Source organism: Crinia signifera, unplaced genomic scaffold, assembly GCF_055691185.1.
Source record: "Crinia signifera unplaced genomic scaffold, ASM5569118v1 HAP2_SCAFFOLD_101, whole genome shotgun sequence".
Taxonomy (NCBI): Eukaryota; Metazoa; Chordata; class Amphibia; order Anura; family Myobatrachidae; genus Crinia; species Crinia signifera.
In genome coordinates, this window is record NW_028141995.1 from 402495 (window position 1) to 546673 (window position 144179).

At 46.5% G+C, this 144179-nt stretch overlaps 1 protein-coding gene and 1 long non-coding RNA gene across 3 annotated transcripts; both read left to right on the forward strand.

Annotated features, from left to right (window-relative positions):
- Positions 1-36317: 36317 nt before the first annotated feature.
- Positions 36318-80190, forward strand: LOC146051500 (uncharacterized). Its single transcript, XR_014466837.1, has 3 exons — positions 36318-61651; positions 67312-67457; positions 75591-80190. It is a non-coding gene; the product is annotated as an uncharacterized LOC146051500 (long non-coding RNA).
- Positions 80191-87810: 7620 nt separating this feature from the next.
- On the forward strand, positions 87811-110033 carry LOC146051501 (myeloid-associated differentiation marker homolog). 2 transcript variants are annotated; one of them, XM_083167890.1, is made up of 3 exons: positions 87811-95246; positions 102154-102281; positions 106997-110033. In XM_083167890.1, exons 2-3 carry the CDS (start codon positions 102188-102190, stop codon positions 107923-107925), a joined length of 1023 nt encoding a protein of 340 aa, XP_083024016.1. In that variant the 5' UTR covers positions 87811-95246; positions 102154-102187; the 3' UTR covers positions 107926-110033. The 2 variants fall into 2 exon arrangements, with proteins under 2 accessions (XP_083024016.1, XP_083024017.1); XM_083167891.1 differs by having other exon boundaries at positions 102158-102281.
- Positions 110034-144179: the final 34146 nt, after the last annotated feature.

Below are 144179 nucleotides of genomic sequence, written 5' to 3' on the forward strand. Positions count from 1 at the left end.
CTTCGCCGCTGTCCGCCGCGATGCCAGCGCATATGTACTAACATATGCGGCTGGCATCGCGATGCAGTGACGGAGACCCTGCCTGCCGCCTCCTGATGCCTACACGCTGGGGACAGCTAAGCAGGCTGTCCCCGACGCCTCCTCCTCCCCCCTGCAGCTGGAAGGACGTCCGGCTGCGTTGATAGGGGGAGGAAGGGCTTACCTTCCGGGGTCCAGGAGGACCTGCAAGAAGGGTAGGCCCAAGGGAGGGGGAAAGGGGGGGTCGGTGAGGTGGTGGGGTTGCGGCGGGTGGCGAAAAGAAGCCCATAGGCTTCTATATGTAGCTACCCTGCCCAGCGAAATCCGTGCGGCCGGGTAATGGTACATAGGAAAATGCGGTAAAACGGGGGTTTTACCGCATTTTCCCTTTAGTACATCCCGCCCAGTGTGTGTATCTATAGCAGCTCACCCTGTATAGCCCTGGCTTACTGACACAGTGTGTGTATCTATAGCAGCTCACCCTGTATAGCCCTGGCTTACTGACACAGTGTGTATCTATAGCAGCTCACCTTGTATAGCACTGGCTTACTGACGCATTATGTGTAACTATAGTATCCTACTTTGTATAGCACTAGCTTACTGAAGCATTGTGTGTAACTATATCAGCCTACTTCAGGGGTTCCCAATCTTTTTTAATCACTGCACCCTCGAGCAGGCCAACCACGGTCTTCAAGGCACACCAACAGTGCAGGTTTTGTAGATATCCAGACTTGAGCACAGGTGACTTAATTAGTATCTGAGGGATTCTGAGTAAACCATCTGTACTGAAGCCTGGATATCACTAAAACCTGCACTGTTGGCGTGCCTTGAGGACCGTGGTTGGGAATGCCTGCCCTAGGCCCCCAAAAATATATATAGACGACCAACCTGTATAACACTAGCTTACAGAAGCATTGTGTGTAGCTATATTAACCTACTCTGTATAGCACTGGCTTACCGACACATTGTGTGTGTAACTATAGTACCCTACCCTGTATAGCACTGGCTTACTGACACATTGTATGTATCTATAGCAGTTCACCCTGTATAGCACTGGCTTACTGATGCATTGTGTGTAACTATAGTAGCCTACCCTGTATAGCACTGGCTTACTGACACATTGTGTGTAACTATAATAGCCTACTTTGTATGCACTGGCTTACTGACACATTGTGTGTGTAACTATAGTACCCTACCCTGTAGAGCACTGGCTTACTGACACATTGTGTGTGTCTATAGCAGTTCACCCTGTATAGCACTGGCTTACTGACGCATTGTGTGTAACTATAGTAGCCAACCCTGTATAGCACTGGCTTACTGACACATTGTGTGTAACTATAATAGCCTACTTTGTATAGCACTGGCTTACTGACACATTGTGTGTGTAACTATAGTACCCTACCCTGTAGAGCACTGGCTTACTGACACATTGTGTGTGTCTATAGCAGTTCACCCTGTATAGCACTGGCTTACTGACGCATTGTGTGTAACTATAGTAGCCAACCCTGTATAGCACTGGCTTACTGACACATTGTGTGTAACTATAATAGCCTACTTTGTATAGCACTGGCTTACTGACACATTGTTTGTGTAACTATAGTACCCTACCCTGTAGAGCATTGGCTTACTGACACATTGTGTGTGTCTATAGCAGTTCACCCTGTATAGCACTGGCTTACTGACGCATTGTGTGTAACTATAGTAGCCTACCCTGTATAGCACTGGCTTACTGACACATTGTGTATAACTATAGTAGCCTACTCTGTATAGCACTGGCTTACTGACACATTGTGTGTAACTATAGTAGCCTACCCTGTAATAGCACTGGCTTACTGACGCATTACATGTATCTATAGCAGCCTACCCTGTATAGCACGTCTTACTGACATATTGTGTATAGCTATAGCAGCCTACCCTGTATAGCACTGACTTACTGACATATTGTGTGTAAGTTTAGCAGGTCACCCTGTAATTGCACTGGCTTACTGACACATTGTGTGTAACTATAGTGGCCTACTCTATAGTATGAAAGTAATATAAAGGTGTTCAAATCGTGCTTAGAATGCATCTTGGTGGATGAAGACACAGGGATGGTGTCCCCACACCATATAAACACATGAAAGAAAAAGATCATATGCAAGACCATATGAAATCGTGTCTCGTTCATCAGCGCTATCAATAGATAATACATCCCTATGAAGGTATATTAGTCTCCTCTTCTCCGCCTCAAACTGGTCTATACAGTAGAGATGACCGCAGTATTGAAAGGGATTCTTGTTATATATGGATACCCATCACCGAAGATGCCTGCCTGAGTGGGGAGAAAATACCATACATCCCTATATTATTAATTTATTTATTAGCAGTTTCTTATATAGCGCACACAGATTCCACTGCACTTTACAGAGAATATTTGAACATTCACATCAGTCCCTGCCCCAGTGGAGCGTACAATCCATATTCCCTACCACATGTGGATTGGGCGTCTCCTCTTCTCCGTTTGTATGAAATAAAGTGTGGCCAAAATCGATAATCATCTGACTATACCACTCTCCAGTGGTGTGTACATAAGGAGAGAGATAAGTGTGCCACGTGTGCTGTTCATCAAGGCTTGTTGGTCTTTTTGTATGCTGTACACTGTATTGTCAGGACATAATTACCCATTTCCTTGTCTGCACCAAATAATCTCTGGACTTGAAGTGTTCGGAAGAAGCCTGCTGTGTCTGTAAGGAGGATATTTATCAAAGATTGGAGAGAGCTAAGTTACCAACCAATCAGCTCTTAGCTGACATTTTTGAAACACAGGCCGTAACATGGCAGTTAGAAGCGGGTTGGCTGTTTTTATCTCTTTCCAACCTTTTTCACTTGGATAACTTGTTATAATTTATTATCCACGTGGCCTACAATTGGTAATGGTAAAGTATGGCGAGGGAGGCACCATACGAGGGTACTTGGTACACTAATTGAGGGTCTATGTCGACTGTTGTTGACCTAGGCACTAAAAATCTTAAAAAGTCATGTCAACCTTTTGCTTGTCTCAAACTTTAGTCCATGTCAACCATAGTGCATGTAGACCTTTTTACTGTCGACCAATAGTGATTGACCTAATGACCATTGACCTAGTTATCGTCGACCTACTAATACACTTTTTGACAGACAGAAATGCTAATATTGCATTGTGTGTATTATTTTAGCACAAACTTGTTAGGAAGATGCAAAATATCAGTCACTGTGAACAAGGGGCCTCACTGCAGCGCTTTTGTGAAGTGGCCATTTTGTTTCCTGAGGTAACATTTTGAATGTGCCGCAACCTACTGTATGAACACCCCAGGCATTTGTAACATTACTGAAATTACAGGATTTTAATGGCTGTTTTAAATACTGCAAGGACCAAAGCAAGGAACCCTCTGAGATGTGTGTAAACAGGAGAATGATAAAGACCTCAGTAGAGGTGGAAACGCGTCGGAGGGGCCCAGAAAGTTTCTGTTTGGTGAGCATCGTGGATATCTTTACCCGTGTCCCTGGATCTCAACGGAGGTGTACCGGTACCTGCTTAGAGTCCTTGGATACCTTATGCGATCGATGAGAGCTGCCTAAACTCAGTTCTCTACTTAGAGGGTAATTATCCACCTGCATCCCACCAGTACTTGGCCCATTATTGTTTTGGTGTGTTATTTGTGTTTGCATGTTTTATATTATATGATATTGGATTACTTATTAAAAAGAACTTACTTCACTATTGGATATCTTTGTGCCTTTTATCCTGGTCTGCAAACCCACGGTTAATACCGAGGAAGCAGATTTGTCTACACAGGAAAAGAGGAAAAAAGGTGTCCGAAATTTAGCTAAGGGGTAATCCGGGAACAGTGACCCTATCCCCGATTCGGAGGCGGAGAAGAGGAACGTTGTCCACTCACTAGGGACGTAACATTCCTTTATCTATTGGTGTGCGCCGGTGAAGGGATCTCCTCAATCTGTGTATCTATACACTAAACCTGTTGAGGAGAATGATGGGGTCTCCTCCTAGACCAAGGGGTCTCCTCCTAGACCAAGGAACCCTCTGAGATGTCCTGTATATAGACACAATAATGATGAGGTAATGGCTGCATCTCCTCATAGACCAAGGAACCCATCTGAGTTGTGTGTAGACAGGAGAATGATGGGGTAATGGCTATGTCTCCTCATAGATCAAGAAACCCTTTGAGATGTCTGTAGATAGGAGAAAGGAACCAAGGAACCCTCTGAGATGTATGTAGATAGAAGAATCATGGGTAATGGCTATGTCTCCTCATAGACCAAGGAACCCTCTGAGATGTGTGTAGACAGGAGAATGAAGGGTAATGGCTAGGTCCTTCTCATAGACCAAGGAGCCGTCTGAGATGTGTGCAGACAGAATTATCGGGTAATGGCTAGGTCTTCTCATAGACCAAGGAACCCTCTGAGATGTGTGTAGACATATTTAAAAAAGCATTCACTCAGCATGGAGACGCTCCAAATGAGGAAATAACCACAGAGATACAGTATTATTCACCACTCATTTTATTACCCAAATTGTTGTTGGAAATAACACATGATGGGGTATAAGATGGGAATTCTGTTGAAGATGGGATGTTGCCCATAACAACCAATCAGATTCTATCTAGTATATCCTAGACAATACTAAATAAATAATTTGTCTATTATCTAGACTACTCATTTATTTAGTATCGTATAGGAGATAATAGATACAGTCTGATTGGTTGTTATGTGTAATATTCCATATTTAACAGTAGTTTAAATGTAGTGGGACGCCTCTACATTGGGAGTGCATGCCACTCCGTAATGGTGACAGGGGTGCATACCACTCCTTGGATGGTGTAGGGGGTGCATGCCACTCCAGTGGCAGGGACGCTTGCCACTCCGTAAATGGTGACGGGGGCGCATGCCACTCCGTGGATGGCGGCGGGGGTGCATACCACTCCGTGAATGGTGACGGGGGCGTATACCACTCTGTGGGTGGTGACGGGGGGCCACTCCATAGATGTTTCCTGGGTCTCTTGCCGCTCCGTGTAGGTTTCCTGGGACTCTTGCCACACCATGGATGCTTCCTGGGACTCTTGCCACACCGTGGATGCTTCCTGGGACTCTTGCCACTCCGTGGATGCTTCCTGAGACTCTTGCCACTCCGTGGATGTTTCCGGGATCTCTGAATACCAGTCCATTGAGAATGGGTTCTCATGCCACTCTGTGAATTGAAACGGGGTCTCTTGCCTCTCCATGGATGGTGATGGGGGCGTATACCATTCCGTTGATCGTGGCGCTGGCTCTTGCCACACCGTGGATATTGACGGGGGCGAATTCCTCAGTGGTGAGGAAGCCTGTCTCTCCCTTGGTGCCGGTGGGGCCTGTCTCTCCCTTGGTGCCGGTGGGGCCTGTCTCTCCCTTGGTGCCGATGGGGCCTGTCTCTCCCTTGGTGCCGGTGGGGCCTGTCTCTCCCTCGGTGCCGGTGGGGCCTGTCTCTCCCTCGGTGCCGGTGGGGCCTGTTTCTCGCGGGGAGGCGGTGGGGCCTTTCTCTCGCAGGGAGGTGGTGGGGCCTTTCTCTCGCGGGGAGGCGGTGGTGCCTTTCTCTCGCGGGGAGGTGGTGGTGCCTTTTTCTCGCGGGGAGGCGGTGGGGCCTGTCTTACCCGCGGTGCCGGGGGCATCTGCCTCTCCCGGGGTTCTTGTTTGGCTTGGCTCTCTGTCGGCAATTGGGCCATTTCCCCTCTTGTAGCAAGTTTGACTCACTGCGTCACCTTAATTAAAGATAAAATAGAAATATTAAATAATAAATAAGCTATACATAAATATCCCTTCTAGTCATAATGGACGGAAACACAACAAACAGAGGAAAAATCATTCGATGCGGGTGCTTACGCGTGAATGTGTAAGCGTACGCGTTGCAACATAGTGCGGGTATTTGTGTGGCGGGGTGGGCGTGCCTTTGGCGGGATGGAGTTTACCTGCTTGATAGGCAGCGGAAATAGGCAGCCAAGCAAGCCCTTTACGCTACTATACGCGACCTCTCTGGGCGCCATGAAAAGCAAAAAGTGAATATGGTCCCCGATCTCCTGTCACAATTCATTTTATATTCATACGATTATAATCCGGAATCACAATGCTCCGCTAGTAGGATCAGTATAAATATGTGTTACACAGCTGACCACAGATATGCAGGTATCAGCGAATGCAATACCATAATGGAGTAATGGGGGAAATAAAGGGCTTTATTATTTAAAGTCCATTTATCAGCAACCTCATTTGCAGTGAAATGTGGGCATAATATCGGTGCCCATTGTCACATGCAAATTGTGATTATTTAACCACCAACAAAAAAAAAAGGGTTTAAACCAAAATAAAAAAGTGTTTGTGTGTGTGTGGGGGACACGAACCCACTGGAATCGAATAACCATTTTAGCTCATATTGAACGCCAAAAATGTTGGGGGTCATTGGCAACCGGCACTGATATAAATAATAAATAACCCCACAGGTTTGGGCAAAGACCCCCTGAAACACCCACTAAATTGGGACATAACCACCTTCTATGCTATGACACGCCCACTTTCAGGTGAGCCTCGCCCCTTCAGAAATCCATGAAGAACCCCAATTGCTCAAACAAAAAAGTATGAATAGAAATAAGAGCGCACTTACCTTGCCACTATAGAACGGGACGCAGCGCGGGGCTGCTCCCGTTTATCTCCTCCTTCCTCCTCTCTCTCCTCTCTCTCCTTGCTCCTCTCCAAACACAATATATGAACTGAAAATGCTGAATAATCAGACACGTTCAAAAGCTCTGACTGCACAAGTCGGGACCAGGCAACAGAATGACTCCTAGTGTTCCGTCCTGGCTCACCAGGCATTGTGACATCATAGAATCACTGTTATGTCATCACAGGGCCATTGTGATGTCATCACACAGGTATTAGCAGCAGCCATACAGGCAAATATATGTATACAAATAAAGTGGTGCCCATACACTAGTAAGAGTTATCTTCAGATCTGGCTGGTTGGAACAAAAACATGGTTATGGATGAGTGACAGTTTGTCTGTTTTCCAACATTTCCAAGCAAAGGATCAACTGTCATTTGCTCTCATCCATAACCATTTTTTTGTTTCAAGCAGCCAGATCTGAAGATAAATCTGCGTGTGTATGGCCACATTTAGACTATGTGTATGTATAAGCAAGGGCAGAATAGCATATCTCCTACCTGCCTCAATTTACAACCCTGAAAGGGGCAAATATATTACCAAAGTGGGAGGCGCTTTGCAGATTGGGGCAGGGTTTTTTATACCAATATAACATGTCTTAATGCTGTCAAGTGTATCAGGCCTTGCCAAGTACCATACTAAAGTTTGGGTAGGGGTCTGTCAGTGCTGCTTCAGCCTCTGTGGGGGTCTGTTCGGGCACCGCTACTGGTCATGTGCGACCCAGATAAAGCCATTAAAGTGAAATGCGCATTGGCGGAACACCTGTGTTGTTATGGTAACAGTGATAGGTTACTGTGTGTGGCCTAGACAGAAGGGCTCAATAGTGGAGTTACCTGTAAGCCATAGGATAGATAGCTGCGGAAGGCTGATTGGATATACTGAATCACCTCTATGCAATATTGTTAGCAAACGAGATATTGATAAAGATATCGCTTCACCTGGTGGGCAAACGATCTAGGTCTTAAACACTGAATGATACCATTAACGATTTATAAGCGGAATGTTAGGAGTGAATCACTGCTCTCTGACCGTCAGTGTAACATCTACCTACCCTGTATATCACTGGCTTACTGACACATTGTGTAACTGTACAGTATATAACGTTTTACTGACAAATTGTGTGTAACTATAGGGGAAACGGTCATCTGTCAGACCAGACTTAGGTCGACAGTCATTAGGTCCACCCCGGAAGGTCGACTGTCCCCAAGGTCGACAGGGTTAAAGATCGACATGGCTCAAGGTCGACATGACTTAAGGTCGACATGGGCCAATGTCGACATGTTTTTAGGTCGACAGTCAGTAGGTCGGGTTTCAGGGTTAAAGGTCGACATGGCTCAAGGTCGACATGACTTAAGGTCGACATGGGCCAATGTCGACATGTTTTTAGGTCGACAGTCATTAGGTCGACATGAGTTTTTCACTGTTCTTTGAGCCGACATGTGCCGACAGGCGTTATTTCATGCCCTACCATCCACTAGGGCGTGGTGGGAGAATAAAATAGTGTGCCGAGCGCAGCGAGCGATGCGAGGGGCTGCGGTTCGACTCCAACTGTGTCGACATTCGGGTAAAAAAAAAGTGAAAAACTCATGTCGACCTAATGACTATCGACCTAAAACTATGTCGACCTTGGCCCATGTCGACCTTAAGTCATGTCGACCTTGAGCCATGTCGACCTTTAACCCTGTCGACCTTGGGGACAGTCGACCTTCCGGGGTCGACCTAATGACTGTAGACCTAAATCTGTTCTGACAGATGTACCGCTTCCAACTATAGTAGCCTACCTAGTGTTCACTCTAGAAGTTTTTTAGGGCAGGGTGCTGATCACGGGAAGGGCACATTTTTCATTTGCGAGGGCACATTTTTCATTCGCGAGGGCATATTTTAATTTAAAAGGTCAAAATGGTGACACCTGATCTTCAAACCATCAGCACGTTATTGCTACAGTATATAATCCACCTTGTGACACCCGAGCGTCATACCATCGGCACATTTATGCTATATAACCGTCTTGTGACATCGGAGCGTCACACCATCGGCACATTTATGCTATATAACCGTCTTGTGACATCGGAGCGTCACACCATCGGCACATTTATGCTATATAACCGTCTTGTGACATCGGAGCGTCACACCATCGGCACATTTATGCTATAGCTATATAACCATCTTGTGACACCTGAGTGTCACACCATCGGCACATTTATGCTATATAACCCATCTTGTGACACCGGAGCGTCACACCATCAGCACATTTATGCTATATAACCCATCCTGTGACACCTGAGTGTCACACCATCAGCACATTTATGCTATATAACCATCTTGTGACACCTGAGCGCATACCTCCCAACTGTCACGATTTTAGAGGGACAGTCACGATTTTCGGGTCCTGTCCCGCTGTCCCACCCGCGGCAGGCATTGTCCCGCTGCGGGTGGTGGCAGTTGGGAGACCCCCCAATCTAGTAGAATAGACGCTGTGCAGCGTCTGTTCTCGTATGAAAATGAGGTCGCGGCTAATTAGCATAAGCCGCACCCTCATTTGCATACGCCCGCCCCCTTTTCGTGTCCCTATTTGTTAACGTCAAAAGTTGGGAGGTATGTGAGCGTCACACCAACAGCACATTTATGCTACTGTATATAATCCATCTTGTGACACCTGAGCATCACACCATCGGCACATTTATGCTATATAACCATCTTGTGACACCTGAGCGTCACACCATCAATTTGCATGTGCACTGCACTCGTACTGCGAATGAATAGTATGGGTCTGTGACATCGGTCATACTTTGACATCATAATGTCAGTGATGGAGAATGGGCAATAGTGTTGTTGGCACCCATTAAGTATTGCCTATTTCAAGCACAAATTCCTTGAGTTTAGCCATGTAAACCTGATAAATTTATGAATACTGCTTTGAGCTTTGAGTACATTACTTCTGACCACCTGAGACCCCCTGGCCACATCCTGTATTTATTATGGACAATGTTTTGATTGGCAATATGCATACTGTGATTACAGAAAATGTGAGTGGATCAATATAATGCAACCAATGCGCCCGGAATTGAAACGTTAAAGTTGGGTTCCTGCAACTTCCCTATGTATACTGGACAATATTATATGGCCAACAATGGTGGTTATTAGCATTGCACATGTAAATAAACTTGCACATATGAAACAGACCTTTGACACTTATCTGTGATCAATATAATCAACTTTGCCATCCATGTCCCTGGCCTGCTCCCAGCCCTCTGGCAGGGGTAACTCTCCGGAGCGGGTTATATCCCCCATAAAGTCCCCCAGAGGCAGCGCTGAGGAGTCCGTGTGGCCTGCGGAGAGGGGGCAGATGAGCCGGGACCCCCCTACACGCTGCACTCGGGCGCATTAACAAGTGCGCGGCGGCGGGGAGCGGGAGGGCTGCATATCCCAGGGTGCCCAGCTGTCCATCACCGGCCCCGGGGGCCAAGCACTGACTCCAGCCAGCAGGTGTCACCACCAGCAGGCTTCTGGGCCGGTGCCTTCAAGGGGACGCACTGTCACGCACAGAGCAGCCTCTGCCCAGTGATCTCCTGGTGCTCACTGTCCCCCCCGCTGCTGCGGCATGTCAGGGCTGAGGGGGGAGTGTCCACACGCTGCCGCGCTAGCAGCTTACACTGTCAGTGGGAGGAGACTTCTAGCGCGGCAGCGGCTATTAACTATGCAGGGCGGGCAGAAACAGGCAGGGCGGAAATCGGCAGCTATAAAAGGGGCAGGGCGCAGCGCCCTGTGAAATAAGCCTAGCGGGAACACTACTACCCTGTATAGCACTGACTTGCTGACACATTACATGTATCTATAGCAGCCTACCCTGTATAGAACTGGCTTACTGACACATCGTGTGTATCTATGGCAGCCTATCTGTATGGCACTGGCTTACTGACTCTTTGTGAGTAACTATGCAGTAGCGCACGCAGGGGGGGGGGGGGGTTTCTGAGTACCCAGAAACCCCTCCCCCCAGGAGTCTAAGGGCCCTAGACTGAAAGCTGAGGTCCCCTCTTTCCATGGGTTCAAGAATTTAAAAAATCGGCCCTTGGGAACCGGAGATATCTGACTTCAAAGCAGTGGTCCCCATCCAAGCCTGTTAATTGCTCTTCCCAGTCAGATATTTCAGGTTCTGTCTGATTAAGAGTTTTTATGAGGGTATATTTCAAAAGCTGGGATTCTCCCCCTTTGATGGACACTAGTAGTCTGTCTCTACTGTTCCCAAAACCAGAGATATCAGCCTTCCAGCAGCTGGTTACTGCTCCAGCTCCACACACCTGGTATGTAGTTTTATATACTCGTTGGCAGATTGCTCTGCCTACTGAACTCTGATCCCCTAGTCACCAATATCGTTTGGTAGGTGGGATTCTCTAGTTTTCAATTCCTGGAAACTGGAGATATCTGCAGTCAAGCAAGCTGTCCTCCCACCAGAAAATTATGAATAATACGCCCAGTCCACTATACACCCCTCCTCTGCATATTAAACATCCTCTACCACCCTGGAAGTTATGTATCAGGGCCCCTTCATTCAGCCCAATGCCCCCTTCTCCCACCCAATCTACCACCATCTGTGCAGTAAAGGTGTAATTAGTGGAAATTACTGATCCAGGCCCTACATGCTGAGCGGTTGATATAATACCCCCTACCACCTGGGGGACATCAAAGCTTCCCCCACCCTTACCGCTGGAGGATCGGTAGGTGCCCCAATACATTGCTATGCCCAGGGGTCTACACTGCTGTTGACGCCCCTGTATATATATATATATATATATATATATATATATGTGTGTGTGTGTGTGTGTGTGTGTGTGTATATATATATATATATATATATATATATATATTTATATATACAGGTTGAGTATCCCGTATCCAAAATGCTCGGGACCAGGAGAATTTTGGATAACGGATTATTCCGTATTTCGGAATATTTTTATATTTCAATGATGTATTTTGAAGTATCTTGCATTTATGCTGTATAAACACATAATATACACACAAATATATTTTATTACCACATAAAATACACACAAATATATTTTAATTGTTCAAAAAACAAGGTTTCAAAACGTGAAACAAAATTTGTGTACTATCTCAGCACTGAATTTGAATGCCAAGCAATCATTGTCTTGCACATATATAGTGCCAGTTACATATCATGTCCCCAGTGATGCTGTTACAAATGTCCCCAGTGAGTTTTTAGCAAAAAAAAAAAAAATTTTCACTTTCTGGAAAGTCCGTATTTCGGAATAATTTGGATAACGGATATTCGGATACGGGATACTCGACCTGTATATACATATATATAATTATTATTATTTATATACATTTGGTCTATCTATAATACTTTAACTGACCCGGCATATACTGGGTCACCTAAGTGTCCATCTCCGTGCTTTGCTCCGCCCCTCTGGAAACCCCCTTCTGAAAATCCTGCGTTTGCCACTGCTATGGCAGTTCACCCTGTATAGCACTGGCTTGCTGACGCATTGTGTGTAACTATAGTAGCCTACTCTGTATAGCACTGGTTTACTGACACATTTAATGTAAATTTAGCAGCTCACCCTGTAATAGCACTGACTTACTGACACATTGCATTTAATTATAGTAGCCTACCCTGTATAGCATTGGCTTACTGACGCATTGTGTGTAACTATAGCAGCTCACCCTGTATAACAACTGGCTTACTGACACAGTGGGCGGGATGTATTAATATACATCGCCGCCCTTCGCCGCTGTCCGCCGCGATGCCAGCGCATATGTACTAACATATGCGGCTGGCATCGCGATGCAGTGACGGAGACCCTGCCTGCCGCCTCCTGATGCCTACACGCTGGGGACAGCTAAGCAGGCTGTCCCCGACGCCTCCTCCTCCCCCCTGCAGCTGGAAGGACGTCCGGCTGCGTTGATAGGGGGAGGAAGGGCTTACCTTCCGGGGTCCAGGAGGACCTGCAAGAAGGGTAGGCCCAAGGGAGGGGGAAAGGGGGGGTCGGTGAGGTGGTGGGGTTGCGGCGGGTGGCGAAAAGAAGCCCATAGGCTTCTATATGTAGCTACCCTGCCCAGCGAAATCCGTGCGGCCGGGTAATGGTACATAGGAAAATGCGGTAAAACGGGGGTTTTACCGCATTTTCCCTTTAGTACATACCGCCCAGTGTGTGTATCTATAGCAGCTCACCCTGTATAGCCCTGGCTTACTGACACAGTGTGTGTATCTATAGCAGCTCACCCTGTATAGCCCTGGCTTACTGACACAGTGTGTATCTATAGCAGCTCACCCTGTAAAGCACTGGCTTACTGACGCATTATGTGTAACTATAGTATCCTACTCTGTATAGCACTAGCTTACTGAAGCATTGTGTGTAACTATATCAGCCTACTCCAGGGGTTCCCAATCTTTTTTAATCACGGCACCCTAGAGCAGGCATTGCCAACCACGGTCCTCAAGGCACACCAACAGTGCAGGTTTTGTAGATATCCAGACTTGAGCACAGGTGACTTAATTAGTATCTGAGAGATTCTGAGTAAACCATCTGTACTGAAGCCTGGATATCACTAAAACCTGCACTGTTGGCGTGCCTTGAGGACCGTGGTTGGGAATGCCTGCCCTAGGCCCCAAAAAATATATATAGACGACCAACCTGTATAACACTAGCTTACAGAAGCATTGTGTGTAGCCAGGGCCGGTGCAAGGCGGTTTGGCACCCTAGGCAAAACTTTTAATAATGCGCCCCCCCCCCCCCCTTTCGTTTCGTTAGGAATAAAGTATATATATGTTTCTGTGCGGGCACCCGGTGCGCAGCAATGTACTTCAAAGGAAGAGCCAGATCACTCAGGACTATAATATATTATATATATTTCCTTCCCACAACTGTACTCCAGTATCCCTCACACACCTGTACCCAAGTATCCCTCACACACCTGTACCCCAGTATCCCTCACATACCTGTTCCCCAGTATCCCTCACACACCTGTACCCCAGTATCCCTCACACACCTGTACCCCAGTATCCCTCACATACCTGTTCCCCAGTATCCCTCACACACCTGTACTCCTGTCCTGTACGCTGCAGTTTCCCTTACTCACATGTAACCAGGCCCTGCACCCAGCCTAATCCCTAACACGTTTCCCAGCCCTGTACTTCCCTCAAAACACATGTTCCATCCCCAGCCCAGCAACACACATGTCCCCCAGCCCTGCACTTTACCCAACACACATGTTCCCAGCCCTGCACCTCACCCAAACCACATGTTCCATATCCAGCCCTGCAACACACATGTTCCCCAGCCCTGCACTTTACCCAACACACATGTTCCCCAGCCCTGCACCTCCCCCAAAACACGTTCCCCAGCCCTGCAACACACACGTTACCCAGCCCTGCACTTTACCCAACACACATGTTCTCCAGCCCTGCTCCTCCCCCAAAACACGTCCCCCAGCCCTGCACTTTACCCAACACACATGTCCCCCAGCCCTGCACTTACCCAACACACACGTCCCCCAGCCCTGCACTTACCCAACACACACGTTACCCAGCCCTGCACTTACCCAACACACATGTTTCACAGACCTGCACCTCCTCCAACTCACATGTTTCCCAGCCCTGCACCTCCCCCAAAACACATGTTCCCCAGCGCTGCAACACACATGTCCCCAGCCCTGCACTTCCCCCAAATCACATGTAAAACCATCCCTGCACCTCCCCTCCCTCAAATACATAAAGTATGTGCCAGTCACCTGTGCTGTATGTCTGGATGATCTGGCTGCTGGCAGGGTCTCTTCAGGGAATCTATCAGATCTTGTGCTGGAGGGGGCGGAGCTACCAGACGATCTCTGTGAAGAGCAGCAGCAGGAGGCAGAAGAGCAGGGACACAAGCCTCAGAACTGCCGGCTGCTGCTGCTGGAAGCTGAGCCCAGCAATCACCCACAGAATGCAGTACCTGCTCCCAGGCCTGGGTACCAGCATTCCAATGTGCAAAATGTGCTGGGGGAAGTGTCAGACTCCCCTACAACGCACGAAGTCCAGTTAAGTACTTCATTTACATGATCACGGTACTGGGGCGCCCTCTAGTGGCCAGCGCCCTAGGCAGCTGCCTAAAGCTGCCTAGTGGTAGCTCCGGCCCTGTGTGTAGCTATATTAACCTACTCTGTATAGCACTGGCTTACCGACACATTGTGTGTGTAACTATAGTACCCTACCAGTGTCAAACGCAGGATTTTCAGAAGGGGGTTTCCAGAAGGGTGGAGCAAAGCACGGAGATGGACACTTAGGTGACCCAGTATATGCCGGGTCAGTTAAAGTATTATAGATAGACCAAATGTTTATAAATAATAATATAAATATATATATATATATATATTTATATATATTATAAATATACATACATATAGGGGCATCAACAGCAGTGTAGACCCCTGGGCATAGCAATGTATTGGGGCCCCTACCGATCCTTCAGCAGTAGGGGTGGGGGAAGCTTTGATGTCCTGCGGGTGCTAGGGGGTATTATATCAACCGCTCAGCATGTAGGGCCTGGATCAGTAATTTCCACTAATTACCCCTTTACTGCACAGATGGTGGGAGATGGAGCGGGAGAAGGGGGCATTGGGCTGAATGAAGGGGCCCTGATACATAACTTCCAGGGTGGTAGAGGATGTTTAATATGCAGAGGAGGAGTATATAGTGGAGTGGGCTCATTATTCATAATTTTCTGGTGGGAGGACAGCTTGCTTGACTGCAGATATCTCCAGTTCCCGGAAATAGATTTCTTAGATTTTAATGGAATTAAAAACTATAGAATCCCACCTACCAAATGGTATTGGGGACTAGGGGATCAGAGTTCAGGAGGAAGAGCAATCTGCCAACGAATATATAAAATGACATACCAGGTGTGTGGAGCTGGAGCAGTAACCAGCTGTTGGAAGGCTGATATCTCTGGTTCTGGGAAAAGTAGAGACAAGCTTCTAGTATCCATCAAAGGGGGAGAATCCCAGCTTTTGGAATATACCCTCAGAAAAACTCTAAGTTAGACAGAACCTGAAATATCTGACTGGGAATAACAATTAACAGGCTTGGATGGGGACCATTGCTTTGAAGTCAGATATCTCCGGTTCCCAAGGGCCGATTTTTACAATTCTTGTATCGATGGAAAGAGGGGACCCTCAGCTTTTAGGAGAGGGCCCTTAGACTCCTGGGGGCGTTTCTGGGTACTCAGAAACCCCCCCTGCGTGCGCTACTGCAGCTGGTCGCAGGAGCATGTTCCTGCGACCAGCGATCACCACAGGGGCAAAAACGGGAGTGCGCACCCGGCGATATATCGCCGGTGCACACTCCCATTGCGGGCAATATGGTCGCTCAGCGACCATATTTCCCGCGATTTTGGACAAAATCGCCCCCGTGTGTACGCACCTTAAGGCAGTGGTTCCCAAACTGTGTGCCGTGGCTCCCTGGGGTGCCTCGGGACACTTGCAGGGGTGCCTTGGATTGGTGGTCCAGGATCAATTCAAATTATTTATGGTCAATCTAAAAGGCAAAAACATTGCTGGTGGGCTGTCAATAATAAAATATGTGGACAAACAAGCTAATCCTGTCCCTCATCCATAATTAAACATTTGTATGACATATAAAACAATTTACTTAATTTTTTTTTAAAATTTTTGAATAAGAAACTTTTGGCCTAGGGGTGCCATGTAAGAAATTCTGATGCTCTAGGGTGCCGCAATTTGAAAAGGTACTTCTTTACTTTCACGGCGCCACTAGATAGGACAGATAGGATACTAGATAGGATACGATTTTGTATGCGATTTGACATAAGATATCGCATAAGATATAGGATAAGATTTACTATCCATTTCATTACCCCACTATCCACTAGGGCGTGGAATTGATTTTATATAGCGTGGCGAGCGCAGCGAGCCACCGAGCCCGAAGTGTGGCGAGCGCAGCGAGCCCCGCGAGGGGACACGGATGTTGTTTCAAAGCAAGTCCCCAATATTGCATGCCATTTGCATGCAATTCCATAAAATACATTCCGTGTCCCCTCGCGGGGCTCGCTGCGCTCGCCACGCTTCGGGCTCGGTGGCTCGCTGCGCTCGCCACGCTATATAAAATCGACTCCACGCCCTAGTGGATAGTGGGGTAATGAAATGGATAGTAAATCTTATCCTATATCTTATGCGATATCTTATGTCAAATCGCATACAAAATCGTATCCTATCTAGTATCCTATCTGTCCTATCTAGTGGCGCCGTGAAAGTAAAGAAGTACCTTTGAAAAAGTTTGGGAACCACTGATCTAAGGCATACATACTGTATTACACAGGAGTATGTCAGCCACAACTGTCCACGGCCTGAGGAGCTTACTATCTTTAGTCCCTATCACCTGTATATACACACGCACACATAATTTCTGTCAAAAGCCAAAGGAGGACCAGAAACTATGGAGAGTACATATAAACTCCACAATTCCCTGGTATAGAGATCCTGTTACACCATCACACTGAGCAGATGAAGAAAGAACTCAGGGGTCCTAAACCCAGTAGTCCTTCCATTGCACAGGATTGCCCCTATTTCACATTTCCTATAGTGTGTTTGTTTCACTCTCTGTGGGGTGCGCGGAGGTTGGCCAAGTGGGAAATCACAATGCTTTCCCCCACACACCCTATCCCCCATGGTGCTGGCAGTGGCAAATGCTGGGGCTGGTGGCAGGCTCTCCGATGCACTGCATACTGCAGCCCCTGCATATTATACCACACTTCAGCCCCTACACATTATACCACACATTACACCACAGTGCTGCTCCGCACATTATGCCACACTGCAGCCCCCACATATTATACCACACATTACACCACAGTGCAACCCCTGCACATTATACAACAGTGCAGCCTCCGCACATTACACCACATTGCAGCTACTGCACATACCACAGAGCAGCCCCTACACATTATACAACAATGCAGTCACCGCACATTAGACCATTCTGCAGCCCCTACACATTATACCACAGTGCAGCCCACACACATTACAGGACACTGCAGCCACCGCACATTACACCATAGTGCAGCCCCCGCACATTACAGGACACTGCAGCCCCCGCACATTACACCATAGTGCAGCCCCCGCACATTACACCATAGTGCACCCTTCGCACATTACACCAAACTGCAACCCCCACACATTATACCACAGTGCAGCCCCCACACATTATACCACACATTACACCATAGTGCAGTCCCCACACATTATATCACACATTACACCACAGTGCATACCCCACACATAATACTACACTGCAGCCCCTGCACGTAACATCACAGTGCAGCCCACGCAAATTACATCACAGTGCAGCCACCACACATTATACCACACATTACACCATAGTGCATACGGCACTGTGAAGCCCCCACACATTATACCACAGTGCAGCCCCCACACATTATACCACATTGCCTGATGACGATGTGAAATAAAACATTGAAATGTTGCATTACATTTCGCTATTTGTGACTTCATTCTGCATGCCGCAAAACTGTACTATATTCTGGGCTCCTCTCCTTGGGATCTCTATTGGAAGGCACCAAACCTTTATTTCAGTGTACTGTAGTTCTGCCTGTTCAGGAATATTACAAATTACACCACAGTGCAGCCCCCACACATTACACCACAGTGCAGCCCACACACATTAAACCATACAACAGCTCCCACACATTATACCAATGGTTCCCAAACTGTTGGCTGTGGCACTCTGGGATGCCTCAGGACCCTAGCTGGAGTGCCTCAGGTTGGTTGTCAAATTAATTATTGTTAAGGTGATAGGCCAACCCAGTGCTTATGGCTGCCAATCATGTCATTCACTACATAAATAAACCTAAAGATGTTATGTAAAAACAATTGATTTAATTTAATATTCAATTTATTTAATTTTTCCATAACAAACTTTTGGCCATGGGGTGCCATAGATAAAATTCTGATACTATCGGGTGCCGCAAATCTAAAAAGTTTGGGAACCCCTGCATTATACCACACTGTGGCCCCCGCACATTACACCACAGTGCAGACCCCACACATTACACCGCAGTGCAGCCCTCGCACATTATACCACACTGCAGCCTGAACATAACACCACAGTGCAGCCCACGCACATTACACCACACTGCAGCCCCCGCACATTACACCACAGTGCAGCCCCCGCACATTACACCACAGTGCAGGTCCCGCACATTATTCCACACATTACACCACAGTGCAGCCCACGCACATTACATCACAGTGCAGCCTCCGCACATTACACCACAAAATACACCACAGTGCAGCCACTGCATATACCACACTTTACACTACATTGCAGCCCCTGCACATTATACCACATTACACCACTGTGCAGCTCCCACTCATTATACCACAGTGCAGACCCTGCACATTATACCACATTGCCTAATGATGTCAAATAAAACATCAAAACATTGCATTACATTTCGCTATTTGTTACTTCATACCGAGTGCTGCCAGACTGTGCTATATTCTGGGCCCCTCTCCTTAGGATCTCTATTGGAAGGCACCAAACCTTTATTTCAGTGTACTGGGGTGCTAACTGTTCTGGAATTTATATATCACCTGATGTGCTTGGTTTCACCTGGTAGTCCTTAGATTCATAGGCAAAACTAGAAAGCTGTTCATGGGAGGTCCCAGTTCCAAATTACTGACCTTTTAAAGAAATAAACTGTGCACGCCCCAGGAGCATGGGCAGAAAAGGGCGTGGTCTCATACCATGGGGTGTCTCCTTGCTGCAAGGGACGTGGTCTGCAGGAAATTACCTTATACATTGGCCAACACACGGCGATCATTGTACTATTTTGTTCCAAATTCTAAAAGTGTAAAATTTTAATCCCCTCCAATATCAGAGACACACTGGACTATGGCCCTTATTCAGATCTGATCGCAGTACTAATTTCTTCTCAAAATGGGCAAAACCATGTGCACTGCAGGTGGGGCAGATGTAACATATGCAGAGAGAGTTACAGTTGGGTGCGGTGTGTTGAAACTGGAATCTAAATTGCAGTGTAAAAATAATGCAGCCAGTATTTACCCTGCACAGAAACAAAATAACTCACCCAAATCTAACTCTCTCTGCACATGTTACATCTGTCCCACCTGCAGTGCACATGGTTTTGCCCATTTTGAGATCTTAATAAAGGGCCATGGGGTCAGTGGGCGGAATGGTGGGCGGGGGGTCAGCGTCCACCATGGGCGAACGGCCGGGAAGGCAGAATTTGATGGATGCATGTTTGATGCTACCCACACTACAAGGCGGTGTGTGAGGTCATGGCATCATGCCCGCACGTGCATTTTCATTGCCAGCGTGTCTGGGGGGAGAACAAGAAAGCTAATGCAGAATGACAGGGAGCCATTGCCAGAGGGTAAGAAAGATCACTGTGGTTGTAAAAATGTTGATGGTTTCCTGGTGGCCAGTCCCCATCAAACAGCGTGTAGCCTAGAGAGACATCTCTACAGTTCTCCAAATGCTCCTTCCTACACCAACGTCTCATCCAGGTAACATGGTGCATCAGAGAATACACCTGCCGTTCTATAGGAAGGGAAATGTGATCACACGATGGGACAAGGGCAGGCCATAGGTTTTATCCCAATCCTATCTATATCATAGGAAACATCTAAAGGCCAGCATAATGAGGTCACCTATCTGTGTGAGTGCCTGATGCATGGAGAGAACAGGGGCAAACGCAGGATTTTCAGAAGGCGGTTTCCAAAGGGGCAGAGCAAAGCACGGAGGTGGACACTTAGGTGACCCAGTATATGCCGGGTCAGTTAAAGTATTATAGATAGACCAAATGTATATAAATAATAATAATAATAATAATAATAATAATATATATATATCCACATATATATACATACAGGGGCGTCAACAGCAGTGTAGACCCCTGGGCATAGCAATGTATTGGGGCCCCTACCGATCCTCCAGCGGTAGGGGTGGGGGAAGCTTTGATGTCCCGCGGGTGGTAGGGTATCAACCCCTCAGCATGTAGGGCCTGGACCAGTAATTTCCACTAATTACCCCTTTACTGCACAGATGGTGGGAGATGAGGCGGCAGAAGGGGGCATTGGGCTCTGATCCTGATACATAACTTCCAGGGTGGTAGAGGATGTTTAATATGCAGAGGAGGGGTGTATAGTGGACTGGGCTTATTATTCATAATTTTCTGGTGGGAGGACAGCTTGCTTGACTGCAGATATCTCCAGTTCCCAGAAATAGATTTCTTAGATTTTAATGGAATTAAAAACTAGAGAATCCCACCTAGGGGATCAGAGTTCAGGAGGCAGAGCAATCTGCCAACGAGAATATAAAACTACATACCAGGTGTGTGGAGCTGGAGCAGTAACCAGCTGCTGGAAGGCTGAAATCTCTGGTTTTGGGCACAGTAGAGACAAGCTACTAGTGTCCCTCAAAGGGGGAGAGTCCCAGCTTTTGGAATATACCCTCAGAAAAAAAGTCAGACAGAACCTGAAATATCTGACTGGGAAAAGCAATTAACAGGCTTGGATGGGGACCAGAGTTTTGAAGTCAGATATCTCCGGTTGCCAAGGGCCGATTTTTTAAATTCTTGTACCCATAGAAAGAGGGGACCCTTAGCTTTCAGCCTAGGGTCCCTAGACTCCTAGGGGGTTTCTGGGTACTCAGAAACCCCCCCTGCGTGCGCTACTGAGGAGGAGTGGGGACCCCCCCAATAAAGGGGTCACCCCAGCGGCGTAACTATAGCACCGTAGCCCCCGCCACCGCGGGGGGGGCGCTGTGCATGTGGGGGCGCCGGGGGCTGCGGTGCTATAGTTACACCCCCCCCCCCAATCCCCCGCAGACTTACCTATCTCGCTAGTCCCGGCGGCTCCGTTCTTCTGCTGAGGACCACCACAAAATGGCCGCCCCCATATAGCACACTGTTCTCTGAAACTGTCTGCTGAATGGGGGTGGCCATTTTGTGGTGGTCCTCAGCAGAAGAACGGAGCCGCCGGGACCAGCGAGATAGGTAAGGCTGCGGGGGATTGGGGGGGGGGTTTGCTTGGGCGGCGGGGCGGGTGCTTGGCAGGGCTGCGGGGGGCGCCCCCCTAACGGCGGGGGGACGCCCAAAACGTAGCTACGCCACTGGGTCCCCCCCAGGCTTCACCCATCCAGGGCTGAAGCCCAGGCCTGTCACCAGCGTCCGTGGCCAGTGGACGCCGGCCTGATTGGGTAAAATCTCAGCTACGTAACATTGTTTTCTGCAGGAGAACTACAAGTGCCAGCAGACCTCCCCCGCATGCTGGGACTTGGAGAACCACAAGACCCAGCATGCGGGGCATTAATGGGCCCGCTGGGACTGGTAGTCCACCTGTAAAAAAGAATGTTAACAGAAAACACACACACAGAAAAGTGTAACTTTATTTTACACACATACACACACACCTCACTTTTACACCAATATACTTACCAATCCAGGATCCAGCGCTGGCTCCCTGCTCCACAGCCGGCTAACCCTGGACGGATAGCGGGATGAGACGGCTTTCTCCGGTGCAGATAACAGCCTCTGTAGCGCTACAGAGGCTGAGAGCATCTTCGGCTTATGCGTCAGCCAATCAGGGCTGAGCTATGCATCTCCATGGAGACGCATCAGCCAATCAAGCTCTCAGCCTCTGCACCGCTGGGACAGCACTACAGAAGGTGATTGCTGCGCCGGGGAAAGCCTGTTCATCCCGCTGTCCGTGTGGGGCGAACCGACTGTGGAGCAGGGAGCCAGCGCTGGATCCTGGATCTGGGTTGATATACAATGATATAGGGGGCACTAGGATTGATGGGGACAGAGAGATGGTGGGGCAGATCTGCTGCCTTTTTCTGCCTGGCCCTGTACACAACAGCCTCCCCCGCTGTGTCACCTCTGCAACTGCATCGGCCAATCCCTCCCCATCATGCGGTTCTCCGACCTGGCTAGTACACGTGACTGCCTGGCTAGTACACGTGACTGCCGCTCCCTCCTCTGCCACGCCCACCACGAGCCACGGCTGCACGCTCCGCCCCCTGGGGGCGTGTCCAACGCGTCTGTTACGTCATCAATCATGACCGTTACGTTGGGGCCAGATTACAGAGAGGTGGGAGACGAGGCGAGGCGCGAGCTGGAGGCGGCCGTTACATTGTCAATGTTTCCATCTTCAGGTGGGTTATTTACAGCCATTGCCTGCCAGCATATGTCCCAGTACGGGGAGGGAGAGGAGGCAGAGGTAGCGGGCGGGGGTGTCTGCCACCGCGGGCTTGTTAAAGGCCGCTGCCAAATAGGGGCTGTCAGCAGCTCGGTGTCAGGAGGCAGAGTTCGGGGGCGCGGTCACCGGAACACTCATCATTCACATCCCCTCACTTACATATAGTGAGAGTGATGACCGTGAGGGTAATTGATTGTCCGGTTTAGTCAAAATTGTACATTGCCCTCCGCTAGGACCAGCCATCAATGGGAGGAGATGTTTTCCAGGCTAATCCTTCTCTTCCATGTCCAGCTTCCTGACCTATAGTGTTCTCCATGTCCAGCTTCCTGACCTATAGTGTTCTCCAGAAACCAGGTCAATTAATTACTCATTGAGGGGTAGATTTATTAACTCGGTGAAGTGATGAACTGTCTGTTTTTTTTTATCACCGGCCAATCAGCTCCTACCTGTCATTTTTCAAACCAAGCCTGTAACTTCACAGGTAGCAGCTGATTGGCCCTCTCGGCTGCCCTGTGCATAAGACCCATGCTCATGTGACCTCAGGGGTCAGTGTTTTGGAGGCGGTGCAATTCAGGTCAAGCCCCTTATTTATAACTGAAAGTGTTGTCTTCAAGAATTATTATTGACAGCCTCCTTTAGCCAATACAGTGGTTGGCTCCGCCCCTGGGACAAGCCATGAGTTAAGTTCCTTACCAGGCCGGCCCCTCCTCTCCAGTCTCCTATCCTCCGCCCTTCTGTATCCTACGCTCCTCTTAAGCCTGTGTTAATCCTCCCACCTCTCCACTTCATACACCGGGTAAGTTAGTAGTATAATGAAACCAATCACCTCGGCGCCCACCACTCTCCTTGTTCTGCTGTTCAGCCTGTCAAAAATTATGTGTGTATATTAGGTACTTGTGTATTTTCACGGTGCCACTTACGTAGTCATCGTAGTGTCCCAGTTAGCATCAGCGTTGTGTTCCTGTAGTCAGCATAGTTAGTGTAGTCAGCTTGTGTCTGGGACTGTGTGTACGTTCGCGACTAACCGGAGCTTACCTAGTTAGCGTAGTCAGTCATTGTTACGCAGTTAGCTTAGTCAGCGTTACGCAGTTAGCATAGTCAGTCAGCGTTGTGTCACTGCTTATTACATTGTGTGGGAAGCATTGACCATTTTTAACCTGCCTGACATGACAGGTGTGAATGTGTTCCTGAAACACCCCCACTATCCACGTCAGCCCGAAGCGTGGCGAGCACACGCGGTACGTGTCCTCCCAACCTGTTCATACCCCCACTATCCACATTGGTTTGGAGTTCATTTTATAAAGTGTGGCGAGCCCGAAGCGTGGCGAGGGCAGCGATCTCCTCGAGGGGATGCAGGAAACAAGCCCGCAGTGCAGTGAGGGGCCGTGGATTACTTTACATGTATTCCGTGTCCCCTCGTGGGGCTCGCTGCACTCACCACGCTTCGTGCTTGGTGGCTCGCTGCACTACACTTTATAAAATCAACTCCACGCCAACGTGGATAGTGGGGGTATGAACTGGTCGGGAGGAGGTGTACTGCGTCCCCCCGAGGGGCTTGCTGCGCTCGCCACGCTTCGGGCTGACATGGATAGTGGGGGTTTTAAATGGAGGCATTTGCCACTATGTAGCATGGAGCACTGGCAAATGCATCCTTTATTGTGCATAAGACGCACTTGCGTCCGCACCCCACTTTGTGCAGGAGACGCACGCGCGGCTGAACCCCTAACCCTGACCATATCCCTGAAGCGGACACCATATACCGTATATTATATAGATCATTCTTTGCAGTTATAGTATTATTCTCTTTTTTTCCTTGCATTCCCCCCCCCTCATAATAATAATAATGATATTTATATAGAGCTTTTCTCCCAATGGGACTCAAAGTGCTTTACCATTGTCTTAACAGCTCAAAATACAAAACAAGCTTAACAGCCCCCCCCCCTTTATTTTTTTTAGTTTAATATATGTTTGCATTATTGGTTATATTCTAACCCACTGATGAGGGTTAATCTTGGTGTATTTGACAGCCAACATTTTTACTGTAGACCTTGGTATAAAAGATTGTTTTATACTAGCCCCGCTGTTGCTAGATATTATAGTATTATGGTTTATATGTAATTGTAAGGGGTGTTTTTGTGTGTGTCATAAAATGGTGTCAGCGGCATAAATGAGTGTGGTATGTAAGGGGCATTTCGGTGTGTGTTCTAATAGGTAAAGGGCATTACGGTGTGTGGCATTACGTGTAATGGTCCTTACCGTGTGTAATGGGTCCTGCGGTGTGTGGTATATTGTATAATAGGCATTACGGTGTGTGGCATAATATGTAATGGGCCTTTTGGTGCATGGCACAATGTGTTAATTACAGTGTGGCACAATATGTAATAGGCACTACGGGTGTGGCATAATGTGTAGTTACTGTATAGTATTATTTCTTTCTTTTTTTCCTTTGCTTCAAAAAGTGATAATGTGGAGAGCGATAAACAACCAGCCAATCAGCTCCTACCTGACATTTTTCAAAATCAACCTTTAACATGACCGATTGGCTGGCTGTTTATAACTCTCCATGTTTTCTCTTTTTAAAGCTTGATACATCCGGCCCATTGTATGAGGCATGAATAAGGATTTTTTTCCCTCTGTGGTGGCCAATGTAGGGGTGTGTAGGTTACAAAACTGGGGTATAAAGTAGTCTTCTCTCCCTTTTTGGAATGTGTACCTATGGCAAGAACAAATTAGTTGTTTATAGATTATTATAGATTTATCCAGCATGCTGGATATTAATCACCGGGGTGGCGCATTGCTATCGCTATGGCCCCTACATTTGGTTTGCTAATGTAAAAAATCATGTGCACCGCAGGTGGGGCAGATGTAACATGTATAGAGAGAGAGTTAGATTTGGGTGAGTTATTTTGTTTCTGTGCAGGGTAAGTACTGGCTGCTTTCATTTTACACTGCAATATAGATATCAGTTTGAAATACATAATCCACCCAAATGTAACTCTCTAATACCCTAACATCTCTAATGTAATCTCTATCTCTAATATAATACCCTAACATTACATCTGCCCCACCTGCAGTACACTTGGTTTGTCCAGTAGCAAACCAAATGTGCTTTGTGAATGAAACTGAATCAGGCCCTAAATTCTTTATTTAAAATTTACAAGCTACTAAGCCATTTCTTATTTTATTAATAAATGTAATTTTAATGATATAATCTTATTTTTTCTCTTGGTTGCTGCTTGGCTAAACGGCTCAAAACAAGGTGCCCCATTTGGTTAACTTGTTCTCCTTTCTCCCACTGGTATCCAATTAGAGGCTGTTTTTACTGGGCAAAAATGAACTAGGGATTGCATAAAAAATATGGGTTTAGGGGATAATTCTCCAATCCCATGCATTACAGCAGCTCCGGCTGCTATTTACCAAGGATTATGCTTTCCGTGCCTCACACGATCCCTGAAGTGCAGGCATTGTGTGATAAAGATGCCGGCATCAGGGCAAATTGGATAGCCCTCAGTGAAACACAGTATTTGGATACCAGCCTTTATATCTATGGAACTGGCCATCATTCACTGTTCGCTTTCGGCAAACAGCGAACATTGAATAGGGTGAATCAGATTTTCAGTAAAAAGATTCATCGCAGGGAGTGAAAACACCCCCAAAAACCTGTGAATCGGGAGCATTGAATACTGCCTTTAGGGGTAAATGTACTAAAAACCTCTAAATGTGTAAAGTGATGCTGTTGTCCATAGCAACCAATCAGATTCTTTCTATCATTTTCTAGGATGCAATAGAGAAATTATTTGAGCCAGAGTCTGATTGGTTGCTATGCACAACATCCCACTTTTTGCTTTTAGAAGCTTCAGTGTATATATTATTTAGTCTTAATAAATCCCCTAACACTAATTACTTTAACCCTCACCCTTAAGCACTAGTTAAAAGTCTGCCAAAATGAGGGCTTTTGGGATGTACTTTCACTTTGAGCTGTGACAGTATTACTTTAAGGTCTGACCGTTTGTAGCCCAACATTTTTATTTTCACCTACTTTTGTAAAATGAAGTGATAATATATAGGCCCCATATACCACTTTTACACCGCTGTACCCTTTCACACTTGATTGGGGTATGAAAACCGCAACCGGCGAATAACTTACAATGCAAGACACAGTAATAATAAATCAAAATAAATGTCATGAACATATTATCACGCCTCCTTTTTTTCAGGTAGACCTTCTCCACGAATGAATTGTGATGTCAACTACTTACCCAGCTACGTCTCTGGACTACTGTGACATCATTTTTACTACAGCATATTCCAAACGTCAAATTGCAGGAGCAGCTACCCACAACAGGTAAGCAGGCGCGATAATATCTTCCTGGCATACATGTATATTTATCAAATATGTATGGTCTTCCGTAAATTATGTTTAAAGTTTGATGAATTGAGGTCCTTATGTTATTTTATGCAGACAGCGAGCCAAATTGTTTTTTTATTGCATGTCAGTAATACTTTTTTTTCTACTAAAGTAGGTGAAAATAATAATTTTCACCTACTTTGCTAAAAAAAAAAGTGATAATTTATAGGCCCCATGTACCCTTTCACATTTGATTGGGGTGTGAAAATCGGAACCTGGGAATAATTTGTTCCGTACACGGCTATGTGCCTGGAGGGTAAAAGCTGGAACCTGTGAATGAAATGTTCCCGACTTGGCAAGGTGCTTGGGGGGTTAAGCCGGAACCGATGGATGAGATGTTCTGGCCACGACGAGGTGCTTTTAGGAGTGAAAGCCAGAACCGACGCATGAGATGTTCTGGACGCGACGGGATGCTTTTGGGAGTGAAAGCCGGAACCGACGCAGAAAATGTTCCGGCCACGGCGTAATGGTTGAGGGGTGAAAGCCAAAAACGGAGCATGAGATGTTCCGGCCGCTGTGACGTACTTATTTTCTACAAAAGTAAGTGAAAATTATCATTTTCACCTACATTGGCAGAAATGAAGTGATAATATATAGGCCCCATATATCACTTTCACACCATTGTACCCTATCACACTTGATTGGGATGTGAAAACTGGATCCGGCAAATAACTTGTCCATACAGTATGCAGCTATGTGCCTGGAGGGTGAAAGCTGGAACCTGTGAATGAAATGTCAGCGCCTTGGCAAGGTGCTTGGGGGTAAAGCCGGAACCGACGGATGAGATGTTCTGGCCGCGGCGAGGTGTTTTTGGAATTGAAAGCTGGAACCGACGCATGAGATGTTCTGGACGCGACGGGATGCTTCTGGGAGTGAAAGCCGGAACCGACGCAGAAAATGTTCTGGCCACGGCGTAATGGTTGGGGGATGAAAGCCAAAAACAGTATGAGATGTTCCAGCCACTGTGAGGTACTTATTTTCTATAAAAGTAAGTGAAAATTATAATTTTCACCTACATTGGTAGAAATGAAGTGATAATATATAGGCCCCATATATCACTTTCACACCATTGTACCCTATCACACTTGATTGGGATGTGGAAACTGGATCCGGCGAATAACTTGTCCATATGCAGCTATGTGCCTGGAGGGTGAAAGCTGGAACCTGTGAATGAAATGTCACCGCCTTGGCAAGGTGCTTTTGTGGGTGAAACCTGGAACCGGCACAAGAAATGTTCCGGCGTGATGGTTGGGCAGTGAAAGCCGGAACGAAAGCCGGAACCGGCGCATGAGATGTACCGACTGCTGCAAGGTACTTATTTTCTACAAAAGTAGGTGAAAATTGTTATTTTCACCTGCTTTGGTAAAAGAAAAGTGATAATTTTTAGACCCCATATACCACTTTCACACCGCTGTACCCTTTCACATTTGATTGGGGTGTGAAAACCGGAATCTGGGAATAACTTGTACGCAGCTATGTGCCTGGAGGGTAAAATCTGGAACCTGTGATGAAATGTTCCTGACTTAGCAAGGTGCTTGGGGGTTGAAGCCGGATCCGACGGATGAGATGTTCTGGCCGTGACGAGGTGCTTTTGGAAGTGAAAGCTGGAACCGACGCATGAGATGTTCTGGCCGCGACGGTATGCTTTTGGGAGTGAAAGCCTGAACCGACGTATGAGATATTCTGGCTGCGACGAGGTGCTTTTGGGGGTGAAAGTTGGAACCGGCGCAATAAATGTTCTGGCCGCGGCGTGGTGTTTGGGGGTGAAAGCCGGAAGCGGCGCATGAAATGTTCCGGACGCGTTGAGGTGCTTTGGAGAGGTGCCAGATCCGGAGCATGAGATTGTCATGCTTTTGCGATGGGCTTGAAGGCGGGTGAATGCCTAAACTGGCGCATGAGATGTTCCAGGCACTGTGAGGTGCTTTGGGGGGTGATAGTCCCTAACAGCTCCTCAAGACTGGCTGCTGCAGAGCACATACCCGGGGACCTGCTCAGTTTGAAAAACTGAGTAACGGGTCCACAGTTAAGGGTCTAATACAGGGGTGGGCAATAATTTCAGCTGGGGGGCCGCTTAACACTTCCAGTAAATGTTTGAGGGCCGTGCCCAGGAAAAGGGGGTGTGGCCATGAAAAGGGGGTGTGGTGACTCAAATGGGGGTGTCCTTGAGTGTAGTGTACCACACCATAAACCACTTATACACATTATGATAATGATCCAAAATGCATGTTATGCAACCGGGGTTAGGCCAAAATTCACGTTATCCCTCACAGATTGAGCCCAAATTTACATTATGACACCCGGATTGAGCCCATGTTCATGTTATGTAGATTGCACTGGGCAGAGTTTACACCACAGTGTCAGATATATCCTGTTTTAGAGGTTTAGTTCCCCTGCACTCTCCAAAGGCACACCAGATCACTAGCAGATGCATACTTCTCTAGTCACCAAAGCATTGGCGTTTCTGAGTGACAGCCTAGATGGGGTGTGTGTGTATAATATATATATATATATATATATATATATATAGATATATCTATCTATCTATCTATAGATAGATAGATATATCTATATATATATAGATATATATATATATATATATATACACACACACACACACAGGAGTGTACAGTATACATGTCATGCATATATACACGTGTGTGTGTGTGTGTGTGTGTGTGTGTGTGTGTGTATATATATATATATATACACACATACAAACAGGAGGGTACAACATGCATGTGGGAGAATATATATTATATGCACACAGATACTAATATATATATATAGTTATATATATATATATATATATATAGTTATATATATATATATATATATATATATATATATATATATATATATATATATATATATATATATATATATATATAGTAAGGGCCAAGAGGAGGACACAGCATAGAGAGCAAACAGTAGACTCCTACTCATCGCCATGTCTCCACCTAGGGCACTGCAGCAACTGCAGCCGCAGCCGATACTCCTTTACCTGCATAGACACTGGATGGAATGCATTGCCTTCCAGTTCCTCGCCGCTGCACCTCCCATTCTCTGCTCTGCAGCACACGTGGGCTGGCGCGGCTCAATCGGAGCTCACAGGGACCCGAAAGGAGACTGAAAGAATCCAATCCGAGGCTCTCATCTGTGTCTCCGCCCCCCGATGCCGCCCAGCGTCTGACGACTAAAAGGAAATCCCGGCCAGCCACCCCGCCGTGAAAAGTAGTACCAGGTTACCTCAGCGGCGCCGCATGCTGTAGCGGGCCGCTTGTTATTGCTACCTGGTGGGGGGCAGAGTGCCAGGCAGGAACGGTTCGCGGGCCGCATCCGGCCCGCGGGCCGCCTGTTGCCCACCCCTGGTCTAATATGTGCTGTAGCATGTATTTGCAATCACTGGGCAGGAACTGATAAGGATGACTTGTGTTGTCTGTATAGTACTGCATTTATGTGTGTTACGATGTAAGACACATTATTAATAAATATGCATGTATGTCATGAACATATTATCGCGCCTCCTTCTTCTTTTTTTCAGGTAGACCTTCTCCACGAATGAATTGTGATGTCAACTACTTACCCAGCTACGTCTCTGGACTACTGTGACATCATTTTTACTACAGCATATTCCAAACGTCAAATTGCAGGAGCAGCTACCCACAACAGGTAAGCAGGCGCGATAATATCTTCCTGGCATACATGTATATTTATCAAATATGTATGGTCTTCCTTAAATTATGTTTAAAGTTTGATGAATTGAGGTCCTTATATTATTTTATGCAGACAGCGAGCCAAATCAGGGCTGATATCAGTGCGGGAGATAGCAGTGATATTGTCTGCATTGCTTTTTTATTGAATGTCAGTAATACTTTTTTCTACTAAAGTAGGTGAAAATAATAATTTTCACCTACTTTGGTAAAAAAAAAAAGTGATAATTTATAGGCCCCATATACCACTTTCACACCGCTGTACCCTTTCACATTTGATTGGGTTGTGAAAACCGGAACCGGCGAATAGCTTGTTATGTACGCGGCTATGTGCCTGGAGGGTAAAAGCTGGAACCTGTGAATGAAATGTTCCCACCTTGGCAAGGTGCTTGGGGGGTAAAGCCGGAACCGACGGATGAGATGTTCTGGCCACGACGAGGTGCTTTTGGGAGTGAAAGCCAGAACCGACGCATGAGATGTTCTGGCCTGCGACGAGATGCTTTTGGGAATGAAAGCTGGAACCGACGCAGAAAATGTTCCGGTTGCGGCGTGATGGTTGGGGGGTGAAAGCCAAAAACGGAGCATGAGATGTTTCGGCCGCTGTGACGTACTTATTTTCTACAAAAGTAATTGAAAATGATCAATTTCACCTACTTTGGTAGAAATGAAGTGATAATATATAGTCCCCATAAACCACTTTCACACCACTGTACCCTATCACACTTGATTGGGATGTGAAAACTGGATCCGGCAAATAACTTGTCCATATGCAGCTATGTGTCTGGAGGGTGAAAGCTGGAACCTGTGTCACCGCCTTGGCATGGTGCTTTTGTGGGTGAAACCTGGAACCGGCACAAGAAATGTTCCGGCGTGATGGTTGGGCAGTGAAAGCCAGAACCGGCGCATGAGATGTACCGACTGCTGCAAGGTACTTATTTTCTACAAAAGTAGGTGAAAATTGTTATTTTCACCTGCTTTGGTAAAAGAAAAGTGATACTTTTTAGACCCCATATACCACTTTCACACCGCTGTACCCTTTCACATTCGATTGGGGTGTGAAAACCGGAATCTGGGAATAACTTGTACGCAGCTATGTGCCTGGAGGGTAAAATCTGGAACCTGTGATGAAATGTTCCTGACTTAGCAAGGTGCTTGGGGGTTGAAGCCGGAACCGACGGATGAGATGTTCTGGCCGTGACGAGGTGCTTTTGGAAGTGAAAGCTGGATCCGAAGCATGAGATGTTCTGGCCGCGACGGTATGCTTTTGGGAGTGAAAGCTGGAACCGACGCATGAGATGTTCTGGCACGCGACGAGGTGCTTTTGGGAGTGAAAGCCGGAACCGACGCAAGGAATGTTCCGGTCGCGGCGTGTGAGTTACTTATTTTCTACAAAAGTAGGTAAAAATTGTTATTTCCACCTACTTTGGTGAAAAAAATGTGATCATTTATAGGCCCCATATACCACTTTCACACCGCTGTACCCTTTCACATTAGATTAAGGTGTGAAAGCCGGAAACCGACGCATGAGATGTTTTGGCCGTGACGAGGATCTTTTGGGAGTGAAAGCCGGAACCGACGCATGAGATGTTCTGGCCTGCGACGAGGTGCTTTTGGGAGTGAAAGCCGGAACCGGTGCAGGAAATGTTATAACACTTGATTGGTGTGTGAAAACTGGATCTGGCGAATAACTTGTCCATATGCAGCTATGTGCCTGGAGGGTAAAAGCTGGAACCTGTGAATGAAATGTTCCCACCTTGGCAAGGTGCTTGGGAGGGGTTGAAGCCTGAACCGACGTATGAGATATTCTGGCTGCGACGAGGTGCTTTTGGGGGTGAAAGTTGGAACCGGCGCAATAAATGTTCTGGCTGCGGCGTGGTGTTTGGGGGTGAAAGCCGGAAGCGGCTCATGAAATGTTCCGGACGCGTTGAGGTGCTTTGGAGAGGTGCCAGATCCGGAGCATGAGATTGTCATGCTTTTGCGATGGGCTTGAAGGCGGGTGAAAGCCTAAACTGGCGCATGAGATGTTCCAGGCACTGTGAGGTGCTTTGGGGGGTGATAGTCCCTGACAGCTCCTCAAGACTGGCTGCTGCAGAGCACATACCCGGGGACCTGCTCAGTTTGTAAAACTGAGTAACGGGTCCACAGTTAAGGGTCTAATATGTGCTGTAGCATGTATTTGCAATCACTGGGGCAGGAACTGATAAGGATGACTTGTGTTGTCTGTATAGTACTGCATTTATGTGTGTTACGATGTAAGACACATTATTAATAAATATGCATGTATGTCATGAACATATTATCGCGCCTCCTTCTTCTTTTTTTTCAGGTAGACCTTCTCCACGAATGAATTGTGATGTCAACTACTTACCCAGCTACGTCTCTGGACTACTGTGACATCATTTTTACTACAGCATATTCCAAACGTCAAATTGCAGGAGCAGCTACCCACAACAGGTAAGCAGGCGCGATAATATCTTCCTGGCATACATGTATATTTATCAAATATGTATGGTCTTCCTTAAATTATGTTTAAAGTTTGATGAATTGAGGTCCTTATATTATTTTATGCAGACAGCGAGCCAAATCAGGGCTGATATCAGTGCGGGAGATAGCAGTGATATTGTCTGCATTGCTTTTTTATTGAATGTCAGTAATACTTTTTTCTACTAAAGTAGGTGAAAATAATAATTTTCACCTACTTTGGTAAAAAAAAAAAGTGATAATTTATAGGCCCCATATACCACTTTCACACCGCTGTACCCTTTCACATTTGATTGGGGTGTGAAAACTGGAACCGGCGAATAGCTTGTTATGTACGCGGCTATGTGCCTGGAGGGTAAAAGCTGGAACCTGTGAATGAAATGTTCCCACCTTGGCAAGGTGCTTGGGGGTAAAGCCGGAACCGACGGATGAGATGTTCTGGCCACGACGAGGTGCTTTTGGGAGTGAAAGCCAGAACCGACGCATGAGATGTTCTGGCCTGCGACGAGATGCTTTTGGGAATGAAAGCTGGAACCGACGCAGAAAATGTTCCGGCTGCGGCGTGATGGTTGGGGGGTGAAAGCCAAAAACGGAGCATGAGATGTTTCGGCCACTGTGACGTACTTATTTTCTACAAAAGTAAGTGAAAATGATCAATTTCACCTACTTTGGTAGAAATGAAGTGATAATATATAGGCCCCATATATCACTTTCACACCATTGTACCCTATCACACTTGATTGGGATGTGGAAACTGGATCCGGCGAATAACTTGTCCATACAGTATGCAGCTATGTGCCTGGAGGGTGAAAGCTGGAACCTGTGAATGAAATGTCACCGCCTTGGCAAGGTGCTTGGGGGTAAAGCCGGAACCGACGGATGAGATGTTCTGGCCGCGGCGAGGTGTTTTTGGAACTGAAAGCTGGAACCGACGCATGAGATGTTCTGGACGCGACGGGATGCTTCTGGGAGTGAAAGCCGGAACCGACGCAGAAAATGTTCTGGCCACGGCGTAATGGTTGGGGGATGAAAGCCAAAAACAGTATGAGATGTTCCAGCCACTGTGAGGTACTTATTTTCTATAAAAGTAAGTGAAAATTATCATTTTCACCTACATTGGTAGAAATGAAGTGATAATATATAGGCCCCATACATCACTTTCACACCATTGTACCCTATCACACTTGATTGGGATGTGGAAACTGGATCCGGCGAATAACTTGTCCATATGCAGCTATGTGCCTGGAGGGTGAAAGCTGGAACCTGTGAATGAAATGTCACCGCCTTGGCAAGGTGCTTTTGTGGGTGAAACCTGGAACCGGCACAAGAAATGTTCCGGCGTGATGGTTGGGCAGTGAAAGCCAGAACCGGCGCATGAGATGTACCGACTGCTGCAAGGTACTTATTTTCTACAAAAGTAGGTGAAAATTGTTATTTTCACCTGCTTTGGTAAAAGAAAAGTGATAATTTTTAGACCCCATATACCACTTTCACACCGCTGTACCCTTTCACATTCGATTGGGGTGTGAAAACCGGAATCTGGGAATAACTTGTACGCAGCTATGTGCCTGGAGGGTAAAATCTGGAACCTGTGATGAAATGTTCCTGACTTAGCAAGGTGCTTGGGGGTTGAAGCCGGAACCGACGGATGAGATGTTCTGGCCGTGACGAGGTGCTTTTGGAAGTGAAAGCTGGAACCGACGCATGAGATGTTCTGGCCGCGACGGTATGCTTTTGGGAGTGAAAGCCGGAACCGACGCATGAGATGTTCTGGCACGCGACAAGGTGCTTTTGGGAGTGAAAGCCGGAACCGACGCAAGGAATGTTCCGGTCGCGGCGTGTGAGTTACTTATTTTCTACAAAAGTAGGTGAAAATTGTTATTTCCACCTACTTTGGTAAAAAAAATGTGATCATTTATAGGCCCCATATACCACTTTCACACCGCTGTACCCTTTCACATTAGATTAAGGTGTGAAAGCCGGAAACCGACGCATGAGATGTTTTGGCCGTGACGAGGATCTTTTGGGAGTGAAAGCTGGAACCGACGCATGATATGTTCTGGCCTGCGACGAGGTGCTTTTGGGAGTGAAAGCCGGAACCGGTACAGGAAATGTTATAACACTTGATTGGAGTGTGAAAACTGGATCTGTCGAATAACTTGTCCATATGCAGCTATGTGCCTGGAGGGTAAAAGCTGGAACCTGTGAATGAAATATTCCCACCTTGGCAAGGTGCTTGGGAGGGGTTGAAGCCTGAACCGACGTATGAGATATTCTGGCTGCGACGAGGTGCTTTTGGGGGTGAAAGTTGGAACCGGCGCAATAAATGTTCTGGCCGCGGCGTGGTGTTTGGGGGTGAAAGCCGGAAGCGGTGCATGAAATGTTCCGGACGCGTTGAGGTGCTTTGAAGAGGTGCCAGATCCGGAGCATGAGATTGTCATGCTTTTGCGATGGGCTTGAAGGCGGGTGAAAGCCTAAACTGGCGCATGAGATGTTCCAGGCACTGTGAGGTGCTTTGGGGGGTGATAGTCCCTGACAGCTCCTCAAGACTGGCTGCTGCAGAGCACATACCCGGGGACCTGCTCAGTTTGTAAAACTGAGTAACGGGTCCACAGTTAAGGGTCTAATATGTGCTGTAGCATGTATTTGCAATCACTGGGGCAGGAACTGATAAGGATGACCTGTGTTGTCTGTATAGTACTGCATTTATGTGTGTTACGATGTAAGACACATTATTAATAAATATGCATGTATGTCATGATCATATTATCGCGCCTCCTTCTACTTTTTTTCAGGTAGACCTTCTCCACGAATGAATTGTGATGTCAACTACTTACCCAGCTACGTCTCTGGACTACTGTGACATCATTTTTACTACAGCATATTCCAAACGTCAAATTGCAGGAGCAGCTACCCACAACAGGTAAGCAGGCGCAATAATATCTTCCTGGCATACATGTATATTTATCAAATATGTATGGTCTTCCTTAAATTATGTTTAAAGTTTGATGAATTGAGGTCCTTATATTATTTTATGCAGACAGCGAGCTAAATCAGGGCTGATATCAGTGCGGGAGATAGCAGTGATATTGTCTGCATTGCTTTTTTATTGAATGTCAGTATAACTTTTTTCTACTAAAGTAGGTGAAAATAATAATTTTCACCTACTTTGGTAAAAAAAAAAAAGTGATAATTTATAGGCCCCATATACCACTTTCACACCGCTGTACCCTTTCACATTTGATTGGGGTGTGAAAACCGGAACCGGCGAATAGCTTGTTATGTACGCGGCTATGTGCCTGGAGGGTAAAAGCTGGAACCTGTGAATGAAATGTTCCCACCTTGGCAAGGTGCTTGGGGGGTAAAGCCGGAACCGACGGATGAGATGTTCTGGCCACGACGAGGTGCTTTTGGGAGTGAAAGCCAGAACCGACGCATGAGATGTTCTGGCCTGCGACGAGGTGCTTTTGGGAATGAAAGCTGGAACCGACGCAGAAAATGTTCCGGCTGCGGCGTGATGGTTGGGGGGTGAAAGCCAAAAACGGAGCATGAGATGTTTCGGCCGCTGTGACGTACTTATTTTCTACAAAAGTAAGTGAAAATGATCAATTTCACCTACTTTGGTAGAAATGAAGTGATAATATATAGTCCCCATAAACCACTTTCACACCACTGTACCCTATCACACTTGATTGGGATGTGAAAACTGGATCCGGCAAATAACCTGTCCATATGCAGCTATGTGCCTGGAGGGTGAAAGCTGGAACCTGTGAATGAAATGTCACCGCCTTGGCAAGGTGCTTTTGTGGGTGAAACCTGGAACCGGCACAAGAAATGTTCCGGCGTGATGGTTGGGCAGTGAATGCCGGAACCGGCGCATGAGATGTACCGACTGCTGCAAGGTACTTATTTTCTACAAAAGTAGGTGAAAATTGTTATTTTCACCTCCTTTGGTAAAAAAAAGTGATAATTTTTAGACCCCATATACCACTTTCACACCGCTGTACCCTTTCACATTCGATTGGGGTGTGAAAACCGGAATCTGGGAATAACTTGTACGCAGCTATGTGCCTGGAGGGTAAAATCTGGAACCTGTGATGAAATGTTCCTGACTTAGCAAGGTGCTTGGGGGTTGAAGCCGGAACCGACGGATGAGATGTTCTGGCCGTGACGAGGTGCTTTTGGAAGTGAAAGCTGGAACCAACGCATGAGATGTTCTGGCCGCGACGGGATGCTTTTGGGAGTGAAAGCCAGAACCGACGCATGAGATGTTCTGGACGCGACGGGATGCTTTTGGGAGTGAACGCCGGAACCGACGCATAAGATGTTCTGGCCTGCGACGAGATGCTTTTGGGAATGAAAGCTGGAACCGACGCAGAAAATGTTCCGGCTGCGGCGTGATGGTTGGGGGGTGAAAGCCAAAAACGGAGCATGAGATGTTTCGGCCGCTGTGTGGTACTTATTTTCTACAAAAGTAAGTGAAAATGATCAATTTCACCTCCTTTGGTAGAAATGAAGTGATAATATGTAGTCCCCATAAACCACTTTCACACCGCTGTACCCTATCACACTTGATTGGGATGTGAAAACTGGATCCGGCAAATAACCTGTCCATATGCAGCTATGTGCCTGGAGGGTGAAAGCTGGAACCTGTGAATGAAATGTCACCGCCTTGGCAAGGTGCTTTTGTGGGTGAAACCTGGAACCGGCACAAGAAATGTTCCGGCGTGATGGTTGGGCAGTGAATGCCGGAACCGGCGCATGAGATGTACCGACTGCTGCAAGGTACTTATTTTCTACAAAAGTAGGTGAAAATTGTTATTTTCACCTCCTTTGGTAAAAAAAAGTGATAATTTTTAGACCCCATATACCACTTTCACACCGCTGTACCCTTTCACATTCGATTGGGGTGTGAAAACCGGAATCTGGGAATAACTTGTACGCAGCTATGTGCCTGGAGGGTAAAATCTGGAACCTGTGATGAAATGTTCCTGACTTAGCAAGGTGCTTGGGGGTTGAAGCCGGAACCGACGGATGAGATGTTCTGGCCGTGACGAGGTGCTTTTGGAAGTGAAAGCTGGAACCAACGCATGAGATGTTCTGGCCGCGACGGGATGCTTTTGGGAGTGAAAGCCAGAACCGACGCATGAGATGTTCTGGACGCGACGGGATGCTTTTGGGAGTGAACGCCGGAACCGACGCATAAGATGTTCTGGCCTGCGACGAGATGCTTTTGGGAATGAAAGCTGGAACCGACGCAGAAAATGTTCCGGCTGCGGCGTGATGGTTGGGGGGTGAAAGCCAAAAACGGAGCATGAGATGTTTCGGCCGCTGTGTGGTACTTATTTTCTACAAAAGTAAGTGAAAATGATCAATTTCACCTCCTTTGGTAGAAATGAAGTGATAATATGTAGTCCCCATAAACCACTTTCACACCGCTGTACCCTATCACACTTGATTGGGATGTGAAAACTGGATCCGGCAAATAACCTGTCCATATGCAGCTATGTGCCTGGAGGGTGAAAGCTGGAACCTGTGAATGAAATGTCACCGCCTTGGCAAGGTGCTTTTGTGGGTGAAACCTGGAACCGGCACAAGAAATGTTCCGGCGTGATGGTTGGGCAGTGAATGCCGGAACCGGCGCATGAGATGTACCGACTGCTGCAAGGTACTTATTTTCTACAAAAGTAGGTGAAAATTGTTATTTTCACCTCCTTTGGTAAAAAAAAGTGATAATTTTTAGACCCCATATACCACTTTCACACCGCTGTACCCTTTCACATTCGATTGGGGTGTGAAAACCGGAATCTGGGAATAACTTGTACGCAGCTATGTGCCTGGAGGGTAAAATCTGGAACCTGTGATGAAATGTTCCTGACTTAGCAAGGTGCTTGGGGGTTGAAGCCGGAACCGACGGATGAGATGTTCTGGCCGTGACGAGGTGCTTTTGGAAGTGAAAGCTGGAACCGACACATGAGATGTTCTGGCCGCGACGGTATGCTTTTGGGAGTGAAAGCCAGAACCGACGCATGAGATGTTCTGGCATGCGGCGAGGTGCTTTTGGGAGTGAAAGCTGGAACCGACGCAAGGAATGTTCCGGTCGCGGCGTGTGAGTTACTTATTTTCTACAAAAGTAGGTGAAAATTGTTATTTCCACCTACTTTGGTAAAAAAAATTTGATCATTTATAGGCCCCATATACCACTTTCACACCGCTGTACCCTTTCACATTAGATTGGGGTGTGAAAGCCGGAAACCGACGCATGAGATGTTTTGGCCGTGACGAGGATCTTTTGGGAGTGAAAGCCGGAACCGACGCATGAGATGTTCTGGCCCGTGACGAGGTGCTTTTGGGAGTGAAAACCGGAACCGGTGCAGGAAATGTTATAACACTTGATTGGGGTGTGAAAAATGGATCTGGCGAATAACTTGTCCATATGCAGCTATGTGCCTGGAGGGTAAAAGCTGGAACCTGTGAATGAAATGTTCCCACCTTGGCAAGGTGCTTGGGAGGGGTTGAAGCCTGAACCGACGTATGAGATATTCTGGCTGCGACGAGGTGCTTTTGGGGGTGAAAGTTGGAACCGGCGCAATAAATGTTCTGGCCGCGGCGTGGTGTTTGGGGGTGAAAGCCGGAAGCAGCGCATGAAATGTTCCGGACGCGTTGAGGGGCTTTGGAGAGGTGCCAGATCCGGAGCATGAGATTGTCATGCTTTTGCGATGGGCTTGAAGGCGGGTGAAAGCCTAAACTGGCGCATGAGATGTTCCAGGCACTGTGAGGTGCTTTGGGGGGTGATAGTCCCTGACAGCTCCTCAAGACTGGCTGCTGCAGAGCACATACCCGGGGACCTGCTCAGTTTGTAAAACTGAGTAACGGGTCCACAGTTAAGGGTCTAATATGTGCTGTAGCATGTATTTGCAATCACTGGGGCAGGAACTGATAAGGATGACTTGTGTTGTCTGTATAGTACTGCATTTATGTGTGTTACGATGTAAGACACATTATTAATAAATATGCATGTATGTCATGAACATATTATCGCGCCTCCTTCTTCTTTTTTTTCAGGTAGACCTTCTCCACGAATGAATTGTGATGTCAACTACTTACCCAGCTACGTCTCTGGACTACTGTGACATCATTTTTACTACAGCATATTCCAAACGTCAAATTGCAGGAGCAGCTACCCACAACAGGTAAGCAGGCGCGATAATATCTTCCTGGCATACATGTATATTTATCAAATATGTATGGTCTTCCTTAAATTATGTTTAAAGTTTGATGAATTGAGGTCCTTATATTATTTTATGCAGACAGCGAGCCAAATCAGGGCTGATATCAGTGCGGGAGATAGCAGTGATATTGTCTGCATTGCTTTTTTATTGAATGTCAGTAATACTTTTTTCTACTAAAGTAGGTGAAAATAATAATTTTCACCTACTTTGGTAAAAAAAAAAAAGTGATAATTTATAGGCCCCATATACCACTTTCACACCGCTGTACCCTTTCACATTTGATTGGGGTGTGAAAACCGGAACCGGCGAATAGCTTGTTATGTACGAGGCTATGTGCCTGGAGGGTAAAAGCTGGAACCTGTGAATGAAATGTTCCCACCTTGGCAAGGTGCTTGGGGGGTAAAGCCGGAACCGACGGATGAGATGTTCTGGCCACGACGAGGTGCTTTTGGGAGTGAAAGCCAGAACCGACGCATGAGATGTTCTGGCCTGCGACGAGATGCTTTTGGGAATGAAAGCTGGAACCGACGCAGAAAATGTTCCGGCTGCGGCGTGATGGTTGGGGGGTGAAAGCCAAAAACGGAGCATGAGATGTTTCGGCCGCTGTGACGTACTTATTTTCTACAAAAGTAAGTAAAAATTATCAATTTCACCTACTTTGGTAGAAATGAAGTGATAATATATAGTCCCCATAAACCACTTTCACACCACTGTACCCTATCACACTTGATTGGGATGTGAAAACTGGATCCGGCAAATAACTTGTCCATATGCAGCTATGTGCCTGGAGGGTGAAAGCTGGAACCTGTGAATGAAATGTCACCGCCTTGGCAAGGTGCTTTTGTGGGTGAAACCTGGAACCGGCACAAGAAATGTTCTGGCGTGATGGTTGGGCAGTGAAAGCCGGAACCGGCGCATGAGATGTACCGGCTGCTGTGAGGTACTTATTTTCTACAAAAGTAGGTGAAAATTGTTATTTCCACCTTCTTTGGTAAAAAAAAGTGATCATTTATAGGCCCCATATATTACTTTTACACCACTGTACCCTTTCACATTCGATTGGGGTGTGAAAATCGGAACCTGGGAACAATTTGTTCCATACACGGCTATGTGCCTGGAGGGTAAAAGCTGGAACCTGTGAATGAAATGTTCCCGACTTGGCAAGGTGCTTGGGGGGTTAAGCCAGAACCGACGGATGAGATGTTCTGGCCACGACGAGGTGCTTTTAGGAGTGAAAGCCAGAACCGACGCATGAGATGTTCTGGACGCGACGGGATGCTTTTGGGAGTGAAAGCCGGAACCGACGCAGAAAATGTTCTGGCCACGGCGTAATGGTTGAGGGGTGAAAGCCAAAAACGGAGCATGAGATGTTCCGGCCGCTGTGACGTTCTTATTTTCTACAAAAGTAAGTGAAAATTATCATTTTCACCTACATTGGCAGAATTGAAGTGATAATATATAGGCCCCATATATCACTTTCACACCATTGTACCCTATCACACTTGATTGGGATGTGGAAACTGGATCCGGCGAATAACTTGTCCATACAGTATGCAGCTATGTGCCTGGAGGGTGAAAGCTGGAACCTGTGAATGAAATGTCACCGCCTTGGCAAGGTGCTTGGGGGTAAAGCCGGAACCGACGGATGAGATGTTCTGGCCACGACGAGGTGCTTTTAGGAGTGAAAGTCAGAACCGACGCATGAGATGTTCTGGACGCGACGGGATGCTTTTGGGAGTGAAAGCCGGAACCGACGCAGAAAATGTTCCGGCCACGGCGTAATGGTTGAGGGGTGAAAGCCAAAAACGGAGCATGAGATGTTTCGGCCGCTGTGACGTACTTATTTTCTACAAAAGTAAGTGAAAATGATCAATTTCACCTACTTTGGTAGAAATGAAGTGATAATATATAGTCCCCATAAACCACTTTCACACCACTGTACGCTATCACACTTGATTGGGATGTGAAAACTGGATCCGGCAAATAACTTGTCCATATGCAGCTATGTGCCTGGAGGGTGAAAGCTGGTACATGTGAATGAAATGGTACTGCCTTGGCAAGGTGCTTTTATGGGTGAAACCTGGAACCGGTGAAAGGAATGTTCCAGTAGCGGCGTGGTGGTTTGGCGGTGAAAGCCGAAACCGGCGCATGAGATGTACCGGCTGCTCTGAGGTACTTATTTTCTACAAAAGTAGGTGAAAATTGTTATTTCCACCTTCTTTGGTAAAAAAAAAGTGATAATTTATAGGCCCCATATATTATTTTCACACCGCTGTACCCTTTCACATTCGATTGGGGTGTGAAAACCGGAATCTGGGAATAATTTGTTCCGTACACGGCTATGTGCCTGGAGGGTAAAAGCTGGAACCTGTGAATGAAATGTTCCCGACTTGGCAAGGTGCTTGGGGGGTTAAGCCGGAACCGACGGATGAGATGTTCTGGCCACGACAAGGTGCTTTTAGGAGTGAAAGCCAGAACCGACGCATGAGATGTTCTGGACGCGTCGGGATGCTTTTGGGAGTGAAAGCCGGAACCGACGCAGAAAATGTTCCGGCCACGGCATAATGGTTGAGGGGTGAAAGCCAAAAACGGAGCATGAGATGTTCCGGCTGCTGTGACGTACTTATTTTCTACAAAAGTAAGTGAAAATGATCATTTTCACCTACATTGGCAGAAATGAAGTGATAATATATAGGCCCCATATATCACTTTCACACCATTGTACCCTATCACACTTGATTGGGATGTGAAAACTGGATCCGGCGAATAACTTGTCCATACAGTATGCAGCTATGTGCCTGGAGGGTGAAAGCTGGAACCTGTGAATGAAATGTCAGCGCCTTGGCAAGGTGCTTGGGGGTAAAGCCGGAACCGACGGATGAGATTTTCTGGCCGTGGCGATGTGTTTTTGGAATTGAAAGCTGGAACCGACGCATGAGATGTTCTGGACGCGACGGGATGCTTCTGGGAGTGAAAGCCGGAACCGACGCAGAAAATGTTCTGGCCACGGCGTAATGGTTGGGGGATGAAAGCCAAAAACAGTATGAGATGTTACAGCCACTGTGAGCTACTTATTTTCTATAAAAGTAAGTGAAAATTATCATTTTCACCTACGTTGGTAGAAATGAAGTGATAATATATAGGCCCCATATATCACTTTCACACCATTGTACCCTATCACACTTGATTGGGATGTGGAAACTGGATCCGGCGAATAACTTGTCCATATGCAGCTATGTGCCTGGAGGGTGAAAGCTGGAACCTGTGAATGAAATGTCACCGCCTTGGCAAGGTGCTTTTGTGGGTGAAACCTGGAACCGGCACAAGAAATGTTCCGGCGTGATGGTTGGGCAGTGAAAGCCGGAACCGGCGCATGAGATGTACCGACTGCTGCAAGGTACTTATTTTCTACAAAAGTAGGTGAAAATTGTTATTTTCACCTCCTTTGGTAAAAGAAAAGTGATAATTTTTAGACCCCATATACCACTTTCACACCGCTGTACCCTTTCACATTTGATTGGGGTGTGAAAACCGGAATCTGGGAATAACTTGTACGCAGCTATGTGCCTGGAGGGTAAAATCTGGAACCTGTGATGAAATGTTCCTGACTTAGCAAGGTGCTTGGGGGTTGAAGCCGGATCCGACGGATGAGATGTTCTGGCCGTGACGAGGTGCTTTTGGAAGTGAAAGCTGGAACCGACGCATGAGATGTTCTGGCCGCGACGGTATGCTTTTGGGAGTGAAAGCCGGAACCGACGCATGAGATGTTCTGGCACGCGACGAGGTGCTTTTGGGAGTGAAAGCCGGAACCGACGCAAGGAGTGTTCCGGTCGCGGCGTGTGAGTTACTTATTTTCTACAAAAGTAGGTGAAAATTGTTATTTCCACCTACTTTGGTAAAAAAAATGTGATCATTTATAGGCCCCATATACCACTTTCACACCGCTGTACCCTTTCACATTAGATTGGGGTGTGAAAGCCGGAAACCGACGCATGAGATGTTTTGGCCGTGACGAGGATCTTTTGGGAGTGAAAGCCGGAACCGACGCATGAGATGTTCTGGCCCGCAACGAGGTGCTTTTGGGAGTGAAAGCCGGAACCGGTGCAGGAAATGTTATAACACTTGATTGGGGTGTGAAAACTGGATCTGGCGAATAACTTGTCCATATGCAGATATGTGCCTGGAGGGTAAAAGCTGGAACCTGTGAATGAAATGTTCCCACCTTGGCAAGGTGCTTGGGAGGGGTTGAAGCCTGAACCGACGTATGAGATATTCTGGCTGCGACGAGGTGCTTTTGGGGGTGAAAGTTGGAACCGGCGCAATAAATGTTCTGGCCGCGGCGTGGTGTTTGGGGGTGAAAGCCGGAAGCGGTGCATGAAATGTTCCGGATGCGTTGAGGTGCTTTGGAGAGGTGCCAGATCCGGAGCATGAGATTGTCATGCTTTTGCGATGGGCTTGAAGGCGGGTGAATGCCTAAACTGGCGCATGAGATGTTCCAGGCACTGTGAGGTGCTTTGGGGGGTGATAGTCCCTAACAGCTCCTCAAGACTGGCTGCTGCAGAGCACATACCCGGGGACCTGCTCAGTTTGAAAAACTGAGTAACGGGTCCACAGTTAAGGGTCTAATATGTGCTGTAGCATGTATTTGCAATCACTGGGGCAGGAACTGATAAGGATGACTTTTGTTGTCTGTATAGTACTGCATTTATGTGTGTTTCGATGTGAGACACATTATTAATAAATATGCATGTATGTCATGAACATATTATCGCGCCTCCTTCTTCTTTTTTTCAGGTAGACCTTCTCCACGAATGAATTGTGATGTCAACTACTTACCCAGCTACGTCTCTGGACTACTGTGACATCATTTTTACTACAGCATATTCCAAACGTCAAATTGCAGGAGCAGCTACCCACAACAGGTAAGCAGGCGCGATAATATCTTCCTGGCATACATGTATATTTATCAAATATGTATGGTCTTCCTTAAATTATGTTTAAAGTTTGATGAATTGAGGTCCTTATATTATTTTATGCAGACAGCGAGCCAAATCAGGGCTGATATCAGTGCGGGAGATAGCGGTGATATTGTCTGCATTGCTTTTTTATTGAATGTCAGTAATACTTTTTTCTACTAAAGTAGGTGAAAATAATAATTTTCACCTACTTTGGTAAAAAAAAAAAGTGATCATTTATAGGCCCCATATACCACTTTCACACCGCTGTACCCTTTCACATTTGATTGGGGTGTGAAAACCGGAACCGGTGAATAGCTTGTTATGTACGCGGCTATGTGCCTGGAGGGTAAAAGCTGGAACCTGTGAATGAAATGTTCCCACCTTGGCAAGGTGCTTGGGGGGTAAAGCCGGAACCGACGGATGAGATGTTCTGGCCACAACGAGGTGCCTTTGGGAGTGAAAGCCAGAACCGACGCATGAGATGTTCTGGCCTGCGACGAGATGCTTTTGGGAATGAAAGCTGGAACCGACGCAGAAAATGTTCCGGCTGCGGCGTGATGGTTGGGGGGTGAAAGCCAAAAACGGAGCATGAGATGTTTCGGCCGCTGTGACATACTTATTTTCTACAAAAGTAAGTGAAAATGATCAATTTCACCTACTTTGGTAGAAATGAAGTGATAATATATAGTCCCCATAAACCACTTTCACACCACTGTACCCTATAACACTTGATTGGGATGTGAAAACTGGATCCGGCAAATAACTTGTCCATATGCAGCTATGTGCCTGGAGGGTGAAAGCTGGAACCTGTGAATGAAATGTCACCGCCTTGGCAAGGTGCTTTTGTGGGTGAAACCTGGAACCGGCACAAGAAATGTTCCGGCGTGATGGTTGGGCATTGAAAGCCGGAACCGGCGCATGAGATGTACCGACAGCTGCAAGGTACTTATTTTCTACAAAAGTAGGTGAAAATTGTTATTTTCACCTCCTTTGGTAAAAAAAGTGATAATTTTTAGACCCCATATACCACTTTCACACCGCTGTACCCTTTCACATTCGATTGGGGTGTGAAAACCGGAATCTGGGAATAACTTGTACGCAGCTATGTGCCTGGAGGGTAAAATCTGGAACCTGTGATGAAATGTTCCTGACTTAGCAAGGTGCTTGGGGGTTGAAGCCGGAACCGACGGATAAGATGTTCTGGACGTGACGAGGTGCTTTTGGAAGTGAAAGCTGGAACCAACGCATGAGATGTTCTGGCCGCGACGGGATGCTTTTGGGAGTGAAAGCCAGAACCGACGCATGAGATGTTCTGGACGCGACGGGATGCTTTTGGGAGTGAAAGCCGGAACCGACACATAAGATGTTCTGGCCTGCGACGAGATGCTTTTGGGAATGAAAGCTGGAACCGACGCAGAAAATGTTCCGGCTGCGGCGTGATGGTTGGGGGGTGAAAGCCAAAAACGGAGCATGAGATGTTTCGGCCGCTGTGTGGTACTTATTTTCTACAAAAGTAAGTGAAAATGATCAATTTCACCTACTTTGGTAGAAATGAAGTGATAATATATAGTCCCCATAAACCACTTTCACACCACTGTACCCTATCACACTTGATTGGGATGTGAAAACTGGATCCGGCAAATAACTTGTCCATATGCAGCTATGTGCCTGGAGGGTGAAAGCTGGAACCTGTGAATGAAATGGTACTGCCTTGGCAAGGTGCTTTTGTGGGTGAAACCTGGAACCGGTGAAAGGAATGTTCCAGTAGCGGCATGGTGGTTTGGCGGTGAAAGCCGAAACAGGCGCATCAGATGTACCGGCTGCTGTGAGGTACTTATTTTCTACAAAAGTAGGTGAAAATTGTTATTTCCACCTTTTTTGGTAAAAAAAATGTGATCATTTATAGGCCCCATATATTACTTTCACACCGCTGTAACCTTTCACATTCGATTGGGGTGTGAAAATCGGAAACCTGGGAATAATTTGTTCCGTACATGGCTATGTGCCTGGAGGGTAAAAGCTGGAACCTGTGAATGAAATGTTCCCGACTTGGCAAGGTGCTTGGGGGGTTAAGCCAGAACCGACGGATGAGATGTTCTGGCCAAGACGAGGTGCTTTTAGGAGTGAAAGCCAGAACCGACGCATGAGATGTTCTGGACGCGACGGGATGGTTTTGGGAGTTAAAGACGGAACCGACGCAGAAAATGTTCCGGCCACGGCGTAATGGTTGAGGGGTGAAAGCCAAAAACGGAGCATTAGATGTTCCGGCCGCTGTGACGTTCTTATTTTCTACAAAAGTAAGTGAAAATTATCATTTTCACCTACATTGGCAGAAATGAAGTGATAATATATAGGCCCCATATATCACTTTCACACCATTGTACCCTATCACACTTGATTGGGATGTGGAAACTGGATCCGGCGAATAACTTGTCCATACAGTATGCAGCTATGTGCCTGGAGGGTGAAAGCTGGAACCTGTGAATGAAATGTCACCGCCTTGGCAAGGTGCTTTTGTGGGTGAAACCTGGAACCGGCACAAGAAATGTTCCGGCGTGATGGTTGGGCAGTGAAAGCCAGAACCGGCGCATGAGATGTACCGACTGCTGCAAGGTACTTATTTTCTACAAAAGTAGGTGAAAATTGTTATTTTCACCTGCTTTGGTAAAAGAAAAGTGATAATTTTTAGACCCCATATACCACTTTCACACCGCTGTACCCTTTCACATTCGATTGGGGTGTGAAAACCGGAATCTGGGAATAACTTGTACGCAGCTATGTGCCTGGAGGGTAAAATCTGGAACCTGTGATGAAATGTTCCTGACTTAGCAAGGCGCTTGGGGGTTGAAGCCGGAACCGACGGATGAGATGTTCTGGCCGTGACGAGGTGCTTTTGGAAGTGAAAGCTGGAACCGACGCATGAGATGTTCTGGCCGCGACGGTATGCTTTTGGGAGTGAAAGCTGGAACCGACGCATGAGATGTTCTGGCACGCGACAAGGTGCTTTTGGGAGTAAACGCCGGAACCGACGCAAGGAATGTTCCGGTCGCGGCGTGTGAGTTACTTATTTTCTACAAAAGTAGGTGAAAATTGTTATTTCCACCTACTTTGGTAAAAAAAATGTGATCATTTATAGGCCCCATATACCACTTTCACACCGCTGTACCCTTTCACATTAGATTAAGGTGTGAAAGCCGGAAACCGACGCATGAGATGTTTTGGCCGTGACGAGGATCTTTTGGGAGTGAAAGCCGGAACCGACGCATGAGATGTTCTGGCCTGCGACGAGGTGCTTTTGGGAGTGAAAGCCGGAACCGGTGCAGGAAATGTTATAACACTTGATTGGGGTGTGAAAACTGGATCTGGCGAATAACTTGTCCATATGCAGCTTTGTGCCTGGAGGGTAAAAGCTGGAACCTGTGAATGAAATGTTCCCACCTTGGCAAGGTGCTTGGGAGGGGTTGAAGCCTGAACCGACGTATGAGATATTCTGGCTGCGACGAGGTGCTTTTGGGGGTGAAAGTTGGAAAGGGCGCAATAAATGTTGTTGCCGCGGCGTGGTGTTTGGGGGTGAAAGCCGGAAGCGGCGCATGAAATGTTCCGGACGCGTTGAGGTGCTTTGGAGAGGTGCCAGATCCGGAGCATGAGATTGTCATGCTTTTGCGATGGGCTTGAAGGCGGGTGAAAGCCTAAACTGGCGCATGAGATGTTCCAGGCACTGTGAGGTGCTTTGGGGGGTGATAGTCCCTGACAGCTCCTCAAGACTGGCTGCTGCAGAGCACATACCCGGGGACCTGCTCAGTTTGTAAAACTGAGTAACGGGTCCACAGTTAAGGGTCTAATATGTGCTGTAGCATGTATTTGCAATCACTGGGGCAGGAACTGATAAGGATGACTTGTGTTGTCTGTATAGTACTGCATTTATGTGTGTTACGATGTAACACACATTATTAATAAATATGCATGTATGTCATGAACATATTATCGCGCCTCCTTTTTTTTTTTTTCAGGTAGACCTTCTCCACGAATGAATTGTGATGTCAACTACTTACCCAGCTACGTCTCTGGACTACTGTGACATCATTTTTACTACAGCATATTCCAAACGTCAAATTGCAGGAGCAGCTACCCACAACAGGTAAGCAGGCGCGATAATATCTTCCTGGCATACATGTATATTTATCAAATATGTATGGTCTTCCTTAAATTATGTTTAAAGTTTGATGAATTGAGGTCCTTATATTATTTTATGCAGACAGCGAGCCAAATCAGGGCTGATATCAGTGCGGGAGATAGCAGTGATATTGTCTGCATTGCTTTTTATTGAATGTCAGTAATACTTTTTTCTACTAAAGTAGGTGAAAATAATAATTTTCACCTACTTTGGTAAAAAAAAAAAAGTGATAATTTATAGGCCCCATATACCACTTTCACACCGCTGTACCCTTTCACATTTGATTGGGGTGTGAAAACCGGAACCGGCGAATAGCTTGTTATGTACGCGGCTATGTGCCTGGAGGGTAAAAGCTGGAACCTGTGAATGAAATGTTCCCACCTTGGCAAGGTGCTTGGGGGGTAAAGCCGGAACCGACGTATGAGATGTTCTGGCCTGCGACGAGATGCTTTTGGGAATGAAAGCTGGAACCGACGCAGAAAATGTTCCGGCTGCGGCGTGATGGTTGGGGGGTGAAAGCCAAAAATGGAGCATGAGATGTTTCGGCCGCTGTGACGTACTTATTTTCTACAAAAGTAAGTGAAAATGATCAATTTCACCTACTTTGGTAGAAATGAAGTGATAATATATAGTCCCCATAAACCACTTTCACACCACTGTACCCTATCACACTTGATTGGGATGTGAAAACTGGATCCGGCAAATTACTTGTCCATATGCAGCTATGTGCCTGGAGGGTGAAAGCTGGAACCTGTGAATGAAATGTCACCGCCTTGGCAAGGTGCTTTTGTGGGTGAAACCTGGAACCGGCATAAGAAATGTTCCAAGGTGATGGTTGGGCAGTGAAAGCCGGAACCGGCGCATGAGATGTACCGACTGCTGCAAGGTACTTATTTTCTACAAAAGTAGGTGAAAATTGTTATTTTCACCTCCTTTGGTAAAAAAAGTGATAATTTTTAGACCCCATATACCACTTTCACACCGCTGTACCCTTTCACATTCGATTGGGGTGTGAAAACCGGAATCTGGGAATAACTTGTACGCAGCTATATGCCTGGAGGGTAAAATCTGGAACCTGTGATGAAATGTTCCTGACTTAGCAAGGTGCTTGGGGGTTGAAGCCGGAACCGACGGATGAGATGTTCTGGCCGTGACGAGGTGCTTTTGGAAGTGAAAGCTGGAACCAACGCATGAGATGTTCTGGCTGCGACGGGATGCTTTTGGGAGTGAAAGCCAGAACTGACGCATGAGATGTTCTGGACGCGACGGGATGCTTTTGGGAGTGAAAGCCGGAACCGACGCATAAGATGTTCTGGCCTGCGACGAGATGCTTTTGGGAATGAAAGCTGGAACCGACGCAGAAAATGTTCCGGCCACGGCGTAATGGTTGAGGGGTGAAAGCCAAAAACGGAGCATGAGATGTTCCGGCCGCTGTGACGTTCTTATTTTCTACAAAAGTAAGTGAAAATTATCATTTTCACCTACATTGGCAGAAATGAAGTGATAATATATAGGCCCCATATATCACTTTCACACCATTGTACCCTATCACACTTGATTGGGATGTGGAAACTGGATCCGGCGAATAACTTGTCGATACAGTATGCAGCTATGTGCCTGGAGGGTGAAAGCTGGAACCTGTGAATGAAATGTCACCGCCTTGGCAAGGTGCTTGGGGGTAAAGCCGGAACCGACGGATGAGATGTTCTGGCCGCGGCAAGGTGTTTTTGGAACTGAAAGCTGGAACCGACGCATGAGATGTTCTGGACGCGACGGGATGCTTCTGGGAGTGAAAGCCGGAACCGACGCAGAAAATGTTCTGGCCACGGCTTAATGGTTGGGGGATGAAAGCCAAAAACAGTATGAGATGTTCCAGCCACTGTGAGGTACTTATTTTCTATAAAAGTAAGTGAAAATTATCATTTTCACCTACATTGGTAGAAATGAAGTGATAATATATAGGCCCCATACATCACTTTCACACCATTGTACCCTATCACACTTGATTGGGATGTGGAAACTGGATCCGGCGAATAACTTGTCCATATGCAGCTATGTGCCTGGAGGGTGAAAGCTGGAACCTGTGAATGAAATGTCACCGCCTTGGCAAGGTGCTTTTGTGGGTGAAAGCTGAAACCGGCACAAGAAATGTTCCGGCGTGATGGTTGGGCAGTGAAAGCCAGAACCGGCGCATGAGATGTACCGACTGCTGCAAGGTACTTATTTTCTACAAAAGTAGGTGAAAATTGTTATTTTCACCTGCTTTGGTAAAAGAAAAGTGATAATTTTTAGACCCCATATACCACTTTCACACCGCTGTACCCTTTCACATTCGATTGGGGTGTGAAAACCGGAATCTGGGAATAACTTGTACGCAGCTATGTGCCTGGAGGGTAAAATCTGGAACCTGTGATGAAATGTTCCTGACTTAGCAAGGTGCTTGGGGGTTGAAGCCGGAACCGTCGGATGAGATGTTCTGGCCGTGACGAGGTGCTTTTGGAAGTGAAAGCTGGAACCGACGCATGAGATGTTCTGGCCGCGACGGTATGCTTTTGGGAGTGAAACCCGGAACCGACGCATGAGATGTTCTGGCACGCGACGAGGTGCTTTTGGGAGTGAAAGCCGGAACCGACGCATAAGATGTTCTGGCCTGCGACGAGATGCTTTTGGGAATGAAAGCTGGAACCGACGCAGAAAATGTTCCGGCTGCGGCGTGATGGTTGGGGGGTGAAAGCCAAAAACGGAGCATGAGATGTTTCGGCCGCTGTGTGGTACTTATTTTCTACAAAAGTTAGTGAAAATGATAAATTTCACCTACTTTGGTAGAAATGAAGTGATAATATATAGTCCCCATAAACCACTTTCACACCACTGTACCCTATCACACTTGATTGGGATGTGAAAACTGGATCCGGCAAATAACTTGTCCATATGCAGCTATGTGCCTGGAGGGTGAAAGCTGGAACCTGTGAATGAAATGGTACTGCCTTGGCAAGGTGCTTTTGTGGGTGAAACCTGGAACCGGTGAAAGGAATGTTCCAGTAGCGGCGTGGTGGTTTGGCGGTGAAAGCCGAAACCGGCGCATGAGATGTACCGGCTGCTGTGAGGTACTTATTTTCTACAAAAGTAGGTGAAAATTGTTATTTCCACCTTCTTTGGTAAATAAAATGTGATCATTTATAGGCCCCATATATTACTTTCACACCGCTGTACCCTTTCACATTCGATTGGGGTGTGAAAATCGGAACCTGGGAATAATTTGTTCCGTACACGGCTATGTGCCTGGAGGGTAAAAGCTGGAACCTGTGAATGAAATGTTCCCGACTTGGCAAGGTGCTTGGGGGGTTAAGCCAGAACCGACGGATGAGATGTTCTGGCCACGACGAGGTGCTTTTAGGAGTGAAAGCCAGAACCGACGCATGAGATGTTCTGGCCGCGACGGTATGCTTTTGGGAGTGAAAGCCGGAACCGACGCAAGGAATGTTCCGGTCGCGGCGTGTGAGTTACTTATTTTCTACAAAAGTAGGTGAAAATTGTTATTTCCACCTACTTTGGTAAAAAAAATGTGATCATTTATAGGCCTCATATACCACTTTCACACCGCTGTACCCTTTCACATTAGATTAAGGTGTGAAAGCCGGAAACCGACGCATGAGATGTTCTGGCCTGCGACGAGGTGCTTTTGGGAGTGAAAGCCGGAACCGGTGCAGGAAATGTTATAACACTTGATTGGGGTGTGAAAACTGGATCTGGCGAATAACTTGTCCATATGCAGCTATGTGCCTGGAGGGTAAAAGCTGGAACCTGTGAATGAAATGTTCCCACCTTGGAAAGGTGCTTGGGAGGGGTTGAAGCCTGAACCGACGTATGAGATATTCTGGCTGCGACGAGGTGCTTTTGGGGGTGAAAGTTGGAACCGGCGCAATAAATGTTCTGGCCGCGGCGTGGTGTTTGGGGGTGAAAGCCGGAAGCGGCGCATGAAATGTTCCGGACGCGTTGAGGTGCTTTGGAGAGGTGCCAGATCCGGAGCATGAGATTGTCATGCTTTTGCGATGGGCTTGAAGGCGGGTGAAAGCCTAAACTGGCGCATGAGATGTTCCAGGCACTGTGAGGTGCTTTGGGGGGTGATAGTCCCTGACAGCTCCTCAAGACTGGCTGCTGCAGAGCACATACCCGGGGACCTGCTCAGTTTGTAAAACTGAGTAACGGGTCCACAGTTAAGGGTCTAATATGTGCTGTAGCATGTATTTGCAATCACTAGGGCAGGAACTGATAAGGATGACTTGTGTTGTCTGTATAGTACTGCATTTATGTGTGTTACGATGTAAGACACATTATTAATAAATATGCATGTATGTCATGAACATATTATCGCGCCTCCTTCTTCTTTTTTTCAGGTAGACCTTCTCCACGAATGAATTGTGATGTCAAATACTTACCCAGCTACGTCTCTGGACTACTGTGACATCATTTTTACTACAGCATATTCCAAACGTCAAATTGCAGGAGCAGCTACCCACAACAGGTAAGCAGGCGCGATAATATCTTCCTGGCATACATGTATATTTATCAAATATGTATGGTCTTCCTTAAATTATGTTTAAAGTTTGATGAATTGAGGTCCTTATATTATTTTATGCAGACAGCGAGCCAAATCAGGGCTGATATCAGTGCGGGAGATAGCAGTGATATTGTCTGCATTGCTTTTTTATTGAATGTCAGTAATACTTTTTTCTATACAGGGGTGGGGTCCTGGGGTGCACACCAATTGAGAGGTGCGACCCTGCGGAGACCTTTCAGTAGAACTGCATATAAAGTCAAAGGTGCAGGTGCACAAATTAAACTCCCAATTTAAAAATGTTGCTATAAAATTTTGCATTTTTAGCGAGGTTCTTCGCTTATTTATGGCCATAAGTAACAGCTTGCCCACCGCGTCCAGGTGACCTCATTAGTCGGGCAAGTCCCTAACATTTTGGGGGGTACAAATCTAGGGCACAGGGCACCCCAAAATGGTGCAGCCGAGTGACCCCAGGGCAACACAAGACTGAAAGAAATATATAGTGAAACAAAGTGAGGATATATGTATGGTCTTCCGTAAATTATGTTTAAAGTTTGATGAATTGAGGTCCTTATATTATTTTATGCAGACAGCGAGCCAAATCAGGGCTGATATCAGTGCGGGAGATAGCAGTGATATTGTCTGCATTGCTTTTTTATTGAATATCAGTAATACTTTTTTCTACTAAAGTAGGTGAAAATAATAATTTTCACCTACTTTGGTAAAAAAAAAAAGTGATAATTTATAGGCCCCATATACCCCTTTCACACCGCTGTACCCTTTCACATTTGATTGGGGTGTGAAAACCGGAACCGGCGAATAGCTTGTTATGTACGCGGCTATGTGCCTGGAGGGTAAAAGCTGGAACCTGTGAATGAAATGTTCCCACCTTGGCAAGGTGCTTGGGGGGTAAAGCCGGAACCGACGGATGAGATGTGCTGGCCACGACGAGGTGCTTTTGGGAGTGAAAGCCAGAACCGACGCATGAGATGTTCTGGCCTGCGACGAGATGCTTTTGGGAATGAAAGCTGGAACCGACGCAGATAATGTTCCGGCTGCGGCGTGATGGTTGGGGAGTGAAAGCCAAAAACGGAGCATGAGATGTTTCAGCCGCTGTGAGGTACTTATTTTCTACAAAAGTAAGTGAAAATGATCAATTTCACCTACTTTGGTAGAAATGAAGTTATAATATATAGTCTCCATAAACCACTTTCACACCACTGTACCCTATCACACTTGATTGGGATGTGAAAACTGGATCCGGCAAATAACTTGTCCATATGCAGCTATGTGCCTGGAGGGTGAAAGCTGGAACCTGTGAATGAAATGTCACCGCCTTGGCAAGGTGCTTTTGTGGGTGAAACCTGGAACCGACACAAGAAATGTTCCGGCGTGATGGTTGGGCAGTGAAAGCCGGAACCGGCGCATGAGATGTACCGACTGCTGCAAGGTACTTATTTTCTACAAAAGGAGGTGAAAATTGTTATTTTCACCTCCTTTGGTAAAAAAAAGTGATAATTTTTAGACCCCATATACCACTTTCACACCGCTGTACCCTTTCACATTCGATTGGGGTGTGAAAACCGGAATCTGGGAATAACTTGTACGCAGCTATGTGCCTGGAGGGTAAAATCTGGAACCTGTGATGAAATGTTCCTGACTTAGCAAGGTGCTTGGGGGTTGAAGCCGGAACCGACGGATGAGATGTTCTGGCCGTGACGAGGTGCTTTTGGAAGTGAAAGCTGGAACCAACGCATGAGATGTTCTGGCCGCGACGGGATGCTTTTAGGATTGAAAGCCAGAACCGACGCATGAGATGTTCTGGACGCGACGGGATGCTTTTGGGAGTGAAAGCCGGAACCGACGCATAAGATGTTCTGGCCTGCGACGAGATGCTTTTGGGAATGAAAGCTGGAACCGACGCAGAAAATGTTCCGGCTGCGGCGTGATGGTTGGGGGGTGAAAGCCAAAAACGGAGCATGAGATGTTTCGGCCGCTGTGTGGTACTTATTTTCTACAAAAGTAAGTGAAAATGATAAATTTCACCTACTTTGGTAGAAATGAAGTGATAATATATAGTCCCCATAAACCACTTTCACACCACTGTACCCTATCACACTTGATTGGGATGTGAAAACTGGATCCGGCAAATAACTTGTCCATATGCAGCTATGTGCCTGGAGGGTGAAAGCTGGAACCTGTGAATGAAATGGTACTGCCTTGGCAAGGTGCTTTTGTGGGTGAAACCTGGAACCGGTGAAAGGAATGTTCCAGTAGCGGCGTGGTGGTTTGGCGGTGAAAGCCGAAACCGGCGCATGAGATGTACCGGCTGCTGTGAGGTACTTATTTTCTACAAAAGTAGGTGAAAATTGTTATTTCCACCTTCTTTGGTAAAAAAAATGTGATCATTTATAGGCCCCATATATTACTTTCACACCGCTCTACCCTTTCACATTCGATTGGGGTGTGAAAATCGGAACCTGGGAATAATTTGTTCCGTACACGGCTATGTGCCTGGAGGGTAAAAGCTGGAACCTGTGAATGAAATGTTCCCGACTTGGCAAGGTGCTTGGGGGGTTAAGCCAGAACCGACGGATGAGATGTTCTGGCCACGACGAGGTGCTTTTAGGAGTGAAAGCCAGAACCGACGCATGAGATGTTCTGGACGCGACGGGATGCTTTTGGGAGTGAAAGCCGGAACCGACGCAGAAAATGTTCCGGCCACGGCGTAATGGTTGAGGGGTGAAAGCCAAAAACGGAGCATAAGATGTTCCGGCCGCTGTGACGTTCTTATTTTCTACAAAAGTAAGTGAAAATTATCATTTTCACCTACATTGGCAGAAATGAAGTGATAATATATAGGCCCCATATATCACTTTCACACCATTGTACCCTATCACACTTGATTGGGATGTGGAAACTGGATCCGGCGAATAACTTGTCCATACAGTATGCAGCTATGTGCCTGGAGGGTGAAAGCTGGAACCTGTGAATGAAATGTCACCGCCTTGGCAAGGTGCTTGGGGGTAAAGCCGGAACCGACGGATGAGATGTTCTGGCCGCGGCGAGGTGTTTTTGGAACTGAAAGCTGGAACCGACGCATGAGATGTTCTTGACGCGACGGGATGCTTCTGGGAGTGAAAGCCGGAACCGACGCAGAAAATGTTCTGGCCACGGCGTAATGGTTGGGGGATGAAAGCCAAAAACAGTATGAGATGTTCCAGCCACTGTGAGGTACTTATTTTCTATAAAAGTAAGTGAAAATTATCATTTTCACCTACATTGGTAGAAATGAAGTGATAATATATAGGCCCCATACATCACTTTCACACCATTGTACCCTATCACACTTGATTGGGATGTGGAAACTGGATCCGGCGAATAACTTGTCCATATGCAGCTATGTGCCTGGAGGGTGAAAGCTGGAACCTGTGAATGAAATGTCACCGCCTTGGCAAGGTGCTTTTGTGGGTGAAACCTGGAACCGGCACAAGAAATGTTCCGGCGTGATGGTTGGGCAGTGAAAGCCAGAACCTGCTGCAAGGTACTTATTTTCTACAAAAGTAGGTGAAAATTGTTATTTTCACCTGCTTTGGTAAAAGAAAAGTGATAATTTTTAGACCCCATATACCACTTTCACACCGCTGTACCCTTTCACATTCGATTGGGGTGTGAAAACCGGAATCTGGGAATAACTTGTACGCAGCTATGTGCCTGGAGGGTAAAATCTGGAACCTGTGATGAAATGTTCCTGACTTAGCAAGGTGCTTGGGGGTTGAAGCCGGAACCGACGGATGAGATGTTCTGGCCGTGATGAGGTGCTTTTGGAAGTGAAAGCTGAAACCAACGCATGAGATGTTCTGGCCGCGACGGGATGCTTTTGGGAGTGAAAGCCAGAACCGACGCATGAGATGTTCTGGACGCGACGGGATGCTTTTGGGAGTGAAAGCCGGAACCGACGCATAAGATGTTCTGGCCTACGACGAGATGCTTTTGGGAATGAAAGCTGGAACCGACGCAGAAAATGTTCCGGCTGCGGCGTGATGGTTGGGGGGTGAAAGCCAAAAACGGAGCATGAGATGTTTCGGCCGCTGTGTGGTACTTATTTTCTACAAAAGTAAGTGAAAATGATAAATTTCACCTACTTTGGTAGAAATGAAGTGATAATATATAGTCCCCATAAACCACTTTCACACCACTGGACCCTATCACACTTGATTGGGATGTGAAAACTGGATCCGGCAAATAACTTGTCCATATGCAGCTATGTGCCTGGAGGGTGAAAGCTGGAACCTGTGAATGAAATGGTACTGCCTTGGCAAGGTGCTTTTGTGGGTGAAACCTGGAACCGGTGAAAGGAATGTTCCAGTAGCGGCGTGGTGGTTTGGCGGTGAAAGCCGAAACCGGCGCATGAGATGTACCGGCTGCTGTGAGGTACTTATTTTCTACAAAAGTAGGTGAAAATTGTTATTTCCACCTTCTTTGGTAAAAAAAATGTGATCATTTATAGGCCCCATATATTACTTTCACACCGCTGTACCCTTTCACATTCGATTGGGGTGTGAAAATCGGAACCTGGGAATAATTTGTTCCGTACACGGCTATGTGCCTGGAGGGTAAAAGCTGGAACCTGTGAATGAAATGTTCCCGACTTGGCAAGGTGCTTGGGGGGTTAAGCCAGAACCGACGGATGAGATGTTCTGGCCACGACGAGGTGCTTTTAGGAGTGAAAGCCAGAACCGACGCATGAGATGTTCTGGACGCGACGGGATGCTTTTGGGAGTGAAAGCCGGAACCGACGCAGAAAATGTTCCGGCCACGGCGTAATGGTTGAGGGGTGAAAGCCAATAACGGAGCATAAGATGTTCCGGCCGCTGTGACGTTCTTATTTTCTACAAAAGTAAGTGAAAATTATCATTTTCACCTACATTGGCAGAAATGAAGTGATAATATATAGGCCCCATATATCACTTTCACACCATTGTACCCTATCACACTTGATTGGGATGTGGAAACTGGATCCGGCGAATAACTTGTCCATACAGTATGCAGCTATGTGCCTGGAGGGTGAAAGCTGGAACCTGTGAATGAAATGTCACCGCCTTGGCAAGGTGCTTGGGGGTAAAGCTGGAACCGACGGATGATATGTTCTGGCCGCGGCGAGGTGTTTTTGGAACTGAAAGCTGGAACCGACGCATGAGATGTTCTGGACGCGACGGGATGCTTCTGGGAGTGAAAGCCGGAACCGACGCAGAAAATGTTCTGGCCACGGCGTAATGGTTGGGGGATGAAAGCCAAAAACAGTATGAGATGTTCCAGCCACTGTGAGGTACTTATTTTCTATAAAAGTAAGTGAAAATTATCATTTTCACCTACATTGGTAGAAATGAAGTGATAATATATAGGCCCCATACATCACTTTCACACCATTGTACCCTATCACACTTGATTGGGATGTGGAAACTGGATCCGGCGAATAACTTGTCCATATGCAGCTATGTGCCTGGAGGGTGAAAGCTGGAACCTGTGAATGAAATGTCACCGCCTTGGCAAGGTGCTTTTGTGGGTGAAACCTGGAACCGGCACAAGAAATGTTCCGGCGTGATGGTTGGGCAGTGAAAGCCAGAACCGGCGCATGAGATGTACCGACTGCTGCAAGGTACTTATTTTCTACAAAAGTAGGTGAAAATTGTTATTTTCACCTGCTTTGGTAAAAGAAAAGTGATAATTTTTAGACCCCATATACCACTTTCACACCGCTGTACCCTTTCACATTCGATTGGGGTGTGAAAACCGGAATCTGGGAATAACTTGTACGCAGCTATGTGCCTGGAGGGTAAAATCTGGAACCTGTGATAAAATGTTCCTGACTTAGCAAGGTGCTTGGGGGTTGAAGCCGGAACCGACGGATGAGATGTTCTGGCCGTGACGAGGTGCTTTTGGAAGTGAAAGCTGGAACCGACGCATGAGATGTTCTGGCCGCGACGGTATGCTTTTGGGAGTGAAAGCCAGAACTGACGCATGAGATGTTCTGGCACGCGACGAGGTGCTTTTGGGAGTGAAAGCCGGAACCGACGCAAGGAATGTTCCGGTCGCGGCGTGTGAGTTACTTATTTTCTACAAAAGTAGGTGAAAATTGTTATTTCCACCTACTTTGGTAAAAAAAATGTGATCACATATAGGCCTCATATACCACTTTCACACCGCTGTACCCTTTCACATTAGATTAAGGTGTGAAAGCCGGAAACCGACGCATGAGATGTTCTGGCCTGCGACGAGGTGCTTTTGGGAGTGAAAGCCGGAACCGGTGCAGGAAATGTTATAACACTTGATTGGGGTGTGAAAACTGGATCTGGCGAATAACTTGTCCATATGCAGCTATGTGCCTGGAGGGTAAAAGCTGGAACCTGTGAATGAAATGTTCCCACCTTGGCAAGGTGCTTGGGAGGGGTTGAAGCCTGAACCGACGTATGAGATATTCTGGCTGCGACGAGGTGCTTTTGGGGGTGAAATTTGGAACCGTCGCAATAAATGTTCTGGCCGCGGCGTGGTGTTTGGGGGTGAAAGCCGGAAGCGGCGCATGAAATGTTCCGGACGCGTTGAGGTGCTTTGGAGAGGTGCCAGATCCGGAGCATGAGATTGTCATGCTTTTGCGATGGGCTTGAAGGCGGGTGAAAGCCTAAACTGGCGCATGAGATGTTCCAGGCACTGTGAGGTGCTTTGGGGGGTGATAGTCCCTGACAGCTCCTCAAGACTGGCTGCTTCAGAGCACATACCCGGGGACCTGCTCAGTTTGTAAAACTGAGTAACGGGTCCACAGTTAAGGGTCTAATATGTGCTGTAGCATGTATTTGCAATCACTGGGGCAGGAACTGATAAGGATGACTTGTGTTGTCTGTATAGTACTGCATTTATGTGTGTTACGATGTAAGACACATTATTAATAAATATGCATGTATGTCATGAACATATTATCGCGCCTCCTTCTTCTTTTTTTCAGGTAGACCTTCTCCACGAATGAATTGTGATGTCAACTACTTACCCAGCTACGTCTCTGGACTACTGTGACATCATTTTTACGACAGCATATTCCAAACGTCAAATTGCAGGAGCAGCTACCCACAACAGGTAAGCAGGCGTGATAATATCTTCCTGGCATACATGTATATTTATCAAATATGTATGGTCTTCCTTAAATTATGTTTAAAGTTTGATGAATTGAGGTCCTTATATTATTTTATGCAGACAGCGAGCCAAATCAGGGCTGATATCAGTGCGGGAGATAGCAGTGATATTGTCTGCATTGCTTTTTTATTGAATGTCAGTAATACTTTTTTCTACTGAAGTAGGTGAAAATAATAATTTTCACCTACTTTGGTAAAAAAAAAAAAGTGATAATTTATAGGCCCCATATACCACTTTCACACCGCTGTACCCTTTCACATTTGATTGGGGTGTGAAAACCTGAACCGGCGAATAGCTTGTTATGTACGCGGCTATGTGCCTGGAGGGTAAAAGCTGGAACCTGTGAATGAAATGTTCCCACCTTGGCAAGGTGCTTGGGGGGTAAAGCCGGAACCGACGGATGAGATGTTCTGGCCACGACGAGGTGCTTTTGGGAGTGAAAGCCAGAACCGACGCATGAGATGTTCTGGCCTGAGACGAGATGCTTTTGGTAATGAAAGCTGGAACCGACGCAGAAAATGTTCCGGCTGCGGCGTGATGGTTGGGGGGTGAAAGCCAAAAACGGAGCATGAGATGTTTCGGCCGCTGTGACGTACTTATTTTCTACAAAAGTAAGTGAAAATGATCAATTTCACCTACTTTGGTAGAAATGAAGTTATAATATATAGTCCCCATAAACCACTTTCACACCACTGTACCCTATCACACTTGATTGGGATGTGAAAACTGGATCCGGCAAATAACTTGTCCATATGCAGCTATGTGCCTGGAGGGTGAAAGCTGGAACCTGTGAATGAAATGTCACCGCCTTGGCAAGGTGCTTTTGTGGGTGAAACCTGGAACCGGCACAAGAAATGTTCCGGCGTGATGGTTGGGCAGTGAAAGCCGGAACCGGCGCATGAGATGTACCGACTGCTGCAAGGTACTTATTTTCTACAAAAGTAGGTGAAAATTGTTATTTTCACCTCCTTTGGTAAAAAAAGTGATAATTTTTAGACCCCATATACCACTTTCACACCGCTGTACCCTTTCACATTCGATTGGGGTGTGAAAACCGGAATCTGGGAATAATTTGTACGCAGCTATGTGCCTGGAGGGTAAAATCTGGAACCTGTGATGAAATGTTCCTGACTTAGCAAGGTGCTTGGGGGTTGAAGCCGGAACCGACGGATGAGATGTTCTGGCCGTGACGAGGTGCTTTTGGAAGTGAAAGCTGAAACCAACGCATGAGATGTTCTGGCCGCGACGGGATGCTTTTGGGAGTGAAAGCCAGAACCGACGCATGAGATGTTCTGGACGCGACGGGATGCTTTTGGGAGTGAAAGCCGGAACCGACGCATAAGATGTTCTGGCCTGCGACGAGATGCTTTTGGGAATGAAAGCTGGAACCGACGCAGAAAATGTTCCGGCTGTGGCGTGATGGTTGGGGGGTGAAAGCCAAAAACGGAGCATGAGATGTTTCGGGTGCTGTGTGGTACTTATTTTCTACAAAAGTAAGTGAAAATGATAAATTTCACCTACTTTGGTAGAAATGAAGTGATAATATATAGTCCCCATAAACCACTTTCACACCACTGTACCCTATCACACTTGATTGGGATGTGAAAACTGGATCCGGCAAATAACTTGTCCATATGCAGCTATGTGCCTGGAGGGTGAAAGCTGGAACCTGTGAATGAAATGGTACTGCTTTGGCAAGGTGCTTTTGTGGGTGAAACCTGGAACCAGTGAAAGGAATGTTCCAGTAGCGGCGTGGTGGTTTGGCGGTGAAAGCCGAAACCGGCGCATGAGATGTACCGGCTGCTGTGAGGTACTTATTTTCTACAAAAGTAGGTGAAAATTGTTATTTCCACCTTCTTTGGTAAAAAAAATGTGATCATTTATAGGCCCCATATATTACTTTCACACCGCTGTACCCTTTCACATTCGATTGGGGTGTGAAAATCGGAACCTGGGAATAATTTGTTCCGTACACGGCTATGTGCCTGGAGGGTAAAAGCTGGAACCTGTGAATGAAATGTTCCCGACTTGGCAAGGTGCTTGGGGGGTTAAGCCAGAACCGACGGATGAGATGTTCTGGCCACGGCGAGGTGCTTTTAGGAGTGAAAGCCAGAACCGACGCATGAGATGTTCTGGACGCGACGGGATGCTTTTGGGAGTGAAAGCCGGAACCGACGCAGAAAATGTTCCGGCCACGGCGTAATGGTTGAGGGGTGAAAGCCAAAAACGGAGCATAAGATGTTCCGGCCGCTGTGACGTTCTTATTTTCTACAAAAGTAAGTGAAAATTATCATTTTCACCTACATTGGCAGAAATGAAGTGATAATATATAGGCCCCATATATCACTTTCACACCATTGTACCCTATCACACTTGATTGGGATGTGGAAACTGGATCCGGCGAATAACTTGTCCATACAGTATGCAGCTATGTGCCTGGAGGGTGAAAGCTGGAACCTGTGAATGAAATGTCACCGCCTTGGCAAGGTGCTTGGGGGTAAAGCCGGAACCGACGGATGAGATGTTCTGGCCGCGGCGAGGTGTTTTTGGAACTGAAAGCTGGAACCGACGGATGAGATGTTCTGGCCACGGCGAGGTGCTTTTAGGAGTGAAAGCCAGAACCGACGCATGAGATGTTCTGGACGCGACGGGATGCTTCTGGGAGTGAAAGCCGGAACCGACGCAGAAAATGTTCTGGCCACGGCATAATGGTTGGGGGATGAAAGCCAAAAACAGTATGAGATGTTCCAGCCACTGTGAGGTACTTATTTTCTATAAAAGTAAGTGAAAATTATCATTTTCACCTACATTGGTAGAAATGAAGTGATAATATATAGGCCCCATACATCACTTTCACACCATTGTACCCTATCACACTTGATTGGGATGTGGAAACTGGATCCGGCGAATAACTTGTCCATATGCAGCTATGTGCCTGGAGGGTGAAAGCTGGAACCTGTGAATGAAATGTCACCGCCTTGGCAAGGTGCTTTTGTGGGTGAAACCTGGAACCGGCACAAGAAATGTTCCGGCGTGATGGTTGGGCAGTGAAAGCCAGAACCTGCTGCAAGGTACTTATTTTCTACAAAAGTAGGTGAAAATTGTTATTTTCACCTGCTTTGGTAAAAGAAAAGTGATAATTTTTAGACCCCATATACCACTTTCACACCGCTGTACCCTTTCACATTCGATTGGGGTGTGAAAACCGGAATCTGGGAATAACTTGTACGCAGCTATGTGCCTGGAGGGTAAAATCTGGAACCTGTGATGAAATGTTCCTGACTTAGCAAGGTGCTTGGGGGTTGAAGCCGGAACCGACGGATGAGATGTTCTGGCCGTGACGAGGTGCTTTTGGAAGTGAAAGCTGGAACCGACGCATGAGATGTTCTGGACGCGACGGAATGCTTTTGGGAGTGAAAGCCGGAACCGACGCATAAGATGTTCTGGCCTGCGACGAGATGCTTTTGTAAATGAAAGCTGGAACCGACGCAGAAAATGTTCCGGCTGCGGCGTGATGGTTGGGGGGTGAAAGCCAAAAACGGAGCATGAGATGTTTCGCCCACTGTGTGGTACTTATTTTCTACAAAAGTAAGTGAAAATGATAAATTTCTTTTTTTTTTACAGTTCTTTATTAGTTTTTCTCAGTATACAAATTCATACAATCAACCAGACATTTTTAAAAAATTTACTATTCATAGTTATTTACTTATATTTATACCATATCATACAAAAACAATAACACACTTCACACACCCGTGCTTGCAGCTCATCGCCCTATCCACATTTTTTCCTCATGATGTCTTTTCTTCGTTTTCTCTTCCTTTCCCTTTACTATTTAAAAGCACCAGATCAGGTTCGTTGCCAATTCGCTTCTTTTTATACCCCCTTATCAACCTTTAGCTATGGACCTTTTACTTTATTACATTAACAGTCTATTACACCTGGAAAGGCTACCCTATATCTCTTATCTACTATACCTTCGACCCATAAGGATTATCGAAACAAAAAAAAAAAAACACCCTGAGAGAAAAGAACAAAAACAAGAATGCAAAATTGTCAAATATATATATGATACCTTAGTGAACTCTTCTATTCACGTAGTTTACATCACTTCATATATTTTACACCTCTTCATACTTGGTATACTTATAGTTTAAAAAAATATATAATTTTTTGTGCCCTATGGTGTCTTTTATTCAATTAAACTTCATATAATTTACATCACTTCATACTTAAAAAAAGCTTATATGATAAAAGGATATACTTTTGTGCCCTATAGTGTTATTTATTTCAGATTTCCTCATTATCTTTATTTACTTACAATTGATCCCCAATAATAAACCCTAAAACTTTCCATAATCTTTAAATGTGCTTACATTCTATATGTGCCTACAGTGTTGTGCTATATTTCGAATAGATCCATTTGCCCCAAATGGCGTGAAACTTCCCCACTGCCTTCCCTATAATATACGTATATTTCTCGTGTTCGACTGTACTGTTAACCATACTGATCCAAGCTCGGTTGTCGGGTCCTTTTTGAGCCATCCATGATCTGGCTATTATTACTTTTGCAATTGCACATAGATTACCAGCCAATTTTTCATCATCTGCTGACATTACATTATCTGGCCATACTCCCAACACCAAACCCAAAGGTTTAATACTGGACCTTGGAATTCCAAGGTTTATTAGCACCTTTCCCACTTCTTGCCAGTACCCTTGAAGAACTTTGCAGCCCCACATTAGGTGCCAGAAGTTACAGCCCATGATCTTACATTTGGGGCATCTATTACAGTGGTCTTTTGAGAATTTACTTATCCTATCTGGCGTATAATAGGTTCTATATAGAATGTTTATTTGTATTTGTTGTATCCTAAGTGATTTGGTGACCTTAGCGGGAACTTGCAGGGTCCTTTTCCAGCTGCTCTCATCTAAATCAGGTATGTCGTGCTTCCATTTCAACATCAGATTTACCATGTCGTCTACTGGGGGTCCTTCCTTCAAGAATTTATAGCATCGGGATAGACGTTTACTCTTTGGTAATTTTTTCATAAATTTCCTCGTAGGGGACTCGGCTATATTAAGGGGTTTAACCTTATTCTCATATACCACAGCACTCCTCATTTGTGAATAACGAAATAACATATTTTGTGGTAGCTCAAATTCGCCTTGTAGCTGAGTAAACGATTTTATTTCCCCACTCTGCATAATCTGTCCCAATGAGGATATTCCAACCTGGGCCCATATCCTATTGCCCTGATGTTTCTTTAATTTTTGTAGCTGTGATAGTGAAAATATATTTAGCTCAGGGTCATCTCCCCGATACTGCATCATTCCTTCTACCCGCTTCCATATATTTTGGGCCTGTCGGATTATCGGGGAAATTTTTTTTCTTGAGCCGCTTCTCATCACAACCACTTGTGATGGAGTTAGCCCTAGTTCAAACTTCAAAATAAAAGCTAGCAGATCATCCGAATTTTCATCTTTATTAACCCATCCAACCAAATGGCTCATTTGGGCTGCATAGTAATATATTTTAAGATTCGGTAGTGCTATTCCGCCTCTATTCCTGTCTCTACATAAAGCTGTCATTTTAATTCTAGGTGTTTTGTTGCACCATACAAAAGACAGAATTACGGAATTTATCCTACCAAAGATGCTATCCCCGATAAATACCGGAGCCTGCAGGAAGATATAAAGCAGCTTTGGTAGAATTGACATCTTCACGAGATTAGCACGACCCATTACTGTAAGTGGAAGCTTCTGCCAGCTTTTAAATTTAGTTTTCATTTCTTTTAGGACAGGCTCTAAATTATCCTGAATATAATCCCTGGAGTTTTTCGAAATTATAATCCCTAGATATTTAATTTTCTCAGCTTGTTGAATTCCACAGTTACTCAACATACTGTTGTTCCGTTCTATCTCAGATGTTAATATATATGATTTGCTATAATTCATGGTTAGTCCTGAGTATAGGCCATATTCTCCAATGACGTCTACCACCCCAGATAGTTTACCTGGTCGATCTACCATGCCCACGAGGAGGTCGTCGGCATAAAGGGAGATAATATTATCACCTATCCCCACCCTCCCCAAACTATTTCTCAATCTGCAGGCTAACGGCTCTATGGCCACCGCAAAGAGAAGGGGCGAGAGCGGACAGCCCTGGCGTGTACCTCGGGATAGTTGAAACGGTTCAGAGACATATCCATTAACCAGTATACGAGCTGTTGGCTGACTGTATAATGAGAACGCCCGATCTATAAATTTATTCCCCATTCCAAAAGCCATTAAAACGCATTTTAAATAGGGCCATTCTACACAATCAAAAGCTTTATTCGCATCAAAAGATGCGATTCCCACATCACATCCAGACATATCTGCCATCTGGATGTATGTATAAACACGTCTAATGTTGTTAGCAGTCGATTTCCCCTTCATAAAGCCATTTTGGTCAGGGTGAACTATACTGCCAACAACCTTATCAAGTCTATTGGCCAGTATTTTTGCATATACCTTGGCGTCAACTGTCATTAATGATATTGGCCGGTAAGAGTCCACAGATGTGGGATCTTTACCGCTTTTGTATATTAACGTAATAATGGCTTCAGACATGGATTTAGGGAGACTACCTCCTTCATCCATTTCTTGAAAAAGACGTAACAATCTAGGGGCCAAGGACCCAACCAGCTGTTTATATAATTCCCCTGGTAAACCGTCACTCCCCGAGGCCTTATTTGTTGGTAATGCTCTTATCACATCTTTTACTTCCTCTATCGTGAAGGGGGCATCAAGAGCTCTGCTCTCCTCCTCTGACAGCACGGGGAGATTTGTATCGCTGAGGTATTTGATTAGGGACTCCTCGGCTACACTGATCCTAGAGTTATAGACCTGACTAAAGTGTTCTTTGAACGCAGATGTTATATCGCTTGCTGATAAACACAGACGACCGGTCTCAGAATAGATTTTAACCACAGTATTCGATGGTTTATTGACTTTAGTCAAATAAGCCATGTATCTACCGGCTCTATCGATGTTATTATAGAACATATGGGTTTGTTTTACCAAGTTTTGATTAACCAGGGTTTGAAGGTGTTCTACCCATTTCTGTTTCGATGCCATCCAATCTACCCTAGCCACCTCGGATTTTTCTGTTATATATTTTCGTTCCTTTTCTTGCATTGACCCTTCCAGATCTAACGTTAAGAGCTGCGTTCTCTTTTTCACCCCAGCTATCTTTTTTATCAGGTCACCCCTCAGGACCGCTTTAAAGGTATCCCATACTATATCGAATTGTGATGTATCTTCATTAATCCTAAAGAAGGTGTTGACAATTTCTTCAAGGTCGTCTAGATTACCTATTTGAGTCAACCAGGAAGGGTGCAATCTCCAATATGTGTACCCGACCTGCTCACATTTGTCTACCTGCATCACTATTGGAGTATGGTCCGAAATCCCCTGAGATTTATATTCCACCGACTTAATTGATTTTAATAAATTTTTAGACACCAATATCATGTCAATTCTTGAGAAGGTGTGATGGGATGAGGAGTAGCAGGAATATTGTTTACTCAGGGGATATCTTTCCCTCCACACGTCCCACCATCCAATTTCTTGGATATAATTAGATAGATTACTACTACCATCAGGATAGACCCCTTTACTAAGCCATCTATCCAATCCAGGGTTCATGACAGCATTGAAGTCTCCTAAGCATATTATTGCGGCTTCTGGTCTTTCTGTTACAAATTCTACCGCGTGTCTCAAAACCTCAAATGTAAAGGGGGGGGGTACATAGATAGCAAGGATGCAATATCTAATCATCTCAATGAGCCCTTCCAAGAACACATATCGACCAAGGGGGTCTATTCTTGAATTTAGTAATTCAAACCTAACACCTTTCTTGATTAGGACGGACACCCCCCGCGAAGAAGAGGAGAAACGTGAGTGGAAAGACGCTCCTATCCATGGCCGGTCCAGTGTGACCACCTTATCCCCAAATAGATGTGTCTCCTGGAGACAGATTACATCCGCCTTCAGGGATCTACAATGTTTCAAGACCAAGGAGCGCTTTACTCTCTCGTTTACCCCTCTAACATTCCATGTCAAAAAGGTTACCATTCTCCTCCTTTAACAACATTTTCCCACCAGGTTGATACTCCACCATTTCTAGGATACTTTTTAGGTTTTGACAATTTTTCATGCAAAAGTTTTGATAGTACAGTTAAGTCATCTTCTAGAGGTCCTTCTCTAATATATATATAATTGCTGCAAGCACGTGTACCAAGACATAAGACATACAACAAATAAAACATATAATTCAATCCCGCCCCCCTCCCTGTATAACCTACCCAACTAGGCATACCTATACCCTCTACCTTATACCCACTCTATCCACTCACATAAATCTTACTCATTCACTAGAGGCTTTTAACTTCAGACCACCCTTTTTCTTTTGGCGTGCCTACCCTCCGATGACCCAGCCTGTGACTTTCCACCCGCCCTACCCCAACCTTTCATTTACATAATATACATAATATATGCCTCTATTATGTTGTTTACATCGTCAATGCTAGATATTGCCCATCCAGGGAAGAAAAAAAAAAAAAGGGGGAAAGGCGTCCATTGATATATTTCCAAGGATATCAATTTACACCATTACACTAGCAATTTCCACAACCCCAAATATCTAGACCAATCACCCCAGTCGAATCTATTTCCATATCATGGGTTGTTACTTAATATAGGTTATGTCCCTATATACAATTCACATCCGACTTTTCCGCTGCCTTTTCAGTATTAACAAATAGCTTGATCTTATCTTTTGCTATTTATCCATAATACCATGTTACAAAATACTCAACAAAAAAAAAAAAAAAAAAAAAAAAGGGGGAAAGGCGTCCATTGATATATTTCCAAGGATATCAATTTACACCATTACACTAGCAATTTCCACAACCCCAAATATCTAGACCAATCACCCCAGTCGAATCTATTTCCATATCATGGGTTGTTACTTAATATAGGTTATGTCCCTATATACAATTCACATCCGACTTTTCCGCTGCCTTTTCAGTATTAACAAATAGCTTGATCTTATCTTTTGCTATTTATCCATAATACTGTAAATATAAACCATATTACAAAATACTCAAAAAAAAAAAAAAAAAAGTCTATAACATTAACCATTGCATTAACTATTGCATAGACTAGAGTGGCTACACAGTCACTCAGTCATATCTACATTTAAGCTGTGAGTTGCCGGTTTGATGGATAGTTTGTGTCCAACCACTCCGCTACCTCTCCAGGATTAAAGAAGAATTTAGTCACGTCATTTACAGCTATCCTCAATTTCGTCGGGTAGAGCATTGCGTATTTGATGTTAAGCTCGCGTAACCTTGCTTTTATGTCTTTAAACCGTGCTCTTTCTTTCTGTATTTCCAAAGGGAGGTCGGGAAAGATTGAGATTTTTCTACCATTATATAATATATCCCCCTTAATCCTTGCAGCTCTTAGTATATTGTCCCGATCACGAAAGTGGAGAACTTTGGCTATAAGTGTGCGTGGAGGCCCACCAGGGATTGGGGGTTTAGATGGCACTCTGTGCGCTCTTTCAATTGTGAAAAAGGGCGAGAGGGTCTCACTACCCAGGGTCTGCTTTATCCATTGTTCCACGAACAGTTCTGGCGAAGGCCCCTCAACCCTTTCTTCAAGGCCTACAATACGGATGTTGCTACGGCGCAACCGACCTTCCATATCTACATTTTTACTTTGTAGCTCTTTAACTTCCTTAGCAATATTTTTAACCTGTATTGCAAGTGGGGAGCAGACATCTTCGATCTCTGAAATCCGTGTTTCTATCTCTGTTACCCTTGTACGGATTTTTTGAGCATCATCACGTAGTAATGTTATATCCGATTGGACCTTGCCCAATTGAACTGACAGGCGGCTTTCACTAGAATTTACAGCCTCCAATACCTGCTGTAGGGTGACCTCATTCTGGGACTCGGCTCCCCCACTCTCCTTTGTAGGGGTACTGTGTGGGGTGGAATCTCTTGAGCTACCAACCGTACGTGGCTGGGTGCGGGCAAACTTTTCCAGCCTAGCTGCCGCTGTATTCTGTGTTTTACCCATCTCTGGTTCAAACAAATGAAACTCTTATAATGTCCCAGGGGTTCAACTCCTTTATTAGTCCACAGCTTCACCACACACACTAAGCAGTCAGGGGATTTTTGCCAGAGTAAGCCCGCTTGTCGACCCTGATTTATAAAACAGACCAGAATATACTACAAAGCCAGCCGCTTTAACAACAGTGATCAGTACTTCAATCACAGCAATGCCTTATGCAGGACTAGCTTTAAGGCAACTTGCACCAGCGTATCATTCTTGCTTTATTAATCACAATTTTTAGCCTGCGGGAACTAGTGTGATAATCAGCCGTGTAATCACAATAGGGAAAGTCTCCAGCTAATATTTGCCCTTGCAACAGGATAGAGTGTGTGTGGACTTACAGTTTACCATTAGCAATCAAGCGCCTTCCTCCTCATCTTCAGCCGCCGATTAAGCAGATCTTGCTGGGGCACCTTGATACGGAGCCCTGATCTCGCCTCTTTGCTTGGCGTCTCAGGAGTCAGACGGCGGGGTATCCGTCTCTCTCCGCTCCCGCGAAGTAAGCCGCCACACACTCGCCGCTACAGGCAGGGTCAGATCAGGCGTTAGAAGATCATTCCCATCGGCAATCAGTCCTGGCCGGAACAAGCCGCAGCGTCACCTCCGCCCTCCGTCACCGCTTACCGCCGGGAACCCCCACGGGAGACCAGACAAGGTATCAGCTCTATAGCGCTCTCTTCTATTGCATTTGAGCAGCCGGCAGATACAGTGCTTCAATTTACGGCATCCATTTGGTTGGGGTCAGGGAGCGTTCGGGTGGCCGTCACTCCGACATGGAGACACCGGAGAGCAGGAACCTCCTCACCTCACGCACGCCGTCGTGGCCACACCTCCCGAAAATGATAAATTTCACCTACTTTGGTAGAAATGAAGTGATAATATATAGTCCCCATAAACCACTTTCACACCACTGGACCCTATCACACTTGATTGGGATGTGAAAACTGGATCCGGCAAATAACTTGTCCATATGCAGCTATGTGCCTGGAGGGTGAAAGCTGGAACCTGTGAATGAAATGGTACTGCCTTGGCAAGGTGCTTTTGTGGGTGAAACCTGGAACCGGTGAAAGGAATGTTCCAGTAGCGGCGTGGTGGTTTGGCGGTGAAAGCCGAAACCGGCGCATGAGATGTACCGGCTGCTGTGAGGTACTTATTTTCTACAAAAGTAGGTGAAAATTGTTATTTCCACCTTCTTTGGTAAAAAAAATGTGATCATTTTTAGGCCCCATTTATTACTTTCACACCGCTGTACCCTTTCACATTCGATTGAGGTGTGAAAATCGGAACCTGGGAATAATTTGTTCCTTACACGGCTATGTGCCTGGAGGGTAAAAGCTGGAACCTGTGAATGAAATGTTCCCGACTTGGCAAGGTGCTTGGGGGGTTAAGCCAGAACCGACGGATGAGATGTTCTGGCCACGACGAGGTGCTTTTAGGAGTGAAAGCCAGAACCGACGCATGAGATGTTCTGGACGCGACGGGATGCTTTTGGGAGTGAAAGCCGGAACCGACTCAGAAAATGTTCCGGCCACGGCGTAATGGTTGAGGGGTGAAAGCCAAAAACGGAGCATAAGATGTTCCGGCCGCTGTGACGTTCTTATTTTCTACAAAAGTAAGTGAAAATTATCATTTTCACCTACATTGGCAGAAATGAAGTGATAATATATAGGCCCCATATATCACTTTCACACCATTGTACCCTATCACACTTGATTGGGATGTGGAAACTGGATCCGGCGAATAACTTGTCCATACAGTATGCAGCTATGTGCCTGGAGGGTGAAAGCTGGAACCTGTGAATGAAATGTCACCGCCTTGGCAAGGTGCTTGGGGGTAAAGCTGGAACCGACGGATGATATGTTCTGGCCGCAGCGAGGTGTTTTTGGAACTGAAAGCTGGAACCGACGCATGAGATGTTCTGGACGCGACGGGATGCTTCTGGGAGTGAAAGCCGGAACCGACGCAGAAAATGTTCTGGCCACGGCGTAATGGTTGGGGGATGAAAGCCAAAAACAGTATGAGATGTTCCAGCCACTGTGAGGTACTTATTTTCTATAAAAGTAAGTGAAAATTATCATTTTCACCTACATTGGTAGAAATGAAGTGATAATATATAGGCCCCATACATCACTTTCACACCATTGTACCCTATCACACTTGATTGGGATGTGGAAACTGGATCCGGCGAATAACTTGTCCATATGCAGCTATGTGCCTGGAGGGTGAAAGCTGGAACCTGTGAATGAAATGTCACCGCCTTGGCAAGGTGCTTTTGTGGGTGAAACCTGGAACCGGCACAAGAAATGTTCCGGCGTGATGGTTGGGCAGTGAAAGCCAGAACCGGCGCATGAGATGTACCGACTGCTGCAAGGTACTTATTTTCTACAAAAGTAGGTGAAAATTGTTATTTTCACCTGCTTTGGTAAAAGAAAAGTGATAATTTTTAGACCCCATATACCACTTTCACACCGCTGTACCCTTTCACATTCGATTGGGGTGTGAAAACCGGAATCTGGGAATAACTTGTACGCAGCTATGTGCCTGGAGGGTAAAATCTGGAACCTGTGATGAAATGTTCCTGACTTAGCAAGGTGCTTGGGGGTTGAAGCCGGAACCGACGGATGAGATGTTCTGGCCGTGACGAGGTGCTTTTGGAAGTGAAAGCTGGAACCGACGCATGAGATGTTCTGGCCGCGACGGTATGCTTTTGGGAGTGAAAGCCAGAACCGACGCATGAGATGTTCTGGCACGCGACGAGGTGCTTTTGGGAGTGAAAGCCGGAACCGACGCAAGGAATGTTCCGGTCGCGGCGTGTGAGTTACTTATTTTCTACAAAAGTAGGTGAAAATTGTTATTTCCACCTACTTTGGTAAAAAAAATGTGATCACATATAGGCCTCATATACCACTTTCACACCGCTGTACCCTTTCACATTAGATTAAGGTGTGAAAGCCGGAAACCGACGCATGAGATGTTCTGGCCTGCGACGAGGTGCTTTTGGGAGTGAAAGCCGGAACCGGTGCAGGAAATGTTATAACACTTGATTGGGGTGTGAAAACTGGATCTGGCGAATAACTTGTCCATATGCAGCTATGTGCCTGGAGGGTAAAAGCTGGAACCTGTGAATGAAATGTTCCCACCTTGGCAAGGTGCTTGGGAGGGGTTGAAGCCTGAACCGACGTATGAGATATTCTGGCTGCGACGAGGTGCTTTTGGGGGTGAAATTTGGAACCGTCGCAATAAATGTTCTGGCCGCGGCGTGGTGTTTGGGGGTGAAAGCCGGAAGCGGCGCATGAAATGTTCCGGACGCGTTGAGGTGCTTTGGAGAGGTGCCAGATCCGGAGCATGAGATTGTCATGCTTTTGCGATGGGCTTGAAGGCGGGTGAAAGCCTAAACTGGCGCATGAGATGTTCCAGGCACTGTGAGGTGCTTTGGGGGGTGATAGTCCCTGACAGCTCCTCAAGACTGGCTGCTTCAGAGCACATACCCGGGGACCTGCTCAGTTTGTAAAACTGAGTAACGGGTCCACAGTTAAGGGTCTAATATGTGCTGTAGCATGTATTTGCAATCACTGGGGCAGGAACTGATAAGGATGACTTGTGTTGTCTGTATAGTACTGCATTTATGTGTGTTACGATGTAAGACACATTATTAATAAATATGCATGTATGTCATGAACATATTATCGCGCCTCCTTCTTCTTTTTTTCAGGTAGACCTTCTCCACGAATGAATTGTGATGTCAACTACTTACCCAGCTACGTCTCTGGACTACTGTGACATCATTTTTACGACAGCATATTCCAAACGTCAAATTGCAGGAGCAGCTACCCACAACAGGTAAGCAGGCGTGATAATATCTTCCTGGCATACATGTATATTTATCAAATATGTATGGTCTTCCTTAAATTATGTTTAAAGTTTGATGAATTGAGGTCCTTATATTATTTTATGCAGACAGCGAGCCAAATCAGGGCTGATATCAGTGCGGGAGATAGCAGTGATATTGTCTGCATTGCTTTTTTATTGAATGTCAGTAATACTTTTTTCTACTGAAGTAGGTGAAAATAATAATTTTCACCTACTTTGGTAAAAAAAAAAGTGATAATTTATAGGCCCCATATACCACTTTCACACCGCTGTACCCTTTCACATTTGATTGGGGTGTGAAAACCTGAACCAGCGAATAGCTTGTTATGTACGCGGCTATGTGCCTGGAGGGTAAAAGCTGGAACCTGTGAATGAAATGTTCCCACCTTGGCAAGGTGCTTGGGGGGTAAAGCCGGAACCGACGGATGAGATGTTCTGGCCACGACGAGGTGCTTTTGGGAGTGAAAGCCAGAACCGACGCATGAGATGTTCTGGCCTGCGACGAGATGCTTTTGGGAATGAAAGCTGGAACCGACGCAGAAAATGTTCCGGCTGCGGCGTGATGGTTGGGGGGTGAAAGCCAAAAACGGAGCATGAGATGTTTCGGCCGCTGTGACGTACTTATTTTCTACAAAAGTAAGTGAAAATGATCAATTTCACCTACTTTGGTAGAAATGAAGTGATAATATATAGGCCCCATATATCACTTTCACACCATTGTACCCTATCACACTTGATTGGGATGTGAAAATTGGATCCGGCAAATAACTTGTCCATATGCAGCTATGTGCCTGGAGGGTGAAAGCTGGAACCTGTGAATGAAATGTCACCGCCTTGGCAAGGTGCTTTTGTGGGTGAAACCTGGAACCGGCACAAGAAATGTTCCGGCGTGATGGTTGGGCAGTGAAAGCCGGAACCGGCGCATGAGATGTACCGACTGCTGCAAGGTACTTATTTTCTACAAAAGTATGTGAAAATTGTTATTTTCACCTCCTTTGGTAAAAAAAGTGATAATTTTTATACCCCATATACCACTTTCACACCGCTGTACCCTTTCACATTCGATTGGGGTGTGAAAACCGGAATCTGGGAATAACTTGTACGCAGCTATGTGCCTGGAGGGTAAAATCTGGAACCTGTGATGAAATGTTCCTGACTTAGCAAGGTGCTTGGGGGTTGAAGCCGGAACCGACGGATGAGATGTTCTGGCCGTGACGAGGTGCTTTTGGAAGTGAAAGCTGAAACCAACGCATGAGATGTTCTGGCCGCGACGGGATGCTTTTGGGAGTGAAAGCCAGAACCGACGCATGAGATGTTCTGGACGCGACGGGATGCTTTTGGGAGTGAAAGCCGGAACCGACGCATAAGATGTTCTGGCCTGCGACGAGATGCTTTTGGGAATGAAAGCTGGAACCGACGCAGAAAATGTTCCGGCTGCGGCGTGATGGTTGGGGGGTGAAAGCCAAAAACGGAGCATGAGATGTTTCGGGTGCTGTGTGGTACTTATTTTCTACAAAAGTAAGTGAAAATGATAAATTTCACCTACTTTGGTAGAAATGAAGTGATAATATATAGTCCCCATAAACCACTTTCACACCACTGTACCCTATCACACTTGATTGGGATGTGAAAACTGGATCCGGCAAATAACTTGTCCATATGCAGCTATGTGCCTGGAGGGTGAAAGCTGGAACCTGTGAATGAAATGGTACTGCCTTGGCAAGGTGCTTTTGTGGGTGAAACCTGGAACCGGTGAAAGGAATGTTCCAGTAGCGGCGTGGTGGTTTGGCGGTGAAAGCCAAAACCGGCGCATGAGATGTACCGGCTGCTGTGAGGTACTTATTTTCTACAAAAGTAGGTGAAAATTGTTATTTCCACCTTCTTTGGTAAAAAAAATGTGATCATTTATAGGCCCCATATATTACTTTCACACCGCTGTACCCTTTCACATTCGATTGGGGTGTGAAAATCGGAACCTGGGAATAATTTGTTCCGTACACGGCTATGTGCCTGGAGGGTAAAAGCTGGAACCTGTGAATGAAATGTTCCCACCTTGGCAAGGTGCTTGGGGGGTAAAGCCGGAACCGACGGATGAGATGTTCTGGCCACGACGAGGTGCTTTTGGGAGTGAAAGCCAGAACCGAGGCATGAGATGTTCTGGCCTGCGACGAGATGCTTTTGGGAATGAAAGCTGGAACCGACGCAGAAAATGTTCCGGCTGCGGCGTGATGGTTGGGGGGTGAAAGCCAAAAACGGAGCATGAGATGTTTCGGCCGCTGTGACGTACTTATTTTCTACAAAAGTAAGTGAAAATGATCAATTTCACCTACTTTGGTAGAAATGAAGTTATAATATATAGTCCCCATAAACCACTTTCACACCACTGTACCCTATCACACTTGATTGGGATGTGAAAACTGGATCCGGCAAATAACTTGTCCATATGCAGCTATGTGCCTGGAGGGTGAAAGCTGGAACCTGTGAATGAAATGTCACCGCCTTGGCAAGGTGCTTTTGTGGGTGAAACCTGGAACCGGCACAAGAAATGTTCCGGCGTGATGGTTGGGCAGTGAAAGCCGGAACCGGCGCATGAGATGTACCGACTGCTGCAAGGTACTTATTTTCTACAAAAGTAGGTGAAAATTGTTATTTTCACCTCCTCTGGTAAAAAAAAGTGATAATATTTAGACCCCATATACCACTTTCACACCGCTGTACCCTTTCACATTCGATTGGGGTGTGAAAACCGGAATCTGGGAATAACTTGTACGCAGCTATGTGCCTGGAGGGTAAAATCTGGAACCTGTGATGAAATGTTCCTGACTTAGCAAGGTGCTTGGGGGTTGAAGCCGGAACCGACGGATGAGATGTTCTGGCCGTGATGAGGTGCTTTTGGAAGTGAAAGCTGAAACCAACGCATGAGATGTTCTGGCCGCGACGGGATGCTTTTGGGAGTGAAAGCCAGAACCGACGCATGAGATGTTCTGGACGCGACGGGATGCTTTTGGGAGTGAAAGCCGGAACCGACGCATAAGATGTTCTGGCCTACGACGAGATGCTTTTGGGAATGAAAGCTGGAACCGACGCAGAAAATGTTCCGGCTGCGGCGTGATGGTTGGGGGGTGAAAGCCAAAAACGGAGCATGAGATGTTTCGGCCGCTGTGTGGTACTTATTTTCTACAAAAGTAAGTGAAAATGATAAATTTCACCTACTTTGGTAGAAATGAAGTGATAATATATAGTCCCCATAAACCACTTTCACACCACTGGACCCTATCACACTTGATTGGGATGTGAAAACTGGATCCGGCAAATAACTTGTCCATATGCAGCTATGTGCCTGGAGGGTGAAAGCTGGAACCTGTGAATGAAATGGTACTGCCTTGGCAAGGTGCTTTTGTGGGTGAAACCTGGAACCGGTGAAAGGAATGTTCCAGTAGCGGCGTGGTGGTTTGGCGGTGAAAGCCGAAACCGGCGCATGAGATGTACCGGCTGCTGTGAGGTACTTATTTTCTACAAAAGTAGGTGAAAATTGTTATTTCCACCTTCTTTGGTAAAAAAAATGTGATCATTTATAGGCCCCATATATTACTTTCACACCGCTGTACCCTTTCACATTCGATTGGGGTGTGAAAATCGGAACCTGGGAATAATTTGTTCCGTACACGGCTATGTGCCTGGAGGGTAAAAGCTGGAACCTGTGAATGAAATGTTCCCGACTTGGCAAGGTGCTTGGGGGGTTAAGCCAGAACCGACGGATGAGATGTTCTGGCCACGACGAGGTGCTTTTAGGAGTGAAAGCCAGAACCGACGCATGAGATGTTCTGGACGCGACGGGATGCTTTTGGGAGTGAAAGCCGGAACCGACGCAGAAAATGTTCCGGCCACGGCGTAATGGTTGAGGGGTGAAAGCCAATAACGGAGCATAAGATGTTCCGGCCGCTGTGACGTTCTTATTTTCTACAAAAGTAAGTGAAAATTATCATTTTCACCTACATTGGCAGAAATGAAGTGATAATATATAGGCCCCATATATCACTTTCACACCATTGTACCCTATCACACTTGATTGGGATGTGGAAACTGGATCCGGCGAATAACTTGTCCATACAGTATGCAGCTATGTGCCTGGAGGGTGAAAGCTGGAACCTGTGAATGAAATGTCACCGCCTTGGCAAGGTGCTTGGGGGTAAAGCTGGAACCGACGGATGATATGTTCTGGCCGCGGCGAGGTGTTTTTGGAACTGAAAGCTGGAACCGACGCATGAGATGTTCTGGACGCGACGGGATGCTTCTGGGAGTGAAAGCCGGAACCGACGCAGAAAATGTTCTGGCCACGGCGTAATGGTTGGGGAATGAAAGCCAAAAACAGTATGAGATGTTCCAGCCACTGGCCCTTATTCTGATCGGTGCGGATATTCCCGCATTCTTACGGTGCGGTCCGCACGCCACGGTGTTTTGCCGCGTGCGGCCATCGTCCGTAGAAACGCCCACGTGTCCTCCGCATTCGGACGGACTCACTCTTTAAGAACAGGGCGTGTTTACGGACGACATACAAAGCATGCGTGTGCGGGAGAAACACTCCGATTCGGCACGGTATTACAGAGTATTACAGAGTATGCTCGGGAATACCGCATCCGAACGGGAGCCAAGCGGTGCTACCGCACGTAAGCGGAGTATTTACGCCAAACAACCCACTATGAAGTATCTTCTGCTATACATCACATGACCCACTTATTCAATTACCTATCCTCATAAAAAAATGCTTATTTGGAATTGAAATCAATTAGATTCCAATATATCCTTACAAGCATGCCTAACACATGCATTGCACACATTAACCCTTACAGCAATGTAAGTGCAATGGTTTCAATTAAAGCACTGACAAGCGGCCTATTAGTGAGTAATGAGTAAAGGAGTAGATTCTATTGGGTTCAGGTGTTAATGGTTGTAGTCATTAGGCGTACGTTCGCCTACCGCATGAACGAGTGGTGTCCGCAAAGCAATAGTACACTTGTGGACACCGCACATTTCTGCCCTTTTTGATCGCGTGCATTCGGAGTGGTTTCCGAATGTACGCCCCCCAACATAAGTGTACTCCCCCGTGTCCGCCCATGTTTCCGCCCCGTTTTGCCCACTTTGAAACTACGCCCATGTGTCATTCCGCATGACGCCCATAATACGCCCCTATTTCCCGACTGATAGCGGTGAACAGTTTTGGACGGGATTTGCCCGAACTGGTACCGAGTCAAGGCGTGGCACATGCGCGTAGCGTTCTCCACGCATGCGCAGACGCCATAAAGACGCGATCCGTAAGTACGCGGTAAAGTCCGCGTCAATCAGAATAAGGGCCACTGTGAGGTACTTATTTTCTATAAAAGTAAGTGAAAATTATCATTTTCACCTACATTGGTAGAAATGAAGTGATAATATATAGGCCCCATACATCACTTTCACACCATTGTACCCTATCACACTTGATTGGGATGTGGAAACTGGATCCGGCGAATAACTTGTCCATATGCAGCTATGTGCCTGGAGGGTGAAAGCTGGAACCTGTGAATGAAATGTCACCGCCTTGGCAAGGTGCTTTTGTGGGTGAAACCTGGAACCGGCACAAGAAATGTTCCGGCATGATGGTTGGGCAGTGAAAGCCAGAACCGGCGCATGAGATGTACCGACTGCTGCAAGGTACTTATTTTCTACAAAAGTAGGTGAAAATTGTTATTTTCACCTGCTTTGGTAAAAGAAAAGTGATAATTTTTAGACCCCATATACCACTTTCACACCGCTGTACCCTTTCACATTCGATTGGGGTGTGAAAACCGGAATCTGGGAATAACTTGTACGCAGCTATGTGCCTGGAGGGTAAAATCTGGAACCTGTGATGAAATGTTCCTGACTTAGCAAGGTGCTTGGGGGTTGAAGCCGGAACCGACGGATGAGATGTTCTGGCCGTGACGAGGTGCTTTTGGAAGTGAAAGCTGGAACCGACGCATGAGATGTTCTGGCCGCGACGGTATGCTTTTGGGAGTGAAAGCCAGAACCGACGCATGAGATGTTCTGGCACGCGACGAGGTGCTTTTGGGAGTGAAAGCCGGAACCGACGCAAGGAATGTTCCGGTCGCGGCGTGTGAGTTACTTATTTTCTACAAAAGTAGGTGAAAATTGTTATTTCCACCTACTTTGGTAAAAAAAATGTGATCACATATAGGCCTCATATACCACTTTCACACCACTGTACCCTTTCACATTAGATTAAGGTGTGAAAGCCGGAAACCGACGCATGAGATGTTCTGGCCTGCGACGAGGTGCTTTTGGGAGTGAAAGCCGGAACCGGTGCAGGAAATGTTATAACACTTGATTGGGGTGTGAAAACTGGATCTGGCGAATAACTTGTCCATATGCAGCTATGTGCCTGGAGGGTAAAAGCTGGAACCTGTGAATGAAATGTTCCCACCTTGGCAAGGTGCTTGGGAGGGGTTGAAGCCTGAACCGACGTATGAGATATTCTGGCTGCGACGAGGTGCTTTTGGGGGTGAAATTTGGAACCGTCGCAATAAATGTTCTGGCCGCGGCGTGGTGTTTGGGGGTGAAAGCCGGAAGCGGCGCATGAAATGTTCCGGACGCGTTGAGGTGCTTTGGAGAGGTGCCAGATCCGGAGCATGAGATTGTCATGCTTTTGCGATGGGCTTGAAGGCGGGTGAAAGCCTAAACTGGCGCATGAGATGTTCCAGGCACTGTGAGGTGCTTTGGGGGGTGATAGTCCCTGACAGCTCCTCAAGACTGGCTGCTTCAGAGCACATACCCGGGGACCTGCTCAGTTTGTAAAACTGAGTAACGGGTCCACAGTTAAGGGTCTAATATGTGCTGTAGCATGTATTTGCAATCACTGGGGCAGGAACTGATAAGGATGACTTGTGTTGTCTGTATAGTACTGCATTTATGTGTGTTACGATGTAAGACACATTATTAATAAATATGCATGTATGTCATGAACATATTATCGCGCCTCCTTCTTCTTTTTTTCAGGTAGACCTTCTCCACGAATGAATTGTGATGTCAACTACTTACCCAGCTACGTCTCTGGACTACTGTGACATCATTTTTACGACAGCATATTCCAAACGTCAAATTGCAGGAGCAGCTACCCACAACAGGTAAGCAGGCGTGATAATATCTTCCTGGCATACATGTATATTTATCAAATATGTATGGTCTTCCTTAAATTATGTTTAAAGTTTGATGAATTGAGGTCCTTATATTATTTTATGCAGACAGCGAGCCAAATCAGGGCTGATATCAGTGCGGGAGATAGCAGTGATATTGTCTGCATTGCTTTTTTATTGAATGTCAGTAATACTTTTTTCTACTGAAGTAGGTGAAAATAATAATTTTCACCTACTTTGGTAAAAAAAAAAAAGTGATAATTTATAGGCCCCATATACCACTTTCACACCGCTGTACCCTTTCACATTTGATTGGGGTGTGAAAACCTGAACCGGCGAATAGCTTGTTATGTACGCGGCTATGTGCCTGGAGGGTAAAAGCTGGAACCTGTGAATGAAATGTTCCCACCTTGGCAAGGTGCTTGGGGGGTAAAGCCGGAACCGACGGATGAGATGTTCTGGCCACGACGAGGTGCTTTTGGGAGTGAAAGCCAGAACCGACGCATGAGATGTTCTGGCCTGCGACGAGATGCTTTTGGTAATGAAAGCTGGAACCGACGCAGAAAATGTTCCGGCTGCGGCGTGATGGTTGGGGGGTGAAAGCCAAAAACGGAGCATGAGATGTTTCGGCCGCTGTGACGTACTTATTTTCTACAAAAGTAAGTGAAAATGATCAATTTCACCTACTTTGGTAGAAATGAAGTTATAATATATAGTCCCCATAAACCACTTTCACACCACTGTACCCTATCACACTTGATTGGGATGTGAAAACTGGATCCGGCAAATAACTTGTCCATATGCAGCTATGTGCCTGGAGGGTGAAAGCTGGAACCTGTGAATGAAATGTCACCGCCTTGGCAAGGTGCTTTTGTGGGTGAAACCTGGAACCGGCACAAGAAATGTTCCGGCGTGATGGTTGGGCAGTGAAAGCCGGAACCGGCGCATGAGATGTACCGACTGCTGCAAGGTACTTATTTTCTACAAAAGTAGGTGAAAATTGTTATTTTCACCTCCTTTGGTAAAAAAAGTGATAATTTTTAGACCCCATATACCACTTTCACACCGCTGTACCCTTTCACATTCGATTGGGGTGTGAAAACCGGAATCTGGGAATAATTTGTACGCAGCTATGTGCCTGGAGGGTAAAATCTGGAACCTGTGATGAAATGTTCCTGACTTAGCAAGGTGCTTGGGGGTTGAAGCCGGAACCGACGGATGAGATGTTCTGGCCGTGACGAGGTGCTTTTGGAAGTGAAAGCTGAAACCAACGCATGAGATGTTCTGGCCGCGACGGGATGCTTTTGGGAGTGAAAGCCAGAACCGACGCATGAGATGTTCTGGACGCGACGGGATGCTTTTGGGAGTGAAAGCCGGAACCGACGCATAAGATGTTCTGGCCTGCGACGAGATGCTTTTGGGAATGAAAGCTGGAACCGACGCAGAAAATGTTCCGGCTGCGGCGTGATGGTTGGGGGGTGAAAGCCAAAAACGGAGCATGAGATGTTTCGGGTGCTGTGTGGTACTTATTTTCTACAAAAGTAAGTGAAAATTATAAATTTCACCTACTTTGGTAGAAATGAAGTGATAATATATAGTCCCCATAAACCACTTTCACACCACTGTACCCTATCACACTTGATTGGGATGTGAAAACTGGATCCGGCAAATAACTTGTCCATATGCAGCTATGTGCCTGGAGGGTGAAAGCTGGAACCTGTGAATGAAATGGTACTGCTTTGGCAAGGTGCTTTTGTGGGTGAAACCTGGAACCAGTGAAAGGAATGTTCCAGTAGCGGCGTGGTGGTTTGGCGGTGAAAGCCGAAACCGGCGCATGAGATGTACCGGCTGCTGTGAGGTACTTATTTTCTACAAAAGTAGGTGAAAATTGTTATTTCCACCTTCTTTGGTAAAAAAAATGTGATCATTTATAGGCCCCATATATTACTTTCACACCGCTGTACCCTTTCACATTCGATTGGGGTGTGAAAATCGGAACCTGGGAATAATTTGTTCCGTACACGGCTATGTGCCTGGAGGGTAAAAGCTGGAACCTGTGAATGAAATGTTCCCGACTTGGCAAGGTGCTTGGGGGGTTAAGCCAGAACCGACGGATGAGATGTTCTGGCCACGGCGAGGTGCTTTTAGGAGTGAAAGCCAGAACCGACGCATGAGATGTTCTGGACGCGACGGGATGCTTTTGGGAGTGAAAGCCGGAACCGACGCAGAAAATGTTCCGGCCACGGCGTAATGGTTGAGGGGTGAAAGCCAAAAACGGAGCATAAGATGTTCCGGCCGCTGTGACGTTCTTATTTTCTACAAAAGTAAGTGAAAATTATCATTTTCACCTACATTGGCAGAAATGAAGTGATAATATATAGGCCCCATATATCACTTTCACACCATTGTACCCTATCACACTTGATTGGGATGTGGAAACTGGATCCGGCGAATAACTTGTCCATACAGTATGCAGCTATGTGCCTGGAGGGTGAAAGCTGGAACCTGTGAATGAAATGTCACCGCCTTGGCAAGGTGCTTGGGGGTAAAGCCGGAACCGACGGATGAGATGTTCTGGCCGCGGCGAGGTGTTTTTGGAACTGAAAGCTGGAACCGACGGATGAGATGTTCTGGCCACGGCGAGGTGCTTTTAGAAGTGAAAGCCAGAACCGACGCATGAGATGTTCTGGACGCGACGGGATGCTTCTGGGAGTGAAAGCCGGAACCGACGCAGAAAATGTTCTGGCCACGGCATAATGGTTGGGGGATGAAAGCCAAAAACAGTATGAGATGTTCCAGCCACTGTGAGGTACTTATTTTCTAAAAAAGTAAGTGAAAATTATCATTTTCACCTACATTGGTAGAAATGAAGTGATAATATATAGGCCCCATACATCACTTTCACACCATTGTACCCTATCACACTTGATTGGGATGTGGAAACTGGATCCGGCGAATAACTTGTCCATATGCAGCTATGTGCCTGGAGGGTGAAAGCTGGAACCTGTGAATGAAATGTCACCGCCTTGGCAAGGTGCTTTTGTGGGTGAAACCTGGAACCGGCACAAGAAATGTTCCGGCGTGATGGTTGGGCAGTGAAAGCCAGAACCTGCTGCAAGGTACTTATTTTCTACAAAAGTAGGTGAAAATTGTTATTTTCACCTGCTTTGGTAAAAGAAAAGTGATAATTTTTAGACCCCATATACCACTTTCACACCGCTGTACCCTTTCACATTCGATTGGGGTGTGAAAACCGGAATCTGGGAATAACTTGTACGCAGCTATGTGCCTGGAGGGTAAAATCTGGAACCTGTGATGAAATGTTCCTGACTTAGCAAGGTGCTTGGGGGTTGAAGCCGGAACCGACGGATGAGATGTTCTGGCCGTGACGAGGTGCTTTTGGAAGTGAAAGCTGGAACCGACGCATGAGATGTTCTGGCCGCGACGGTATGCTTTTGGGAGTGAAAGCCAGAACCGACGCATGAGATGTTCTGGCACGCGACGAGGTGCTTTTGGGAGTGAAAGCCGGAACCGACGCAAGGAATATTCCGGTCGCGGCGTGTGAGTTACTTATTTTCTACAAAAGTAGGTGAAAATTGTTATTTCCACCTACTTTGGTAAAAAAAATGTGATCACATATAGGCCTCATATACCACTTTCACACCGCTGTACCCTTTCACATTAGATTAAGGTGTGAAAGCCGGAAACCGACGCATGAGATGTTCTGGCCTGCGATGAGGTGCTTTTGGGAGTGAAAGCCGGAACCGGTGCAGGAAATGTTATAACACTTGATTGGGGTGTGAAAACTGGATCTGGCGAATAACTTGTCCATATGCAGCTATGTGCCTGGAGGGTAAAAGCTGGAACCTGTGAATGAAATGTTCCCACCTTGGCAAGGTGCTTGGGAGGGGTTGAAGCCTGAACCGACGTATGAGATATTCTGGCTGCGACGAGGTGCTTTTGGGGGTGAAATTTGGAACCGGCGCAATAAATGTTCTGGCCGCGGCGTGGTGTTTTGGGGTGAAAGCCGGAAGCGGCGCATGAAATGTTCCGGACGCGTTGAGGTGCTTTGGAGAGGTGCCAGATCCGGAGCATGAGATTGTCATGCTTTTGCGATGGGCTTGAAGGCGGGTGAAAGCCTAAACTGGCGCATGAGATGTTCCAGGCACTGTGAGGTGCTTTGGGGGGTGATAGTCCCTGACAGCTCCTCAAGACTGGCTGCTGCAGAGCACATACCCGGGGACCTGCTCAGTTTGTAAAACTGAGTAACGGGTCCACAGTTAAGGGTCTAATATGTGCTGTAGCATGTATTTGCAATCACTGGGGCAGGAACTGATAAGGATGACTTGTGTTGTCTGTATAGTACTGCATTTATGTGTGTTACGATGTAAGACACATTATTAATAAATATGCATGTATGTCATGAACATATTATCGCGCCTCCTTCTTCTTTTTTTCAGGTAGACCTTCTCCACGAATGAATTGTGATGTCAACTACTTACCCAGCTACGTCTCTGGACTACTGTGACATCATTTTTACGACAGCATATTCCAAACGTCAAATTGCAGGAGCAGCTACCCACAACAGGTAAGCAGGCGCGATAATATCTTCCTGGCATACATGTATATTTATCAAATATGTATGGTCTTCCTTAAATTATGTTTAAAGTTTGATGAATTGAGGTCCTTATATTATTTTATGCAGACAGCGAGCCAAATCAGGGCTGATATCAGTGCGGGAGATAGCAGTGATATTGTCTGCATTGCTTTTTTATTGAATGTCAGTAATACTTTTTTCTACTGAAGTAGGTGAAAATAATAATTTTCACCTACTTTGGTAAAAAAAAAAAGTGATAATTTATAGGCCCCATATACCACTTTCACATTTGATTAGGGTGTGAAAACCTGAACCGGCGAATAGCTTGTTATGTACGCGGCTATGTGCCTGGAGGGTAAAAGCTGGAACCTGTGAATGAAATGTTCCCACCTTGGCAAGGTGCTTGGGGGGTAAAGCCGGAACCGACGGATGAGATGTTCTGGCCACGACGAGGTGCTTTTGGGAGTGAAAGCCAGAACCGACGCATGAGATGTTCTGGCCTGCGTCGAGATGCTTTTGGGAATGAAAGCTGGAACCGACGCAGAAAATGTTCCGGCTGCGGCGTGATGGTTGGGGGGTGAAAGCCAAAAACGGAGCATGAGATGTTTCGGCCGCTGTGACGTACTTATTTTCTACAAAAGTAAGTGAAAATGATCAATTTCACCTACTTTGGTAGAAATGAAGTTATAATATATAGTCCCCATAAACCACTTTCACACCACTGTACCCTATCACACTTGATTGGGATGTGAAAACTGGATCCGGCAAATAACTTGTCCATATGCAGCTATGTGCCTGGAGGGTGAAAGCTGGAACCTGTGAATGAAATGTCACCGCCTTGGCAAGGTGCTTTTGTGGGTGAAACCTGGAACCGGCACAAGAAATGTTCCGGCGTGATGGTTGGGCAGTGAAAGCCGGAACCGGCGCATGAGATGTACCGACTGCTGCAAGGTACTTATTTTCTACAAAAGTAGGTGAAAATTGTTATTTTCACCTCCTTTGGTAAAAAAAAGTGATAATTTTTAGACCCCATATACCACTTTCACACCGCTGTACCCTTTCACATTCGATTGGGGTGTGAAAACCGGAATCTGGGAATAACTTATACGCAGCTATGTGCCTGGAGGGTAAAATCTGGAACCTGTGATGAAATGTTCCTGACTTAGCAAGGTGCTTGGGGGTTGAAGCCGGAACCGACGGATGAGATGTTCTGGCCGTGACGAGGTGCTTTTGGAAGTGAAAGCTGAAACCAACGCATGAGATGTTCTGGCCGCGACGGGATGCTTTTGGGAGTGAAAGCCAGAACCGACGCATGAGATGTTCTGGACGCGACGGGATGCTTTTGGGAGTGAAAGCCGGAACCGACGCATAATTGTTCTGGCCTGCGACGAGATGCTTTTGGGAATGAAAGCTGGAACCGACGCAGAAAATGTTCCGGCTGCGGCGTGATGGTTGGGGGGTGAAAGCCAAAAACGGAGCATGAGATGTTTCGGCCGCTGTGTGGTACTTATTTTCTACAAAAGTAAGTGAAAATGATAAATTTCACCTACTTTGGTAGAAATGAAGTGATAATATATAGTCCCCACAAACCACTTTCACACCACTGGACCCTATCACACTTGATTGGGATGTGAAAACTGGATCCGGCAAATAACTTGTCCATATGCAGCTATGTGCCTGGAGGGTGAAAGCTGGAACCTGTGAATGAAATGTCACCGCCTTGGCAAGGTGCTTTTGTGGGTGAAACCTGGAACCGGCACAAGAAATGTTCCGGCGTGATGGTTGGGCAGTGAAAGCCGGAACCGGCGCATGAGATGTACCGACTGCTGCAAGGTACTTATTTTCTACAAAAGTAGGTGAAAATTGTTATTTTCACCTCCTTTGGTAAAAAAAGTGATAATTTTTAGACCCCATATACCACTTTCACACCGCTGTACCCTTTCACATTCGATTGGGGTGTGAAAACCGGAATCTGGGAATAACTTGTACGCAGCTATGTGCCTGGAGGGTAAAATCTGGAACCTGTGATGAAATGTTCCTGACTTAGCAAGGTGCTTGGGGGTTGAAGCCGGAACCGACGGATGAGATGTTCTGGCCGTGACGAGGTGCTTTTGGAAGTGAAAGCTGAAACCAACGCATGAGATGTTCTGGCCGCGACGGGATGCTTTTGGGAGTGAAAGCCAGAACCGACGCATGAGATGTTCTGGACGCGACGGGATGCTTTTGGGAGTGAAAGCCGGAACCGACGCATAAGATGTTCTGGCCTGCGACGAGATGCTTTTGGGAATGAAAGCTGGAACCGACGCAGAAAATGTTCCGGCTGCGGCGTGATGGTTGGGGGGTGAAAGCCAAAAACGGAGCATGAGATGTTTCGGGTGCTGTGTGGTACTTATTTTCTACAAAAGTAAGTGAAAATGATAAATTTCACCTACTTTGGTAGAAATGAAGTGATAATATATAGTCCCCATAAACCACTTTCACACCACTGTACCCTATCACACTTGATTGGGATGTGAAAACTGGATCCGGCAAATAACTTGTCCATATGCAGCTATGTGCCTGGAGGGTGAAAGCTGGAACCTGTGAATGAAATGGTACTGCCTTGGCAAGGTGCTTTTGTGGGTGAAACCTGGAACCGGTGAAAGGAATGTTCCAGTAGCGGCGTGGTGGTTTGGCGGTGAAAGCCAAAACCGGCGCATGAGATGTACCGGCTGCTGTGAGGTACTTATTTTCTACAAAAGTAGGTGAAAATTGTTATTTCCACCTTCTTTGGTAAAAAAAATGTGATCATTTATAGGCCCCATATATTACTTTCACACCGCTGTACCCTTTCACATTCGATTGGGGTGTGAAAATCGGAACCTGGGAATAATTTGTTCCGTACACGGCTATGTGCCTGGAGGGTAAAAGCTGGAACCTGTGAATGAAATGTTCCCACCTTGGCAAGGTGCTTGGTGGGTAAAGCCGGAACCGACGGATGAGATGTTCTGGCCACGACGAGGTGCTTTTGGGAGTGAAAGCCAGAACCGAGGCATGAGATGTTCTGGCCTGCGACGAGATGCTTTTGGGAATGAAAGCTGGAACCGACGCAGAAAATGTTCCGGCTGCGGCGTGATGGTTGGGGGGTGAAAGCCAAAAACGGAGCATGAGATGTTTCGGCCGCTGTGACGTACTTATTTTCTACAAAAGTAAGTGAAAATGATCAATTTCACCTACTTTGGTAGAAATGAAGTTATAATATATAGTCCCCATAAACCACTTTCACACCACTGTACCCTATCACACTTGATTGGGATGTGAAAACTGGATCCGGCAAATAACTTGTCCATATGCAGCTATGTGCCTGGAGGGTGAAAGCTGGAACCTGTGAATGAAATGTCACCGCCTTGGCAAGGTGCTTTTGTGGGTGAAACCTGGAACCGGCACAAGAAATGTTCCGGCGTGATGGTTGGGCAGTGAAAGCCGGAACCGGCGCATGAGATGTACCGACTGCTGCAAGGTACTTATTTTCTACAAAAGTAGGTGAAAATTGTTATTTTCACCTCCTCTGGTAAAAAAAAGTGATAATATTTAGACCCCATATACCACTTTCACACCGCTGTACCCTTTCACATTCGATTGGGGTGTGAAAACCGGAATCTGGGAATAACTTGTACGCAGCTATGTGCCTGGAGGGTAAAATCTGGAACCTGTGATGAAATGTTCCTGACTTAGCAAGGTGCTTGGGGGTTGAAGCCGGAACCGACGGATGAGATGTTCTGGCCGTGATGAGGTGCTTTTGGAAGTGAAAGCTGAAACCAACGCATGAGATGTTCTGGCCGCGACGGGATGCTTTTGGGAGTGAAAGCCAGAACCGACGCATGAGATGTTCTGGACGCGACGGGATGCTTTTGGGAGTGAAAGCCGGAACCGACGCATAAGATGTTCTGGCCTACGACGAGATGCTTTTGGGAATGAAAGCTGGAACCGACGCAGAAAATGTTCCGGCTGCGGCGTGATGGTTGGGGGGTGAAAGCCAAAAACGGAGCATGAGATGTTTCGGCCGCTGTGACGTACTTATTTTCTACAAAAGTAAGTGAAAATGATCAATTTCACCTACTTTGGTAGAAATGAAGTTATAATATATAGTCCCCATAAACCACTTTCACACCACTGTACCCTATCACACTTGATTGGGATGTGAAAACTGGATCCGGCAAATAACTTGTCCATATGCAGCTATGTGCCTGGAGGGTGAAAGCTGGAACCTGTGAATGAAATGTCACCGCCTTGGCAAGGTGCTTTTGTGGGTGAAACCTGGAACCGGCACAAGAAATGTTCCGGCGTGATGGTTGGGCAGTGAAAGCCGGAACCGGCGCATGAGATGTACCGACTGCTGCAAGGTACTTATTTTCTACAAAAGTAGGTGAAAATTGTTATTTTCACCTCCTCTGGTAAAAAAAAGTGATAATATTTAGACCCCATATACCACTTTCACACCGCTGTACCCTTTCACATTCGATTGGGGTGTGAAAACCGGAATCTGGGAATAACTTGTACGCAGCTATGTGCCTGGAGGGTAAAATCTGGAACCTGTGATGAAATGTTCCTGACTTAGCAAGGTGCTTGGGGGTTGAAGCCGGAACCGACGGATGAGATGTTCTGGCCGTGATGAGGTGCTTTTGGAAGTGAAAGCTGAAACCAACGCATGAGATGTTCTGGCCGCGACGGGATGCTTTTGGGAGTGAAAGCCAGAACCGACGCATGAGATGTTCTGGACGCGACGGGATGCTTTTGGGAGTGAAAGCCGGAACCGACGCATAAGATGTTCTGGCCTACGACGAGATGCTTTTGGGAATGAAAGCTGGAACCGACGCAGAAAATGTTCCGGCTGCGGCGTGATGGTTGGGGGGTGAAAGCCAAAAACGGAGCATGAGATGTTTCGGCCGCTGTGTGGTACTTATTTTCTACAAAAGTAAGTGAAAATGATAAATTTCACCTACTTTGGTAGAAATGAAGTGATAATATATAGTCCCCATAAACCACTTTCACACCACTGGACCCTATCACACTTGATTGGGATGTGAAAACTGGATCCGGCAAATAACTTGTCCATATGCAGCTATGTGCCTGGAGGGTGAAAGCTGGAACCTGTGAATGAAATGGTACTGCCTTGGCAAGGTGCTTTTGTGGGTGAAACCTGGAACCGGTGAAAGGAATGTTCCAGTAGCGGCGTGGTGGTTTGGCGGTGAAAGCCGAAACCGGCGCATGAGATGTACCGGCTGCTGTGAGGTACTTATTTTCTACAAAAGTAGGTGAAAATTGTTATTTCCACCTTCTTTGGTAAAAAAAATGTGATCATTTATAGGCCCCATATATTACTTTCACACCGCTGTACCCTTTCACATTCGATTGGGGTGTGAAAATCGGAACCTGGGAATAATTTGTTCCGTACACGGCTATGTGCCTGGAGGGTAAAAGCTGGAACCTGTGAATGAAATGTTCCCGACTTGGCAAGGTGCTTGGGGGGTTAAGCCAGAACCGACGGATGAGATGTTCTGGCCACGACGAGGTGCTTTTAGGAGTGAAAGCCAGAACCGACGCATGAGATGTTCTGGACGCGACGGGATGCTTTTGGGAGTGAAAGCCGGAACCGACGCAGAAAATGTTCCGGCCACGGCGTAATGGTTGAGGGGTGAAAGCCAAAAACGGAGCATAAGATGTTCCGGCCGCTGTGACGTTCTTATTTTCTACAAAAGTAAGTGAAAATTATCATTTTCACCTACATTGGCAGAAATGAAGTGATAATATATAGGCCCCATATATCACTTTCACACCATTGTACCCTATCACACTTGATTGGGATGTGGAAACTGGATCCGGCGAATAACTTGTCCATACAGTATGCAGCTATGTGCCTGGAGGGTGAAAGCTGGAACCTGTGAATGAAATGTCACCGCCTTGGCAAGGTGCTTGGGGGTAAAGCTGGAACCAACGGATGAGATGTTCTGGCCGCGGCGAGGTGTTTTTGGAACTGAAAGCTGGAACCGACGCATGAGATGTTCTGGACGCGACGGGATGCTTCTGGGAGTGAAAGCCGGAACCGACGCAGAAAATGTTCTGGCCACGGCGTAATGGTTGGGGGATGAAAGCCAAAAACAGTATGAGATGTTCCAGCCACTGTGAGGTACTTATTTTCTATAAAAGTAAGTGAAAATTATCATTTTCACCTACATTGGTAGAAATGAAGTGATAATATATAGGCCCCATACATCACTTTCACACCATTGTACCCTATCACACTTGATTGGGATGTGGAAATTGGATCCGGCAAATAACTTGTCCATATGCAGCTATGTGCCTGGAGGGTGAAAGCTGGAACCTGTGAATGAAATGTCACCGCCTTGGCAAGGTGCTTTTGTGGGTGAAACCTGGAACCGGCACAAGAAATGTTCCGGCGTGATGGTTGGGCAGTGAAAGCCAGAACCGGCGCATGAGATGTACCGACTGCTGCAAGGTATTTATTTTCTACAAAAGTAGGTGAAAATTGTTATTTTCACCTGCTTTGGTAAAAGAAAAGTGATAATTTTTAGACCCCATATACCACTTTCACACCGCTGTACCCTTTCACATTCGATTGGGGTGTGAAAACCGGAATCTGGGAATAACTTGTACGCAGCTATGTGCCTGGAGGGTAAAATCTGGAACCTGTGATGAAATGTTCCTGACTTAGCAAGGTGCTTGGGGGTTGAAGCCGGAACCGACGGATGAGATGTTCTGGCCGTGACGAGGTGCTTTTGGAAGTGAAAGCTGGAACCAACGCATGAGATGTTCTGGCCGCGACGGTATGCTTTTGGGAGTGAAAGCCAGAACCGACGCATGAGATGTTCTGGCACGCGACGAGGTGCTTTTGGGAGTGAAAGCCGGAACCGGTGCAGGAAATGTTATAACACTTGATTGGGGTGTGAAAACTGGATCTGGCGAATAACTTGTCCATATGCAGCTATGTGCCTGGAGGGTAAAAGCTGGAACCTGTGAATGAAATGTTCCCACCTTGGCAAGGTGCTTGGGAGGGGTTGAAGCCTGAACCGACGTATGAGATATTCTGGCTGCGACGAGGTGCTTTTGGGGGTGAAATTTGGAACCGGCGCAATAAATGTTCTGGCCGCGGCGTGGTGTTTGGGGGTGAAAGCCGGAAGCGGCGCATGAAATGTTCCGGACGCGTTGAGGTGCTTTGGAGAGGTGCCAGATCCGGAGCATGAGATTGTCATGCTTTTGCGATGGGCTTGAAGGCGGATGAAAGCCTAAACTGGCGCATGAGATGTTCCAGGCACTGTGAGGTGCTTTGGGGGGTGATAGTCCCTGACAGCTCCTCAAGACTGGCTGCTTCAGAGCACATACCCGGGGACCTGCTCAGTTTGTAAAACTGAGTAACGGGTCCACAGTTAAGGGTCTAATATGTGCTGTAGCATGTATTTGCAATCACTGGGGCAGGAACTGATAAGGATGACTTGTGTTGTCTGTATAGTACTGCATTTATGTGTGTTACGATGTAAGACACATTATTAATAAATATGCATGTATGTCATGAACATATTATCGCGCCTCCTTCTTCTTTTTTTCAGGTAGACCTTCTCCACGAATGAATTGTGATGTCAACTACTTACCCAGCTACGTCTCTGGACTACTGTGACATCATTTTTACGACAGCATATTCCAAACGTCAAATTGCAGGAGCAGCTACCCACAACAGGTAAGCAGGCGCGATAATATCTTCCTGGCATACATGTATATTTATCAAATATGTATGGTCTTCCTTAAATTATGTTTAAAGTTTGATGAATTGAGGTCCTTATATTATTTTATGCAGACAGCGAGCCAAATCAGGGCTGATATCAGTGCGGGAGATAGCAGTGATATTGTCTGCATTGCTTTTTTATTGAATGTCAGTAATACTTTTTTCTACTGAAGTAGGTGAAAATAATAATTTTCACCTACTTTGGTAAAAAAAAAAAAGTGATAATTTATAGGCCCCATATACCACTTTCACACCGCTGTACCCTTTCACATTTGATTGGGGTGTGAAAACCTGAACCGGCGAATAGCTTGTTATGTACGCGGCTATGTGCCTGGAGGGTAAAAGCTGGAACCTGTGAATGAAATGTTCCCACCTTGGCAAGGTGCTTGGGGGGTAAAGCCGGAAACGACGGATGAGATGTTCTTGCCACGACGAGGTGCTTTTGGGAGTGAAAGCCAGAACCGACGCATGAGATGTTCTGGCCTGCGACGAGATGCTTTTGAGAATGAAAGCTGGAACCGACGCAGAAAATGTTCCGGCTGCGGCGTGATGGTTGGGGGGGTGAAAGCCAAAAACGGAGCATGAGATGTTTCGGCCGCTGTGTGGTACTTATTTTCTACAAAAGTAAGTGAAAATGATAAATTTCACCTACTTTGGTAGAAATGAAGTGATAATATATAGTCCCCATAAACCACTTTCACACCACTGTACCCTATCACACTTGATTGGGATGTGAAAACTGGATCCGGCAAATAACTTGTCCATATGCAGCTATGTGCCTGGAGGGTGAAAGCTGGAACCTGTGAATGAAATGGTACTGCCTTGGCAAGGTGCTTTTGTGGGTGAAACCTGGAACCGGTGAAAGGAATGTTCCAGTAGCGGCGTGGTGGTTTGGCGGTGAAAGCCGAAACCGGCGCATGAGATGTATCGGCTGCTGTGAGGTACTTATTTTCTACAAAAGTAGGTGAAAATTGTTATTTCCACCTTCTTTGGTAAAAAAAAATGTGATCATTTATAGGCCCCATATATTACTTTCACACCGCTGTACCCTTTCACATTCGATTGGGGTGTGAAAATCGGAACCTGGGAATAATTTGTTCCGTACACGGCTATGTGCCTGGAGGGTAAAAGCTGGAACCTGTGAATGAAATGTTCCCGACTTGGCAAGGTGCTTGGGGGGTTAAGCCAGAACCGACGGATGAGATGTTCTGGCCACGACGAGGTGCTTTTAGGAGTGAAAGCCAGAACCGACGCATGAGATGTTCTGGACGAGACGGGATGCTTTTGGGAGTGAAAGCCGGAACCGACGCAGAAAATGTTCCGGCCACGGCGTAATGGTTGAGGGGTGAAAGCCAAAAACGGAGCATGAGATGTTCCGGCCGCTGTGACGTTCTTATTTTCTACAAAAGTAAGTGAAAATGATCATTTTCACCTACATTGGCAGAAATGAAGTGATAATATATAGGCCCCATATATCACTTTCACACCATTGTACCCTATCACACTTGATTGGGATGTGGAAACTGGATCCGGCGAATAACTTGTCCATACAGTATGCAGCTATGTGCCTGGAGGGTAAAAGCTGGAACCTGTGAATGAAATGTTCCCATCTTGGCAAGGTGCTTGGGGGGTAAAGCCGGAACCGACGGATGAGATGTTCTGGCCACGACGAGGTGCTTTTGGGAGTGAAAGCCAGAACCGACGCATGAGATGTTCTGGCCTGCGACGAGATGCTTTTGGGAATGAAAGCTGGAACCGACGCAGAAAATGTTCCGGCTGCGGCGTGATGGTTGGGGGGTGAAAGCCAAAAACAGAGCATGAGATGTTTCGGCCGCTGTGACGTACTTATTTTCTACAAAAGTAAGTGAAAATGATCAATTTCACCTACTTTGGTAGAAATGAAGTTATAATATATAGTCCCCATAAACCACTTTCACACCACTGTACCCTATCACACTTGATTGGGATGTGAAAACTGGATCCGGCAAATAACTTGTCCATATGCAGCTATGTGCCTGGAGGGTGAAAGCTGGAACCTGTGAATGAAATGGTACTGCCTTGGCAAGGTGCTTTTGTGGGTGAAACCTGGAACCGGTGAAAGGAATGTTCCAGTAGCGGCGTGGTGGTTTGGCGGTGAAAGCCGAAACCGGCGCATGAGATGTACCGGCTGCTGTGAGGTATTTATTTTCTACAAAAGTAGGTGAAAATTGTTATTTCCACCTTCTTTGGTAAAAAAAATGTGATCATTTATAGGCCCCATATATTACTTTCACACCGCTGTACCCTTTCACATTCGATTGGGGTGTGAAAATCGGAACCTGGGAATAATTTGTTCCGTACACGGCTATGTGCCTGGAGGGTAAAAGCTGGAACCTGTGAATGAAATGTTCCCGACTTGGCAAGGTGCTTGGGGGGTTAAGCCAGAACCGACGGATGAGATGTTCTGGCCACGACGAGGTGCTTTTAGGAGTGAAAGTCAGAACCGACGCATGAGATGTTCTGGACGCGACGGGATGCTTTTGGGAGTGAAAGCCGGAACCGACGCAGAAAATGTTCCGGCCACGGCGTAATGGTTGAGGGGTGAAAGCCAAAAACGGAGCATGAGATGTTCCGGCCGCTGTGACGTTCTTATTTTCTACAAAAGTAAGTGAAAATTATCATTTTCACCTACATTGGCAGAAATGAAGTGATAATATATAGGCCCCATATATCACTTTCACACCATTGTACCCTATCACACTTGATTGGGATGTGGAAACTGGATCCGGCGAATAACTTGTCCATACAGTATGCAGCTATGTGCCTGGAGGGTAAAAGCTGGAACCTGTGAATGAAATGTTCCCACCTTGGCAAGGTGCTTGGGGGGTAAAGCCGGAACCGACGGATGAGATGTTCTGGCCACGACGAGGTGCTTTTGGGAGTGAAAGCCAGAACCGACGCATGAGATGTTCTGGCCTGCGACGAGATGCTTTTGGGAATGAAAGCTGGAACCGACGCAGAAAATGTTCCGGCTGCGGCGTGATGGTTGGGGGGTGAAAGCCAAAAACAGAGCAGGAGATGTTTCGGCCGCTGTGACGTACTTATTTTCTACAAAAGTAAGTGAAAATGATCAATTTCACCTACTTTGGTAGAAATGAAGTTATAATATATAGTCCCCATAAACCACTTTCACACCACTGTACCCTATCACACTTGATTGGGATGTGAAAACTGGATCCGGCAAATAACTTGTCCATATGCAGCTATGTGCCTGGAGGGTGAAAGCTGGAACCTGTGAATGAAATGTCGCCGCCTTGGCAAGGTGCTTTTGTGGGTCAAACCTGGAACCGGCATAAGAAATGTTCCGGCGTGATGGTTGGGCAGTGAAAGCCGGAACCGGCGCATGAGATGTACCGACTGCTGCAAGGTACTTATTTTCTACAAAAGTAGGTGAAAATTGTTATTTTCACCTCCTTTGGTAAAAAAAAGTGATAATTTTTAGACCCCATATACCACTTTCACACCGCTGTACCCTTTCACATTCGATTGGGGTGTGAAAACCGGAATCTGGGAATAACTTGTACGCAGCTATGTGCCTGGAGGGTAAAATCAGGAACCTGTGATGAAATGTTCCTGACTTAGCAAGGTGCTTGGGGGTTGAAGCCGGAACCGACGGATGAGATGTTCTGGCCGTGACGAGGTGCTTTTGGAAGTGAAAGCTGGAACCAACGCATGAGATGTTCTGGCCGCGACGGGATGCTTTTGGGAGTGAAAGCCAGAACCGACGCATGAGATGTTCTGGACGCGACGGGATGCTTTTGGGAGTGAAAGCCGGAACCGACGCATAAGATGTTCTGGCCTGCAAAGAGATGCTTTTGAGAATGAAAGCTGGAACCGACGCAGAAAATGTTCCGGCTGCGGCGTGATGGTTGGGGGGTGAAAGCCAAAAACGGAGCATGAGATGTTTCGGCCGCTGTGTGGTACTTATTTTCTACAAAAGTAAGTGAAAATGATAAATTTCACCTACTTTGGTAGAAATGAAGTGATAATATATAGTCCCCATAAACCACTTTCACACCACTGTACCCTATCACACTTGATTGGGATGTGAAAACTGGATCCGGCAAATAACTTGTCCATATGCAGCTATGTGCCTGGAGGGTGAAAGCTGGAACCTGTGAATGAAATGGTACTGCCTTGGCAAGGTGCTTTTGTGGGTGAAACCTGGAACCGGTGAACGGAATGTTCCAGTAGCGGCGTGGTGGTTTGGCGGTGAAAGCCGAAACCGGCGCATGAGATGTACCGGCTGCTGTGAGGTACTTATTTTCTACAAAAGTAGGTGAAAATTGTTATTTCCACCTTCTTTGGTAAAAAAAAATGTGATCATTTATAGGCCCCATATATTACTTTCACACCGCTGTACCCTTTCACATTCGATTGGGGTGTGAAAATCGGAACCTGGGAATAATTTGTTCCGTACACGGCTATGTGCCTGGAGGGTAAAAGCTGGAACCTGTGAATGAAATGTTCCCGACTTGGCAAGGTGCTTGGGGGGTTAAGCCAGAACCGACGGATGAGATGTTCTGGCCACGACGAGGTGCTTTTAGGAGTGAAAGCCAGAACCGACGCATGAGATGTTCTGGACGCGATGGGATGCTTTTGGGAGTGAAAGCCGGAACCGACGCAGAAAATGTTCCGGCCACGGCGTAATGGTTGAGGGGTGAAAGCCAAAAACGGAGCATGAGATGTTCCGGCCGCTGTGACGTTCTTATTTTCTACAAAAGTAAGTGAAAATTATCATTTTCACCTACATTGGCAGAAATGAAGTGATAATATATAGGCCCCATATATCACTTTCACACCATTGTACCCTATCACACTTGATTGGGATGTGGAAACTGGATCCGGCGAATAACTTGTCCATACAGTATGCAGCTATGTGCCTGGAGGGTGAAAGCTGGAACCTGTGAATGAAATGTCACCGCCTTGGCAAGGTGCTTGAGGGTAAAGCCGGAACCGACGGATGAGATGTTCTGGCCGCGGCGAGGTGTTTTTGGAACTGAAAGCTGGAACCGACGCATGAGATGTTCTGGACGCGACGGGATGCTTCTGGGAGTGAAAGCCGGAACCGATGCAGAAAATGTTCTGGCCACGGCGTAATGGTTGGGGGATGAAAGCCAAAAACAGTATGAGATGTTCCAGCCACTGTGAGGTACTTATTTTCTATAAAAGTAAGTGAAAATTATCATTTTCACCTACATTGGTAGAAATGAAGTGATAATATATAGGCCCCATACATCACTTTCACACCATTGTACCCTATCACACTTGATTGGGATGTGGAAACTGGATCCGGCGAATAACTTGTCCATATGCAGCTATGTGCATGGAGGGTGAAAGCTGGAACCTGTGAATGAAATGTCACCGCCTTGGCAAGGTGCTTTTGTGGGTGAAACCTGGAACCGGCACAAGAAATGTTCCGGCGTGATGGTTGGGCAGTGAAAGCCAGAACCGGCGCATGAGATGTACCGACTGCTGCAAGGTACTTATTTTCTACAAAAGTAGGTGAAAATTGTTATTTTCACCTGCTTTGGTAAAAGAAAAGTGATAATTTTTAGACCCCATATACCACTTTCACACCGCTGTACCCTTTCACATTCGATTGGGGTGTGAAAACCGGAATCTGGGAATAACTTGTACGCAGCTATGTGCCTGGAGGGTAAAATCTGGAACCTGTGATGAAATGTTCCTGACTTAGCAAGGTGCTTGGGGGTTGAAGCCGGAACCGACGGATGAGATGTTCTGGCCGTGACAAGGTGCTTTTGGAAGTGAAAGCTGGAACCGACGCATGAGATGTTCTGGCCGCGACGGTATGCTTTTGGGAGTGAAAGCCAGAACCGACGCATGAGATGTTCTGGCACGCGACGAGGTGCTTTTGGGAGTGAAAGCCGGAACCGACGCAAGGAATGTTCCGGTCGCGGCGTGTGAGTTACTTATTTTCTACAAAAGTAGGTGAAAATTGTTATTTCCACCTACTTTCGTAAAAAAAATGTGATCATTTATAGGCCTCATATACCACTTTCACACCGCTGTACCCTTTCACATTAGATTAAGGTGTGAAAGCCGGAAACCGACGCATGAGATGTTCTGGCCTGCGACGAGGTGCTTTTGGGAGTGAAAGCCGGAACCGGTGCAGGAAATGTTATAACACTTGATTGGGGTGTGAAAACTGGATCTGGCGAATAACTTGTCCATATGCAGCTATGTGCCTGGAGGGTAAAAGCTGGAACCTGTGAATGAAATGTTCCCACCTTGGCAAGGTGCTTGGGAGGGGTTGAAGCCTGAACCGACGTATGAGATATTCTGGCTGCGACGAGGTGCTTTTGGGGGTGAAATTTGGAACCGGCGCAATAAATGTTCTGGTCGCGGCGTGGTGTTTGGGGGTGAAAGCCGGAAGCGGCGCATGAAATGTTCCGGACGCGTTGAGGTGCTTTGGAGAGGTGCCAGATCCGGAGCATGAGATTGTCATGCTTTTGCGATGGGCTTGAAGGCGGGTGAAAGCCTAAACTGGCGCATGAGATGTTCCAGGCACTGTGAGGTGCTTTGGGGGGGTGATAGTCCCTGACAGCTCCTCAAGACTGGCTGCTGCAGAGCACATACCCGGGGACCTGCTCAGTTTGTAAAACTGAGTAACGGGTCCACAGTTAAGGGTCTAATATGTGCTGTAGCATGTATTTGCAATCACTGGGCAGGAACTGATAAGGATGACTTGTGTTGTCTGTATAGTACTGCATTTATGTGTGTTACGATGTAAGACACATTATTAATAAATATGCATGTATGTCATGAACATATTATCGCGCCTCCTTCTTCTTTTTTTCAGGTAGACCTTCTCCACGAATGAATTGTGATGTCAAATGCTTACCCAGCTACGTCTCTGGACTACTGTGACATCATTTTTACTACAGCATATTCCAAACGTCAAATTGCAGGAGCAGCTACCCACAACAGGTAAGCAGGCGCGATAATATCTTCCTGGCATACATGTATATTTATCAAATATGTATGTTCTTCCGTAAATTATGTTTAAAGTTTGATGAATTGAGGTCCTTATATTATTTTATGCAGACAGCGAGCCAAATCAGGGCTGATATCAGTGCGGGAGATAGCAGTGATATTGTCTGCATTGCTTTTTTATTGAATATCAGTAATACTTTTTTCTACTAAAGTAGGTGAAAATAATAATTTTCACCTACTTTGGTAAAAAAAAAAAGTGATAATTTATAGGCCCCATATACCAGTTTCACACCGCTGTACCCTTTCACATTTGATTGGGGTGTGAAAACCGGAACCGGCGAATAGCTTGATATGTACGCAGCTATGTGCCTGGAGGGTAAAAGCTGGAACCTGTGAATGAAATGTTCCCACCTTGGCAAGGTGCTTGGGGGGTAAAGCCGGAACCGACGGATGAGATGTTCTGGCCACGACGAGGTGCTTTTGGGAGTGAAAGCCAGAACCGACGCATGAGATGTTCTGGCCTGCGACGAGATGCTTTTGGGAATGAAAGCTGGAACCGACGCAGATAATGTTCCGGCTGCGGCGTGATGGTTGAGGGTTGAAAGCCAAAAACGGAGCATGAGATGTTCCGGCCGCTGGGACGTACTTATTTTCTACAAAAGTAAGTGAAAATTATCATTTTCACCTACATTGGCAGAAATGAAGTGATAATATGTAGGCCCCATATATCACTTTCACACCATTGTATACTATCACACTTGATTGGGATGTGAAAACTGGATCCGGCGAATAACTTGTCCATACAGTATGCAGCTATGTGCCTGGAGGGTGAAAGCTGGAACCTGTGAATGAAATGTCAGCGCCTTGGCAAGGTGCTTGGGGGTAAAGCCGGAACCGACGGATGAGATGTTCTGGCCGCGGCGAGGTGTTTTTGGAATTGAAAGCTGGAACCGACGCATGAGATGTTCTGGACGCGACGGGATGCTTCTGGGAGTGAAAGCCGGAACCGACGCAGAAAATGTTCTGGCCACGGCGGAATGGTTGGGGGATGAAAGCCAAAAACAGTATGAGATGTTCCAGCCACTGGCCCTTATTCTGGTTGGTGCGGATATTCCCGCATTCTTACGGAGCGGTCCGCACGCCACGGTGTTTTGCCGCATGCGGCCATCGTCCGTAGAAACGCCCACGGGTCCTCCGCATTCGGACGGACTCACTCTTTAAGAACAGGGCGTGTTTACGGACGACATACAAACCATGCGTGTGCGGGAGAAACACTCCGATTCTGCACGGTATTACTGAGTATTACAGAGTATGCTCGGAAATACCGCATCCGAACGGGAGCCAAGCGGTGCTACCGCCCGTAAGCGGAGTATTTACGCCAAACAACCCACTATTATGTCAATTCTGCAATACATCACATGACCCACTTATTCAATTACCTATCCTCATAAAAAACTTCTTATTTGGAATTGGAATCAATTAGATGCCAATATATCCTTACAAGCATGCCTAACACATGCATTGCACACATTAACCCTTACAGCAATTGAAGTGCAATGGTTTCAATTAAAGCACTGACAAGCGTCCTATTAGTGAGTAATGAGTAAAGGAGTCGATTCTATTGGGTTCAGGTGTTAATGCTTGTAGTCATTAGGCGTACGTTCGCCTACCGCATGAACGAGTGGTGTCCGCAAAGCAATAGTACACTTGTGGACACCGCACATTTCTTCCCTTTTTGATCGCGTGCATTCGGAGTGGTATCCGAATGTACGCCCCCCAACATAAGTGTACTCCCCCGTGTCCGCCCATGTTTCCGCCCCGTTTTGCCCACTTTGAAACTACGCCCATGTGTCATTCCGCATGACGCCCATAATACGCCCCTATTTCCCGACTGATAGCGGTGAACAGTTTTGGACGGGATTTGCCCGAACTGGTACCGAGTCAAGGCGTGGCACATGCGCGTAGCGTTCTCCACGCATGCGCAGACGCCGTAAAGACGCGATCCGTAAGTACGCGGTAAAGTCCGCGTCAATCAGAATAAGGGCCACTGTGAGGTACTTATTTTCTATAAAAGTAAGTGAAAATTATCATTTTCACCTACATTGGTAGAAATGAAGTTTCAGAGAAGCAGCGCTGGTGTCACAATGAATAGATTGAACAACTTTATGGTGAAAAAAACAATTTATATCACAAAGATAAATAAAAACATTACATACATTTGCACATGACAATATCGCACAATAAAAATGTTAAAAAGAAGGTCTCACTCTTTGATTGGATATGGATCCGTAAGGGCCAATGCCCTATTGAGTATCAGTCCAGATTGGAAAGTGCACTTAACCAATGGTATATCTGCCGATTGGGAAGATGAATGGGGAAAAGATTTTGGGGGACAATTCACCGGTCCTCTCTATGGGCCTTATTTTGGTTCATTCTTTCTGACAAAATCCTTCTTAGATGGACAAAACCATGTGCACTGCAGGGGGGGCAGATATAATATGTGCAGAGAGAATTAGATTTGGGTGAGTACTTTTGTTTTTGTGCAGGGAAAATACTGACTGCTTTATTTTTACACTGCAATATAGATCTCACTTTGAAGTAAAACCCCACCCAAATCTAATTCTCTCTGCACAAGTTACATCTGCCCCACCTGCAGTGCACATGGTTTTGCCCATCTAAGAAGGATTTTGTCAGAAAGAATGAACCAAAATAAGGCCCTATGTTCACGGATAGATGGTAGTAGCCGCTGGAGGAATCAATGGAGAAATGTCCGTATTTTATCCCTTAAAGGACCTCTATTTGCTTTCAGAGAAATTGGTATTCAATACCCCATTTGGGTACCTCCCATATATGAAATTGCAGTAAATGTTGTAAGCACTGAAGGAGGGTGGGCAGGAATTCTCCAACCTGGACTAGGTTTGATAAAGGGGGGATGGCAGAACCTCTAACAGGTGGCTATGATGGTGTTGACTCACCTGGAGGAAAAAGCTGCTGGGTGCCCCTGGTCACTATTGTGGTGGAGAGTTATCAGTCCCACTTGAGGTATTTGATGAGGGACCACTGTCTCATACAGGTGGCTATGGATGGCGGGGCTCACCTGGAGTTCAGTGTCCTGTAGAGGTCTTGGAGGGTGGATCAGAGTTGAAATTCCCAAAAGTAGGCAGACGATGGACTGGATGGTAATATGGGTCCAATCTGTAGGAATGAGAGGCTGCACCTGACGCGTTTCGCCACTAGCTTGTGGCTTTTTCAAAGGTGGCTTCTAGTGTGGTGGCTAGGGGTATATATACCCATACTAGTGAGTAGCCAATTGACATTCAATCAGAGTAATAATACATTACAATCATAATTTCAATGTTTAATCATAAAGTAGGAGACAAACATACTGATATAGTAGGTATAATACCATAAAACATTTAATATTCCCAGTGGGTATCTGTTAAATCATGAAAATATATTGTGTTAATAATTATCACTTCCGGGTCAAAAGGTCACTTTGTTCCCCGCAAGTAACACAGTTATGGACAGAGGGGAGGACATTTGGTACTAAGATTGACAGTCTAGGTTGGAAAACGAGTCCTCAGTTAGCTGCCTCTGTGTTATTTTCTAAGAAAACGATATTCGTAAGCTTGGATTCATAGCGATATATGGGTGGAACGCATATGCGTTCCACCTGCCGAGAATGACTTCCCGCTTCCGCCGGAAGCTCAGTGGTTGTATTGGCCGGAATTCGGCCATATGACATGTGTACTAACACGTGGTCCGGGCTTGACAAGCCCTAATTTGTCTAGATGCGGTGACGCTGTATACCCGCGTCATCGCATCTTTAGGTGGTATGTTATGCGTCACTTCCGGGGGAGCGGAGCCAGTCGCCATAGACATGGAATTTGTTTATCATGGATGGGTGCAGTATTAGAACTGCCCCTTTATTTGAACAAAAGCAACTTTATTTTAACACATGAATGTTACACTCGGATATCGTTTTCTACTATTAACCCCTGCCCATAGCGAAAAAAAGTCATTATTTTTCTGGGGAGCATTATTAGTAAGCAGTTTTGCATATATACACAGCAAGGTCATGGGGATGAAAATAAGTACAATATATATTAAAAAAGGTAATAATATTTGATATGGTAGAGAGGGTAAATATATAGGACTTCACATATCATCTTATTATATATGGAAAGAGATGCACAAATAATAATAATAGAAAAATAAAAAAAAATATATACACATATATATCCAACATATAACCTTAATGGTATTTTATTATTTACAAAATAACGTTAATTGGTGGATGTATGAAGACATAATTTATACGGTATAATTTTTATATATATATAGCAGTACATTATGAAGAGACTCTTTTTATAGTTTATCACCATATAGCTTTTGTGGTGGTTTATCCAGGCTAATATTGTATTAAAAAGGGGGGGGGGGTAGGGTCCAAACTAATTTATACTAAAAGAGGGGGGGTCTTATCGATATTATATAAGGATTCTTTATATTGAAGAAGGCCCGCTGTTATCCTTCATGGACATATTATTATCTTCGACACCTACACATAGTCACATGGTACAATCCATTAAATGATACAGAACCAGACAAGGAAAGCAATAATTGTTCTATAATACTATGTTTAATTCCATTGCCTCGTTGAGGCCTTTTTTAATACAATATTTGACATCCCTTTTTCTTTCTTTTCAAAGGTACAAGAACCATGCCAGTCCAACGCACGAAAATCGTGGTGGGCAACACCCACACCCTAAAGTCTCCAGTTGGGATTGTGCGCATTCTGGCAGCCATCGTTGCCTGCGTTACGTTCAGCTTGGTTGTGCACAGAGGAGGTTGGGGCAGTGGAACCGGAGACTTTTGCATGTTCTCCTGGTGCTTCTGTTTCGCTGTCACTATAATAATCCTTGTGGTGGAATTTACAGGGGTGCAAAACCGGATGCCAGTGTCTTGGAAAAACTTCCCCATCACTTTTGCTATGTTTGCTGTGTTGATGTGCCTCTCTGCCACCGTTCTGAACCCACTGTTCTACTTGGAAGACAAAAGTTACGGCAGCGAGAGGCGCACCTACCAGATTGTGGCTGTAGTGTTTTCCTGTCTCACCACGCTGGCATATATCATTGAGGTGTCTTTAACAAGAGCCCAGCCGGGAGAAGTTACTGGATACATGGCAACTGTTCCTGGACTTTTAAAAGTTATAGAAAGCTTCATTGCCTGTGTTATTTTTGTCTTCATTTCAGATCCCCCGCTGTACACCAAACATGATGCACTTAAGTGGTGCTTATCTGTTTACTTTATTTGTTTTATCCTGTCTGTTTTGGTGATTATTTTATGTGTCGGGGAATGTACCAGTTGGTTGCCCTGTACTTTTGAGAAGTCTCTCAGTGCCTACGTCCTCCTTTCTGTCCTGTTTTATGCTTCCGCCCTGATCATCTGGCCAATCTTCCAATTTGACTCAAAGTACAGGGGAACCACACAACGTCCAAACGAATGCAGTCGCTATTCAGGTCGGAGTGGATTATGTAATTGGGATAAATTAGTAGCCATTGCTGTTCTGACAGCTGCCAATCTCATAGCTTACATTATAGATCTTGTTTATTTTCGTCAGTGTATACTGATCTCTTAGGTTATTCATTCGACCATGTTCTGCTTGCTATTTGACCAAAACAGAATTAACCCTTTGAGTGCCAAGTGAATTTCTCAAAATAGGTATGAAAATGACCAAGCCAACATTGTTATTCATCATGATGGGCTGTAATGTTTACCTTATATAGGAAATAGAATCTTTTTTTTCACACAACATTTTTTATTTGAATTTTATATAACAATGAGAGCGAGGCGGATATTTTGAACATCGCTCACAGAGATGTTGCCACTCAAAAGGTTAAAGGGAATATGTAATCCAGGATCATGACTGTCGGTCCGTCCTGACAGTCATGATCCTGGTCCGTTTGCATTTTGATCGACAGCAAATCGGCAGGCGGGATTAAACGTTGGTGAAAAAGGGGGCGTGTCCGCGTAAACGGCCATGGATTGTCGATATACGGCCATGATCGGGACAATCCACTTCCGTTATCGGCAGAACGGGCCTGACAGCTTTTAAAGTCGAGCTTGTTCTGCCATGATGCCTCTTCAATGCTGTCAGTAAAGACAACATTAATTAGGTATCCGCTGCTATTTCCCCCATCGGAAATAGCGGTGGAGGATTGCATATCCCCCTAAATCACTAGTCAGAGAACATACAGTTAAAAGTTCTATGCTTATTTATTCCTGTAACATTATGGGGGAAATTTACCAAAATGGATTCGTAAAAAATAGGTGTATTCGTAGGCAGAAATACACCTATCTTTTACACATTTGTATTTTCGGGATTTACAATCCCGAAAATACAACAATTCGTATTTCTAATGATGGAACATTCGTATTTGTATTTACAAATACGAATGTCTACACCATCGATAGAATACGACAGAAATCACCATTCAAAAGAATGGTGGTTCCTGATGTACTAAGCAGTCGTATTGATAATACAGCTGCTAATTGGCACACAAATACGACAGGAAAATACACCTTGCTTTCCCTGTCGTATTTGGCTTTAGCCTGCACGGATCAGTCAGATCCGTGCAGGCTTCAGTGTAAAAAAATAGAAAAATAAATATTAAAAAAAAAACGGAGTGGGGTCCCCCCCACAGCTGTAACCAGCACCAGGCTGAAAGAGCCGGGGCCGGTAATTAAAAATCAGGGAACCCGACAAATAGGGGTTCCCCGATTTTTAACAACCAGCCCCAGGCTCCAGGTCCGGGGCTGGTTCCCAAAATACGGGGGACAAAGTGACTAGGGGTCCCCCGTATTTTAAGAACCAGCCCCAGGCCAAACCGGCCAGCAGGGTAATGCCACAGCCGGGGGGAGACTTTTTATACAAGTCCCCCCGGCCAAAGCATTAACCCTACCGACCAGTCAGCCTGGCCAGGGGTCCTGGGGGAGTGGGGACCCCCCCAATAAGGGCCCACCCCCTCCAGGACTTACCTGACCAGGCTGAAGCCTGGTGCTGTCCCCGATGCCCCTGGGCGGTGGGCATCGGGCTGATTCTGGTGTAAAAAATAGAAGAATAAACTATTGTTTTAAACTGTAGAACTATGAGTCCCAGCAAGCCTCCCCTGCAAGCTGGGACTTGGTGAACCACAAGTCCCAGCCTGCGGGGCATTAAATGGCCCGCTGGGTCTTGTAGTTCCACAGTAAAAAAAATAGTTAAATAAAAACACACTGACACCTGTAAAATAAAAGTTTAATACATACATTACACACACACTGATACTTACCTATCTTGATCCCGTAGGTAGGTCCCAGAGTCTTGATCCGGTGCCTTGTCCTGGTTCCGGATCCATGTCGCCATTCTTCTTCATGTCGATCTTCATGTCGGCGTCAGGTCCGGGTCCGAAGAAATCCATGGTGGACCTGTGGAAGGAAATCCAACTCACCCAGGTCCTCCATGGAAGTTCTTCTGGCTTGGTCCGACATTGTCCAGGCATTCTTCCTTCTTCTTCCATCTTCTGGCTTCTTCTTTAAGCTGCCGGGCGACTCCAGCAAACTCCCCGTCTGTCAGAGCTGCAGAGATGTTTCCTCCTCGGTGTCTGGACTAAGAATGAATTCTAGCCAATCAGGAGCCGACTTTACTGGCTCCTGATTGGCCGCTGAGGTTTGGGCACAGTGCAACTCATACAGAAGGCAGAGGAGCACAAAAAAGTGTCTAAAAGGCAGATACTGTAGTGTTCATTCTAGCACCCGCTATCTTTGAAAACCCATGCAGTTCCTCTTCCTTGCCTGGGGTGTCGCTGTCTGCTGTGGTGTTTCTAGCACAGTTCGGGTTTGCATATCAGTGCACAGACCACACTGTGCTAGAAGCACTACAGCAGACAGCGACACCCCAGGCAGGGAAGAGGAACTGCACGGGTTTTCAAAGATAGCGGGTGCTAGAATGAACACTATCTGCCTTTTAGACACTTTTTTTGTGCTCCTCTGCCTTCTGTATGAGTTGCACTGTGCCCAAACCTCAGTAATATTTGTGCTTTATAGCATACACACACTTTATTTTGTGTCCTTTTTCTTTGATTCCTTTGGAAAACAACCATGTTGCAATTGCATTGTTTTTTTCCAGGTCACTTGGCAGATGAATATTTATATATTTAGCCTTTTCCCAGTATTGGCATACACATTTTCTATTGTTCACTTTATAGTGTCCTCATCCAAACCTAAAATTAGCTCTGTGCTACACATGCAAAGTTTAATTTTGTTTTGCACGAACTGTATCGTTAGTATATGCTTTTTGTACACCAGTGCCTCCTAAATAATATTGTAAACCTTTAAATGTATGCTTTTGTTATTGTTTTTTACCTGAAGTATTATTTTTGTGTATCTCTACTTGTGCTTTTTAGAAAAGATAAATAAATACATTGGTGTATAAACCTAGACGATGTTTATTTGCATGATACTTTTATAATTTTTTTTTTAAATTCGATAATTTTTTATTTGGTTTTGCATAACAAACAACACGAACCCCCCCCCACACACACACACATACATGGTATAGTTGAAATGTATATCAGACAGAATCACTAAGCTAAACATACATTGTACAAATTCTTGATGTTCAAAAGGAGAACATGGATGAGCCAGGATTATTTATACATTCACAATATTCCAGAACATCTCAGGATGTATATGTATATACCCGAGGGCGCCTACTCGGGCATAGTTTGAGTTTCCCATACAATTAAAACATAAACATGTTCGCTCAGAACTGGCTCATCTAGGAGGAGCTAATTTGCCAATCATTGCATTGGTTGTCAGTAGAAATTGATTCAGCAGTACTAGCTATACCAGCCAAACGATTCGGTCCAATCCTATTAGTATATGTCATAAAAAATAACAACCCCCCCCCAAACACCCAAAGCAACCCACCTATATAACCCCCCTCCCTGTACTACCCAACCCCAACTAGGGTGCACTTGGATCCCTGAACTGTACCCCCCCCCCCACCCCCTGCTATCTATCTAACTATTCCCTTCCCCCTCCCAACTTGACCAACCACCCCCTTGCTAATACAGGATATTGTATCATAGTAAATGTAGCAACTTGGGAGCGTAACCCCCAGACTCCAAAGGCATCAGATCAAACAAAAAAGAAAAAAATTCAGCCTCCCGATGAAATATGTCAGACCACATTATATCCAGTTACCTAATCTAAACGGATATATATAATAGGCATTTTGTGTTAGGGATACAAGGAGACATTAAACACAGGCATCAGCAAAATGTATACATAAGACTATAACGGTGAATAACATAAATGGTATGGTAGAAATAGAGATACGAAGGTAATCAGGACTAAGAGGGGTGAAAAAACATATTAAGCCTCCATGCATTGTGTGAATCTAGTCCGGCCAGTCCTTCAGTCCCAGAAAGGAGGTATACGTGGCATGTAGAAGGGGATTATGCACCCACTTGCAAAGAATGATCAGGAGCTTCGAGTATAGATTCGGATATATCCCCTCGTTATCAGGACCTAGATGGGTATGACATAGTAGATGAGCAGATCCAGATAGGACCATCAAGCAGGATTTCCCCGGGGTTTGGGGGGTCCCAGCTTCTTCACGTACCGCCTCAGGGTGACGACAGGGCGGCAAAGCATCCACACAGTCTGTCTCTAGTGTGTAGTCCTTCGAAGGATGCACAGAGGCTGTATCCAGATGATTCTGGTACTTATAATCCATGGTTATGGAGCACTCCCCTTGGGTACATGAAGCCCCATTCCCAACCAAGAAGGTAGCAGGAACATGGTCTTGGGTTGTAAAAGCAGTGTTTTCAATAGGAGGATTAGCAGGAGCAGATGAAGTATTATACACACAGGCATGGACTGCAGACAGCTCCCGGCACAGTCTATCAGTAGAGTCGTTTATAGCCTGCAGTATGCTTTGTAGAGGATTCATGATTTTAGTAGCAGGTCTACACTTATCCTGAGTCTGACTTAGGTACAGTCCACCTGCCTGAATAGGGGTATTTTTAAGCAGGGATATTGGTGGCTAATATATATCACAAGATCGGCAATATTAGGTGACAGAGGAGACCCAGCAAATCAGTGCCGACAACAGAAGGACTTTGTAGCGTTCAAGAGGGCCGCGGACCTCACCTCCCCAGCTCCAGATAAATTGTGAGTACCTGTGGGTCCCTGCATATGCAGGAGTAATGTTGCAGCGGTACCTCAGATCCAGTGTCCGACGAGCGGGACCGTGCCGGTGCCTCCGGGCGGCCAAGCAGCACGCCTCAAGAGAAGCGGCTCCCGCTCATTGCCGTCAGTCCACCGGAGAGTCAACGGCCGCCCCCTCCCGCTGACACACCGGACCGGGCAGCAGCGCAGATGAGTTGTGGGGTCGCACCTCAGGAGCACCAGAGCTGCCGGAGGATCCAAGATGTAAAACAGTAAAATTTGCTTTGTTTCCGATTGCCCTTTCAAATAACAAAATTCCCTAACAGCCCTGGTCAGCTACGTCAAGAAGTGGTGGGTAATTTGTAGAGATTAGCAGGTTTGGATTCCTAGAAACGAAACCGACCGGAACCTCCACATTACCATAAACTCACCATCTGGTATCTTCATGCCTGACACTTTATAAACTTGATTCATAACTTAACCTTAACTTAACACTAAATATAAAGACACAGACACAAGTGCTGGCGGCACCAAAGAATGGTCAAGAAAGGAAAAGTGGGGGTAAACCTCACCATACCATACATATACCGATCTCCTGTGCAGAAGCATGGTTCATGACAATCGATGTCGGGGGGAGTGCACCCACTATCTACATACTCACACAACTACTCAAGATGACCTTTCTTTACCGCCGACGCAGAAAAAGAAATAGGGATGATAGTGCCCCTTTTCAAGGCATTGGTGAGACCACACTTCTATGTCCAGTTCTGGGCACCGCACATTCAAAATGACATAAATGAATCGGAACAGGTACAGAGAAGGGTGACTAAACTAGTGAAATGTCTTGAATCACTAGAATACAAAGATAGGCTAACCAAGCTGAATATGTTTTCACTGGAGAAACGGAGGTTCAGAGGAGATATAATTAGTATGTTCAAATACAGGATTGGGAATGAAATGTTCAGTGTCAGGACTATACTTAGTACACACAGGCATGAGGCTCCAGGAAAGGAATTAAGAGGATTCTTTACCATTAAAGTAGTGAAATTCTGGAACAGATTGCCGGAAGAGGTGGTTGCAGCAACTACTGTTAATGAATTTAAATCAAAACTGGATACATTTATGGGCACTAAGGGAATCACATAAATATGACTTACTCAAGTCAGTAGCTACATGTCACATAGATTGACTGACGTCAATTTAGTTGTATGTACAATACTCTATCAACAGTACTCTATCAACAATTACAAAGGAAGTAACATTAACATACAAGTAATCAACAAAAACATAGGACAAACTCCACTTAATAGTATGTTAAAATGCTGGCATCCGCCCTAAAGTCACCCTTCTCCAAGAGATGAAGAAAGTCCACTAGGGAGGCCTATGGCTAAGCCATGCAAGAGTATCTCTCCAACCCCTTCTGCACTAACTGACAGAAAATTAAAAATATACGTATAAAATTGAACATCTTTCAATGGAGAAACCAAAAAGGCACATGAGTAGAATAAGGCAAAGTGGGTAGAGTAATATGGATCTGCCAGTGAGAACATTAAACGCAGGCTTCAAAAGGTAGTGAGGTCAGCCGAAAAGATCATTGGGCTGACCTTCCCCCTGTCCAGGACCTGTATCTGTCCCAGGCATAGCAGCAGGCAATGAAGATAGTAACGGACCAGCTACATCCTGGCCACAACTTGTTTAGTGGATGCACACCAAAAGAGATGATTTATGTAGTCATTTAAAACTTAACTTTTATTGGTTGATTATTCTTAAAATATTAAGAGGGGAGCCGGATATCCGTGTTCTTATATACGGAACTACGGGTCCGGGTCCACTCCGCTTATATGTGAAATTGATAAAGAATTAAAATTGGACATACAAATCACACATACATATAAAGTGAGGTGCTTACGCACTTTTGAAGTAAGAAAGTGTGTGGTTAAAGATTAAAAGGTGTTCGCCAGACTTGTTACTGTGTTCTGGTTATTGCTGTACGGGTGATTAGGACACTGGAATTCAAATATAGGACCGTTCAGTATTCTTAGGGTATTGGTATCGATTATATCTATATCTTGTCCCTTTTGTGTGTCTCTCTTTTTCACACTTGTATCACGGTGGTGTGATTTGGTGTCTTGACTATATCAATTCTTTGTGCGGTATGCACTTTGACACCTTTCTATTATCTGACCTTGAGTAGAGGGCGGGCAATCGGGTATAGTTGTATTGGTAGTGTGACGTGTTAATATCCTTTTACCGGGGTCCACTGCTGTCTAGTAGTCAGGGAATTATTGTAAATTATTGTCTTGTGTTTAATACACAATGTTACATACCCCTGGTCACTCTAGTTCTTAGAAATGTGACTCTCCCGGGTTGTGCTACCCTATAGACAGTTGGTAGCTGTTTAATTACAGGTTATATCCTGCTTTAAATACGCTGTCCTCCACCACTCTCTCTATATAGGTCTTAATTCAAGGTCACCGTATACCATTAATATTCTCTTTTTTCCTGCACGGAATTTGGTGTTTAAAGTTTTACTGTCCTATCCAATCCCTTAATGGGTATTGGTTCCAGTTGGGGGATTTAATACAATTTTTGGGGGATTAATGGTCCATTTTCAGTATTCCACTGCCATCTAGTGGCTTTAATTGGGAAATACCGGGATCAATTCCCCTATATTGTGGGTAGCTGCCACCTTAGTTAAATGTAGATACTGAATTGCTAATAAATATTAGTGAAGGGGTTATATTCCCGTATTATCTTAGACAAACTTCAGTACTTGAGTGGTTTACCCAATATGTGCATTTATTTTTTCATGCAAGTTGGGTCTCACTCTGGTTGTTAATTACATTGGGCTTATATCGCCCTATTATAACTGGTGGTTATGCTTCAGTGTTTAGATGTTATTTGAGCTCAGCTTGTGCACTCAATTGTCAGTGCAGACTGAGTCTCACTTATGGCTGAGCCAGCTCCCACAATCCCCTCCGTTTTGCCCTAGTGTCACACACTGTACAGCATTATAACATTCATTTCTTTGTAAATTCACATGATTAGATACACAGTAACAGAGGTCACAAGTTCACACGTGTTTCACATTCAAGCTTCCTCAGAACTGCAAGCAGATTGCCTACATTGTATCCCCTTTATTCATTTAAGGCTGACCAATCGCGGGTCTTTTGCCTGTCACCTGGTCTCAGATGACCTATTGGGATGCGCTACGTTTGCCCTTACTATTGAGGCTGCTTCCGCCTCTTCTCCCTGCGTGTCTGGGTCACGTGACCAGCGTCATCGCGTCATCGCGGTCACGTGACTCATCCAGCCAATCACGGCTGGTTGTGGACGTTTTTGCGGAGGTCTGGGGCTGTTTAGGTTTACCCCGGAATCTGTGTATTATAGTCAGGTCGTTTATATTCTTGTTTAAACGTGCTTTTGCCTTTCACTTACACTTGCGGTGGGCGGTGAAATAGTATAACGCACTTTTGTTAACATTGTGTGTTCTTGTGGGCTTATGCAGAGCTAAACCAGGTAAGGAACCAGAATGATTTATTGTTGTATATCAAAAAATATACAACAATAAATCATTCTGGTTCCTTACCTGGTTTAGCTCTGCATAAGCCCACAAGAACACACAATGTTAACAAAAGTGCGTTATACTATTTCACCGCCCACCGCAAGTGTAAGTGAAAGGCAAAAGCACGTTTAAACAAGAATATAAACGACCTGACTATAATACACAGATTCCGGGGTAAACCTAAACAGCCCCAGACCTCCGCAAAAACGTCCACAACCAGCCGTGATTGGCTGGATGAGTCACGTGACCGCGATGACGCGATGACGCTGGTCACGTGACCCAGACACGCAGGGAGAAGAGGCGGAAGCAGCCTCAATAGTAAGGGCAAACGTAGCGCATCCCAATAGGTCATCTGAGACCAGGTGACAGGCAAAAGACCCGCGATTGGTCAGCCTTAAATGAATAAAGGGGATACAATGTAGGCAATCTGCTTGCAGTTCTGAGGAAGCTTGAATGTGAAACACGTGTGAACTTGTGACCTCTGTTACTGTGTATCTAATCATGTGAATTTACAAAGAAATGAATGTTATAATGCTGTACAGTGTGTGACACTAGGGCAAAACGGAGGGGATTGTGGGAGCTGGCTCAGCCATAAGTGAGACTCAGTCTGCACTGACAATTGAGTGCACAAGCTGAGCTCAAATAACATCTAAACACTGAAGCATAACCACCAGTTATAATAGGGCGATATAAGCCCAATGTAATTAACAACCAGAGTGAGACCCAACTTGCATGAAAAAATAAATGCACATATTGGGTAAACCACTCAAGTACTGAAGTTTGTCTAAGATAATACGGGAATATAACCCCTTTACTAATATTTATTAGCAATTCAGTATCTACATTTAACTAAGGTGGCAGCTACCCACAATATAGGGGAATTGATCCCGGTATTTCCCAATTAAAGCCACTAGATGGCAGTGGAATACTGAAAATGGACCATTAATCCCCCAAAAATTGTATTAAATCCCCCAACTGGAACCAATACCCATTAAGGGATTGGATAGGACAGTAAAACTTTAAACACCAAATTCCGTGCAGGAAAAAAGAGAATATTAATGGTATACGGTGACCTTGAATTAAGACCTATATAGAGAGAGTGGTGGAGGACAGCGTATTTAAAGCAGGATATAACCTGTAATTAAACAGCTACCAACTGTCTATAGGGTAGCACAACCCGGGAGAGTCACATTTCTAAGAACTAGAGTGACCAGGGGTATGTAACATTGTGTATTAAACACAAGACAATAATTTACAATAATTCCCTGACTACTAGACAGCAGTGGACCCCGGTAAAAGGATATTAACACGTCACACTACCAATACAACTATACCCGATTGCCCGCCCTCTACTCAAGGTCAGATAATAGAAAGGTGTCAAAGTGCATACCGCACAAAGAATTGATATAGTCAAGACACCAAATCACACCACCGTGATACAAGTGTGAAAAAGAGAGACACACAAAAGGGACAAGATATAGATATAATCGATACCAATACCCTAAGAATACTGAACGGTCCTATATTTGAATTCCAGTGTCCTAATCACCCGTACAGCAATAACCAGAACACAGTAACAAGTCTGGCGAACACCTTTTAATCTTTAACCACACACTTTCTTACTTCAAAAGTGCGTAAGCACCTCACTTTATATGTATGTGTGATTTGTATGTCCAATTTTAATTCTTTATCAATTTCACATATAAGCGGAGTGGACCCGGACCCGTAGTTCCGTATATAAGAACACGGATATCCGGCTCCCCTCTTAATATTTTAAGAATAATCAACCAATAAAAGTTAAGTTTTAAATGACTACATAAATCATCTCTTTTGGTGTGCATCCACCGTGCAATTTTCTTTTCTCTTTTCTTTAAACCAGTCTTCAAACCTTATTGCCCGGATAGCACCCCCGCCTAAATATTTTGAATAATACGGCGGTTCTCTTCTTCCAAACAAATAAAACCCTATACAAATAAAATAAGGGTATAATTAATCTGTGTGCGGACCCCCCACAACCCCTTCCCCTTTTCCTTCAAAAAGCCACAACTTGTTTAACCAGCTGCCATTAGGCAGGCGATATTGGGCCATACCTGTCAAGTCTACCGGGAGCCTAAGAAGCAATTTGGGGGTTATTCTGGTTGACTCGTTTGGATGCGAATTCGCACCCTTGCGCGTCAACCAAACCCCGCCTTGCGAATGGTGGCTGGCCGCCACCCATTCCCAAGGTGGCTTCACATGCAGGGCTTGCGAACGTAACATCCATTCACATCCTTGTGGTATCTGCCCCCATCATTCGATGGTTGGCGATCATCGAATGATGGCGAAGGCGCATGCAGTATAAAACCATCCTACCATGCAGCAGCCTCTGCAGGTGAAGTGAAGAAATGTGTGCTGCCATCCACAACCACCCGCAGCCAATCTGATAACGACATAAAATAGAGTAGATGTCGCCTTTTCTTCACCTGCTAAAAACGAAGGACGACATAACGATCTTGAACATATAGGCGCATATACACATTCTGTCCCTCATTAACCTGCAGAGCCTCACACACAATATAGTTTGATTGATTGTTCTGTACAGTCAATGCAACCATGGGTCTAATTCGGCATTGGTTGCTAATCAGAGAATTTGCAAATTGGCCAATTATCGAACAAATGTGCATACTCGGCCCCAAATATCGAAACAAATCTGTGCTCATAGATGTTGCAAAGGAGCCGCAGTGTGACTGACAGGAAACCGGTGTCTAGGGGCGGAAACCTGGCATTTATCACTATTTGCAATGCATTCACAACTTTGTAATGGGCGTCTTTTCTTTCTTCCTGGGCTGCAACTGTAAATTCTCTAATTAGCGATCCATGCTGAATTAGACCATGTATGCAGGCACACACACTTAATGATATGCGTCATTTTCCCGGAAATGACTATTGGTGCCAATATCATTAATTGAGCGTTATTCAGTAATTTTACGAAAGGAAACAAGTTAGTGCTTGTGACAGCAGATGGCAGTAGAGTTACATCTTTTTAACGTTAAATATCTCCATATGACTTACCTTCAGCATACTGAATGGCAGTAGTAACTAGCATTGAACACTACTTGATAATAGAATGCTGAGATATTGCTTACATATATTTATGCAAATGTATATATAAGCCCTCAAGCCATTGTCAAGGCTTCTCTGTGTATTGGGGGTCCCTAGTGCTATATCTAGGTGCAGGGTGCGGCACCCCAAAAAAATCAGCATAAGCTCTCTGAATCGAAGTCTAGTTGGTATAGCAGTAAGTTATGTAAGGTGGCGACTGCAATTACTAATCTAAGAGTGTTATACCTTGCAACTGGTGAGTATATCTCCCCATAGTCAATTCCGGATCTCTGTGTGTATCCCTTAGCAACAAGACGGGCTTTGTAACGGGCAACTTCTCTGTCCGAATTTAACTTCTTGCAGAAGACCCACTTGTTCTTGACTGTCTTGCGGTTGCTTGGCCTATCTACTATGGTCCAAGTGTTGTTCTCTTTCAGTGCTGATAGCTCTGTGTCTATTGCAGATTTCCATTTTGCCCAATCACTGCACGCTTTCGCTTCTCGAATACTCTGAGGTTCACTGAAAACACTGTTCGCATACTCTTCATCATACCTTCTAGCTGGTATGCCCTTGTTGCTTCTTACGGAAGCCCTGTTTGTTGGTTCGCTTCCCTCCTCTGTATTTTCCTTTTCAGGCACGCTTTCTATTTCGCACACCTCTACTAGTGCTTGCTTTTCTTGCTCTTCTGCTTTTGTGAGTGGTGCTGTTTCTTGAAATATCACATCTCTTGATTTCAGAAGACGTCTGTTCTCTGCATCCCAGAGCCTGTACCCTTTGCTCTCCTCACAATAGCCTAGCAGTATGCACTGTTTTGATTTTGGGTCGAGTTTCTTTCTCTTCTCCTTTGGTACATGCGCATAAGCTCTGCTCCCAAAGACACGGAGGTGACTGATGTCTGGCTTCTTCCCAGACCAGGCCTCTAAGGGGGTCTTTCCCTTCACGGCCACTGTAGGTGTTCTGTTTTTCAGGTATACTGCAGTAGATACAGCTTCTGCCCAAAAACTCTTCTCCAGGCCAGCATCGTTTACCATTGCTCGTGCTCTTTCAACGATTGTTCGGTTCGCCCTTTCACTTACGCCATTCTGTTCAGGCGTATAGGCCATCGTCAGCTGATGCTTTATGCCATTCCTTTTAAGAAAACCAGTTAGTGCTTCATTTTCGTACTCTCCCCCATTGTCGGATCTCAGGGCTTTTAGCTTTAGGCCCGTCTGAGTTTCCACTAGGTTCTTGTACTCCACAATTTCCTTGACTACTTCACTTTTCTTCTTCATGAAGTATACATGTTTCATCCTTGTGGCATCATTGATGAGAGTCATGAAGTACTTGTAACCACTGGTTGACTCTTCTTCCATCGGTCCGCACACATCTGTGTGCACCAGAGCTAACTGTGATTCTGCTCTACCTGCTGACTTGGGAAATGGGTTGCGGGTCTGCTTGCCTTTTATGCAACTCTCGCACACAGGTCTTTCGGTGTCTTTCACTGTGATCCCTGTTGTCATCCCATCAGCTAATTTCTGGACATTGTCATATCCTAAGTGTCCCAAACGTCTGTGCCAGAGTTCCATCGACTCATTTTCACCAGAGGCTGCCAAAGCTACACATTCATCTGTGTCTAGGACGTATAGTTGGTTGCATCGGGTTGCTGAAGCAATTACAGTCCCTCTATCATTATGCACCATACACCTGCCCTTTGCAAACTGGACTCTGTAGCCTTTTGCCTCGAGTACGCTGATAGCGAAGAGATTACTTCCCAATTCTGGTACATACAGGACGTCTTGGATATCTGTGACTACTGTCTGTCCCTCAATTCTTAGTCTCACCGTGATTGTCCCAACACTTGATGCAGTAAGGACCTTTTCACCAATCCCTGTAACTGTTGTGGGTGTACACTGTGTTAAAGAATTGAACCACTTCTTGTTGCAGCTGAAGTGTCTAGAGGCTCCCGAGTCCATATACCAGCAATCCCTCCTTGGCTTGTCTGCTACATTCAGTGCCGACTCGTTCTTCTTGTCATGTCACTTGTGTGTACCACTAGTGTTCTTCATCCTGCATTCTGAAGCCTTGTGCCCTACTTTGTGGCACACATAACATTTGAACGTGCATTTCTTGGGTTTTGCACCCTTTGCTACTAAGGCAGAACCCTCAGCTATGGCGTCCTTGTGAATTCTTTCTTGGAACTGAAGTAGCTTAGCCCTCACAACTTCTGTTGTAAGCTTGGTTTCATTTGACTTTAGTGCGACAATCAGGAAGTCAAATTCTTCTGTCAAGTTCTGCAGCATTACCATCGCCACTTCTTCCTCATCCACTCTTGCTCCTACACATGCCAATTGCTGAGCTATCGATAGTATTTTATCGATGTAATCGTTCATGTCCTTGCATGCATTCAACTTTGTTCCATATAGTGTGTGTCTCAGGCTTATCCTTCTCATCAGGCCTTTATTCTCATAAGCAGATTGTAGAGTAAACATGCTGCTCCACAGCCAGGCCTATCGTGCCGATAGCTCTGTCTACCTTTTCTGGGTTTGGACTATCTCCTGGGGCTATTGTGACCTTCCATAGCTTCTCCCTTTTAAGCTGCATTTCCATAGCAAACTTCCATGTAGTGTAATTCTCTGAGCCTTTTAGTTTAGGAAAGTTCATGCTATGCCCTGTGCTGTGCATTCTCGTTAACTCTTTCACAAATGTCAATTCAGAAATATTTCTTTGTGTTCTTTTATGTACTGTGCTAGCACTTGGTCTTTAGGGGGTTAATCTTCGCGCACGTGACGTGCTGGGCCCATAACCTATTGGCAGAGTATTTGTATGATCGTGCTGTGTGGTTGTTAGACGACACACTTAGAAGATATAACCAGCTTTAGATTTATTCAAGTGATAAGCTTGCAGTGTACAATGGTACTTCAGTCGTTAACTTCACATGCAATATAACTGATGCAGGAATCACAGTCACAGGTGTTACTTATCTGATCCGTTCAGCTTGTGCAGGGTTAATGGCAATGACCGGTTTACGCTGGCGGTATCTCTCCCAGTAACGCTGCTGCTACACAGGATGGATCTCCCTGTGTAAGTGACGCGTTGGTAACGAGGAATACAGCGGGGCTTGCTATTACACGCTCTGATGCACGTGGAGCGGTGAACCGGCATGGAGAATAGGACACGCGCGCTAAAAGGCACACACTATCACTTCCTGACTGAGAGGAAACCGCGCTGCCCTGCTATTCGCTTCGCAAGCTGTCACTCAGGGTGACACTCTAACTACAGTGGCTGCAGAGGGACAAGGCAGTCTGTAGGCTGCTCACTAACCAGGGATATGGAGACAGACGCGGAGCGCTGCTTTCTAACAATTTTTTCACATTAGAACATTTTAAATAAAATATCATTTTTAAATACAATTCATACCTTACAACTTTGGCCATCAGGGAATCTGGAATGGCGGGTGTGGCATAGTGCCGTGACCCCTGTTGTTGTCATTTTGGGGAGTGCTCAGTGCTCCCTGAGCAGCCGGTCTCCCCTCCTTGCACTGTTAGATACCATGAGTGCATCTATTCGGTGATCACCAGCTGCTTTGCAGAGCAGAGGTATGCAGACTTGCCTACCCTCCCACATTCACCGGGATGCTCCCGACTTTTACATGAGCCTCCCGCTGCCCCGCCATCCCCCTCATACCTCCCAGTTTTTGTGACCCCTCCATTGAAATCCAGACTGCGTGTGTGCGCACATCCGGAAATGGCAAGTGTCGGGTGTGCCCACGGGAGGGCACAGCTGTGTGTGTGCACTTACAGGAAGTCTTTGCATCAGGAGGAGCTGGAGACTAGAGCAGGCAGCCGGGGCTCTGTTTCACTCAAGCTGGCCCCAACCACCACACACACAGAGCAGGCTCTGGCTCCATGCTTCAGGCCGGGAAACGCTCATTAGGTCTACAACAACTAGGTCGACAAGCATTGGGTCGATGCCATTAGGTTGACATGGGTCAAGGTCAACATGGATTTAGGTCGACATGGGCAAGGTCGACAGTCAAACGGTCGACATGGGGTTTTTCACTGATCTTTGACACGACATGTGCCGTCAGGCGGTATTTCATGCCCTACCATCCACTAGGGCACGGTGGGAGAATAAAATAGTGTGCCGAGCGTAGTGAGGCAACGAGCCTGAAGTATTGTAAGCGAATTGAGAGATGCAAGGGTATGCGGTGCACTTGAAACTGTGTCCATATCGACTGTGTTGACATTCGGGTCAAAAAACTGAGAAAAACCCCATGTTGACCTTTTGTCATGTTGACCTAGATCCACGTCGACCTTGACCCAAGTCGACCTTAACCCACGTTGACCTTGCTGCATGTTGACCTAGTGGTGTCGACCCAATGCTTGTCGACCTAGTTGTTGGAGGTATGCAATGTTGTATCATTGTTCTAAGAGAGATGTATGGGATCAGTAGTTGGGAGGCATTCCGCCTCCAGGTGAGTTAGCTTTCAATTTAGAAATGTAGTAATGTATGTGACATTATTATATACAGTAGCAATACACAAAGGTATGACCCAAAGTGGATAGCAGGGGCGGGCTGGGCCGGGGGGCAGGGTGCCATGTGCCCCCCCGGGCCGCTTAGCCAGTCACTGGCTGCGGGCCACGCTGGTCACCATCCACCTCCTCCAGGCACAGGCAGCCCTACTGCACTGGCCGCGGCTTCCAGAGCACGGCCGCGGCTACAGGAAGATGGCCGCCGGCCTCCTGCACTGAGGACATGTCCTCAGTGCAAGGGGCCGGCGGCCATTTTCCTGTAGCCGCGGCCGTGTTCTGGAAGCCGCGGCCAGTGCAGTAGGGCTGCCTGTGCCTGGAGGAGGTGGATGGTGACCAGCGTGGCCCGCAGCCAGTGACTGGCTAAGCGGCCCGGGGGGGCACATGGCACCCTGCCAGCGCAGGAGGGCGGCCTGGAGGAGGTGGATGGTGATCCAGCGCGGCCAGCAGCCAGTGACTGGCTAAGCGGCCCAGGGGAGCAGGAGGGCTGTCTGTCCCGGACCCCCCAGCCCAGCAACAATGGTGAGTTGCTGGTGGGGGCATGTGTGTCTCCTCTGGCACTGTGGGGGCATGTGTGTCTCCTCTGGCACTGTGGGGGCATGTGTGTCTCCTCTGGCACTGTGGGGGAATGTGTGTCGTCTCTGGCACTGTGGGGGCATGTGTGTCGTCTCTGGCACGGTGGGGGCATGTGTGTCGTCTCTGTCACTGTGGGGGCATGTGCGTCTCCTCTGGCACTGTGGGGGCATGTGTGTCTCCTCTGGCACTGTGGGGGCATGTGTGTCTCCTCTGGCACTGTGGGGGCATGTGTGTCTCCTCTGGCACTGTGGGGGCATGTGTGTCGTCTCTGGCACTGTGGGGGCATGTGTGTCATCTCTGGCACTGTGGGGGCATGTGTGTCGTCTCTGGTACTGTGGGGGCATGTGTGTCGTCTCTGGCACTGTGGGGGCATGTGTGTCGTCTCTGGCACTGGTGGCATGTGTGTCTCCTCTGGCACTGTGGGGGCATATGTGTCTCTGGCACTGTGGGGGCATCTCTGGCACTGTGGGGTCATATGTGTCTCTGGCACTGTGGGGGCATATGTGTCTCTGGCACTGTGGGGGCATCTCTGGCACTGTGGGGGCATCTCTAGCACTGTGGGGGCATATATGTATCTGGCACTGTGGGGGAATATCTGGCACTGTGGGGGCATATGTGTATCTGTCACTGTGGGGGCATATCTGGCACTGTGGGGCATATGTGTCTCTGGCACTGTGGGGGCATATCTGGCACTGTGGGGGCATATTATGTTTCTCTGGCACTGTGGGGGCATATTATGTTTCTCTGGCACTGTGGGGGCATATGTGTCTCTGGCACTGTGGGGGCATATGTGCCTCTGTCACTGTGGGGGCATATGTGTCTCTGGCACTGTGGGGGCTTATCTGGCACTGTGGGGGCATATGTGTATCTGGCACTGTGGGGGGAATATCTGGCACTGTGGGGGCATATGTGTCTCTGGCACTGTGGGGGCATATGTGTCTCTGGCACTGTGGGGGCATATCTGGCACTATGGGGGCATATGTGTATTTGGTACTGTGGCGGAATATCTGGCACTGTGGGGGCAAATCTGGCACTGTGGACATCACATTGTGCGGTGTAATGGGAATCATGGTATGGGGCGTAATGGGCATTACTGTGTGGGGAGCATTGGGTAATTGCCATCACAGTATGGGCATCAAGGTGAGCGGCATAATGTGTAATTAGCATCACAATGTGCAATCTGCAGGTACACAATACAATCAAGGTACAGGCCACGCCCACTTATGATAGGCCACACGCCTAATTTTTCAGCGCGCCACCGGCGTGCACAAGCATTCAGCTTTCCAGAATGATGGGGGTATGGGCCAGTGCTCTGGACTTGCCCCCTAGGCTAAAAGTTGCCAGCCAGCCCCTGGTGGATAGTATTATCATGTAGTGTTAGGATCAACGTATCAAAGACACTGAAGTGGTGGCGACTTAATGATATCTTTGCAAATACTGTATATTTAAGCAAGACTACTAGAACTGAGCGTTTTTGATTTTTAAAAATCTGAACCTGCCCACCATTATGGCATCTGAGGCAATCCCGCTGTCATATCTCAAAGTTTTACCTTGTTTGGCACTTTCAAAAATTGCCATTGAAATCAACTGGGGGCCGCTGATTGGCTGAGACAACTGGTGGGCAAAATTGACTGAAAATCAATGTAATTAAGGTTAATAATACACTTGTGCCCTCATTCGGGTTCATACACAAACCTGCAAAATTTGCAGCTTTGCATGTTCTATAATGCCACCCCGCACACATGTAAATTGATGTTTTGCATAAACATCCATTCGCAGGTTGCGTGCGGGTAAAAAATCATTCGATGGTCGCTGTATGGGAAGAGGGGGGGCAGCTGACTTGCGCTAACATCAGCTGCCCACCCCCCCACACCCACGTCACCAGCGAATTACAATGGGAACACCCATTGAAACGATGGACATTCCCATGGGTGCGACAACGGCCTGCCGCCCCACACCCCCCACCCGCAGTGCTGTGTGTGAGCAGACGTTGAATAATCAATTCACCATTGAATCAATTCACCATTTAGCCACTAAGCGGCTGCACATGCGCATAAATGATTATGTGCATGCGCAGTCACCAAATATCGCTCACCATTGCAAATTCGCAAGTCCTCACTGCCCAATTGCAGCACAGCTGTTTCGCTCCCAGGGATTCTGACAACTCCCTTGGGTCCTAGTGCTATGCTGCTGTTACCAGTCAACCAGGAAGGGCAATTAACTCCATGCAGCCCCAGTCCATAAAGGCTCTATAAACAGCAATTGGCCACAGTCAAAGTTTAAGCACACAAAAAGGGGTACCACAGGAGTGGGCTACCACAAATTTCCCTGCTGGAATTATGCGTGTCCTCAGGCATACTAAAATTATTCCCAGTCTTGAGCAAAAGTCTTTGGAATATCACAACAAACTTAAACATTTAAATGCAATCAAGTTAAACATAAACAGGTATACATTTCTACTTTTTACTCCATCACATAAATGGCTAAGGGTCAAGCAAGGGTATGTCCCAAGTGGCCCCTATCCCTCCACCACAGGACTCCCATCCCTCTGTGGTACAGGTTCTTCCATGATGCACATGGATGGTACCCTATATCACGGTGTGCAATCTGCTATATCACTGAGCCTGTGGTGTGCCTTTATTATGTCTGATGGACCTCTTTATAGTCTGCTGTATATGAAATTCAAACTCTTCTCCAGTAAGCGTTGTATAATCCTGAAGCTCTGGGCTTCTGGGTTCCAATGGCTCCACTTTTTCTGTCATGGCCACTGCTCCTTTTCTGGTCGGTCGCACTGGCATCAGTCTGCCTGAAGTTTTGAAGCCTGGTAATTGTTTTCTGTTCTTGGGATGTACTCCCGATTTGGTTCAAGGGAAATCTGAGGCCTAGCTATCTCTTCCAGGCTTTGCTGTACTGCCTCACTCTGCACAACTGGTTTCTTCCTTCCAGTTTACATTGCTTTTGGACGTCAGGTTCTGGTGGTCGGGGCATTTGGTCAGTTCAAGGAGGATCGATGTTAGGCCTATCAATCTCACTGTTAAACTCTTTGGGTTCCTCTCTGCTTGCACTTTGCCGGTAATCTTGCTGGTAGTAGGGTGGAGGCTCTTTATAATGCAGACAGCGCCAATGTTGGCTTTGCTCTGTGGCAGGTCTGTTACCTTGTACCGGGGCTCCATTTGAACTGGTCACTTTCACAGCCTTTATGCATTTCTTTCCATTTGTCAGCTCGAACTCCACAACTTCACCACTACTGAGACTCCTGAAACTGTTTTCAGGATTGGCATTCATATACACTTTGACTGGTATCCGCACATTTGATGAATCTATACCCCTGTGGTACACTGAACCACAGGACATGACCTGCCATTGATTTTTTATCAACGGCATTTCATACACCAGAGCATTGTGCTCTGAATCACTTCAGGTGGACCTCCTCGTATGGGACTTCTTGAGGTCTGTTGGCATACAGGCCTTCTTTGAGTATTGATTTGATTGGCGGGGAGTCATCTTGACCCCTGTGGAGCATCCCACTGTTGTCAGTTTCTTCTACTGGATTTGAGGTGCCATCTTCCATGTTCACTTTCCATCTGTAACGGACGCATTTCACAAATTATTTCAATCACTTCCAAAACCGATCAGGCTATGGCCACGAAGGGGGCCTGACTGGCTTGAGCTTGTTGAATGGTGGTTCCTTGAGTTTTCTGGGGCTCATTAAACTCTTTGAAGGAGCTTGCTCTTTGCGTGCAAGAATCTTCTGCATAGGTCGGTAGCCATGGGGCTCCAACATAGTAGGGCATGAGTGCAGGTGGTATCACTGTGGGTGCTTTAGGCAAACATCTTAGGCTTGTTGTTGAGTCTGCGTACATCTTGCCATTCACAGGGGTATCTGTAATCCTATGCATAGTTGTGATAGCACCCCTGTGATGGTGTTATATCATACCTGTAATCCCTGAGGAAATGGCTGAATTAGGACCTCTTACAATTTCTTCATGCAGGAGTCTGTGGCAGAAGGATTGAAACCCCAAGGAGAACTCCACAAATAGAATGCTACACAAAATAACAGTGACAATAGTTTATTATGCAGGAATATATTGGTCACCACTGCAGAATCAAACTTGGTTAATGTCAAAACGCATGTAACAATAATTTGCATAATACACTGGTAAGATGTTGGGCTCAATCACAACCGCAAATGACACATTCAAAGGGACATAGAAAATATCCTTAGTTATTCACATATATTACAGGTAATGGCACCTTCAATTATAATGGTCACAGATAAATAATATGTCATGAACTGTCATAATATATAAACTGTCTACGGGATGGCACTGCACCAATCATGTGCTGGGGAATGTCTTCCAGATGAAAGCGTGAAATGAAGCAAACCTGTGCACAGTATTTGTAATCCAAATTGGTTTTATTGAACAGGCACTTGTTGTGTAAAGAATAAGCTTCCAACAGGTGGTGCTAGGTACAGCATAGGCTTCCGATGGAGGATGTTGTGACTAACAAAACCTCCTGTCTCTCTGTGCTGCTGGCAGTAAGGTTCCTGATAAGGGCTCTTCAGGATGTCTGCAGCTGCTGGCTCTGTCCAGTCAACCAGGGGTGTGGTATAACACACCGACAGTCGGGATTCTGACAGTCATTACTCCGACGTCGGAATCCCGACTGCCCAGCGGGGGGAGCACAATGAAGCCCCTTGCGGGCTCGCTGACCTCGCCACGCTGTGGGCACGTTGGCGAGCTGTGCTCGCCACCTATTTTATTCTCCCTCTATGGGGGTCGTGGACCCCCACGAGGGAGCAGTCGGGATTCTGACGTCAGAGTAATGACTGTCGGAATCCCGACTGTCGGGGAGCCGTCCGGCACCCTCAGCCAGGAAGGGCAATTAACCCCTGCAGCCCTAGTCCATGAGGTCCACAGTTTAAGCACACAAAAAGGGTACCACAGGAGTAGGGTACCACACATACACACTATATGCACAAAATATCTTTAACGATAACCTTCATTTGGGATACAGTCAATTTATTGTCTGTCAAAATACGGACGACCAAAATACCGGCAACCATTGGTACATATACAGACAAGTTCAAAATGTCAACTTTTTGGCATATCGACATAGTAAATATCTGTATTTTGTCCATGTCAGCATTTTGAACATGTTAGTATTTTGACTCTCTGCTGATGCTTGTCAGTATTTTGACTGTCTGTATTTTGAATGTCAGAAATCATAATGAACCCCTACAATCCCTGTTCAGGAAGAGCATGAGACTTGTACAGAACTCACACAGGTGGCTAATCTAAAGCTTCTGTAGCAGCAGAGGCAGAGGAATGCAGAGAAGAACCCTCATTGATACCCCTTTCACACTAGAAAGTGTTTGCGAGCCTGGTACAATATCCCAGTTGCCCTGGCTTGCAAACTCTTTCACACTAGCCACCAGCCATGGCATAAAGCCAGGCGTGTGGCATAATTGGGAGGTGGGCCCAGGGCAGCGCTGTGAGATGTCCCGGTCTAATCCTGGTCAAGACCCGGGTTAAAATCCTGGAAAGTTGGACCAGGGACAATTTTTTCAGGACCCTGATATTTCTGAGGAGCTACTGTAGCTCCCTGCCGCCGCTTATCGGAGAGTCACAGAACCAGCCGCCTGCCACACGGACCACACCGCTGCCCCACGCCACATGGACCCCACTGGCAGCACTACCGGCTGATCGCACCACAGACCACACCACAAGGACCCTGTTGACCGCCACTAGGAGCTGCACACCCCAAGTGCCCCGCTGCCTGCCTCCGCCACACGGACCTCACTGCTGGCTGCACATAGGTGTGTGCCAGTGGTGCTTCAACGCTGGCACACACCTGGATTGGACCCGACATATCGTGTGTGATAAAAAGCACCCACAATGTGCCACTGATTGGTCCGATTCCAAGACATTCCGTTGGAATCGGCTGAAATCGGACCAAATTAGCTCAGTGTATGGGCACCTTTACATGAGAATAGACTGGATGCTGCCTGGCGCTTGGTGTAGTGGTAGAGTCAGACCATATTTTGCATTTTGCTGTGAATCCTTAAACAAAGGGGCACCCTCTGAATCATAGTGTTCACTCTAGGATTTTTTTAGGGCAGGGTGGTACCACTGAAGAGGGCACATGTCCACAGAAAGGGGTGCAGCCTCATGACATGCCCCCTTTTTCGTTACTTTGGCCAGGTGCCCTATACAGTTGGTCAGTCATCATCAATACTGACACAAGTGAGACACCAATACGGGGTACATTCACTTTATTTTCTTCTTTTTCTGACTCTCTCTCTGTGGGGAGCAAACACAGATTATCACTCTCAACCTCCATCCTATGTACACCATGATGGTAGGACAGCAGAAGGGTCTGTGTATCGCATAAACCACTTGAACTGCAATCTCCTATATCTGTCACTCTCTCATCCATCTGGGCCACCAGTCCCCCCCTGCAATGTCATCTATGTCAACAGGGAGGCGACCTTTCTGACCCTCTGGAAAGCAGAAGTGCCCTGCAGTCCTGCGTGTCAGCCACCTGCTTCAGAACCCATTACGGATACGATCAAACTTCACTGTGCCGCCTGATCCCGTCCGATCTCAGCAGCTAAGCAGTGAGAGGCCGGATCAATACCTACTGGGTGACCAGTAGGGAATATTCGGTGCTGTATAGTTAATTGGGATACAGCTGCATCTGGTTTTCATGAGGGCATTTCCCCTCTACTCTATTCCTTCCAGCATCTTTTGCACCTTTTTCTTAACTAATGACGCCTTATTTAATCGCACCAACCACATGAAGTGTCAATAGTTGTATTTAATCTAATTGACCAGGGTGCAGGGGTGGGTCCACGGAGAACCAAACATTTTCGCAAGAAACATTGAGTTATTATGCTTGTGACTTCACATGTATATTTGTAGTTATAATATCTATAATTATTAATAATTTTCCTGATACTCAGCATTGTCAGTTTCAATTCTTTGTGACGAAAAAATTCTTTTGACGCCTTTATCTTAAACAAGTGTAATAAAAGTTATATTTTAACCTTATCATTATTCTATTCATCTTAAATATCATTCATTCAAGCGTGCCCCAAAAAACCTTTCTGGTTCTGCCTTTCTTTGTCCTTCTTGGACATAAACCCCTTTGTACAGCTTATCCTGCTGAACTTATTTGGGAGCACCACCAACTTTAAATACGTGCTATATCACACCCCGATTAGCTTTATGTTGGTTTCCTACATGTCATATCGATCCCTTACCACCATTAACAGCCTGTGACAAACCCTCCCCTTCCTAAAAAAACAGGTGGCTAATCTGCAGCTTCTGTAGCAGCAGAGGCAGAGGAATGCAGAGCAGAACCCTCATTGATACCCCTTTCACACTAGAAAGTGTTTGCGAGCCTGGTACAATATCCCAGTTGCCCTGGCTTGCAAACTCTTTCACACTAGCCACCAGCCATGGCATACAGCCAGGCGTGTGGCATAATTGGGAGGTGGGCCCAGGGCAGCGCTGGGAGATGTCCCGGGTCTAATCCTGGTCAAGACCCGGGTTGAAATCCTGGAAAGTTGGACCAGGGACAATTTTTTCAGGACCCTGATATTTCTGAGGAGCTACTGTAGCTCCCTGCCGCCGCTTATCGGAGAGTCACAGAACCAGCCGCCTGCCACACGGACCACACCGCTGCCCCACGCCACATGGACCCCACTGGCAGCACTACCGGCTGATCGCACCACAGACCACACCACAAGGACCCTGTTGACCGCCACTAGGAGCTGCACACCCCAAGTGCCCCGCTGCCTGCCTCCGCCACACGGACCTCACTGCTGGCTGCACATAGGTGTGTGCCAGTGGTGCTTCAACGCTGGCACACACCTGGATTGGACCCGACATATCGTGTGTGATAAAAAGCACCCACAATGTGCCACTGATTGGTCCGATTTCAAGACATTCCGTTGGAATCGGCTGAAATCGGACCAAATTAGCTCCGTGTATGGGCACCTTTACATGAGAATAGACTGGATGCTGCCTGGCGCTTGGTGTAGTGGTAGAGTCAGACCATATTTTGCATTTTGCTGTGAATCCTTAAACCAAGGGGCACCCTCTGAATCATAGTGTTCACTCTAGGATTTTTTTAGGGCAGGGTGGTACCACTGAAGAGGGCACATGTCCACAGAAAGGGGTGCAGCCTCAAGACATGCCCCCTTTTTTGTTACTTTGGCCAGGTGCCCAACCACCCCTACATCAGACATTACCTAACCTTTAATATAACTTTATTTCTGTGACCACAGTTCTATAGTGTGATTCTTGTAACAGTGGTATCACCACCACCAGCTTATACAGAAGGCTAGCATAGGTGTGTGCACATTGTGTGTTAGGGGTGCACAGGAACCCCCTAATGCTGTGCCCCACCCTTATGAACACCTCTGCCGCTACCAATACCAGCAATACCCTTAACCAAAGACTTTTGCTTTCTAGAACTGTATTCATTCAAAGAAGCACCCATCAATCAATTATACTGTATGTGTGTTTGCATTGTTAATTGAACTAGACCAGGCTTGTCTAACCTGCGGCCCTCCAGATGTGCTAAAACTACACATCCCAGCATGCCTTGCCACAATTTGGCTATTAGGGAATGCTAGAATGATGGTAATGCATGCTGGGATGTGTAGTTTTAGCACATCTGGAGGGCCGCAGGTTGGACATGCCTGAACTAGACCATTGTCATATCACTAAATACCTGCGGCATCCATATATGTTTATGACTTTATTTGCATGTACTGTTACACAGAATAATTAGAAGATTAAAACTGAAATAGGCAGGAGATTTTGGTGTGGCTGAGAGACTTTTTATATGGTAGCGAGTGCCAATAGATGATGGAAGACACGCCTGATTGGCGGTGTTAGATACGCCCAATAGGTGGAGCTATGCACACTCCTTTGACGGTGCACCCCCTAATAAAATGTGCTGCACACGCCTATGAAGGCTAGTTATGTACAATGGACGCTACAGGCTACATACATATGGTAAGACATTACCACCACACAGTCAATGCGGTATCTAGACATTTTGGTGCCCTGTGCCAGGAAGAAATTTGCTGCTCCTATAGCATATAAAGGCACAGTGTACACGAAGGCACACGTAAAAAATTAGGGGCATGGATTTATAGGGAAGGGGCGTGGCCACATAATACCAATAGCACTGTAATGTTCATTACACACTTTGCTGCACATTATAATGCCCATTACACATTATGCGGCACACCGTAATGCCCATAACACATTAAGCCGCACACCATAATGGCCATTACACATCACACCATAATGCCCCTTACATTCTACACAGCAAACCGTAATGCCCATTAAACACACTACATGGCACACTGTAATGCCCATTACACAATATGCTGCATACTGTGATGCCCATTACATATTATTCTTACATGTAATGCCGCCAGTACTGTTTATAAACTTAATGCCACCAGTAGTGCACCTTAAACAATGCCCCCAAAAGTTCCACTTAAATTTTGTTCCCAGTCCAGTCAGGCCGGCATCCTCTGCCTTCACTGCTGCTGTGGTGAAAGGAGGAGAGCAGAGCAGCAGTGAGAGATGTGCTCGGTAGGGAGGGGGAGAGGCAATCTACAAGCTCCACACTGCTGCCAGCGGAGGGGCATCCGTCGCTAGAGGGACAGGGTTGGAGCAGGTAAGAGGCAGCTTCTGCTTCCAGCTGGGAGGGGGACGGGTCTGTGTGTCCCAGAGCTGCTGCCAGCCAGAGTGGGATGGGGAGGAGAGGCAGCTTCAATCTCGGGGGGGGGGGAGCCGCAGCCATGCGCACAGGGCAGCAACGGACTGCGGCCCACAGATCGGAACCCCGGTCACCGCAGTCCCTGTATCGGGGGGTGGCGTGCTCACCTAGGGCACAAAAAGAATGGGCCCACTGATGTCAGGTGTGGGCCCGGCCACCACCGTCACTATTGGGGGCAGGACCGGCACCTATGTAGATGTTGGGCTTCCTTCCCCCAAGCTCTCCCTCGCATAGATTGACACCTAACGTGGCGGAGGGGACGTCCAGACCCGGGCCCGCTGTTTTAGGCAAAAGGATTTGCCTAGCGGGAACACTACTTCTATATAACCACATGCACAGGTAAAATGCTCTAAGTAGCATTGCACCCATGTCAGTATCCCAGGGCCTGCTACTCAATGTACATATGCGGGGAAATGTAATAGGGTCCAAGTTTGCAGAGGTTTGGGATTTTGTCTGAGATTGACCGTATTTTTAAAGCAGCAGCCATTTACAAGGCAAAATGAACCTGTTTTTTTCCTTGATGGCTGCTTTAAAATTGAGAGCAATCTCTGCGATATCCTGGACCTCCGCAAAGTCTGACCCAGGAGGATTCATCTCTCAATCATTGAGGTGAAACCCACAGGACATGTCCATGCTGAAGTCTTTAAAATAGAGATGTGCGGGCTCGGATTCCACAGATCCGAGCCCGCACGGACGTCATCAATCCGGGCCCGGATACGAGCAGCGCTCGGCGCTTCCCGCCTGACTCGAATCCGGGCGCACGGGCAAAACGTCATCGCCCGGTGTCGGATTCTCGCGAGATCACGGAACCCTTAAATTCCGCAACTGTGCTAATCACTGTACTAATAAGTGCCTCCCTCCGGGTCCTCCGTACAGTGAGCAGTCCAGAGTGCTTAAAAAAATATGAAGGTGGGCTACAGTTAAATTTTTATGAAATATATAAATAACAAAATATATATACATTTATGATTACATTAAAACAGGGTTGCCGACCCTCCCGGAATTACCGGGAGGATCCCGAAAATCTGGTCCTCCTCCCGGCCCCCCGGAAAGGTGGGCAACCCTCCCGGATTCTGGGGGACCCCCACGCCACCCCCCCCCGATTGCGGCGTCTTCCCCATACCTTTGGATTGAAATCCATCAATCCGCGGGTCTCAGAGGAGGGGGCGGAGCTAAAATCGTGTCATTTTAGCCCCGCGCCCTCCACGTAGATCTGTGAATTGGGGTTTTTACCATCCTGGGGGCGGGGCTTAATGATGTATAGCTCAAGCCCCGCCCCCTGAACTGCAGCTGGAAGTCTCCTCTCCGACAGAAAAAGTCAGTAACCCTGCATTAAAATAGGGGGGGGGGGGGGGCAAAAAATGTTGTGCCTAGGGGCGGCCTGGCCCCTAAATTCGCCCCTGGTCCAGGTCCTCCTGGACCCGGAAGGTAACACCTTCCTCCCCCTAGTGACGCAGCCGGACGTCCTTCCGGCTGCAGGGGGGAGGAAGAGGCGCCGGGGACAGCTTGCATAGCTGTCCCCGGCGTGAGGGATGCAGAAGGGGGCAGAGAGGTGACGGAGACCCCCCGCACACCACATTCCAGGTATCGCGGGGGGCCTCCGTCACCGCATCGCGATGCCAGCCGCATATGTTAGTACATATGCGGCGGCATCGCGGCGGGGGGGCCGCGATGGGCGGCGATGTATTTTAATACATCCCGCCCTATGTGTGTCATGTATAAATGCTTTAATAATGTGCGACATGTGTAACAGGCATTATGTGTGTCATGTGTATAAGTGCATTAATAATGTGCAACATATGTGTAATGGGCATTATATGTGTCATGTGTATGAAGGGCACTAATAAAGGTTGGCATAATGTGTAAGGGGCATTATGGTTATAAGGACATTAATAATGTGTGTCATGTGTAAGGGGCATTACTGTGTGGTATTAGTGGTACAGAGAGAAAGGGGTAGGGGGTACAAATTACCCAGGCCAAAGTCTGATGGAAGGGCCCAGCACACACTGCTTTGTGCTGGGTTGCAGTGTGGCCATGGAGGTGCTTAAAATACAATGTTTCTCAGGATTTTTTTCTAAGGGTATAATGTGAGGAGTAATGTACATAAGGTAAAGTGGTACTACTGTGTGATGTAACGTGAATAAGGGACACCATCGCATGATATAATGTGAACAAAGTTGCACTACTGTGTGGCAAAATTTGAATTGGGGGTACTATTGTGTGACCATGCCCCTTCCCAGCAAGAACACACCCCTGTTTGAGCTGAGCACTGAATGTGTGCACTGTTTCTATTTAAAATATTGCGGGTAGGAGCACCAAAATGATGACTGCTATGATGAGGGTTGATGGTGCTGGGAAGGGGGCACCAGCTAAAATTTATTGCAGTAATGTTTTGTTTCTATGTTACAGACACAAGAAAACAATAATGCATCCTCAGGTGAGATTCAGCACTCTCCAGGGCTTTATATGTCCACCTGTGCCACCCCATCCTCCACCAGTGTCCCACTTATAGTAGTCCATACTGGGATTAGGGCAGTGCCAGATTAAGCCTTCGGGGGGCCCGGGGCACTTTAGACAGGGGGGCCACCTTGCACTTGTCATTACTGGCCGCAAACTGCATAGGAGAATATTACACTGTCAAAACACAGAGTAAAGGCAGTATAAACTTGGTCAATGGGTAACTGCAGGGGATATATACAGTAGATTTTATATATATATATATATATATATATATATATATATATATATATATATAGTAAAGGTACCCATAGACGGTCCGTTCCCGGACCGTCCGTTTTGTACTATGCGATGCGCGCTCCCGTGCATCACATAGTACGGTACAAAAAGTATGTGCTGCACATACTTTTTGTACTAGCTAAACATCGTATCGCATTGCATGCAGTAGGCATGCACTAGGCATGCGATCCGATACGATGCATGCTAATTAAGACCCAAACGGATCCGTTTAACGGACCGTGTATGGGTACCTTTAGAGAGATAGAGAGATAGAGAGAGAGAGAGAGAGAGAGAGAGAGAGAGAGATGCTAGGGGGCACCAGCTAAAATCTTGCCTAGGGCGTCATTTAGGCTAGGGCCGGCTCTGCATATCAGTCCAGGGGTAATTCTAGGTGTGCAGTATGAGCCTAGAGGGTATGCTAAGTGGGCCATATCAGTCTAGTGTTTGTGCCGCACACTTGTGTGGCTTATCATAGTTATCCAGCTACCTCGGTGCAACCTTTTGCCCTAAAAACAATATTGTAAGGTGTGAGCTGTTCAGAATAGACTGTAAATGAGTGGAAATGAATGTTATTGAGGTTAATATAGCGTAGGAGCAAAAAAAAAAAAGAAAAAATTCTGCGATTTTAGCAGTTTTTATGCTTTTTTAACAAAAAAATCAGAACCCAAAACCCAAGAAATCCAAACACAAAACAGTTAGGAGGTGTTTTGGCAAAACCCATTAGAACCCAAAACCTCAAGGTAATCAGAACCCAAAACCCAAAACCCGAAAAGTGGCCGGTGCACATCTCTACTTTAAAAGAGTAGTAGGACTGTCTAAAGAGTAATTCCCTTTGACAAATTTACAACCCCCATATTGGCTTGTCATTTAAAATTTATTGCAGTAATGTTTTGTTTCTATGTTACAGACACAAGAAAACAATAATGCATCCTCAGGTGAGATTCAGCACTCTCCAGGGCTTTATATGTCCACCTGTGCCACCCCATCCTCCACCAGTGTCCCATTTATAGTAGTCCATACTAGGATTAGGGCAGTGCCAGATTAAGCCTTCGGGGGGCCCGGGGCACTTTAGACAGGGGGGCCACCTTGCACTTGTCATTACTGGCCGCAAACTGCATAGGAGAATATTACACTGTCAAAACACAGAGTAAAGGCAGTATAAACTTGGTCAATGGGTAACTGCAGGGGATATATACAGTAGATTTTATATATATATATATATATATATATATATATATATATATATATATATATAGTAAAGGTACCCATAGACGGTCCGTTCCCGGACCGTCCGTTTTGTACTATGCGATGCGCGCTCCCGTGCATCACATAGTACGGTACAAAAAGTATGTGCTGCACATACTTTTTGTACTAGCTAAACATCGTATCGCATTGCATGCAGTAGGCATGCACTAGGCATGCGATCCGATACGATGCATGCTAATTAAGACCCAAACGGATCCGTTTAACGGACCGTGTATGGGTACCTTTAGAGAGATAGAGAGATAGAGAGAGAGAGAGAGAGAGAGAGAGAGAGAGATGTGTGGTAAGTGGCACTCCTTTGGACTTCACAAAAATGACTATGCAGACGCAATCAGCTCCAACATTTCAGATTTTACTCAGTTTTCAAGGATAGAACCATTTCTTTGAGTGCAGCACCCGGGCAGTTGTCATGTGTATCTTGGAGTGCCGGTAATCACGTATCTATTTATATATCTATATCTATATATATCTATATACAAACACACACATACATACTTGCATGCATACATACATACATACATACATACATACATACATACATACATACCACATGAAAAGCCTGTGTTTGACCCAGTATTGCCTCTGATTAAAAACCCTCCCATGACTAGGCTGCTGCTGTTCTCCATGGGCCTGAGAAGCATGTAATGAGCTCTACCAATCAGAGCTCAGCACAAACGTCTAACCCTCTGCCCTCTGTTGCAAAGTGTCATGGGACTTAGTCAACTCCCAGTAATGCACTGCACACTTGTGCAATCAGTATGCCTTGGCTCCTGATGCTCAGCACCATTAATCATTGTCACATTGGCAGATAGGTGAAGCTGCAGCACTACCCCATTCCCATGCACAAAACCTTTAGCTAAAAAAAAAAAATGACCAGTTTTGATTTTGCAGTGTAAATGATTGCCACTTTAAAAAAACTGGAGATTTCTTACCAAATCTCTCACTTTCTAAATCTCTCATCCTATTAAATCTCACCCTACATCCCTGGCCCCTCTATATCCTACACTACATCCCTGACCTCTTTATACCCTAAACAATATCCCTGACCACTCTGTTTAGCCTACACTACATCCCTGGCCACTTTATATCCTACACTACATCCCTGGCCACTTTATATCCTACACTACATCCCTGGCCTCTCTATACCCTACACTACATCCCTGACCCCTCTATATCCTACACTACATCCCTGGCCACTTTATATCCTACACTACATCCCTGGCCCCTCTATATCCTACACTACATCCTTGGCCTCTCTATACCCTACACTACATCCCTGACCCCTCTATATCCTATACTACATCCCTGACCCTTTGTATAGCCTGCACACTACATCCTTGGCCCCTCTATAACCTACACTACATCCCTGGTCCCTCTACAGCCTACACTGCATCCCTGACCTCTTTATACCCTACACAATATCCCTGATCCCTATGTTTAGCCTACACTACATCCATCGCCCCTCTATAACCTACACTACATCCCTGGCCCCTCTATATCCTACACTACATCCCTGGTCTCTCTATACCAGGCGTGGGTAACCTTTTTTCTACCAAGGGCCATTTGGAAAATTTTAAAACCCTTCGGGGGCCATATAAAAATTATCAACTCAAAAAATACACGGGCAGCGGCATATACATGTCGGCATTATACACACAGGAAGCAGCATATACATGTCGGCATTATACACACGGGAAGCAGCATAAACATGTGGGCAGAGACACCAGGACTGGCTAATTAATGCATCAGCCGCCCTCCTATATTACTGCTTAGACAGCTGCCCACCTGCCCATATTACTGCTTAATCATTAACAGTGGTGCAAGTAGCAAAAAACGTCCTAGTGGAACTGTGCGATGCACAGCGAAAAATGGGCATGGTCAGGTGCGTTGTCATATGACACAAGGGGGGAGTGGCTACACAACAAAACTTTATGCCTCCAGTGCCAGATAAGCCCCCCACAGAGCTAGGTATGCCCCATTGCCCCACAGTGCTAGATATGCCCGCAAAGTGGCAGTTATGCCTCCAATGCCAGATATGCCCCATAATGCCACACATCTGCCCCCACAGTGCTAAGTATGCACTGCTGAATTTGAAAAGATTGGGTGGACGCTGATTGGCTGAATTCTATCAGCTAATCAGTGTCCGGTCAGTCTTTTCAAATTCAGCATCTCTTCTTGCCCCACCACCTGTCAAATAGTGCTACAACCTCCCAGGCCCAGCCTCTGATGTCCGGACCCTGCTGTCAGCTACCCACAGCCACTCCCCGGGGCAGTGCTGGCCATTGGCACGGGTTGTCTGCATGGCAACCAAGCCTGCATTATATGTGCTGCTCTCCCTGAGGGGAGTGGGACTGTGTGCTGAAACACCTTCCCCTCCCTCCTCCCTGCCCTCATCAGTGTTTACAGTTCTACCTATGTGGAGGCTTGATGTTACTCGGGGACCTGCTTGTTGAGACCCAGAGCCCCGGTGGTGTACTGTCTGCTGGGATCTGACTGGTCATGCGGCTTGCTTGTTTCTTGGCGCTCGTGAGAGGAGTCGCCGCCCTGTGGGGAGCAACGTGACTGGTCTGGGCGGGGGACGGGGAGCGCATTGCGCGTCTCTCCTTCCCCGGGGTCACTGTGTCCGGGCCTCCAGCCAATCATACCTCGCGGGCTGGCTCCTGATTGGCTGCCGGCCCGCGAGCTATGATTGGCTGAGAGCCCAGTCACAGGAAGGGGGGAAGGAGAGATGCGCAATGCGCTCCCCTCGTCTCCCTTCCCCTTGGCTCCAGTGGCATTGTTTAATGTAATATAGGCGGGTGGGCGGCGGGCCGGACAAACAGGGTACGGGGGCCGTATCCGGCCCGCGGGCCGGAGGTTCCCCACCCCTGCTCTATACCCTACACTACATCCCTGATCCCTCTATATCCTACACAATATCCCTGACCCCTCTGTTTAGCCTACAATACATCCTTGGACCCTTTGTATCCTACAATTAGGGTTGCCACCTCAGTCATTGGGGATTCCTGTAGATACTCTCCCCCCTGTTAATAATGCGCGACCGCTCCTGGAAAAGTGGGTGTGGCCTAAAAGGGTGGGTGGTCTTATTAAAAGTGGGCGTGGCTTCTGACACACACACACATATATATATATATCCCTGGCCCCTCTATAGCCTACACTACTTACCTGACCCCTCTGTTTATCCTACACTACATCCCAGGCCCCAATATACCCTACACTACATCCCTGATAAAAATAAAACAAAAGGTAAAGTGGTCAAAGTACACTGAGACACAGAAATGTGTGGGGGAGTGAGCCATGGTGTAGGAAAAAAATGCTGCAAATGCTGGCAAATGTAGTTCTTCACAACTAAACACTCATATTATCTTTATACTAATGAAGCATGTAGAGGGAGACACAATGGGGGAAATTTACTAAGACAAATATGTCTATAATTTCCGGGATTTACTATGGCCGATATACGCTGTTCATATTCTTTTCACAGGCGTATTCATTTTAAAATGCATACTACATCAAAATAATAGGACTCATTGAGCCGGACCTGGTTCCAAAAATACGGGGGACAAAAAGCATAGGGGTCCCCCGTATTTCTGAAACCAGCCCTGGACTCTTGGACCGGTCCTGGATCCAAAAATCTGGGGGACAAAAAATCTGGGGGTCCCCCGTATTTTTAAACCAGCACCGGGCTCCAACAGCCCGCGGTGTCATGCCACAGCGGGGGGACACTTTTTATGTAAGGTCCCCCGGCCGAATCATGAGCACCGTGGCTGGTCAGTCTTGGACAGGGTACCAGGAGGAGTGGGGACCCCCCCAATAAAGGGGTCACCCCAGCGGCGTAACTATAGCACCGCAGCCCCTGCCACCGCGGGGGGGCGCTGTGCATGTGGGGGCGCCGGGGGCTGCGGTGCTATAGTTATACCCCCCCCCCAAACTTACCTATCTCGCTAGTCCCAGCGGCTTCGTTCTTCTGCTGAGGACCACCACAAAATGGCCGCCCCCATATAGCACACAGTTCTCTGAAACTGTCTGCTGAATGGGGGCGGCCATTTTGTGGTGGTCCTCAGCAGAAGAACGGAGCCGCCGGGACCAGCAAGATAGGTAAGGCTGCGGGGGATTGGGGGGGGGGTTTGCATGGGCGGCGGGGCGGGTGCTTGGCAGGGCAGCGGCGGCGGGGGCGCCCCCCCTAACGGCGGGGGGGGGGGGGGCGCCCAAAACGTAGCTACGCCACTGGGTCCCCCCCAGGCTTCACCCATCCAGGGCTGAAGCCCAGGCCTGTCACCGGCGTCCGTGGCCAGTGGATGACGGCCTGATTGGGTTAAATCTCAGCTACGTAACATTGCTTTATGCAGGAGAACTACAAGTGCCAGCAGACCTCCCCCGCATGCTGGGACTTGGAGAACCACAAGACCCAGCATGCGGGGCATTAATGGGCCCGCTGGGACTGGTAGTCCACCTGTAAAAAAGAATGTTAACAGAAAACACACACACAGAAAAGTGTAACTTTATTTTACACACATACACACACCTCACTTTTACACCAATATACTTACCAATCCAGGATCCAGCGCTGGCTCCCTGCTCCACAGCCGGCTAACCCTGGACGGACAGCGGGATGAGACGGCTTTCTCCGGTGCAGATAACAGCCTCTGTAGCGCTACAGAGGCTGAGAGCATCTTCGGCTTATGCGTCAGCCAATCAGGGCTGAGCTATGCATCTCCATGGAGACGCATCAGCCAATCAAGCTCTCAGCCTCTGCACCGCTGGGACAGCACTACAGAAGGTGATTGCTGCGCCGGGGAAAGCCTGTGCATCCCGCTGTCCGTGTGGGGCGAACCGACTGTGGAGCAGGGAGCCAGCGCTGGATCCTGGATCTGGGTTGATATACAATGATATAGGGGGCACTAGGATTGATGGGGATAGAGAGATGGTGGGGCAGATCTGCTGCCTTTTTCTGCCTGGCCCTGTACACAACAGCCTCCCCCGCTGTGTCACCTCTGCAACTGCATCGGCCAATCCCTCCCCATCATGCGGTTCTCCGACCTGGCTAGTACACGTGACTGCCTGGCTAGTACACGTGACTGCCGCTCCCTCCTCTGCCACGCCCACCACGAGCCACGGCTGCAAGCTCCGCCCCTGGGGGCGTGTCCAAGGCGTCTGTTACGTCATCAATCATGACCGTTACGTTGGGGCCAGATTACAGAGCGGTGGGAGACGAGGTGAGACGCGAGCTGGAGGCGGCCGTTACATTGTCAATGTTTCCATCTTCAGGTGGGTTATTTACAGCCATTGCCTGCCAGCATATGTCCCAGTACGGGGAGGGAGAGGAGGCAGAGGTAGCGGGCGGGGGTGTCTGCCACCGCGGGGTTGTTAAAGGCCGCTGCCAAATAGGGGCTGTCAGCAGCTCGGTGTCAGGAGGCAGAGTTCGGGGGCGCGGTCACCGGGACACTCATCATTCACATCCCCTCACTTACATATAGTGAGAGTGTTGACCGTGAGGGTAATTGATTGTCCGGTTTAGTCAAAATTGTACATTGCCCTCCGCTAGGACCAGCCATCAATGGGAGGAGATGTTTTCCAGGCTAATCCTTCTCTTCCATGTCCAGCTTCCTGACCTATAGTGTTCTCCATGTCCAGCTTCCTGACCTATAGTGTTCTCCAGAAACCAGGTCAATTAATTACTCATTGAGGGGTAGATTTATTAACTCGGTGAAGTGATGAACTGTCTGTTTTTTATCACCGGCCAATCAGCTCCTACCTGTCATTTTTCAAACCAAGCCTGTAACTTCACAGGTAGCAGCTGATTGGCCTGTGATTGTCCCTCTCGGCTGCCCTGTGCATAAGACCCATGCTCATGTGACCTCAGGGGTCAGTGTTTTGGAGGCGGTGCAATTCAGGTCAAGCCCCTTATTTATAACTGAAAGTGTTGTCTTCAAGAATTATTATTGACAGCCTCCTTTAGCCAATACAGTGGTTGGCTCCGCCCCTGGGACAAGCCATGAGTTAAGTTCCTTACCAGGCCGGCCCCTCCTCTCCAGTCTCCTATCCTCCGCCCTTCTGTATCCTACGCTCCTTTTAAGCCTGTATTAATCCTCCCACCTCTCCACTTCATACACCGGGTAAGTTAGTAGTATAATGAAA

What these genes read in the sequence shown, in the direction of transcription:
- LOC146051501 (XM_083167890.1), top strand. Translation starts at nt 102,188, where the DNA reads ATGCTTACCCAGCTACGTCTCTGGACTACTGTGACATCATTTTTACTA. An exon ending in GGAGCAGCTACCCACAACAG is followed by an intron (nt 102,282 to 106,996) that starts GTAAGCAGGCGC and finishes TTCTTTTCAAAG; the next exon opens with GTACAAGAACCATGCCAGTC.